Consider the following 132,614-nt stretch of genomic DNA (forward strand, 5'->3'; position numbering starts at 1 on the left):
TTTGATTGGGTGATTTAAGTGATAGAATGATTTAATAAGGCAAAATAGATTTTTTAATTATTAATTTTGAGTATGAATGAAATAGTGGAGGAATTATTAGTAGAAAGAATTAGATGATGAAGTGATGTAAGAGATATTATTCGAGAGTGTTGAGATTGGTGAATTATTATCCGCATACAGCTCAACCACCCACTTTCCTATTTTTTTCTCTTTCTTTTCTTCTCTTTCCCCATTTTTCCACGCGACGGTCCACCCTTCTTCTTTTATTCCTCCATTTACGCTGTTGTCTTGTCCCCTACTCCTTTCTTCTTTTCTTTATTCTTTTCTCCTGCATCCTCTCCCACATGCACGTACATATAGCTCCCGACCCACTTTCAATTCTTTTTTTTTTTTTTTTTTTTTTTTTCTCTCTCTTTGTATCTTCCTCCTTGTCTCACACATGACACACCTCCCACTCAAGAGCGTTCACTGATTGCTGTGGATAGGAGTGTTAAGTGAGTGAAGCCCTCGCGATCGAGCTCGTGTATGTTTGACTCGATTATTAAATGAGGTGTTTTGTGATCGAACATAGATAATTGTTCGAATATTAAACGAAGTAAACTCACACTACAAAAAAAATGACATTTTCTGACGTGGCTACAGTATAAGTTTTTTTGCCACGTCAGCAATTTTCTGACGGGTGAATTTTAAAACGTCAGAAAATAATTTTCTGACGTGTGAACAGTGGCACGTCAGAATTTTCTGACGTGTCTGTTTTGACACGTCAGAAAATTTTGACGTGCTAAAAATTGAAACGTCTGGAAAATTTTAACTATTTTAAATATTTAAAAATTATTTATTTTCTGACGTGGCAAAAGTTACCACGTCAGAAAAATTCTGACGTGTCGGACTGCCACGTCAGAAAATTCTGACGTGGTGAATTGCCACGTCAGAAAATTCTGACGTGGCATTGTGCCACGTCAGCATTTTCTGACGTGGTAATTCACCACGTCAGAAAATATATTTAAATATATTATTATATATATATGTGCAGATATTTTTTTTTTCAAATAATTTTTTTTAGAGTGATTTCCTGACGTGCCAGGTGTAGCACGTCAGAAATTTCTGACGTGCAACACCTGGCACGTCAGGAAATTTTCAGAAATTTCCTCTAGCCATCCTGGCGGGCGTTTGAATTTTGAATTTTTTTGTTTTTTATCTTGTCTTTCCCCAGCGCGCCATGCCCCTCCTCATTTGTTTTTCCCACTCCCTCAATATATCTCCCTTCTGTCCACAGATTGAAGAAAGCCGAAGAAGGAGAAGACAAAGAAAAGGCCGGAGAAGAGAAGAAAAAGAAAAAGAAAAAGAAAGGGAGAAGATCAGAAGAAGAGAAGAAGAGAAGAAGAAAAAGAAAAAGAAAAAGAAAGGGAGAAGAGAAGAAGAAGAGAAGAAGAGAAGAAGAAAAAGAAAAAGAAAAAGAAAGGGAGAAGAGAAGAAGAGGAGAAGCTGCAAAAGAAAAAGAAAGGGATAAGAGAAGAAGAGGAGAAGCAGAAGAAAAAAAAACAAAAGGAGAAGATCAGAAGAAGAAGAGGAAGAAGAAGAGAAAATTAGAAGAGAGAGAAAGAAAAATGAGAGCTCACCATGGTGTAGATCGTGCAGATCGTGCAGATTGATCTGTGTTGGAGAAACACAGATCTGCACGTACGGCAGCGTGAGGGAGCTGCCGTGCGTGCAGAGTAATTCAAAAAAAAATAATAATAATTTAATTAATTAATAATTAAAAATTCCAGAAAAAAAAATTTAAAAAAAAATTAATTAATTTTTATTTAATTTTTTAATTTTCTGACGTGTGTCAGAACTACCACGTCAGAAAATTTTCTGACGTGGCAGAAATGACACGTCAGAAAATTTTCTGACGTGTCATTTCTGCCACGTCAGAAAAATTCTGACGTGGCAAAAATGCAACGTCAGAAAAATTTTCTGACGTGTGAGTGGGTAACACGTCAGAATTTTCTGACGTGTTGCCTAGTCACACGTCAGGAAATTTTTTTTCCTGACACCTACGTTTCTGACACTCGACACGCGTCAGAAACGACCCGTCAGAAAAATTTCCTGACGTGTCGGACACTGGAACACGTCAGGAAACTCATGTCAGGAAAAAATGGTTTTTTTGTAGTGTCAGCTCGTCCCCAGGAGGTAGTTTAATCGGCTAGGACTACGCTTAATGAAGCGGAGGTCACTAGTTCGAATCCTCCTCCCTCCTCTTGTGTAGACATGTCAAAAAAAAAAAAAAAAAAAAGTAAACTCAGCTCGACTCAGTTAGGTTCGTAAGCATCTCGTATAAGGCTCGAATTAGTAATTATTCAAATTTGCTCATATTAATATTAAAAATTGATGATTTTTTTTTTCTTAATAGCATCCTTTTATTATAAAATGATGCATATTATCTATCTTTAAAACCAAGTGTCTTGCTATCTTAGAGTACTTGAAATTTAAATTTATAATAAAAAAAAATTAAATTAAATTAAATATAAGAGCCAGCTTGTGAGCTGGTTCGGTTTGGCTTGACTATTATGAGCTCGAGCTTGAGCTCGATTTTTTGGCTCGTCCAAGTTTGTAAAGAGTTTATATTAAAATTGTATTACCATAGCATAATGATAAAAATACTTGAATACAAACAGTTTGCTATATTAATTGTACGCCATGACTTCATACGTATCATCTATGATGAATTTTATTGCAATTCATGTTGTAAACATATAAGTAGCACAATGAGTACCCACAACTAACTTCCTAACACATTAAATAAGACAAACTAATACAAAAGAAATAAGCATACATGCATGGAAATAAACGTTTTACACAGTTGACATCTATAGTAGTCTTGATGGAACTGCTTTTTCTTTTTTTAGTATCAAAGCCTCTCTCAAGCATTCCTCGATTAAGTTGGATTTTGCAGATTTTATGTACTCGAGTTTTCTTGTGAATTTCTCAATTTGATCGACAGCATTGTCTACTTGGTTTTCAACATAAAGACCAAAATGAGCATGTGTTACTCTCTTCAATCTATCAAAGGCAAACTCAATTTTAAATCCTGCAAATTGAACGATTTTCAAGCATCTCCACCAACCAAGAAGTATATCAATTGTGATGTCCACAACCTTGGTGTTTCTCATACGATCTATGCACTCACATAACATGCAAAAGTAGAGCGATCTCAGCTTATGACTTAATGTGGATTCGGCACCAACATCCCCATAGTTAGAAAGCAGGTGGTTTAAGATAGGGGCTAACCTCCGAGTAGTCATGTAATCCCCAACATTGACAACCTCTTCTTTCTTAATAGAAAAAAGATTCCAATCATAAGGAAACTTGTAACTCCAATCCTCATCATTTTCGACAAACTCCATGAAATCTGTACAAGCCTTGTCACAAAACATTATAATTTCCTCATGGTCATATGGCTCTATCCATCTAGCAGTAGTCATTTCCTTTATTCTATCCTCTAAAAGAACCACTTCATTTTCATTCTCGTCTTCTCTCAAAGTTTTTAAAACATCTTCCCATGTTAAAGTTAGCTCGAGTTGTTTTTTATCTTTCGTTTGCACCATCTCTTTTGCTGCGTCTTTGGTAATAACCTTACCAAACTGTCCTAGAGGATTTATCAACTCTACATCTCCATATTCTCCATTTAGCAATGATATTACCTACAAATAAAACCATAGACTATGAGTTAAGAGCATGAACTAATTGTACTTGATATATGAAAGAAAGTGCTAGTATTTGTATTAAAAAAGAAAATTAAAGTGCTACTCATATATATGAATTATACAATTTTTTCATGAGTAATGCTAGAAGTTCTTCATGTCTCTCTTGTGTTACTTCAAAACTGACGTGACTTTAAAATTACTATTAGATTTATAATAAATTACCATTAAATTTTGATTCAATAATGATTTTAAAAATTATATCAATTTTAGAGAGACACATGGACATGAGAAGAACTTCTAAAATTACTTTTGAAAGAATTGTATGACTCATCTATATATATATATATATATATATATACATGGTCAGTTAGCACTTTAATTTTCACAATCTACACCTACACTTTCTAGTGTTGAAAATGGTTAAGATTAGTTTTTTGAAAGCAAAATTTTAATTGAGTGTTCCCAATATAGCCTATAAATACAAAACATGTGTATTCCATGTTATTGGGCATATATATTGCATAGATTAAAAGGACTCCACTCATATTTTCAGAGAGTAAATATCCTAGAAATTTATTTTAATTTTAATTTCATTTTATTTAAATTTTAATTTTCAATTTTCAATTTTCAATTTTTTTACTTTTAAAACTTGAAATATTAAAAAAAAAAAAAAAGAAAAAAAAAAGAAAAAAGAAAAAAGAAGTTGAAATAAAAGATTCCACGTGCATCAGCTTACCTCAAAGATGAGGCATTTAATATCAGCAGCAAAGTGACACTGTATGCACTGATAAATGGGTAATAGTGGATCCGGCCTTTCTTCCTCACAAGCATCGCAATAGAATTCATCGTGTGTCTGATCATCTTCATGTTGAGCAGGAGAATTGGTAAGAATGAGGGGATGTATGTGGGATTTGTGTTTAATGGTAGATGGTAATGGACCACACGTATGATGGAGATTGAAATCACAATACAGACAACTGAAACCATATGATTCACAAGTGGATTTGCAAGCGCTGCAGTACTTGATCAGTAGTTCTTCATCACCTCTATAATTCTTTCTAATAATATTGTGGTTGAATTGAAGAAGGTGATCGTGGCCTTCGTATGTTATGGCAGGCATTATGACCCTAGTGCATTCTCTGTGCAAGCGAAATCTGCAATTCGTATACTCACAAACATAGGCGACTTGGTGCAGGTACCGGATATCATTGCGACAGGCATTACATCGAACAACAACATCCTCCAGGGGATTTCGGGGTTTTAGGGTGAGAGGGTGGTATGGATGAAAGGGATGGAAAATCTGTTGCGGCAACTTAAAACACGATCGATGGAGAAAGTAGCGACATGGGAAGCAACCATAGGTCGGGTCGGAGCAGTATGTTCCACACACGCGGCAGCTAATGCGATCGCCAGGCATGTTCTCCAAGGGTAACAATGGATGCTCATGGTGGGTAAAATGTACAGGAACTGGCTCGCCCGTTTCTTCTATTGCTGGCCTTATAAAAGCGCACTTAACATCAAAGTTGACGTTGCAGCCCTTTTTGCAGCGGAAGGTGAAGCCCCCACAAATTTTGCGACAAGCTTTACACCCAAACATGCCGTGCTTTAGGTATACTAGGGAAAGAGGGTATGGGTGAGGGTGAAGAAGTGGGTTGTGCAACTCCTGCGGTAGCTTTGCACATGATTTGTGCAGGTTGAAGTCGCAATCAGATTCCCTGCAACTGTAGATCATCACACCTTCATCGCAGTGTTCATAGCATGCTTTGCATAAAACCTTATCTTCTCTCTTCTTTTCACTCAGCGATAACACATGATGGTGATTGAAATGCTTAATAATCTCCATCTCTCTGTCTTTCTCTCTAGGTATGTTTTGACCCCAAATCAATCAGAGATTTTTATTTTTTTTTCTCATGATCTTAGAAATAGAGAGTGATCTTCAACATTTTTCTTACAATTATATATAATGCCAGACTGAAGAATTAGATAAATCAAAAAGAAAAAAGATAGCGCAAAAGCTGTGCGTGGCCCACCACGGTCACCCTTTGGCTACTTAATTTACTCCTTTTTCTTTTCTGGAGAGAGGGAGAAACGGGCAAGTTACGATGATTTCACATGGATGGTCATTGGTCATGGTACCCCATAAATAAGTACAATGCCACAATTCCATGGTCATTGGTTGTGGTACCCTATAACACCTGCATGTTTACATCTGTGCTCACAGTGTAAACATGCATGCAGGTGATGTGTGAAAATGGTTTTTTATTTGATGACTTTTCGTTTTTTTCGTTTTTTCTATTCGTTTTATATGATGACTTTGGGAGTCAAAAAGCTTCTCTCAACTTTACTTTTACTCGACACGGTTTGTTGAAAATTAGGGAAACAAAACTGGATTTTCAACACGGGTTGTTGAAAATTATTTTTATAAATAATTGTACCTCATTGGAAAACTATAGTATAATTAATGATATTCTTATAACTTTTTTATAATAATAATTATTATTTTTTTGACATGTCCACATAAGAGTGAGAGGAGGGATTCGAACTAGTGACCTCCATTTCATAAGGCGTGGTTCCTAACCGATTGAACTATCCTTTAGGGACAATTACTTTATAATTTACTGGCACATGTCAGCATATGATTAGAACTATATTGCTCACTAATTTTTTCCCTTTTTTTTTTTAATATCCTCCAATTACATGTTGACACATGCCAACAAATTGTAAAATAGTTATATTCCGATTGTAGACATTTTTTCTACTCAAAGACTACTATTATTTTCCAACATTTTCATGTTGTACGTGTTTTGGTTTTATTAGGATATTCTAAAAAGTTATTAAATTTAGAGTAATCTTATATATATCACAACAATATCTTATTACGTGGATATGGTAGGGTTTAGTAGTTATTGGACATTATTTTCTGAATTTCCTATACAAAAAGTGGACGGGGATCACTCCATATAGCATCACTTTATATGAATCTTGTCCCAATCATTCTTCTTAATTTCCAATCGGTTCATGATCCTTAGTCACGGGAACGAAGCACAGGAATGGAGACAAAAATTACTATGAGAAGGAGTCGGGGGCAAAATATTTTACTACTAGGAACTAATACCTTATAATTTTTTATTTTTTTATACCTTAAAAATTGTATTTTTTTAGGAATTGAGGGGGCATGGCCTATGCTACTAGCTAGTCCCCCCTTCCCTCGTCCGTGCTCAGTCACTCCATCTAATGAACTCTAATGAATTTCGTCCGTGTCCCCCGTCAGCGGGCTGCTTGCTGTAAGGAATTGTTCCCAAAAAATATCATTAATGCCTAGAAGTACAGGGATGTCATCAAGCCAGGCTTCCACATTACTTTCTGGAGAGATAGCATCACTTTCTATGGGCCTCGTCTCATCCAAAACAGCAGACATCGGATCCACATGACTTCGGTTCTCATGAGTCTCAGACCCCACAAAGGTTCATGTCTGGGAATTCTGCACTGTTTTCTGGTATGATTCCTTGCATTTCAGTGAAGTCAGGCAAAATAGTCTCTTCTTGCATTTTGTCAAACTATTCAAGAATGAATAGAATCAAGGAAAACAGAGCATGTTGTATGTGGAAGAAGAACAGAAGGAGAAGAAGAAAGAAGAAGCAAGTAGATGGAGCAGAGAAGAAGAGAAGTTCTTCATTATCATAATAAACTCGCATGAATTACAAGCAGAAGCAAGAAAGCTTATATACAAGCTTCCAATGAAGCAACTGAAACTGTGAAAACAGTTTAACAACTTGAACTTAAAAACTAACTAACTTACTCAACAGAAAAGCTAGTTTATTTAGTTTATACACGTGTTAAAACTCCCCCTCAAGATGGATGTGAAGGATGATAAATATCCTTTACAAACATTTTGGATAGCAATCTGTAAAAGTCCTTGAAACCAAGGCTTTTAGTAAAGATATCAGCTAGTTGATTATGGGAATTAACATGAAGAGTGCGAATGAGTCCAAGTTGTATTTGCTCACGAACTAGATGACAATCAATTTCGATGTGCTTGGTCCTTTCATGATAAACCGGATTTGCAGCAATATGAAGAGCTGATTGGCTGTCACAAAACAAAAGAGCAGCCTGTGGATGAGGAATTCTGAAATCCTTGAGAAGAGAAGTCAGCCACATCAACTCACAACATGTGGAAGCAAGAGCTCGATATTCTGCCTCAGCAGATGATCTTGACACTGTGTGCTGTTTCTTAGACTTCCAAGACACAAGTGAATCACCAAGAAACACACAAAAACCAGTGATAGACCTTCTAGTATCTAAACAACCTGCCCAATCTGAATCTGAAAAAGCCTTAAGATGAAAATCTGATTTGGCAGAGAAAAGAAGGCCTTGAGCAGGAGAATTTTTCAAGTATCTCAGGACTCGATGAGCAGCATCTAGATGAGGTTGCCGTGGCTTGTCCATAAACTGACTCAATATTTGAACTGAGAAAGCTAAGTCTGGTCTTGTAATTGTCAAATAAAGTAGCCTGCCAACTAACCTTCTGTAGCTTGTGGAATCTGAAAGGAGATCACCTTCATCCTTTGAGAGTTTCAAATTTTGTTCCATAGGAAATTTAACAGGTTTAGCAGCCAATAAACCTGAATCCTCTAGGATTTCAAGAGCATACTTTCGTTGGCAAAGAGAAAGTCCTTCTATAGACCTAGCTATTTCAAGACCGAGAAAGTATTTTAAAGGCCCTAAATCCTTCAACTTAAATCTCTCATTCAAAAGAGAGATGAAAGAGGACACTGCCTGTGGATCATTGCTTGCAATAGCTACATCATCAACATAAACTAACAAAGCAATAAAGGAAGATCCTTTGAGTTGAGTGAACAGGGAGTAATCTGCCTTGGACTGTGTAAAACCAAGCTGAATCAATGCAGTGGAAAATTTTGAAAACCACTGTCTAGAGGCCTGCTTCAATCCATACAAGGATTTAGTTAATCTACAAACCTTTGTCTCCCCCTTAGTGCCAAAACCAGGAGGCATAGACATGTACACTTCTTCATCTAAATCCCCATGCAAAAATGCATTGTTTACATCTAATTGATGTAAAACCCAATCCTTTGCTGCAGCAAGTGCCAGAAAACATCTAACCGTAGTCATCTTAGCAACAGGTGAAAAGGTCTCATGAAAATCCAACCCTTCACATTGAGTATACCCTTTGGCTACCAACCTAGCCTTGTATCTTTCAATGCTTCCATCAGATTTGTACTTCACTTTATAAACCCATTTGCAACCAATAGGATGTTTATCAGAAGGCAAATCAGTGACTACCCAAGTTTTATTTTCCTCCAAAGCCTTAATCTCAGCTTTCATAGCCTCACACCAAAGTGGATTCTTAACAGCTTGATGATAAAATTTAGGCTCAGGTTGAGATGAAATGGAAAGACAGAAATGCTTATGAGAAGAAGACAGGTTATCATAAGAAATGAAATTGGACAATGGATAAGGTTTACCTGAGTTGTCAACATTTGAAGCCGATTGAGGTGAACAAGTAGAAACCAGTTTACAATGATAATCTTGCAAGTAACTAGGTTTGTGTTTGATCCTATCTGACCTTCTAAGAATAGGAGAAGGTGCAGAACTAGGAACCTGGAAAATGGTGTCTGCAGAAGGAGAAAATGAGTTGTTTGCAGAATCAGAATGTGAAGTTGTGTCTGCAGAAGGAGAAGTGAAAATTTCTGCAGATTTAGAATGAATAGGTAAAATGATGTCTGCAGAATCAGAATGGGAAGATAATGTATCTGCAGAATTGTGGTTTGGTGATGGAACAATAGGAGGTGGTTGGATGTTTGATGGTATGGAATCAAAGAATTCTGTGTCAGGAGACATTGGAAAAGAAATAGAAGGTGAAACAGTATCATGCATATGCATTGAAGGTGAGGGATGACCTAGAGAAGAAGCGTAAGGAAATATGGTTTCATGAAATATGGCATTTCGAGAAATGAAAACAGAATGAGTATGAAGATTATAAAACTTATGTCCTTTCATGCCATATGGATAACCTATGAAAATGCAAGGTGTAGCTCTTGGATCAAACTTTGTTCTATTTCTAGACAAAGTTGAAACATAAGCTAAACATCCAAACACTTTGAGGTGTGAATAAGATGGCACAACAGAAAATAATAGTTCATGTGAAGATTTATTGGATAGAAGGGGTGTTGGAATTCTATTGATAATATGAGCTGCAGTTAAAACACAATCTGCCCAAAAAGGTAAAGGAAGGTTGGACTGAAATCTTAAGGATCTAGCTACATTCAAAAGATGTTGATGTTTTCTTTCAACCACAGAATTTTGTTGTGGGGTTTCTACACAACTTAGTTGATGAATAATGCCTTGGGCAGAAAAGAAGTCTCTCATGTGAAATTCAGTACCATTGTCGGATCTGATGCATTTGATTTTAGTTTGAAACTGAGTTTGAACCATATTAGAAAAGGATTGTATGATGGAAGAAGTTTGAGACTTACGTTGCATCAAATGGACCCAAGTGAACCGTGTGTAATCATCTACAATGGTGAGAAAAAATCTGGATCCATTAAGGGAATTGGTGGCCATAGGACCCCATACATCACAATGAAGTAAATCAAAAGCAGACTTTGAAAAAGAACTACTAACAGGAAATGGTAATTTGTGTTGTTTAGCCAATGGACAAATTGGACAAACCGAATCTTGTTTACAAGAAATAGAGGGAACAATATTTTGTATCAACCTTATTCTAGACTGAGAAGGATGCCCCAATCTGTAATGCCACAGATCACATGAGGGGTCCTTTATGGAATTAAAAGACAAATGTTTGACAAAAGAAGGAATACAAGGAACTGAAACAGATGCATTGGCTGAAACCTTGTTTGCTTGCATCAAATAGAACAAACCAGCAACTTCTTCACCCACCCCAATCGTTCTCCAATTGTGTAAACTCTGTATAAAACAATATCCAGCAAGAAATATAAGGCAACAGTGTAATGACTTTATGAGTTTACTAGCTGAAATCAAATTGAAAGTGAAAGAAGGAACACACAAAACTCCAGTTAGTGTAAGAGTTTCTGAAATTGTAACAGTACCAATGTGTGTGACAGTAGCTATGGAACCATTAGGTAGTTTAACATGAGTGGATACAGTAGCAGTGATGGTGGTAAACATAGATGAACAACTGATCATGTGATCAGTTGCTCCAGTGTCGATAATCCAAGATTTATTTTTCTGTTTTGAATGAGAAGCTATATTATCATATGCAGAAAAAACAGAATACTTAGGATTGAGTATACCTGAATTACCAACAACAGAGTTGGCAGATGATTGAGGGTATTGATGCTGATTTAGTAGATTCATCAGTTGTTGACATTGAGCAGAAATCATGGACAACTGATTACCACTCAACTGAGGACTGCTCAACTGAGAAGAATTATTCAACTGAATGGAATTGCTCAACTGAGGAGGATGAGAAATAGGACCACTAAGGTCAGTTCCTTGCAATTGCACTTGATTGGCTGAATGTGACACTGGTCTGGTTCGAGTGAGCTTAAAACCAGGTGGATAACCATGAATTTTGTAGCATTTTTCAATAGTGTGACCAGCTACTCCACAATGTGAACACATGGGACGATCTCTCCTATAGTTTTGCTTAAAAAACCTAGGCCCTGGTGAAGTTTTGGTCATATATGCAACAGGTTCAGGATGAATTGAAGGAGAAGGTTTGGACAAGGTTGATTTAGTCATGAAGGCAGAGGAAGTATCATGACTAATGGAACTCACACATATTTCTCTTTGTTTTTCTTCTTGAATGATAAGAGAAAAAACCTTATTAATTGAAGGAAGAGGAGATGTTAATAGAATCTGAGCTCTAACAGCAGAAAAAGAATCATTCAAGCCCATCAAAAACTGTAAGACACGTTCTTGATTAAAGAGTTCAAGAATAGATTGCATATGACCACAATGGCAGCAATTGCACATAGAGATAGGCCTGTAATTATTTAATTCTTCCCAAAGAGTTTTGATGCGAGTATAGTACTGACTTACAGTGGAATTCTCCTGAGCAACCACTGAAATAGCTTTCTGCAACTGAAAAATCCGAGGACCATTCCTTTGAGAATATCTATCTTTGAGATCCAGCCACATATCTTCGGAAGAAGTGATGTAAATCACAGTAGGATAGATTTCTTTGGAAACTGAGTTCAAGATCCATGAAACTACAAGATCATTACAACGAACCCATGCATGGTAATAACTCTCAAAAATGGATGGTTTTGGCAGTGAACCATCAATGAAACACAACTTGTTCTTTGCACTCAAAGCAACAAGCATAGCACGGCTCCAAGTGCTATAATTCTCTCCGGTGAGTGGCTGAGGAACCAATAAAAGTCCAGGATTATCACCACTTTGAAGAAAGAGTGGGCTAGATGGATCAATGGGACGAGTATTTTCGAAAGGATCAAAGAAAGGATTGTTAGAAAGATTATGGTTGTGTGGTTGATTTTCTGCCAGTGAAGCAGAGAATACAGGGGAAATGTTTGGTGAAAATTCAGATGGAATGTTTGCATGAGCGGAAGATGGTGAACAATCTGCCATTGGAGATGGACCAGAATATGCAAAGAAATCACAGTTTGTGATTATGGCTCTGATACCATGTCAAACTATTCAAGAATGAATAGAATCAAGGAAAACAGAGCATGTTGTATGTGGAAGAAGAACAGAAGGAGAAGAAGAAAGAAGAAGCAAGTAGATGGAGCAGAGAAGAAGAGAAGTTCTTCATTATCATAATAAACTCGCATGAATTACAAGCAGAAGCAAGAAAGCTTATATACAAGCTTCCAATGAAGCAACTGAAACTGTGAAAACAGTTTAACAACTTGAACTTAAAAACTAACTAACTTACTCAACAGAAAAGCTAGTTTATTTAGTTTATACACGTGTTAAAACATTTCAATGAATTTTGCTTTCACAATATAACATAGTAACATACAGTCAATTTTTCTACCAGTCTCGATCCAGCACAGGCATCCATCATTTTTTTTGTAGGGTGGTAGTAAAAAAGGCACACATCATAGTCCTTATTTGACTTTGATTTAATTTTGACCAATTTCCTTCACCCTTTTAAGAGCCAACGTAAGTACAATTTAACATACCCAGTATTTAAATTGCAACCAATTACAAACAACTATCAAACAAAGAATTGCATTCTAAAGCTCCTTTTGTTTCACAGGAAATTAATCACCTTCTGGAAAATATTTTTCATAACTTCAATGTTTGATGATCAAGAAAATTAATATTTGGGTCAGCAGAAAATAACCCCTGGGCTCTTGTAAAAGTGGGGGTATATACTCTCCTGTTGTATTGAATACACCTTTATGATGGTAATTAACAGGAATGCTCTTATCTAACTGTTAATCATGTTGCTTATGACCTTAATTTTCTTCTTTTTTGAAATTTGTTTGATCATTGTCTAATTATTAGACAGCCTGTACAGATCTACCTGTTTCCATTCATGTTGTCTTTGGGCCAAGATGGTGGCCTTGAGATCTGGCCTAGGACATGTCGTTTAACAATGACTATATATTTGGTATCATTATCACATTAAATTTTAGCTAATTGTTGTTCTTCTTAGACATTTACTTTTAATATTTCCAGTAATTGTAATATCACTAGTTGACAAGATCAGTGAAGTTGCTTAAATAAATTTGCTCCTGAATATTAATTTCTCATTACCTGTTTGCAGGCGTGTTTTCTGTTGTTGATCTATGGAATCGTTGTGATTATTATCATCATAGTCCTTGTAAATTGAACAACAAATCAGTTGTCTTAATTCGAATTCAATTTTCAGGCATGGCCTCCTAGTCCTAGTGGTGTTCCTTAGCCGCTCGCTTATCAAAGTCTAATTACACAGCATATAAGGTAGTTGACACCTTCTCAATACTATACAGAAGACCAATTATTTGGAGCTTGTATCCTCTTTGCAAGGCTATTTATTGGAAATCATGCAAAGTAAATGATTACCCTGTTATTACTAATAAAAGTTGGAATTTCTTCCATCTCCTTCTCTTGTGTGTGTAAATGATTGTTTTTACATTTTCATTGTTTATCCAAACTCTCGTCATGTTTTTTTTGTCTCAACAACAGCGAAATCATTAACTCGGTCTTGAACATTGTAATAATAAAAAAAAATTGATCTCATCTTCATTGTAGAAGGAAATGAAATTTAACTTTGCAGGCAAACAGATACTCAAAATGCTGATAGCAAATTAACAAGTTTTAATCATATTATTTTTACTTGAACTATTGGGGACTTATCATGGACTCTCAAGAAATGCAGCAGCAAAATCTGCACTATTTAAGAAGAAAGCTAACAGAAATTCAGCAACAATGCAACAAAGAAACAAGACTAAAATCACCAAATCCAGAGTGTGAGGAATTATCTCTGGCATGATAATTCACTCGAGGGAAATTCTAAAACTGCCGAGTAAAATCCATAAAAGAAAAAGTAGGGAAACAAATTGCTCTTCACCTGAGCAGATGAACGAAGGCTCTGATAAAAATAAACGTTTTAACACTGTTGACATCTATAGTAGCCTACATGGAACTGCTTTTTCTTTTTTCAGTGCCGAAGCCTCTCTCAAGCATTCCTCGATGAAGTTGGATTTTGCAGATTTTATGTACTCGAGTTTTCTTGTACATTTCTCAATTTGATCAACAGCATTGTCGTCAACTTGCTTTTCAACATAAAGACCCAAATGAGCATGTGTTACTCTCTTCAATCTATCAAAGGCAAACTCAATTTTAAATCCTGCAAATTGCACGATTTTCAAGCATCTCAACCAATTGAGAAGTATACCAATTGTGATATCCACAACCTTGGCGTTTCTCATACAATCTATGCACTCGCATAACATGCAAAAGTAGAGTGATCTCAAGTTAGGACTTAATGTGGATTCGGCACCAATATCCCCATGGTTAGAAAGCAGGCAGTTTAAGATAGGGGCTAACCTCCGAGTAGTCATGTAATCCCCAACATTCACAACCTCTTCTTTCTTAATAGGAAAAAGATCCCAATTTTCCTTATAAGTCTGATGCCCATCATGTCCGACAAACTCCAAGAAATCTGTACAAGCCTTGTCACAAAACATTATAATTTCCTCAAGGTCCTTTGGCTCTGTCCATCTAGCAGTAGTTATTTCCTTTATTCTATCCTCTAAAAGAACCACTTCCCTATCGGCTTCTCTCAAAGTTTTTAAAACATCTTTACAGGTTAAAGTTGGCTCGAGTTGGTTTTTATCTTCCGTTTGCACCATCTCTTTTGCCGCGTCTTTGGTAATAACCTTACCAAACTGTCTTAGAGGATTTATCAACTCTACATCTCCATATTCTCCATTTAGCGATGATATTACCTACAAATCAACCATAGACTTTGAATTAAGAGCATGAACTAATTGTAAAATGAAAATCTTGATATATAAAAGTATTGAACCAAGCCCACATGACGTCAAATTACACAATTACTAGTATTTGCATTAAAAAATAAAATTAATTAAAGTGCTACTCATGATATATATGAATCATACAATTTTTTCCTGAGTAATGCTAGAAGTCCTACTGTGTTTCTCTTGTGTTACTCTCAAATTGACGTGACTTTAAAATTACTATTACATCTATAATAAATTATTATTAAATTTTGATCAAATGATAATTTTAAAAATTATGTCAATTTTGAAAGAACACAAGATAAACATGAAAAGAACTTCTACTTCTAGCATTACTCATGAAAGAATTATATGACTCCTCTATATATATATATATATATATGTGTGTGTGTGTGTGTGTGAATTACAAAGCATGTGTATTCCATATTATTGGGCATATATATTGCATAGATTAAAAGGAATCCAGTCATATTTTCAAAGAGTAAAGATCCTAGAAGGTTATTATTATTTATTTTATTTTTTTAACTTTTAAATCTTGAAATAATAAAATAAAATAAAAAATCTTGAAATTAATATAAAATTCCACGTGCATCAGCTTATAATTACCTCAGAGATGACGCATTTAATATAATACAGCAAAGTGACATTGTATGCACCGATAAATGCGTAATAGTGGATCCGGCCTTTCTTCCTCGCAAGCATCGCAATAGAATTCATTGTGTGTCTCGATCATCTTCATGTTGAGCAGGAGAATTGGCAAGAATGAGGGGATGTATGTGGGATTTGTGTTTAATGGTATATGGTAATGGACCACACGTATGATGGAGATTGAAATGTGCTCGAGTATTCTTGTACATTTCTCAATTTGATTGACAGCATTGTCTACTTGCCTTTCAACATAAAGACCAAAATGAGCATGTGTAACTCTCTTCAAACGATCAAAGACAAACTCAATTTTAAATCCAGCAAATTGCAAGATTTTCAAGCATTTCCACCAACCGAAAAGTATATCAATTGTGATACCCACAACTTTGGTGTTTCTCATACGATAAATACACTCACATAACATGCAAAAGTAAAATGATCTCAACTTAGGACTTGATGTGGATTCGGCATCAATATCCCCGTGGTTAGAAAGCAAGTGGTTTAAGATAGGGATTAGCCTCCGAGTAGTCATGTAATCCCCAACATTCTTAATAGAAAAAAGATCCCAATCATAAGAAAAGTTGCAACTCCAATCCTCATCTGGCTCATCATGTTCGAGTTACTACATGAAGTGTGTACAAAATCTTCATCTCTCTCGTCTTTCTCTAGGTTTTAACACAAAATCACTCGCCAAAAAGAAATAAAGAGTGATCTAATATGAGGTGCCTCTTCAACATTTTTCTTACAATTATAATTATTATGTCAGTACTGAAAAATGATTTATCAAAAAGATAAAGATAGAGCAGAAGCTGTGCAGGGTTGGTTCCCACACCTTTTTCTGCTGTTTTTAGTCCACATGCGTGCACCTTCTCTGGATCTCTCTCTCAATTATAGATGAGAAAGGAAGAAACGGACGAGTGGGGAAAACAAAACAGGAAAAGGTTCGATAATCGTGTCCCCCTACTATAAAACTAGGCAGATCCACACTAAAAATGATAAAAATTTCTTTCAAATTTAGTTGGAAAAAAAAAAAAGAAAAAAATCCTTCAACTCAAAAATATATGTGATAATTGCATGTTCTAAATGCAAATGTTAGTTCAATAGATTGGGAAGGAAGAATCCAACTCAACTTAGAGAAAAATTGTCCCAACGTACTAAAATTGTTTGTTCAATATTATCTAATTTCTTTGCAATGCTACAGTACTGTTCAGCAATTCAAGACCAGTTCTAGGAACAAGCTTTTAAAACAAAATATGCAGAAATTTATAGAATGAGTTCAAAAATTGGACTCCCCTGTTTCTTGTATTGCATTTATGTCTTTTTCTGATGTCATTGCCATACCATTATTATCTTATCCCTCATTTCAGCAGAACATTAATTAATTTTGAAAGATGTATATAACAAACATCAAAAGACATAAAATAGGTACAAGTAATTTTGAAACTATATAAATGATGAAAGAGTAAAGAGTTCATAATTTACAACCAGTGTTAGACATTTATAATGATTTTAAATTTTGGAGGTCTCTAACTTAATTTCTAAAACATTGGCTCTCGTATTCTACATTATTTTAACCGTCACTACTTTTTAACAAACAATAAATTCAATTTTTCTCCCAAACATATTCGCGTGCATGATAGTGAATAACTCCCCAGTAATTGCAGGGTACAGCAGAATTAATACTCCAAAGTTCAGGTCTTTTTACGAGGTAACCAGCCCTAAGCCGAACAAATTTGTTTTTGCTATATCAACCAATGGGTGTAGTTGTAAGAATTGTAAAAGAGTTGTAGATGTAGCATTATTCATATATTTTTAAGCTAATATGAAGCATATGTTTCAAGTAAATAAGTGACAAACAAAGTTTTCTTCTAAATTAAGTTAAAGGAAAAAAAAAATTAATGTAATCTATGAAACTGATGTCTTTAGAGCATGCAATTTTCACATAAATTTGTGAAACTCATTTAAAAATGCATCTATTGTAAAATATGCCTTTGTGAAAAAGAATGGATAGGATCCAAAATGGAAATAAACAATTTTATAGTCAATATTTTATTTTGTGGTATCTAATAGTGTACATAAAGTCACATATCATTTAAAATTTTTAAATGACATTAAATTCAAAAAAATAAAATAAAATGGCTAACGAAATGGAGAGGATCCTGCCCATTTTAAGAATAGGTCTCTCGAGCCCTAAAACAGTTCCTAACGAGGGGTTGGACATGTCAACATATGTACATAATAATTATGTAGATGTATTGAGTAGAAACAAGCAATCAATTGCAAGATGAATATATAATAACTTATATGAACCTCATGAAAGTTGGTATGAGAATATCGTATACTGTAAACTGCTACGTGTAAATTCTAAAAGTTAAGATAAATGAACTTTGAGAAGAGTTGTGCCTGAAACGACACATGGACGTGATAAAACAAACTAATGAAAACTATATTTGAATAAGAGGACAATAAAAGCATGATTTATCACCGGCCTGTTCTGAGAATGAAGAGAGAGGATATAATTAACCAAAAACACTTATAGTAATCCAAGACCTGCTTTCCCTCCCTGCAATATCGAAACCTCTCTCAAGCATTCCTCGATTAAGCTGGATTTTATAGATGTTATGAACTTGCGTTTCTCTTTTAGTGCCTCGATATCTCTATCAAGTTGAGCAAGAGCCTTGCTTCCTTGATTTTTACCATAAAGACCAAAATGAGCAAGTGCAACTCTCTTCAAATGATCAAAGGCAAATTGAATTCTAAATCCCGCTAACTTTGAGGTTTCCAAGCTTGCCCACCAGTTGAGAAGATCTTTTTTGGTGATATCCACAACTTTGGTATGTATCATGCTATAAATGCAGTCACATAACATGAGGAAGAAATAAAGTTTCACCTTTGGACTTAAGTTGGACTGAGCACTAACATCCCCGTATTTGGAAAGCAAGCCCTTCAAGATAGGGGCCAACTTTCGAGTAATCTTGTAATCCTCAATATCGACAACCTCTTCTTTTGGAAGCAGCGTATAGCAAAACTTGAAATTCGAAATCTGAACATCTTCCTTTGTATCTCGAAATTCTATTGGAATCTCTAAGCCAATATCAGCAAATTTCATGAATTGTGTGTATGCCTCGTCACCCTTGAAAGGAACTTCTCTGTATTCCCAATCTATTGAAGTAATTGTTTCCCATTTCCAACTCGTAGCCTGTGGAAGAGACCTAGCACTAAGAAAAGCATTACTCAATTCCTTTTTCTCCGCTTCACTCAAAGAATTAAAAATATCAGACAAGGTTAAAGCCGGGTTGATCACGAGTTGTTCTTGTTTCTCGCGAATCAGATTTCCAAACTGTCCAAAAGGATTCCTCAGCTCCACATCTCCACGTTCTCCCTTTAGCGATGATAATACCTGAGAACCAACCAAAGATTTGAGTCACGCGCGAACATGAACCGATTGTAAAATGTTTGTAAGAGGAAATCATAGTGGTACCAAATTATTAAACCAAACTTGGATGAGATGAACTTAAATGGCACAAACCTGTATTTAATTATTTCCCTTTAAGTTATTATTTTAACTTTGAAATCTAAGATTTGATATATGAGTTTGCTTAAGCACCTCTGAGATGACGCAAGAAATTTCGGCGACAAAATGACACTCCTTGCAATAATAAATGGGCAATAATCGGTCTACTCTTTGTTCCTCACAAGCATCACAATAGAATTCGTCAGGCTCGCAATCCTTTTCATCTTCAATGGGACAAATTGTAAGGATAAGGGGATCAATGTGGGATTGGTGTTGAATGGTAGATGGTAATGGACCACACGTAAGATGGAGATTGAAATCACATGCCAGATCTAGACATCTGAAAGCGTATGATTCACTAATAGTGGAATTGCAAGCGCTGCACTTGATCAGTTCATCAACTATATTGTCCCTGAATTGTAGAAGGTGATCGTGGCCTTCGTATGTTATGGCAGGCATTATCACACTAGCGCATTCTGCGCCCAAGCAAAAGAAAGTCGTATTGTTACAGTACTCAGAAAAGTAGGCGAAGTGGTTGGCCATGGCCATATCCTCGCGACAGGCATTGCATTTAACACTAGTAACATCAACATCATCATCATCTTCATCATCTTCATCATCATCATCCTTGATGCGTTGTACGGTGACATGGTGGTATCTATAATCACGATCATGCTTCTTGATGCGTTTTAGGGTGAGAGGGTGGTATGGATGAAATGGATGGAAAACCTCTTTCGGCAACTTAAAACACGATGGATGGAGAAAGAAGCCACATGGGAGGCAACCATAGATCATCGGGTCCGAGCGGTTTGTTTTACATAACTCGCAGGTAAAGCGACCGGCAGTTATGTTCTTCAAGGCTACCAATGGATGCTGGCGGTGGCTAAAATGTGTACCAACAACAACTGCCTCCTCCCCTTCTACCGCTGGCCATATAAAAGCGCACTTAACATCAAGGTCGACGTCGCACTTGTCGCAGCGGAAGCTGAAGCCCGAGCGAAAGTACCCACAAGCATCACAGCTAAACCGGCCGTGTTTTGGTCGCACTAGGGAAAGAGGGTGTGGGTGAAGGAGGGGGTTGTGCAACTCCTGCGGTAGCTTTGCACATGATTCGTGCAGGTTGAACCTACAGAAATATGTCCTGCAACTGTAGATCAGACCTTCATCGCAGTCTTCTTGGCATGCGACGCATTCAACCTCCTCTTCTCTCTTCTTTTCACTCAGCGATAACATATGCTCGTGACTGAAATGCTCAATCTCCATCTCTGTCTTTCTCTAGGTTTTCACCCAAATCACGAAAAATAAATAATAGAGAGTAGAGTGATCTAATTATATTAAGAAGTGCCTCTTCAACATTTTTCTTACAATTATTATATATAATCACAGAGTGAAGAATTAGAGAATTAAAATAATTTATATATATTTTCAACAAACTCCATTTCAAGCTCTCTCGATTATAGATGAGAGAGGGAGAAACGGACAAGTGATGATGACTCCACAAGGACGAGACCATTGGCCCCTGCGGAAAATGATTAGGGGGGAAAATATATGTTTACTCCCCTGTTTGTTACATCTCATTTGCATTTATCTCCTAAATTATTATTTCCAATACTTATCCTCCTTTCAACTATTCTTTTCTTTTTAATAGACACCCTACGATGATCCATAAATCTACTCAACCAACCAATCATAGGTAGCCGGCCAGGGATACTTTCAAGAATCGATCTGGCTTACCTGCTTTTATTATAATATATAACAGCAAACTGTTTTAAAAGAGATGGACGGTGACCAAACTTTAGACAAGTGGAAGAAGTAAAGTTTCACTCTTGGACTTAACTTGGACTCGGCACCAACATCCCCATGTTTGGAAAGCTACCCCTTTAGGATTAATAGGATAGGTACCAGCTTTCGAGTAACCATCTAATCTCCAATATTGACATCCTGCTCTTCTTCAGGAGGTTGCTTATACATAAACATAAAATCTGAAATCACTTTAAAAAAATCAGTATTTAGTGACTTCGGTTTGGTGACGTACGTGTTATTTGTGACATGGGTCACGGGACATTAACTCTCCGGTCCAGAATTGGATTTAGTGACCTGTCAATTTGGCACATGTCACCAATTAGTGACGTTTGAAATTACACACGTCATCATCTACAAGGGTGACGTTTGTCATTTTGGCAGGTCACCAAATGGGTGACATTTCAAATGTGACACATCATCGACTTTGATGACGTGTCAAGATTGATACGTCATCAAAGTCGATGACGTATCACATTTGGCACGTCACCAAAATGGGTAATGTGTCAAGCTTGGCACATCATCGACTTAGATGACGTTGGACGATTGGCACGTCACCCATTTTGGTGACGTGTATATCTTGACACGTCACCAATGTAGTGACGTGCCATAGTTTTTCCAAAATTGTTTTTTTCCACCCCATATTTATTTTTGATTTTTTTTGGGTCGTTTTACTTGATAATCCATTAACTAAACATCAATAATCCACTATAAAGATTCATAAAGAATTATACCATATAAAGATTTTATTAAGAAAGACTAATACATTGTAATTCGTGGAAGGAAATGTTAATATAATAACATAATTGCCATGATTCGTATATTGTATCTCTCTAAATAAAACTAAAGCTTGAGTAGTTTTTAATTATGGCCATATTCAATATTAGTTACCCAAATGATTTTAAAGATGTGTCATGTGTGCCAAGTGAGAGAGTGTTAGAATAAATCTTATAAGGTGTGTCACACATGTCACATATATATATGTATATAGCATATAATATTAATGGAGTTTTTATTAAACTAAAACTCTTGGGTAATTAATGTACATTTAACTACTAAAGGTGAAAATGTGTTTTATTTTTCACCAAATGTTGTCTCCCTTGATGGAAGGAAGCAACGCAAGATAAATGAATAGGGATCTTGGCCTATATAAAAATAAGCATGTGATTTTCCATCCGTCACAACTATGAACGTGAGAAACATATAAGCTAAAAACTCTTATCTACCACTTTCCAACATATTACGAGGGTTATAAGATTGGTTCTATAATTACAAATTAAGAGTTTAAAATTGTAAATTCAACAAATGTTCAAGTTTGGATTTCTAGATTACTTAATTAAAGTACTTAAACAACAATGCCCAGAGATTAATATTTTTGTTTAATGTTTATATGTTAAATATTCTCCCAAATTCTTACGCCTTCCACGTATTTGTAAGCAAAAATTTAAAAATCAATTGTTTTTGGCACAAACCGAATTAAAGCAGCATGAGCACATCTTCCACAGTCTTTCTTTTCTTTTTTTACTAGCTAATGGTTCACACATCATCACGGGGCACATCTTTGTTTTTTTAATTATGGTTTGTTGGAGAGCATTTAAAAATTAACACGCAGTAATAATGGTTCACGCATCACGTGGGCAAATATTCCTCAACCTTTATATATTCTGTCTTTTTAAGCAAACTTTTTTAAAAAAAAATTAATTCCATGCATGTGCAGGTTTTCACGTTATTTTAAGCAAAAAATTAAAAATAAAATTTGTCTCCCATGTCTCACGTACAGTGCAGTCAAGTTAAATGAAACGCACAATTTAACTAAAACGAACAGTTTAACTAAAAATAGAGAGATGGCAGCATTACAAAATAGCCACTTGATGCATTCCTCCTCAAAACTCTATCATTCCTCCTCATCTTACTTTTCATGTGAAAAAATCTATCATACTTCTCTTAACGAAAAGATATATTAAATGTTATACATCAGTACATTATTCAACATGAACTTTTTTTTTAGGAGTAACTTCAGTGAAGACCCCTGAACCCCCCTAAACTTTAAAATCTCTCAATTTGGTTATCTGAACTTTCAATTGCTCTCAATGTGGACCTTCCATCAGATTTTAAACGTTACATAACGTTTATACCCCTGACTTTTGTATAAAATTCCAACTTTACCCTTAATTCCAAAACCTTTTTTTATTTTTTTTAAAAAATGAAAATCAAGGATATTTTGGTCTTTTTTGGTATTTCTAACGGCTAAAATTGACGGAAGGGTTCAAATTGATTGCAATTGAAAGTTCAGGACACTAAATTGAGAGATTTTGAAGTTTATGGGGAGTTTGTCAAATCGGGTGGAAGCTCAAGGGTTTTCAGTGAAGTTACCCATTTTTTTAAAGTGTATTGAACATGTTAAATTTAAATTTGGCCAACCCTTGATTTTTTTTTTTTTTGCTGGTAGTCTTAGGTTTTTTATAGAAGTTTTAGTATTTTTGTTTTTATTTTACTAATGGTAGTTTCGTCATTAGAGGAACATTGACAATGTTTTGTAATTTGGAGAGGACATTATCACAATTAAAAGTTTGAGAGGACATTGTCAATTAGATGGTAGTTTGAGATGGGTATATGTACTTCTCCCTATATGTTTACTCTCCCATTACATATCATTTGCATTTATCTCATAAATTATTATTTCTCATACTTATTAGCTTTTCTAACTATTATTATTTTTAAAATTGACACCCTCTGATGATCCAGAAATTTAAGCAACCAAATTCACAGCAAGGAATGCCTGAAATCAGATCGAGCTATAGCTCTCATATATATTCAACACCTCCAAATCCAATATCTAAGTCAGGGAGGTGAGATATTCTGTCAAGAATTGGGCCTCAAATAATAATATAATAGGGGGGCCTAAAAGAAAGAAGGGCCTACACAAATAAGCACAAAGCAAAAATAAAAAATAAATAAATAAAAGTTACGTCAAAAAAAATTCATCTGTGCGTATAATAACTTCGGAATTTATTGTTCGTGGGATCTCGTGTAGGTTCAGAAAATTCACCTGGGTTTTATCATTGTTTTTATTCTGTTCATACGCATTGGGATTATATATAATGACATTCAACATGAACAAAAAGTGGGGAAAACAAAACAGGAAAATGATCTACAATCGTGTCCTCCCTTGGTATAACTAGGCAGATCCACAGTAAAAAGATAAAATTTCTTTTAAATTGGGTTTGAAAAAAAATATTCTCAAAGTCGGCCTATCTATTAAATTAACATTTATCTTTAAAATATGAAATTTTTAAAGAATCACGTGCTCTAAAAATATATGTAACAATTGAGTGTTCTAAATGCAAATGTTAGTTCAACAGACTGGGAAAGAAAAATCCAACTCAGTTTAGAAAAAAATTGACCATACTAAAATGGTTGATTCAATATTATCTAATTTCTTTTGACATATTGTGATTTTAATTTCAAACTATGAAAATCATTCTACCAAATGCAATCTTCTGGGATGCCAATGCTACACTGTTCAGCAATTCATGACCAGTTCTGGGAACAAGCTTTATAAACAAATTATCGATGCCTCAACGCATATAGAAGTAAACAATATATGCAGAATTCCAGCACTCCCCTTGTAGTTTAAGACATTTTTCCACTAGCAGCTGAAATTGAACATTTTGAATTTTTAAGACATTTTTCAGTGCTTTGCATAGCTTTAAAACCCTAAACCACAACAATTGCTTGCTTTTACATGTCCTCTTTCCCCTTTATCTCTATCCCTTACCATCTGTGCTCACAATTTAATGACATAAATAAGAATAACTAAGCCACAATTCCAAGGTTTCAAGACTATAACAGCTGAAACTCTCGGCCTATACAGAGTACTGTGATGCATGCTTCAATCAACAAGCATTTTGATATAATTCCATCGCAGTAAGATCTCTGCAGATTCTAGCCATCCTAGTCAAAATTCCTTGCCACGACAGTAAAAAAACAAGCCGCAATGCAAATCTGCAGAACCCTAGAATAAAAGTTCATCAGGAACACATATTTCCCTTTTCTTTTCTTTTTTAATATGTAAGTAATAAACCAATCTCATTGAAAGAGTAAGGCGCCCCTAAGTACACAAGAAGTATATAAAAGGAACCACCTAAGTAGAAATAGCAAAACGATTTCCTACAAAGGCAAACAGAGGTATAATCCTGTCACCTAAATTTTTACCCCTCTCCAGATGGCAAAAATGTTGCATACGAAAAGGATTGAAGATAGAACCCTTCAGTCATATTACTAATACACCAATACCTGTGATTTTGACTGGAAAATGGTTATCTAAACTTCGACTGTATTATGCCCAGAAAGTGTTTTCAGGTAACCATGCACACAGACTTATGAAATACAGATGTAAGAGTATAAAGTTTATTAAACTTGATATCATATCTGAAACAAGTTTCTTAAACTAAATTCATAACTGGCCATCTGTCTTTGAAGAAAAGCTTTGTCTGCCCAACAGCACAGGACATCAACCTGCGCAAGAGTCATAGAAACATACAAAATTGGAAACTGGAAGGCAGTATGCTTGACTAATTAAACCTCAACAAATTTTTGAAGCTCAGTTCAAAACACAGAAAAAAATTTAAACCAGTCACAAGCGTGAGAAGAACCAGAGCAACTCAAGAGTAAAAGTAAAATACAAACATTAATCATTCTTTATGCGTTTAGAACAGACTGAGGGGGATATGCTATACTTGATATGTTAAATGCTTCATTTTGTGCTATATAAGAAACGGTCACTACATCATTTGAAAAGCTGGTCAAATATACATAATTCCCATATAAATAGAGTCTCCTCACCATGAAGGAAAGAAAAGGAACAAGAAAATGGCTGATCAGGGAGAATAACTGTATGAATTAGCTAATTTTTGTATAGCTGGGAAAAGGAGTTGGTGACAATCAACATGCTTCTTATGATAAGCGGTGGCTTAAAATTTTACCTTTCCATGCCAAGAAACATCCATGTACAATTGGTAAGAAGGTCACCCCATTCTGCTCTCCGATGCAAGAAGCCCCATCTGTTCAGTAAGATGATCCATTTGATGAATCTTGTCCCAACCATTCTTCTTTCCTATCTGTTCATGATCCTCAGTCACTCCCTCTAGTGAACTCGAATGAATTTCATCTGTATCCCCCGTCAGCGGGCTTGCTGTAAGGAATTGTTCCCAAAAAATATCATTAATGCCTGGAAGTGAAGTGATGTCTTCAAGCCAGGCTTCCACATTACTTTCTGGAGAGATAGCATCACTTTCTATGGGCCTCGTCTCATCCAAAACAACAGACATCGGATCCACAGGACTTCGGTTCTCAGTCTCAGACCCCACAAGGTTCATGTCCGGGAATTCTGCACTGTTTTCTGGTATGATTCCTTGCATTTCAGTGAAGTCAGGCAAAATAGTCTCTTCTTGAGAATTATGCTTATTTACTTTTAGGAACTGAGCTGCTATAGTGTGATCAGGCACCAGATAAGAGGAAGATTGAATCTCAGAAATGGCAGTAGATGGACAGCTGACAGAAAATTGCGATTCTGCAGGCATATATGACTGCCCAGAAATAGGTGGGACCTCGGAAAGGGTCACTCCCGAAACTCGACTCGAGGAATTTCCGCTGTTGAATGCATTGGTAGAAGGAGCATCACCAATCAGGAACGCATCAGGGTTGTTCATCAACGGATCCATCCTAGGAGATGCATTCATTTTCAAGATCTGCCGCAGCAATGCTTTAGCTGCCTCATTCATTGCAGGCTGGTACTTAATAATCCGTCCATCTGAAGCATTTGTGCAACACTCACCAGCTGAACCTTCTTCCTGCCCGGGGAGTCTCCTTTTTTTATTTGCTCCGGTAATGTTCCTATTGTTTTCATTCTGCTGCTGTACAAACTGGGCAAGCAGGCCTGGACTCTGCATAGCCTTCGCAAGGAAAGACATCATTTGTTGCTGTCTCTGCTCCATTACCTGTACACGTTGCCCCACATTCTGCAACTGGTGATCAGTTGCTTGCTGGTGCTGTCTCAACCTAACAAGTTCCTGCATGAGAACATTCTTGTCCCTTTCAAGTCTTTCAACCTCTTGCTCGAGCCCAAACTTCCCTACCTCAACACATGCCCCGACCGAGGAGCTCTGCACTTTAGGTGGTTGTGGATGACCAGGTACATGAACTGGTTTCCTCCTACTGATACTCTTCAAAAGGTGTGTTTGACCTCTTAGAAACTTCACATTAGCAAATTCATAACGGTCTGAGTCAACCTTCTTAAAACCCTGCTTAACCAAAATGAAAACAATTATAATCATTAAAAAAAAAGAAAAAAAGATGAAAGTAAAAACCTAAGATAAAACAATTATTTCAATCAAATGTTTACATTTTTATAATAATAATGTCAATTTGGACAACAAGATTTGAACTCAATGAATTTTGCTTTCACAATATAACATACAGTCAATTTTTCTACATGTCTCCAGCACAGGCATCCATCATTTTTTTTGGGGGGTGGTAATAAAAAAGGCACACATCATAGTCCTTATTTGACTTTGATTTAATTTTGACCAATTTCCTTCACCCTTTTAAGAGCCAATGTAAGTACAATTTAACATACCCAGTATTTAAATCGCAACCAATTACAAACAACTATCAAACAATGAATTGCATTCTAAAGCTCCATCTGTTTCACGAGAAATCACCTTCTGGAAAATATTTTCCATCACTTCAATGTTTGATGATCAAGGGAAAATTAATATTTGGGTCAGCAGAAAATAACCCCTTAAAAGATGGAAAATGCATTGCTCTTCTTAAGAGAGGAAGGCATTTTACTAAGTGAGCTTGAGCCTCCAACCACCACTATCCACCCCCCCTTCTGACTGCCAACTATTAGATGTGCTCTGTGAGTTATAATTTATGACGTTAGCGCTCTGAAGTTTCAGTTGTTAACAAACCTATCCCAAGAGGGTTGGGGGTGGTAAAAAATGGTGGGGGTGATTAGAAGTGAAATGTTGTTGACTACCGTTCGACAAACAGTTTCAGGATCCTAAATTTCCTCCACATTTCCTTCAAACTTCCTAATATCAGAATCCATAATGTCCAACAATTTTTATTTTTAAAAGAAAAATTAATATCAAATCCTCTTATCCACTTTCTTAAAAGGCATTTCTCAACGGGAAAAGGTTTTTCATTCCCTCTTCCAGTTCAATTCTAAACGCGTATGCACACATTTTTTTTCATCCAATGCAATCCATTGTGACAAAGAATACTTACCATCCTCCTCATTTTTTTTATAAGTAATTTGCTCCAAGGGGAGGGGGAAGGAAGAATGATGTAGGACGACATTTACCTTTATTTTCGATAAAAACGAAAATAAAGAAAATATCAAAAATAATATTGGAGCAGTGCCGTTGATCAGAATTTTACCCGTTCTCAGACAATGGAAGTACAAAAGGAAAGATTGCCACGATTCCCGCTGATTGTCAATTTTATATTAGGATTTTATTTTATTAGAACTTTATTTCCTTTCCTTAATAGGGTTAGATTTGCTTTAATTCTTTTCCTTCCCTTATTAGGATTAGGTTTACTATTGTTACTAGGATTATGTTTACTATTGCTACTAGGATTAGGTTTACTTTCTCTACAAGTATTTCTCTTCTATAAATAGGCTAGTTTATTATGTAAAACTAAAACTCATTGAATTATTATCAAATCAGAGAATTCTCGCAAATACTCTGCATAGTTTTATTTTTGCTTGTTTTATCTTTTGGGTAGAAGACGAAGACGCTTCTCCTTGCAGAATCAAAGACGCTGCTCTTTGATTAGTTACCTTAGTCTTCCGCTACGTCAAAGAACCTCCACTTTATGAGCGTGGTCAACAGTCAATTAAGCTAGCCTTTAAGGTCCCCTCCTCCAATTTAAAATTTCCCCAATGGATCCACCACATTCTTGCATTCTTCAGTTATAGTAGTACCAATTTAGTGATCCAAGTAGCATCAACATACATTTTGCACCTTAAGAGACTATGCTGGACATCCTTCCACTTCACCTCTTCATATTTCATTTTCCATTAACTTACTTTATTCAACAATGTTCAGGCTTCCATGTGCTTTAGAGTTAAGTCCATTAATTTGACAACTTTGTGTTTAAGAAATTCCACCACACTGTATCAGTTCCATTGCATACATATATGCTTAAATCTAGATGTTTTCTATGGACCCATGGCATCCTGAAATTTTCTAATCTCTGACACCATTCTCTCTCTCCCCACTATTTCATGAATGGCACGCCAACATAACAACACCAAACCTCAGTCCATACCTCTTAGGCTCTTCTGTACATCAGCTATATCCCCTTTGCATTTATAATTGCTTTTATTTCCTCACCAGAAAACAAAATCAGCCTTCTCATTCTCTGTACAATCCAGAAGATACTTTTTCATGTATAAGTTGGAATTTAAGTAATCCAATTTCAGTGAAACAAGCTTCATCAATTGAAGCTGCAACCTTCTGCTCCTTCCCTTACCCAGAAAAAGATAAATCAAATCCCCTCCCCTCTCCAGTAAAGGACTTCCAAAATTCACACCATAAGAGATGAAGCAGTATAACCTCCCCATGATTTAAACATTGTCAACGACTCAACAAGATGAGAGAACAAGTCAGGGTTTTCTGGCAATCATTCAGAAAGATGAAATCAATTTTACCCAAGTCTTTACTCTTTAGGATGTCATTTTGGGGGCTCCACAAAGTAATCTCGCCAAACATCTTTCGTTTTTTACCTCAGTAGGTATCTCAAGTTCAAAATTCTCACCATACATCTTAAGCTGAAAATTATTGTCCCCACCTCAATAAATATCTTAGGTTCAAATTTGAAGTTAAGAATATCCCCAAAGTTAAGCAGTTGCCCAAGTAATTATGATGGTCAATATAGCAACAGAAACTCCTAATTAATATACAACATCAGATAATGTAGTATAAGGAAATCATATACAATATCTATAAATGACAAGAAATACCGTGCTTGCTTCATCCAGTAAGGATGTTAAAATTCCCAAGAAAGTATACAATTCCACACATAATTAACGAAAGAGCATTAGTGAAAAAACTAAATTGATCAGTTCAGGAGCAATAGAAGTCAATAGTAGTACATTCTACGCAAAATTTACAACCACAAAACACCATGGTAATGACCATGCCTCGATGAAATTCGACCACTCGTTCTAAGCATGTTGCTATCATCACCAACCACATTAACTTGGTAGATTAACGGATAACAAACAAAAACAAGTGCCATAATTTCAGCAAGTACTTCATAAACGACAGATATTGCTTCAAGAACATCCCAAAAACATACCATTTTCAAACATTTTTAACTTAGGCTTAAGCCCCCTGATCCTAACGAAGTTCTCAAATTAATACCAATATATTGCCAAAAAAAAAAGCACAAAAAGATACCCAGAAATCCATAAACAAAACAAAACATAGCCACAAAACCCACAAAAGCACATAAAGCTACGAACCCCCCAAAAAAAAAAATGGAAAACATAGGGAGATAAAGAAAACCTACGTAAGTGTTCAATTGCCTGATGAAGCTGGACAAGTTCTTGTGCTTGAAGTGCTTTGGCAGAAGCTTGGCGGCGAACTCGTGCGCGTTCCAGACCACGAAGCTGTTGTTGCCGTCGCTCCACGACACCACCGAGTCGGTCGCCGGGTCGTCCACCATCGCGTACAGCTTCCTCAGAAACGGCGGCAACGGATTCGTCGTCGTCGACTCCTCGTCATTACTATTTTCCATTCTCCTAGAAATTGCAAGCGATGTTTTGGGGGTCTGCAGGTATTTGAAGGAAATGAGTGATCGAAGAAAATTGCCGCGTGTATTTACACTATATAATTAATATTTATTACTTTTTTTAGATTAATTCATTAATTATTATTTACTTGGGGAAAGGGTTTCTCCCAGTTGCGACAGCAAAGGCTTTTCAGTTGCTTTGTCATGGTCTCTTCCTAGAAGCCATCTTGATTCCATTTCTCTCCTCTCTACTAACTTAAGGAGCCCCATAATTTTCGATTTGTTGTCGGGATTACTAGCAATAAGGACCGTAAATATGAAAAAGTTTTGGTGAAATTTATTGATTTAAGTAAGAAGTAGGTCGTCTAAAACCCTCTAAAATAAATAATCTATAAGAACTCTCTCTCGTTAGAAAATCTCTATGATATAAATTGTTCCATTAATAACATCGTTATGAAATGGCCCTATTCGAGTTGGACTCCCTTGTTCGAGTAGAAGAGTCTCTTATATATTTGATTCAAATAAGAGAGCAAGGGATAAAACAAATATGTCAAATTGCAAGGATATGTCAGTTGATAATATGATTCCTTTTATTCAAAGAAAATGAGTGTTTATTTCATGGTTTAAATCAAATTTTATAAACTTAATAGTGTATATGTTATCATATAATAAATATATTATTAGGTTATTTTAAATTTTTAACTTATTTCCATTTCTCATTAAAAGAATCCTGATATTTGGTAAATTGGTAATGACACTTGTAAATATTATATTAATCAACTTTATTTATAGCATTAAATTTATTTATCCAAACCAATTACAAAAAATAAAAATAAAAATAAAAAAAAAAAATAATGTTTAGGTATATATGTTATGCATGTAAGCATGTAGCTGATGTGTGAAAATGGTTTTTTATTTGATGACATTTTTTTTTTTTTTTTTCTAATTCGTTTTATACGATGACTTTGGGAGTCAAAAAGCTTCTCTCAACTTGACTTTACTCGACACAAGTTGTTGAAACGGGAAACAAATGCTGTGTTTGGCAAAGGGCCGGGTCGGACCGGATTGGACCTAAAAATTCAAAAAAAGTTTCTCAAAATCAACCTCAACATTCTTACTTTTCAATCACTTTTTTATTACATTACATCAATCACATTACATCAATCACTTTTTTATTACTATTCAAATAAAAAAAATCATTACAAAATAATTTTTTTTTTTTTTTTTTATACAAAATATTCTTACTTTTTTCTCTCATATCAATCAAATCCAGTACCGTTTAATTCCCTTTTCCATTCCATCGCCAAACACAGCCAAATTTATCTTGTACCGAGGGTATACTTGTCCTCTTATTCAAGGAGGTTTCACTATTTTTTTTTAATTTTAAATATCCTCCAATTTTACATGACAATAAGTAATACGCCAATTCTAGATTTAACATTTTTTCTACTCAAAGACTTGGAATGTATTATTTTCCAACATTTATATTCGGTGTTTTGGTTTTATTAGGATATTCTAAAAAGTCATTAAAATTAGAGTAGTGTTATATATATCACAACAATATCTTACTGTGTTGACCCGATAAGATCTAGTAGTTATTGGACATTCTTTTTTTGAGTAATGCTATGTATCAACTTTCTATCCGAATTTTCTGTACAAAAAGTGGACGGGAAACACTCCATATAGTATTTCTCCACTTTTTGTACATGAATAAACTTTCCATTTGGATGAAATTCGATAGAAAGTTACTACATAGCATTACTATTTTTTTCTTTTCTTTTTTCTAACACATCAACATAATGAAATATTAGTGAAACTTCATAAAACTTCTCCTAAACTTTTATACATTTTGAAAGTACTCTCGACGTTCAAAAAATCTAAATTAAATTAAATATATCGAACTTTCAATTTTTTCAATTACCTTTTTTCATTAGAATTTTCTGTTAAATTATGTCAAAATGTCCAAAATATCCCTAGTGTTAAAACGTACAAAAACTCCCAAATCACCCTTAATATTTGTAAGAATCTAAAGATATTAACAATTTAACATGATATATAACATTTCTCTTAAAACTGCGGGCCGAGCGGTTGGATCGTAAGAAACTACGATCCAAAAATTGTAAAGAACCCAAAAAGTCATATAAGTTGGGCCTACGGGTTAAATGATCATCTACGGCCCAAAACAGCCCAAATTAGGGCACAATAAGCTCCCCGAGCTCTCTGTAATTCTCAATCTGTGTCAGACACAAAGCCTACGAAGGTGAAATTTGGTCTCATTCCCTCTCACTCTCAGTCTCTCTTGAAGGTAGTTTATTCTTCCGTCTTCTTACGTTCTTTCTTATTTTCATTTTTTTGGTTTGAATATCTGTTTGGTTGCTCCGAAAGTTTGGGAAATGAAAGGAAAAGAAAATTGATGTTTGCATGCTGGAGGATGCAACTGAACTGAGGTTGGTAGATGGATTAGAGGCAGGAGAGTGGAGTTTTTTTTTGGGCGGTTGATACGGAATCTGGGATTCTGGATTTTTTGTTTGTTTTAGTTTCCTGCATTTTCTCGGAAACCAAACGGAGCATTAGATTTAGCGTGAATTTTCGTGGGAGTTACTTGCTTTTTTCCTGGATATTTAAATCTCTTGGATACTGAAAAAATGTAGCTTGTGAAGTTGTATAGTGATAGTGTGAATTTTTCCATACAATCAATATGATTGATAACAATTTGATTGCATTAGCGTGAATTTTCGTCGGAGTTAATTGCTTTTTTAGGGATATATAGATACACTGTATACTAAAAAACGTTGCTTGTGAAGTTTTAATCGTAATAGTGTGAATTTTTCCATACAATCTACTGGGAATAATTTGATTGCATTGCACAACTACATTTTCTGAATTATAGTGCAGACATGAGATCTGCTCCTAAATTTGTTCCTGTTGTGATGGTTGTGTATTGGTTGTATAAGATGAAGTTTCTGGATTTACAAATAATAATAAGATGGTCTACACTCAATTTCTGCTTTTCTTTGTAATTTGATGAATTACTGGGTGGTAGAGTTTCCATGATTTGCTTAAATCTGAATAGTTATGATTTGTTGAGGCACAGGAGGGTAATTGTTGGCCTGTTCTGCTTTTTGTAAGCTAGTCAGCAAATATGGCAGAAATAAGCTTGGGGATACTCATAGATATTGTGGATGAAGAGTGGATGAGAGACACCCTGCCTGATGATGGTATTGTTCTTGCTCCCCCTCCCAGTGGGATATGCCCATAAACATGCATGAAGAAATTTGTCTCTCTTGTTTCTTTGTAGCCCACTTGTTTAATTTGACTTTCGCTTATTGTTGCAGAACTTCCATTGCCACCGGTTATGGTTGTTCGGACCGATGAGACTGAGGAGTCAAGTACGTATGCTTATTGATTAGGTTATAACTCGCGTTATTTAGGTGATATTGAATGGAGAAGTGTATATTTTTTTAATGACCATCTTATGTGCTTTAGTTCTTTGCCTAGTTAGTCATGTTTCTAGTAGCCATGGTTTTGGAAGTGAAGGTTTTGAGAAATGTCTAGAAATTATGTTGGCGTTTTGCTGGTGAAAGTGAAAAATCTATTCTTTAATATGAAGGCTTTGTTGTCGATTAGCATGTTGCTTTCATCGATTAAACTTATTTTTTTTATAAAACTTGTTCGAGTCAGTAATTTTCTTTCTAATACCTTTTCTTGGATTTGCTACATCGACCAGATCAGGAGCCTCAACAGGTTGGCAGAGATGTTTGGCATGATCTTGCATCAGGCACTCAATAATCAATAGAGCTCTAGGGCTTCAGGAGCGCTTTGTATTCACCTGAAACTAAGTGATGTATTTTGTTCAAGTTGTTGGGATTATTAACTATTGGATTTGAAGTTCACTGCGCCCTATTATATGAGAAACTTGTGAATGTGGCTGTGTAAAAAATGATATGGCATTTTGATATGGGAACAGAGTATTTTGTTATTAGTCCTTTGATGGAAGAGCTATGGCAAGTGTCGAATTATACAATCTTTCCTCTTGCATCGGCACTTTAGTGGACAAAAGTTTTTCTCTAAATTAGGTTTGAGGAAGTCGTTTTAAACATATGTCAACTTAATAGACTAAATTAAAAGAATTTCTTCCAATCTAGATTGGCGTAAAACTTTGCTCTCCCGGCGAGTTCATCTGTCCAAAAAGCTCGTCCAAAAAGGTTCCATGGCTGCAATTCCAATTATAAGGAATCTTGATCCATGGCATATTTGGATCTCTATAATAGGGATTACCTTCACATTTACTACTTATCCTAAGAAAAATACAGAAACTCAAGGGTTGACAGCGTGAATGACTATTCATTATATTTTTCACCAGATTCCACTTCCAGAAAATAACTGGCATTTCAAAATTCACATGTGCTCATTCACCGTAAATTATCCTAAAATGGAAAAAACCACGCAAGTCTATCACATCTCAACAATATTTCTTTAGTAGAGTTTCAACGAATTAGGATATATTGGCCTCACTATATTTATACTCAAGAACATTAGAGTTTATTACAAGGAGACATTATTTGATGTATTTTAGAGTAAGTACACATTAAGGGAAGAAAGCAAGGGGCAGAAATGTATACATTGATTTACGGGAGCAAACAAATCAAACACAGTCGCATCCACCACATTCAGCGTTCAAATTTCTTTTGTTTTGGGTAGATATAAGAGAATGGGTTTCTTTACATTTGGACCATTTTGGGACCTTCCTATCTTCATTCTTGTATAGCTTTGCAGCCACCGTCTTAAAACCACTCCTCATGTAACCCACCATGCTGGTAACAAGCTCTCTGAAACATTGAAAAAAAAAAATTAACTATTACACTTCTCTGAAGGGATGCACTTGGATCACAGAAAAAATAAGTCAAATCTAAAACCTTCACAGTACTAACACAGCCTAGAACTAATAACAAGGACATCCTACAGCATCTTATGCAATTCATATGACAAGGACAAGAGAGAAAAGCAAAATAAAACCAAAACGGTTGAAAAAGAGATCGGTTTATAATAGAGTAATGTTATTTAGTAAATTGATGTACAATTATTATACAATTAAAATAACGTGACAATGAAAATCAACAACTTTTTTTTTTTTTACAAGTGCTAATCCAAGAGCTAATTTTCACTGTTATATTATCAAATAGTATGACAGTCGTATAACAGTTTACTAAATAACATTACTTTTTATAATAATCATCGCTCAAATTTGCGGTGATACTAGTAGATTTTGCCTAGCCACTGTCATGCAGAAGGTCACATGCTGTGTATTTGGTTAATAATAATTCCTCATATTAAACATTTTCATGCATATCGATATAATATTATTCCATTTCATATATAGTTCATATAAGTAATCATCTTTATATGTAGTACATTTTCAAACAGTATACACACATACAACATTAGTTTCACTGTTTTTTTTTTCTCCCAACACTCCTCATACATAATACTCTGGAAATTTAAACACCTACTTTTTGTGATATAATAGACATCACTTAAGAAAAGTTCACCAAATCTCACCCATTTGATAAGGCAACTTTTGAAATCCGTAATCTTTGGTAGAATTTTCTCCTATAAAAACCAATCAATTATACGCTAAAAAAGTGAGTACTGAAGAATCATGAAAAAACACTTCACAGAAGCATTTTCCTTACAAAAGGATCTTAATGCGTTTAAGAAAGTATAATAACCCTTTAACACCTAATTTGGAATTACCTTCCCCATCACTTTTCCTCCAAGGGCAAAACTCGAAAAAATTCTTATCCGTTGCTATTATCATGATATGGTCCATATTTTGTTTCTATCATATATGGTTCACAATTCATTATTTACTTGCACCTTTTTGCAAAAATACCATATTAGTTCCTCAAGTTTTATTTCTACACGTGGAAGTAAATTAAATTTATATATTTTTTGAGTCATGGCATCTGCTATTCCCCATAGTCATGATGATGAACAATGATCTTTTAACATAACGGGAGTCCAATGACAAAGAATGAAATTTTGGGCCTACAAGCAACTAACAGAGGAAACTTTACCCAATGACAGGTTACCAAAATGTTCTGAGTTTTTATTTTTATATAAGTAATGAAGTATATATCAAAAGGCGAAGAGGGGCACAATCCTTTTATACAGGAAGTATATAAGAAAACGCCTAAGTAGAAGGAGAAAAGAGAACAAGAAAGTCATTAAAGCTAATTACTAAAGAAGCTAAAAAAGCAGCTGTCCAAGAGTTGCATGCTAACAATTAAAGATGACTTCTGCAACCGATTCCGCATCAAAGAAGACGGAGAAAACTATTTCCAGCATTACATAAGATATACTGACTGAATCAAGAATTGAGGGTGTTTTGTACTTACAGTGGCGAGCAAGGAGAACGGCCGCCATTTACATAGTAGACAAACAAGTATGAATCATAATGCTGACCGTTGATTAAGTAGAAACCTTGCAACCTTCTTATACACGTAAATGACATTTTCTGATACAAATGTATTGCAGGATTGTTGTAAGAAATGACATGCAAGTAAACTGCTTGGCAGGTTGGAATACTTGAGGCATATTTTATGACCTTCCGAATTAATGAAGAAGCTGCAAATCCATCAGGAATCAGTTGATCTATTGCTAAGAAGTCTCAAAATTTTATAAGAGGGAAAACAAACTCTACCTATGCCACAATTTCTATAGGCTTCTACTACTCCCAGCGTCAGAATGTAGACTAAAGTTTGATCTGATTTCGATGAGTCATATCTGAGCACATCTGCTATCTACAAGTCCAATAGTGAATTGAAATGAATTAAGAGAACCAATGAAACGACATTAATATGCAAGTCTCTTTTTTCCTTTGCAATATAAGGTAAAAACCACAATCAGCAGAGACTGTTCTTTTAGGTATTTGCAACATCTTGAATAGAGGCTTAGCCTCTATAAGCACTGCACATTTTGTAAATGTGGGTTGCAATCAAGACACTCGGACAAAGAGAAATTTTTATTCATTGAAAAGTTAAAATAATGCAAGCTTACACAATTCAAATAATTTTAAGGCCTTTAGCTTAAATATTAAACCATGATTGGTTGGTAGGAAGTATTGTTTGAGAGTGTGAATAAAGGCCTTCAAATCTGATGGGAAAGTTATAACCACAATAATTTTGGGCATCAATAATCTCCTTAAGTTGGAAATGTCTTGTGGTAACTTCTGCAACACTAAACATGTGTCAAACTGTTAGAATATTAATTAAATCAATCATTTCCTATAAGCTTAAGCTTTTGAGATAAGCGGTGATTTAACAATTTAACATGGTATCAAAGCGGAGGTTGTGAGTTCGAACCTTTTCTCCATCAATTCACCCCCCCTATATTTCAATTAAATATTCTACGTGATAGGCCTCACTTATTAAAAGAGAGTTTGAGCCCTCGCATAAGAAATTGTTAGAATCTTAATTAAATAATTAAATAAATTATTTCATATAAACTTAAGCTTTTTGGATAAGTGGTGATTTAACACAAATATCCAATAATTGTTCTTGAAGAGGTGCCAGCTAACTAGATAGTTATGTCTCTGGCAGTTTTACTAGAGACTTAAAATCAAACCTCGCCTTCAGGAGGAAGGGGAAAGGAAAAAAGCATCGGGTATGAAGGTTTAATGAAATATGTAGACCAGTAAATTTCAGGGACTCACCTCGCTTTCTTTTGCAAGTACTATTCGTGCAGTTACAAATCCAACGAGTTCATCACTTTTACCATTTGGCCGACTGCGGTCAACAGCAGCCCACGATACAATTTCACGCCCATTGACAACATTTTGAAAGAACTCAGACTCATACCTGAAGATTACCATTAATTTGTGAAGAAGCAATCACATCATCCTAAAGCATGTAACCAATGAAGGGTATCAGATGAGAGCATCTACCTGATGGGAAACAAATCACCGTGGATTTGCTCTAAAATCTCGAGGTCAGAGGGTTGTATGGGCCTATAGAATAAAGTTGGACGGCGGGGCACTTTTGGGTTTACCATTGAAGATTGTGCTGTTAATCCCCAGCAAAGATCTGACATACACAGAGAATTTGTCCAAGAACATCTGCCATTTATGTCAAAGGCCATGCAGCGGTTGCAGAAAACTGTAAAGAAATTACACTTTTCATTAATTATTTATTATTACAAATCACACACACAAACGAAGGAAACAGAAAAAGTGATGTCATATTTGTGTATGCCGAATTGAAAAGGAACAAGTACATTCAACTTTAAAATATTATATAGCCAGTATTCATTGTGCTTACAAGCCTAACAGTATTCACGCTTTTTCCTGTCATCATCATTTTGCTTTAACGTCTTTCTTGAAATCCAAACTAATTGAACATTGAGAAAACATCCATGAGGAAAAGAAAGGCCAAGTTTCTTGTGAAAGAAAATAAGTCAAGCTCCACGATATTAGCAATGAAATTCTCGTAACATCTAGACTGGATCTACCCTAAAAAAGTCGAAAGTCAGAATATTGATACCATCTTGACCTGCATTCATAATCTTTGCTTCGGTGTTACACCTCAATATACGCACACGTCTGATGACAATTCTTCAAATAGAGTATCTGGTTTTCAGCTATTTGATGTATTTCATAATTAGACCAATCTAACAAGTGACCTATTAGTCCCTATGCTGAATATATGCATGAAAATTATGATTTTGGTATGAACCATAGAGCACTCTCCCCCAAGAAATAAAACTTCCCAACCCTGAAGCAACTAAATTCAGGCCATCATGTCTTTCAATTAAAAATAAATTGATCAAACTCATGGCTAAAAGTCAACAACGTCAAGTGTGTAATTTCCATAACATACTTCAGATTCACAGCCATCAAGTACAGGACATACAAAAAGCAGTCTTCTTTTTCAATAAAAGACCCAATTGTCTTAAACTTAGCTTAACTACATCAATTATTAAGTTCAATCGCTATTATAAGGCATGAGAAACATTAGAACACCATAGGGGGGAGAGAGAGAGAGAGAGAGAGAGAGAGAGAGAGAGAGAACAAATTACACACAAAAGAGCTCAAGATTTAACAGTAAAAGATTTCACACAAACCATTGGCCATATCCAAGCTTCGACCAACCCAAAAAAATATAATCACAATTACTCCATATACCCAATCAAATTGAATCACGATTACTTTATCAAATACCAATAGTTCAAAGAAAAAACAGAAACCCAGATGAGATCTCAATGATAAAACTGAATCACACCCACTTTACCTCATTGGCACTGTCTCAGAGAAAGTCTGGAGAGAGAAAGAGAGAGATCAGAGACTGCAGGTTCAGACAAAAAAAAGCACGGAAAAACAAGAAGGGAGATGTTGGGTTTCTGTTGTTCCTTTCAATGTTCTATAAGGCTACCTTTCTGGGAACTGTTTTGGGTCTTGATTTCGATGCGTCAATGTGGAATTGGAATCTTGTGCTTTTCCTTTCGTGCGCCTTAGTTCTCAGATATGCAAAGACTCCACGGTTCGCAATCCTTTGGGTGCTGAGAATTTCGTTACAAAACGAAATATGTATTCGTCACGACGAAAATGCCCCTCATATTATAATTGCCACACATATTAAGACATATTAAACTTTATTCTCGTTAGCACTGTTCTTTGGAAAGTGCAATTTTTTTTTTTTTTTTTTGAACATGTAATTGTAATTCTTTGGGAAAAATTTTCAAAAAAAAAAATCGTTAATATGTTATTTTTATAGATAACTATGGATTAAAATTTAGATATTAGAGATAAGTATTATCTCTAATAATGTTATATATTATAGATAATGTTATATACACCACATAACAATATGTACACCGTTAAAATGGTTTTGATGTCATATATAACATTGGACATGATTGTGAGAATATTAAAAGCATGTTAACAGGTCCACCATCGACCTTGTTTTGTGAGCCTTATGCTCGGACTTAAAACGAGGCTCGATTTGATTCACTAGATAGAGCAAACAATTTCAAAGAATGTTTGACATACAAATATAAATTGACATGTGTTTAAAATACATGTAAAATACATGTTTAAAATACATGTAAATCAGCATTCTCACGTTGGAGTGCTAGAAAGTTTGGTTGCAATTCTCGTCGCCTTCAGCAAAAAACTCTGCTATTGGAAGAATTGCAGTTTGCCGAGGGTAGAGATAATAAGGAGGTCATCAATCATCTACAATCAGATATTGATCTTATTCTGGAGCAGGAGGACATTAAATGGAGGCAGCGTTCTAAGCAGCACTGGTACCAGCTTGGGGACCGTAATACTCCCTTTTTCCACTCGTGGGCCAGCCATAGGAGGAAGAAAAATTTTATCAGTAAAGTTTCAGATGATTCCGGTTGTGTTTGGACTAGACCTAGTGATATTGGTTCTGCTTTTGTTGACTTCTACAAGACTTTGTTCTCGACAGGTTTGGTTTCTAATTTGGAGGAATGCTTAGGGGGAGTGCAGATGAAGGTCACTGAGGAGATGAATGTTATGCTTACTAGGGATTGCACTTGTGCAGAAATTGAGCAAGCCTTGTTTCAAATGCAACCCTTGAAATCTCCTGGTCCAGATGGGTTTGGAGCTTGTTTTTACCAGAAGTCTTGGGATGTTGTAAAGCATGAGGTTTGTCAAGTTGTTTTTAATTTTATGCATCTGGATGTACTGGATTCTGATCTCAATTCCACCCTTATTGCTCTTATTCCTAAAGTTAAGCAACCTGAAAACCTTTCTCAATTCCGCCCAATTAGTCTTTGTAATGTTGTTTACAAGATTATTGCTAAGGTTCTTGCCAATAGGTTGAAGAAGGTTTTGCCCCTTATCATCTCCCAAAATCAGAGTGCGTTTGTTCCTGGAAGGCTAATTACAGACAACATTCTTGTTGCTTTTGAAGCTCTTCATACTATGGATGGAAGGTTGAAGGGTAAGACAGGCTATATGGCTTTGAAATTGGATATGTCCAAGGCTTATGATAGAATTGAGTGGGACTTTTTGGAGGCTATTATGAGGAAACTTGGTTTTGCTGAGAAATGGATTGCTTGGTCTATGAAGTGTGTCAAAACAGTTTCTTATTCTGTTCTTGTTAATGGTCAGCCTTATGGACCAATTGTGCCTTCTAGGGGTATTCGTCAAGGTGATCCTCTTTCACCTTACTTCTTTATTTTGTGTGCTGAAGGCCTTACTTCTCTGCTTAGGACAGCTGAAGAGAATAAAAGTATTCATGGGATTACTGTGTCTCGGGGTGGTACTTCTATCTCTCATTTATTGTTTGCTGATGATTGCCTGTTGTTCTGCAAAGCTAGTATTTTTGAATGGCTGAAACTACATGATATTTTACTACTCTATGAGCAAGCTTCTGGTCAGAAACTTAACAAGGATAAGACTTCCTTATTCTTTAGTCGCAACACAAATCCTGATGCCAAAGCTCATATCCTTGCTGTGGCAGGGGTGAATTCCACTCATCATTATGAGAAGTACTTGGGTTTACCAGCTTTCATTGGCCGTTCAAAAATTAGCACTTTCTCTAGCTTGCAAGGTAAGGTATGGGCTAAGATTAGTGGGTGGAAGGAGAAGTTCTTGTCTCAGGCTGGTAAGGAGGTATTGTTGAAAGCTGTTGTCCAAGCTATCCCTACTTACACTATGAGTGTTTTTCAACTCCCAAAGGCTTTGTGTTCTAGCATTAATTCTATGATGTCTAGTTTCTGGTGGGGGCATAAAGATAATGGTTCTAAGATGGCTTGGATGAGTTGGGATAGAATGGGAAGATCTAAACAGAAAGGTGGACTTGGTTATAGAGACCTTGAGTGCTTTAATCTAGCTTTATTGGCTAAACAAGGTTGGAGATTTTTACATAATCCTACTGGGTTGGCTGCTACTATTATGAAGGAAAAATATTTTCCCAAAGATGATTTTCTGAACTCTAATCTGGGATACAAGCCTTCTTATGCTTGGAGAAGTATATGGAATGCTAAGAAATTGCTTAAGCTAGGCATGTTTTGGAGGGTGGGTGATGGGCACTCTATTCAAATCTGGAATGATCGTTGGATTCCCTCTCCTTCATCTTTTTTAGTCCAGTCTCCTATTAACATTCTTGCTCAAAATGCTACTGTTGACTTGCTTATTGACATGAATACTAACTGGTGGAATATACCTCTTATTCAAGAGGTGTTTTCGGTAGCAGAAGCTGGTTTGATATGTGGTATGCCTATTTGCCCCCGTAGCCAATCTGACAAATTAGTCTGGCTAGGTACTACTAATGGCTATTTCTCAGTTAGGAGCGCTTATCATCTTGCCAAGGAGAAATCGTTTTCTGAGAAGGGTATGTGTTCTTCATCTGCTAACTTAGATAGATTATGGAATCAAATTTGGAATATTCAAGGTACTCGTGTTGTTAAGATGTTTTTGTGGAAGGCTTGTAATGACATTTTACCTACTAAGTTGAATCTGTTCAAGAAAGGAATTGTATCTGATTCCTTGTGCCCCATTTGTTCTCTGGAAGTTGAAACTTTGGAGCATGCTATCTGGAGTTGTCCTTCTGCAATGGATGTTTGGATTGAATGCTCTAAAAAATTCCACAAGTGTTCTTTTGTTCCTGTGTCTTTTATACATATTCTTGAAACCCTCTTGCTTAGGTTAGATGTTGAAGAGATTCAGTTATTTGCTGCAGTGGCACGGCAAATTTGGTTAAGGAGAAACTCCTTTGTCTTTGGTGGGGATCTGATTTCACCCTCCAGAATTTTCATTCTTGCAAGAGATCAATTGCAGGCCTTCCATTCTGCAGAACAAGTTCGTCTAAGTGGCTCTATTCGTTCTCCACAAGTCATTAGTTGCATAAGCTGGACTCCTCCACCATTAGATGTAATCAAGATCAATTGGGATGCTGCTATTTGTAAGCGAGAGCAGAAGATGGGCATGGGGTTTGTAGCTCGAAATTCTGGTGGTCAGGTGATTGCTTCTTTTTGTGCTACAAAACCTTTCATAGTGGATCCTGGTATTGCAGAAGCCATTTCAGCATGGAAAATGATTGAGGTAGTTGTCTCATTGGGCTTTCAATTTGTCCTTTTTGAGGGGGATTCCCTTGAAATTGTGCAAGCCTTAAAGCAGGGAGGAATTTGCTTGGGTAGATATGGCCAAGTTGTTAATGAAGCCAAAATCTGTTTAGGTTTGATTCACTCATGGAGCATTTGTCATGTAAATCGTAGTGCAAATAATGCTGCTCATTGTCTAGCTAAGCATGCTTTTTCTTTAGATTCAGATCAGTTGTGGATGGATGGTTATCCCAGCTGTATCCATGAACTTGTATTGTTTGAGAAACATTTGGTTTGATCTATGAGAGATGTTGGTCTTTTATTCAAAAAATTGTCACGTCCAGTTTGAAGAAGAAAAAAAAAAACTGTCATTTTCAAGCAAAACCCAAGCGATACATGAAATATAGTATTCTTTAGAATCTTAAAATTTATTTCCCTTCGTTTAGGCAAACTTCTCTACATTCTTACAACTTTGTCGTGTCCCCGGGATATTTTGTCCCAATAAGAGAGTTATAAAGAAGCTGAGTAGAGGTGATAAATCATATTCTTTAGTCTCTGGAACTCAAAGAATGGCACCAGTCATGAACCGATGATTGATTACAGCCTCTGCGATTGGTCTTTTTCTGAAGTCAGGATTCAGCATTGCCTACACAGAGAACAACAGTTTTTCAGAATACAATGGCAGTGACCAAGAAACATAAACGATCCTCGAGAAATTTACAAAAAAAAAAAAATGTCAGGTTCTAACTTCTAACTTCTACAAGAAAATCACAAAAAAAAAGTGTGGGGGGGGGGGGGGGGGGGGGGGGGAAGAAGACTTGCGGAATTTCTGAACGTTGGAAAGATGAAACAAGGGAGATAAAACATGTTAAGAGATGAAAATTACTCATACACTTTGTTCATTTTTTTCCCCTTGAGAGAGAGAGTGAGAGAAATGTGCAAGCCACACGAACATTCATGCTGAGTTCTTACATATCAAAAAGTCTATTTGTAAAACCGACAAGGATGCTCTCCATTTTACTTGAAATGGAGATGAGTAATTTCATGGTTAGGATTTATGTTTTTGCATTTAATAGTGTAAATATGTCATGTCATTTAAATTTTATGAATAGTGTGCTAATATGTTTATCACGTGGCATCATTTTTTTTTGATAAGTTATTACATGACATTATTTATATCGTTAAACACAATACATTAAATTATGACCATGAAATGATTCTTTTCATTTCAAGTGAAATGGAGCGAATCCTATTCTTATCCGAGAAATATGGTTCACAGACCAATGGTGCATTTATGAAGTGGGGTGAAGAAGTGGAATGTACAAGCAGACCTATATGGGAGATACCAACCACGCTGCAATTTCATAAGCAACTGAAATCATCCTTTTGAATGTTTGACAGCAGTATATCATGCACGTCAACTTTACCCATTCAACTTGCTCAGGATTGGGAAAACATGCCCTTCTAAACTAGCTTTCCAACAATCTAAACAAACTCCTACAGTTTCTTTGTTTTCCTTAAGTATGGTCTTCCTCTAATATTAAAGCCGTAACACTTCCGTGGGTGGTTTATAAAAACATTCATAAGTGCCAAGTTTCACATTGGTTCTTTACTATTTGAGATTGAACTTTTTAAGTAATTTTAAGAAAGCTCTAAATTGACTATGTCATTTTGAAGTGATAGCGTAGATATAACTAGCGTTTTTCCTGAGTCATTACATAAGTTACTGTAATCAACCTAATCTTTGTTGAATATGTTATAATCTTTTATAGATGTTCATACATTAACTCATTATTGTTAATGGCACGCAGACATTTCATATGTACACGTTTTCAGAATGTGGATAAAACAAAATTGATGGGTGCACCAGATATGCTCATCAGTCAGAAAATATAATTAAACCTGGAGTAACTCCCAACCAGCACCATCACCAACATCCAGGAATTTGACGGCATCTAGTAGTCGGTCATCTGCTAAACAATACCTGCCAAAAGAAGAGCAAAGAAATACGAAATAAGAACTAAAAAGCTGAAAAGAAATAAAACAAACCTGCAAGAAAGATCTGCGAAAACAAGTTCGGGCTGATCCAATAATCATAATTCTTTACCACCAAATATGCATATTAGTGTGGCAAATGGCAATGGATTTTAGACAGTAATTTAACATGGTCAATTTTACCTAGGTACCAAGAAAGGACATGCTTTGTTATAATTCAACCCATTTATTATTGTCAATTCTGCAGCAGTGAAACAGAATAGAAAAAGGGGACAAAAATTAGATAATAGAAAATGATGGTTGCACTAGACTTCAAAACAGTTGGAATGAGGCCAAAACATGAATAGCTTGTTTTAGTTGTAATATTCAGTCTGTTTCTAACTGCTACTATAGTCAGAAACTGTCAGTCTCACACTGCCGAAGAAAAACTATTCTAAAATGTATTCCAACTCAGGGCAATGCTACTAGAAAGTCATTTAGTTCTTGATCATTCTAGGAATATCCAGGTAGTTAGCAAGTTCTATGGACGATTTACAGTATTGATTCAATAAAAGGAAAAACAATTTCAGAGCATGACAAGGATCCCTAGACTCCTGAAGCAAAGAAAATAAAGCACAAAGCCCAAATTCAAAGAGAACCCAAGGAAGTTCTCTTAACACTAGATTCTGACCTTTCAAGCGTTCCCCAAACGGTGGGGGGGAGGGGGGAGGGGGGAGGGGGGAGTTTCAGGTGTTTATCCTCCATTTCACTATTGAAGAAACATATAATTATCCCCATAATAATTAGTACTTGAAGTGTAAGATATAGAAGACATCTTACTCTCTTGTAGCTTCAAGATCAAGCTGGAAAGTGCTCTCCAAAAGCCTCTGCAAGTTCATGGAATAAACAATTGGGGTCCAGCAGACTTGCTTCTCTTTTATAAGTAAAAATATTTCATCGAAAGTTAAAAATAATTATTACATGGTATGATTATAATGCATCCTCTCAACAAGTTACAATTGAAAATTCAGAAGAGCAATCAAACTCAAAAAAGAATCACAACGTTTACTTCTCAAAGACACATATAAGTCACAAATGAAGAACTTACATTAAATTACAATATCTCTACCCAATCTGCTACCCCCTCAACCTCTCCTACAGCCGCCAACTCACTTTCACTCAAATCACCCTCAATGAAAAAACTTCCGAACCAAAAAAAACAAGCAGAATAGCTTGTAGCTGTTTGATCTCTACCCCCACAAAATAATAGTGTCATCTGCAAATAATAGATGAGATATCTCCGAAGCGTCACTATTACCCCCACCAACCAAAGACCTAACAACCGACCACCCTCCATAACCTTAGCGATCATCCTGTTAAGAATTTCCATGATGAAGAGGAAAGGAAGTGGTGATGACAGGCCCCTTTGCCTCAAACCTCTAGAACTATCATAAAAACCAGTTGGGCTACCATTAACTAACACCAAACATCTAATGGTAGAAATGCAAAACCAAATCCATTTCATCCACTTCTTGCCAAAGCCAAACCTCCTCAACATATAAATTAAGCACTCCTAGTTGACATAATCATAAGCTTTTTCAGTATCCAATTTGCAAATAACTCCTGGGATTCCACTCCAAATTCTACTGTCCTAATATGCAAATTCCATGTCAATCTTTGTCTACATTCCGAAACAAACAAGAGACAGAGAACCAACCAATATCCATGTCAATATTTTCCACAACCCTCCTATCCCATATGAAAAGAACTCCACCTGCAGTACTATTAGCTGCCAAAACAGCTCAACAAACAAAGGCCCACCACAAGTACTCCCAACAAGCTCCTTAGTCATGCCCTAAGATTGCTAACATCACATTTGTAAAGAGAAGAATTTCTAGGGAAAAAAAAAACACCGACAAACCCCAAGAAAAATGGAAGGTGTATTTGTATTATAGCTTACTTGCAAGGAAAGGCTATCCATTATGCCTGCTTCACAAAATGGAACAAAAGCTAAGTACGCAAAAAGAAGACCTGCTTCATATCTGCGGGTGAACAACAAGAAATGTTAAATGGAATATGTAGCTGAACAAAACTACTAAGATGATCCCATGTTTCAAAAAATCTACATATCATCTGCTATTCCAAAGGCTCTCTTCTCCATTAATGTGAAGGCACCAGCAGCAGATGCTCGTCTCCAAAGTCCCTCTGAGAGTGTGCCAGGACCCTCTTCTAGACATGAATAGCTGGGAAACCATGTGATTAGATATAAACTATTTGAAGTCATAAAATAACTGGAAACTTATTTTAAAGCAATAATTCACACTTCAATAAATAAAGAGAGAAAGAAAAAAGGAAAGAAAAGAAAGAAAGATATTCCTGAAGCAGTTGTGATGTTTCTGCAAGAAATATAATTCCTTTAGTGGTTGCATTAATTCAGAATGGAAATTGACAAATTGACATCCCCTTATCCTCAACGAGGCCAAGTACCCAAAACATTGATTTTGTTGCTACAAAATGGTAAAAGAACAAATCCTACAGAAGCGGAAATGTAGTTCATGCATGTACTGATTTTTTATGTACACAAAATGTGGGTACTTTAGAGAGCTCCAATGAATTTTCATGAATGTCATCCGATTGAGTTTCAAAAAGATCTTCTGGTGTCACCTGAACATATCATAAGAAACAGAACATATTGGTTGCTTTCAACCATAACTGGGATTCACTAAACCTGGAAACATGGCTTTCTTTCTGAGAGGTAACAGATTGCATTTAGAGGGGGGGAAATCCTCGTATGGGAAGGGTATCCTTGCTATGTAGGATACACCTACAGTAAACATATACAAAAGTTTCCTCTCACGGAATGTATAAAACAGATACTTTTTGAGTTGAACATGTTGAAGCTTAAACTGAAGAAAAAAAAAAATAGAGAGCAATAAGACCATTAACATACCTGATATCAACAGAAAAGGCTAGATCCCGAAGTCGAGGAACTAAGTAAGCAGCATCTCTTTCTATAATTGTGCTGCCATTGATAAGTCAAACTTTGAGTAAGATATAACTGAATTAACAGAACAATCATAACAGTCTCATACAAAAAGACTGGTACCTCGAACCAAATTGAATTTTTTTAAAAGACATACTTAAGAACAATAGAAGATGGTCCAAGACTCTGGTGCAATCTATCATGCTCATGCATGAAAGCTAGACCTCTCATGGCACCCTGAAGCAGCTTAATCACAAAATCTCTTCTGCGTTTGATTCTTTGCACTTGTTCAAATTGATTCCAGGACACCTGTTCCCCTAGTACAAGATTCTTTGATACTTTTTCACTCATAACTTTTGCATAGTCTGCGGCACTATATTTCCCATCATTACGGAAAGCAAGCCACTGTGCAGGATAATTATTTTATAAACAGCATCTACCAAAAGAAATACCCAAAAACTTTATATATGAATATAATTCATGTCATGTAACAAACCTGCTCCCCAGTTTTTGTTTCAAAACCACCTACAAGTATCAGAAGATTCTGACAAATACCTTCTGAACTGCTCTGAGAAAAATGTGCCAAAAAAAAATATATTAGTAGGACTCCCTCAGTGCTGCTGAAAACTTGTAACTATGTACAGGCTTATACAGTTACTTAGAGAGCAAGTGAAAAAAGCATCTTATTTTACTTGAAGGAAAGAATGAGCATTCAACTCGTTTGCAGCCATCATATCAGCCTCCTTTCCACCAGCTCGTTGTCCAGGATAAACCTTCATATTTGAAATTGCTATTCTCAATGAAATGTATCGTGTTTAAAGAACTGAACTAAACTGAGGTGCCAGAAAACCAGTAAAGATAACTGATTGTCCATAGCCTATAAGCAAGCATAAGGTAAATAGAGATCTTTCTTCCCCAAAAAGGCAAAAAGACATTAAATGGGATGACAAGGAAAGGGGGTAAGGAAAGACATGATCAAACTACAAAGAGGAGGTTTAATTGTAATGTTTATTTTATTTTAATGTACAAAGAAGAAGAAGATAATGATGGCCCTGATTTCATTTTTGATGTGTTCAGCTACAGTAAGAGCATTTAGTGACTTCTTTAATCACATTTTACTCATTTATTTGCTCCAATTTGTGATAATTTGTTTGTTTCCTCTTAATGTTATACATTGGTTGCTTGCTTATCGATCTAATCATTTCTAGAATACTCTAGCTTAATAATAAAATGCAGTACTTGCGAACAAACTAAGATACTCAACCATTAAATAATTTGCTCCATTAACTAATAAAGGTACTTTTCTTGCTTAGTTAAAATTGCCTATAGTCCATTGTATTAAGAAGCTCTTCTTTTATGGTAGTTGAAGTTTTGAACTAGATGGAGAAGAAGTCATGTAGATTAATTTAAGTAGAGTATATATATGTATATAATACTTCCCATGTATTGTCCATTCCATGCATATCTTTACTTCCCTTGTATTGTACATTCAATGTATATCTTTACTTTCCTTTTATTAAGCCTTTTGACTATTTGTAATTCTATATATAAGTAAATGAAATACATCTCTCTACTCTCCTTGAGATAGAGTTTCTCAATTGTCTTTATGGTATCAGAGCCTCAATGAGATAGAGAATTTGAAAAAAAAAAAAAAAAAACCTCCATGCACCTAACCATGTCAACCTCCTCTATTTTCTCCACCCAAACCGATGATTACCCCTATCTAATGACACAAAACGTCACTAATTTTGTGTCACTTCAACTCTCCTCCATCAACTTTCTCCTTTGGAAAACCCAAATGATGAATATCCTTGAGAGCTATGATCTTCAAGGATTTGTTATAGGAGAAAGAAAGCACCATCTCAGTTTCTTGCTGGTGGTTAAACGGATCCTCCGCTACTTCAGTGGTACTACACAGTTGGGATTGCAGATTCTTGCCTCCAACACTCTTGATCTTTATGGGTTCTCTGACACTGATTGGGCTGGTTTCCCTTCTACCAGATGATCCACCATGGGGTTAGTACTTTTTTGGGCAATAATTGTACCTCTTAGAGTGCTAAAAAGAAGTCCACGGTAGACCAATTGAGTGCCGAAGCCAAGTATTGCTTCATGGCATCTACTGTTTCCGAGTTAATATGGTTGTGCTTTATTCTTCAAGATCTTGGCATTCACCTCTCTCGTCCCCTGATTTTATATTGTGACAATCTTAGTGCACTTCACATGATAGTCAACCTGGTTTTTCATGCCTGCTCCAAACACATTGAGCTCGACTATCACTAAGTTCGTGAAAAAGTGGCTCTTGGTACTCTTGAAACCCGGTTTGTCCCTTCTGCTCACTAGCTTGAGGACCTCTTGACCAGGCCACTACCCAAGACACCTTTCTAGGACTTACGGGTCAAACTGGGCCTTTTGTATGATCCACGGCCCACTTTGAGGGGGGGTAGGAGGAGTGGGGTGAACACAATTCAAAACATCTCAGCCGTGAGCCATAGCAGTCCTTATTGTCTAGCATTGTGAGTGCCTTTGACGTGTCCTCTGTTTCAACAAGAATATGCAATGTGGGAGATGAAGCTATTTGCATTTAGATGTTAAGTCATGATTGCTCAAGACATTTTGCATAACATAGATCATGGCTTGTTAAAAGCTACATCTTTGGTATTATCAAAATTCTCTTTAATTTAACATATTAATCCTCATTAACTATAAAGATGTGTTAACAGCTACACATTTAGGCAGCATTCTCTTTATTTTAGACATATTAATCCATATTAAATTATTAATATAGAGACATGTTAAAATGGTTCAAAGTATGGGTAAGATAAATACCACACAACCTCAAAAAACCAATTTTTTATTTTTATTTTTTATGATGAAGTAGGAAGAATAAGAACATCGTCATCAATAACAACAACAACAACAACAACATCACCTTAAAAATAACTGGCATCCCTCTAAGTGAACCCTGAGAAACTCTCCCTTCGTAAAGCCTGCAAAAGAACTGCCTTGTACAATATCAGCATCAAGAAGGATAACACTTTCTGCATTACATATTTACAGCATGAAAAGCCTTGGATTACTCCTCATATACTTCAAAATTTACCTGATCTTTACAGTGCCTTCTCCCACTTCTTGAACCCCCAATCGGCTCAAATCTCCAGATGAATATTCAATATCTGTCCCTGATTGGAACCCTGAATAGCTGGGGGAAGAATAAGAACCTTTTACCATTACATTGAAATAAAATTGACTTCAGAACAAGAAGTAACCAGAAGCCGAGAACAAAGAAAAGAAAATTTATTCAAACCACAGAACCTAAGTGGAAGCATAAGCCTCATTTGGTTGCTAATAGAACAAAGGAAAAGGTAGGAAGTAAAACATGAACAAAAAAAAATGTAATCTTTGATGTTTGACTATCTACGACCTAAGACAACAAAGAATTCCCACGCATTAAAGCTAAAATAACAATTTTCTTCAATTGAATTTTCATTTTTTTCTGAGGTACAAAAAGCAACTTTAAAGCGCAAATACTCAAAACTTTCCATTTTCTTCATATTTTTTCTACATTTATTCGACATCTAGAAAATGAGAATAACTTATATAGGGAAGTTGCACAAAAGTTGAGTTTTGTGCAACCAATCAGAAGGTGACAAATTTATCAAACTTAAGGTTTTTTAAAAAAGCCTAACTACACCATATTATAAATAAAAATTAATTAAAAAAAAAAATTGAAGGGGTGGCTAGCCAGCCACCCCTCCCCCACTTGGGGTGGCCGGACGCCACCCCCAGTCCATGGGAGTGGCGGCCGGCCACCCCATAGGCCATGGGGCGGCGGCCAGCCACCCCAAATCCGGATCTGGGGTGGCTGGCCGCCACCCCCAGCCCATGGGGGTGGCTCACCGGCCACTCCCATGGCCTATGGGATGGCCGGCGAGCCACCCTCAGGCCATGGGAGTGGCGGCGCGGCCACCCCTTCAATTCAGTTTTTTTTTTTTTTTTTAAAAAAAAAAATTATTTTATTAGAGTATAATCTGGTGTGGTTGAGTTTTTGTTTTAAGTATAAGTCTAATGAAATTGGCTGATGTGTCAGCTTCTTATTGGTGGCATAAAAGGCGACTTTTGTGCAACCTCCTTATATAAGTTATTCTCCTAGAAAATTGTATGTTTTTTCCTTTTCTTTCAATATCTCCACAAATAACAAAGGGAACGTAGCTTTATGGATTCAACACTCTCCAATCAAATTTCGAAAAATAAAAACACTAACTAGCTACTAGAAAGTATATTTACAAGAAACCAAATCAAGCATCTCAAGCAATTAAATGGATTCACATAGAGACACGCATTCACATATAAAATTTTCTTTCATTTTTTGCACAATACAAATACATTCAACTAAATCTTGTTGAGATATGTTAAATAGCCAATTATCCCAAAAGCGATATGAAATGGTAAATTTAATCACTTAATTAATATTCCAAGAAGAAATCCGTTGAATTTCACTTATGTCTCAAGATGAGATATAAAGACACATAGATATATACAAATAAATGCATTTCGTGTAAACCGCGCGCGCGCGCGCACACTCAACTCAGTCTAACCCAGCTCTCTTTGAAATTTTATTTTGTTTCCTTTTCTATTATTTCCTCAGCAACCAAACAGGAACTAAGGCGCGCGAGAGTAGAGTTGGGGCGTGAAGAGGCAATACCTAGTGATGTTCATGAACCCATAGCTCCCGAAGAGCCTCCCCACCTCGAACGATTCAGAGTTGGTGATCAGACTCGCTTTACAGAGCCGCCGACGCGTCCGAGTTCGGCTCACTGATTTCGAACTCGAGCCTCTGGGGAAGAGAAAAGTGGGTTTGTAACGGAGCGAAGTGAGGCAATCGGGTGCGGCGAGGAGCATGGTTGGCTGGCTCTGCACTGCGTGTCCGCAGTCCGCTGCTCTTCTTCTCGCGATGGAAATGGCGCCAACGGATGGACACCGATGAAGTTGGGAAAAGAAGGGATAGGCCTTCCTAAATAATGTTGGCGTGAAAAATTAACGTTCGAGTTTACCGTCGGCTCGTGTCCAAACATAAATCAAAGATTATTGAGCCAATTTGACTTATTTAATTAAATAATTAATTATTATTATTATTTTTTTTTTTTGACATGTCCACACAAGAGGGGGAAGAAGAATTCGAACTAGTGACCTCCGCTTCATAAGGCGTTGTCCTCAGCTTATTGAGTTACCCCTTGGGGACATTAAATAATTAAGTTAAACTCATTACTTTGTGTTGAGTTTGCGATTAGTATATAAAATTGTTAATCTTAAATGTCACGTGTTGGATTTGGATCGTGTCGAGAAATTGATATAAAACTATAGGTTAACTATAGTCCAATCCATTTAATCAAATATGTCAAACATTTTAATTCTAATCCACTAATTTCATATTGAGTTTGTGTCAAATTTGTCGATTGATCGTGTCAAAAATTGTCGGTTCAATTTCATATATATATTAGAATAGTGAGTTTGGATGCAATTATTTTATTTTTGAGTAAGAGTAATGATAGATACTATAATTTTATTTAACATTCTTCAAACAATGTTAACGTGATACTTTCAACTAACTCTTAGATTAATCATTGTTACATAAAAAAAAATTATTTATTTATTGTGAGTGTCACGTCAGCCTAATTGAATAAATGTTAGCACCGAAAAAAGTAATTACCAATTTTTTTTTTTTTATAGCAAAAATGGTAAGTTGAGGAGACTAATTGTGGTTATCTTACATAGGCTTGACTATAGTAACACCTACCCGCTAAAAGCCACATAGAAGGGGCCTAGACGGTGAAAATTGCAGGCGCTCCCTCAAGTCCGATTGAGCCATAGCTTGACCCAGCCCCACCAAAGCATCAATAAGAATCCAAGGCAACTAATACTAATCAGACATATGTGAGGGGATTCTCCATTGCGAAGATTTAAACCCACATCTTAGTACATGCCCTAACCACTTATAAATTTTCTTGGGCCATTGAACCACCACTCTTAATGGTAAAAAAGCAATTACCATCTGATCAGACATAAATACTACTTTTGCTTTGTGAAGATTAATATTGATTTGCATGTCTTTTAAAGTGTTTTGGTATTGCAATTTCTTAAATAAAACATATATCATTTGAGTGCGGTTTAAAAAAAATTGCATTTCAAAAACATATAAAAAATTTAAGTTTTCAAATTGCAAGTAAAGAGAACCATTTAAAAAAAACACACACACACACACACTTAATTTTAAAATTTAAAGCTAAACGACAATTTTATCAAACGTTTAACTATATTAATAAAAATCACATGTTTAAATTCAAAAACTCCAACTCAAACGGACCATAGCTAGTAATTAGTTTTTAGAAACGGTGAAGTTAATGCTACATACCCTCTTAAAATTGATGTGACTTTTAAAATTACTACTGAATTAAAATTTAATAATAATTCAATGATAATTAAAATTGAAGATACTGTAGGATCAAAATTGAAGATACTAAACATTACTCATAAGTTACACGACAACGGTAATTTATTGTCGATGCTTGGAATATGGAGAGGAAACTTTTCCAACTCACCATCAAAGTTCTTGACGGTTTCTTCACTATCGATCATCGATTATACGGTTTATATGACAGAATTTTTGCTATTTTCTTGTTAATCCAAACAAATTAAACAATACTCTCACTAATTAAGGCTCACCTCTTGTGGCCTCAGTTTCACTGCACCCGTCTCATGCATGCACGTATGTATAAACCGGACCACCTCCAAAGGAACACACGGACAGAACATCATTGGCAAAAAAATGGCGTCTTGTCTCCCAATCCCCCCTCTCGCTCTCGCTTTTTCCCTGCTTCTCATCTTCCCTCTTGCTCTCGGAACCAAACCCGCAACCGCTCCGGTCCTGGCCTACCACGGCGGCGATCTCCTCACCGGAAAGATCGACCTCGCCCTCATGTGGTACGGCCGGTTTGGGAACTCTCAAAAGAAGGTGATCAGGAGCTTCATTAAGTCACTAAACTACGATGGTGGAGCAAACTATGAGCCCCAGGTATCGAGCTGGTGGCAAATAGTTGGGAGCTACCAGTCATTCGCCGGGAGCAAGTCCAAAAGGAGCCCCGGAAACGGAATCAAAGTGCAAATTGTGAGTCAAGTGAGCGATCCTTCCTTCTCTCTGGGAAAGGTCGTGACCGTCGACTTCGTTAAGCTTCTGGTCCAGAAGGCCACTGCTGGAAAGCCCAACACTCTTGCTGTTATCTTCACGTCTAGGCAGGTTACAGCGTCTAATTTGTGCTTGGGAAAATGCTCAGAGCATGGAGTTATCGGTAACACATGCAACTTTTCCTCTCTTTTTTTTTTTCAATTATATTTTCAATTTAAGACTTTAACCCATATTAGAGTATGATTGAGATTGTGTTTAAGAAATATAATTTTTAAGTCAAAAAGATTTTTTTATTTTTTATTTTTTACCATTTTTAGAATTAAAAAAAAAAAAGTCAAATAAGTACATTTAAAATTTTTTACCAAACATGCAAGTTTTTGTTTGGCACAATTTTTTAAGTACTAAAATTAAGTACTTTTTAAGTTCTCTAAAGGCCTATTTGGATGTGCGTGTGAGGAGCCTAAAAGAACGTTTAACGTATACTCAAAAAGTCCGTTTAAAGAAAAAAGTATTTGTTTGGTTAAAAAAAATTGAAAAATGCTTTTAAGGGTTTAAAAAGCCTAAAAATGACCAAATTAACGCACTTTTGGCAAAAGTTTAAAAATGAAGCTTATGCCAAAAAAAAGTTTTTTGACTTAAAAGTTTTATTTCTCAAACATAATTTCAAACATGTTCTAACGCAATTCCAAACAGGCTTTTAGATTCCCATTTGTATGTGATTAATTATTATTCCAGATGAGATTCCATCATTTGTAAAACTCCAACATAAGTATTTGATTATTCAATGAAATTTAATTATCTTATCCAAAATCCCATGTTTGCTCTACTAACCCTGAATTGTTAACAATAAAACTTGCAGGTACACAGCCATACATTTTGGTAGGGAACCCAGAGTCGGAGTGCCCAGGGACGTGTGCGTGGCCCTTCCACAAGTCCGATTACGGACCCATAGGTGTGACATTGCAGCCACCAAATGGGAACATAGGGGTTGACTCTATGGTGGTTCATTTTGCCTCAGGCTTGGCTGGTGCAGTGACCAACCCATTCAAGACTGGGTTTTTCCAACTAGGAACCAAGAATGATCATGAGTTAGTTGAGGCTGCAACAGCTTGTCCGGGGGTGTTTGGGAGCGGGGCGCTCCCCGGCTACACGGGAAAGGTACGGGTCGACCCGGCCAACGGTGGCGCCTTCAATGCCCATGGGCTTAAGGGGAAGAAGTTCTTGGTTCCTGCAATATGGAACCCAAAAACATCCTCATGCTGGACCCCAATGTAGCTTCTGGTTGTATAATTATAAGATTATTAATGTTTGTAGAGAGAAATGAAATGCAATTTTTCTTTCTTTGTTTCCAATTGGTGTATGATGAATCTTTTGGGAAAATGAAGGTATATAGTACAATAATCGTGTTATTTAAGTGGAAAAAATTGATAATATCTAAGGGATTAATTAAATTGATTGGCTCTATGATTTCAAAAATTGATAAACTGAAGTTGGAGTACATGAAAAGCTTGAATTTGATTTCAAATGGACAAATTAATTCAGGCTTCCTATTTCTAAACCCTGAAAAATTCAAGAGGTTTTTGTAGATTAATGTTGTTTCCTGAAAATATTATGGAACTAATGATGCTTTTAATTTTGCCTGAATTTAACCTTATTTTGGTTGCATTAAGTGATCGGTAATATTGCGATTTGACTTTTAAAATCAAGCATTTTTTTTTATTATTATTAAATGCACCTCTTTGGTTGGGTTAAATTTTTAACGGTGTTATGTTGTCATACTCAATCAAAAGGGACATGTGTTCTCTAAATAAAATAAATATAAATAGAAAAACAAAAGGAGAAAACAAACACCTAGAGGTGGGGTGGCTACTTTGTTTTTTTTTTTAATATATATATATAGGCCACCTGGATACGGACCGGGTTAAAAATTTCTTCGTTCTCCGAGGACCGACTGGACTGGAGACACTAGGGCTCCATCTTTCTTCCCTCACTTTCCATATCAAGGCGAGTGGGAGCACTTTAGTCGTTGGATTTTGGATCGGTGAGCTTTTCTTCACTTCAATGCGCTATTTGGTCTTCGGTAGCATGCTAATTGCTTGGTTTTCCTTTGTTTTCTCTCTTATCGAATTCGTGCTTCGACTTTAGCTCTGTTAACAATGGAGCATGGGAATTAGGGCTTGGAATTCGAATTTATGTTCCTTATGTTCTGTTTGGCTGCTGATGGGAAAAATTAAACTATTATCTGTATGTTTCCTTGGTCTTTTCAGCTGCCAGTACATATATCCGTTCGGACTTTGAGAATATTGGTTTCAATATACACCTTCAAAACATTTGGTTTTGTTGGGCTTGCGATTGTCGGGTTTGCAAGAAATAACATTTTGTGATCAGATTCTTTTGGATTCTACTGAATTTTACTTGGTCCTATATATGCATATACATTTGTGTGTATGTGTTGTTGGTGGGTGGGGTGTGTGTGATTAATGTTACACGCTGTACCAATTTTCTAGATTGAGGTACTTATATCATATTTAGCCTATTATGAATCAGGAGTTGTTAACAAAGGATGATATATGCTTCTTGTGAAATATCTTGCAATTTACCAACATAAAAGAAGGAAAAGAAAATAATTAGATTATCCTGTGTACTTGGGTTGTATCCTATTCGGTGCTTTATATTAATGAAAGAGATGATTTTTAAATAGACAGAGAAAAATACATAACGCATTTAAGAAATTATAGTTACAATCATGTTTTCTGAAAATATGCATATTTTGTTAAATGTGTTTTTGTTGCAGATTGTGACATGCGTGGGTGTGTTTGAAAACCTGTAATGCAGGAAACTGAGTAGCAATCAACTGTTTAGATGTTAGTAAAAGGAAGGAAAGTCTCCGGTAGGGGAGAAGCGGTAACATCAAACTATGCTTTTGGCCCACATGAAGAGGACATAATTATAAAACACAGGCTTCTCACCCGAACCACAACCACAAGGGGTGAACCTCCATTGAAGAAACTTCAGAAGAAGTTCACCACTTTTGTCCTTGAGATCGAGAAGGATGCAGATCATTATGGTGACTGTGAGAAACTGGCCAAAGCTTTCTTACAAGAGTTGTCTACTTTTGAAATTCCACTCCTCAAGAGCAAAGCGGTTGTTGATGCGAACATAAGAGAGAAGGAGAACTTCAATGAGTTGGAAGATGAGATAAACAGGCAGATCGTGCAGGCACAGACTGACATAGAAGATCTTAAGAAGCAGCTTGAAGAGAGTAAGATTGAGAGGCAGCACAAAGAGGAGTGTGAGGCAATCAGGAAATTGATTGCCACACAGCCACCTAGATCAGAGACACAGAAGACCATAACGGAACTGGAGAAAGAGATTGCAGCTTTGGATGCAGAGAACACTGCTGGTTCGAGGTTGCTTGAGCTTCGCAAGAAACAGTTTGCCCTTTTACTGCACGTGGTATGTGACAGTTTGCTCATGATTCGTGTGGTTTTGCTCTGTTCCTGTTTTATATTTTTTTCATTTTATTTCTAGATTTCTAAGTTTCATATGCACCCAATGAGTCTTGAACCCATGGCTTTACCCTCCATGCCATTCTTGATAAGCAAGGAAGTTTTGTTTGAGCTAGATCTCATTAGCCTCTGTTCCCATTTTATTATGATTAACTATGCACTTGGATCTGCTTGTTTGAAGTTTATGATTGTATATTACAGAGATATTATGTTTATCATCTGAGGTTAACTCCCTTGGCACCATTCTGGTGGATGTTTTAGAGAGTTTGAAGAAACAATTTCAGGGTGTTTTCATTGCCAGATTAAGATTTATGGGACTTCAGTCCCTAATTTCAGCACCGTCCAATGTCTCACATCTCCTTCATCATAAATTTGTATTCCTCTTGAAATTACCTTGGGAATCTGAAAATTGGAGCTTTGTTCAATTACAATGATAAGTCTCTTTTGATACACGGACAGGACCTTGGGCATCTGTAAAGTCCTCAGTTTCCTATTTTGACTTATTATGTTGGTGCTTGGGGGTTTCTCCTGGATTTTGAAATATTGTGGTTTCTAGAGTTCGCAACCATCTTTGTAAAAGTTTCATTGGGAACCTGTTAGAGTTGCCTTTAGTTTGTTCGTTCTTTCTTTACTTTTGGTGGGTAGGGCATGACTTTCTGTTTTAAGCAGTGGAAAAGGAAGTTGGATTAATTCAAGAGAGAAAATAGAATGCTAGAAACCTTTCACATGAAATTAACTTTACATTCATGGTCTTGGGGGGTGGGGTATAGCGTGTGTAGGGAAGGGGTTGATGGTCTTGGAATTAACTTTACATTCATGGTCTTGGAATTAACTTTACATTCATGGTCTTGGTGGGTGGGGGTGGGGTATAGTGTGTGTAGGGGTGGGGTATAGTGTGTGTAGGGAAGGGGTTGATGGTCTTGAAATTATCTTTACATTCATGGTCTTTTGGTGAGGAGTCACATTAGAGACCCTCGTATCACCCTCTCTTATGGCTAGTTCATTTGGTTGGTCTTTCTTCTGAACACCTTTAAATTTAAGCACTCTGTTGATTTTCTATAGGGGGTTTCCACTGTTTTTATAAGCGTATTCTCTGGAAACTAAATTGCATTCTAAAATTTCATTATGACATTTCTATTAATCCATTGTTGAGAGAGGGCCTGTATCTCTATTTTGGTGCTATTATTAACATCATAAAATAGAAATGTCGCCTCTTCATAGAATTCTAAAGATCTGTCTTACGCAGTTAGTTCAGTTAATGGCTCCAATTTTTTAGTTTCCCTGTTTAAGATGATGAGATTGTGATTTCTAAATCTAGGGTAAAACAAAATGGAGCCATTAAATTTTTCATGTACATCCCTAATCGTCCTAATGCTCCTAATTTGACCGCTTGTTTAATCTGACCTTATGTTTCCTTTTGTTTCTGAAGCTTCAAAAAAAAAAAAAAAAAAAAATTCTGGCTAACAGTTTTTTCTGTCTTTCATTCTTCTTTCAAAATGATTGTTTCTACCCATGTGTTTAATCTGACCGCATGTGTTCTGCTTGGTGGAAGAAAAAAATTATGTACTTCTATCTGTATGATTCAAATAATAACCTTTCTAGTTCCATCTCATATCACCTTATGGTCCCATCTGCAATTTCCTTTTCCTTAAAGATTTTTCTGCCCAACTATTTTCACATGTATCCTTCATTCTTACTGTTAATCATTTGATATGATAGGTCCACTCTATCTGAAGATCATGCGGTTAATTTTCCATGTTATTTGACCTTTCTGCAGGTGGATGAGTTGCAGAATACCATAGAAGAAGAGCAGAAAAATTTGGTCGAGGAGATGAGACTTGCGACTGAGGAACAGAAGAATGGGATTGAGGACGCCAGTGGGGGCTCAGATGCCATGGCTGTTGATTAGTGACTATTCTGAAACTCAATATTACAGGTGTAAGATTGTAATCCCTTTTGATGTATTTCTGTTTATGCGTAGATTTTCTTGATATTGTAGAATTGAGAAATGTAATGGAATATCAAAACATTTCTCTCATGTTGTAGTGATAGTTAGTTAAACAAAGACATCTGTTATTATTTTGAAATTAGCTAATTCTCCTAAAAAAATTTTGCCAAGTGTCTTGATAATGTTGATAAAACTGGATTAGTGCACTGTTATTTTCACATTGCATTACTATGAGATTTGTTTTGAAAGTAGGGAGATGGCAAAGAGGTGTTTTGAGGAAACACTTTGTAATGCATCTGAACCCCAAAGGACTATATCAAATATCATGCCAATCATAATGGCTGATTTCATTTTCATTCAAATCTAAACACCTAGGGTTTTTTTCTCTCTTTTGTAATACCATGGCAGTCTTCCTTGCTTGCCTTAATGCAAATGTATTCTTGGCTCGAAATGTTTAAATTAACCTAACATATAGTTAATCTGGTGGTAGTTTTCTTTCATTAGGAAGGAAAATGGTTTACAAACAAGCACTTTGTACGATAAACAAATACATACTCGATGAGGAAGGGACTATTTTAATAATATTGGGATGACAATGATTACTTTGCTCTGAATGAAAGGTTAAAATTGTTGCCATGTTATTTTACAGGTTGATAATGGATGTAGTTTCTGCATAGCTTACTCTTAGAAAGTGATAATTTGGTCCGGCCTTGAAGACTCAGATATCGAGGGTGGTGATCTATCTTGCTTGCCTTTAGTTCAAATGTAAATAAAGACTTGAAATGTTTGGTTTATCTTTCGGTCAGTCCATACTTCAACAAGTGAGGCACATTTAACTGATGAAACTCCAATATTTCTTCTCTTGTGATTCATTGGAATTTGTATTCAGTGAATCTGAAAGAAATTTTGATCTTCTATGTCATCCTTCCAATCAATACAAAAGAATGAATATTGTACTTATTCATCTAGATTTTCTCATAGCAAAGTTTTTGAAAATTTCTGAGTCGGGATTTGCCCTTAATGAATTCGTCCCTCCTATTCATGGGGCTTAGGTCGTTCAGCATTTCAAAATGCTGCAATGAAGTGCATGGCTTGGAGCATTTCCACCCAGGGTCTTGCTGAGCAAACTTCCAAATTTGTGATGAGTTGGGGCTTGCTATTGAGGGAAAAGTGATTTATTGTTTTTAACTTCGAAATTGATAGATTCTTTTTGACTTATTAGCATTAGAAAATGCCATAAATCAAGTGCCTGACTTGGGTTAAAGTGTTCAATCAATGTTGTAAATCTAGATTGATGGCCATTTACCATATATTAACAAGATCATGCTAGAAAGTAATTCTAAGCTCACAATGTGTTATGCGTATTGTTGTAGAACAAGAAGGTTAATTCAATTGATTCGTGAAAAAGGTTTGATTTGTGTTAGGGTTTTGCTGATTATTTGGGCTTAGCTGTGGTAAAAAAACTATTAACACTTTTTTTAAACGGTCTGTATTTAAATTCACACACTCTTTCTCATAAAGAAAACTCCCATTACTTAATTAAAAAAAAAAAAATGATGACCACCACAAATCTGTAATTTTATTTTGGAAGATGGCATTTTAGTGAGAGATCACAAATTTCATAGTTGATTTGCATCTTTTGCAGCTTTATTTTTTATGAGATGAGTTTTAACGAGTTTTGCTCCTTTTGCCAATGGCTCGATAGTGGCATACGAGGCATTAGCAACTGCTTCCTTTTTGACATCAAACTCAATTGTTGATTTGATAATGCATGAATCATCGCCCTTCTCAATGATTTTGAAGCGAAAACGATAAAGAGTAAACCCCAAATCAAGATATCCTCCTTCAATCACCTCTACTCTTTTCAAGCGTTTCTCATGGTCAACCTTTGTGAACTTCTCTGAGTAGCTAATAAAACCAGGCGTACCTAATTCAATGGGAAAAAAAGTTGAATGAAGAGAAAATGAACCGTTCAAATTGAAACTTTGAAACTCTTGAATTCTTTTAATTTCTATCACTCAATATTACCCAATTTAAAATTTTCACCCCTTGTTTTCAATTAAAATATTTCATGTATTGTTTGATCCAACACGAGGGAGAATGATATAAATTTAATTTAATGCTTTTTGCAATAACTTATGGAATGCTTTTGTCATTTTGTGGTAGGCTTAATGGAACTAGTGTCACTATTATACTATGCAAGGCATATCGGGATCCCCTATAATTAGTTGTCCGAATTGTATACCCCACAAAGAGAGGATTGCTCAAATTGTATGCCAAATTGCATGGATTCTTATATAGCAAAAACAGTAATATAGAAAAAAAAAAAAAAAATCTTAAAAATACCAGTAGAAACTCCTAGATAAGGATTTTCAATAATTTTTCTGCTTGAGAAATATGGATAGCAAATATGAAAGAGTTAATATAGGCCCTACTTAGCCAGACAAGTTTTGGGCTACCTACATACATATTTTGGCAGGTGGGCTTCGTAGGAATTCTCTTACACTTGTTGTCCTAATTGCTAGCAATTTGAACAACAAATTACGAGAGATCCAGATCTAGAAACTTCAAAAGAAAAGAAAAGAAAAAGAAAAAGAAAAAAAAGGTTAAAACATTTACAAACTTGTATTGGTCTGTGATACCTGGTGGAAATGTTAGCTTGAAAATAGTCCCAACCCCTCCATCACCTTCTATGGTCTCAGTTTTCTCAAGAAGAGTTGAAAGCTCTTCTTTGACAAGTTTTGCCAACCGAAGAGTGCCGTAGAGCTCCCACGCTTCACTAGCGGCCACGTACGTTCACCTCCACCTCGTGTGAGAGTTGCCCAACCATCTTTCTTCTCTTTGGGATTTTTTAGGGCAGTTGCTTTCTATGTGATATATGTATTCTCAAAGAGTAGGTAAAGACAAACATCTACTTGCTAATCGTTTTTAACTTGTTTTTTTGGCAGAAATAATCATCCAAAGGTTCCCACACCGCTAGAATATTGGTAGGCGTATGAGCTAATTAACCATATTATTTGGAATATGTCATGAACACTTCCAAGGTAGTATCCAATTGTTTTAATAGTTGGTACTCCAACCCCTATAATTTTTTGTAAATATCACTCTCAAACGACATCTATCCAAGCCGGCAAACTTTTTTTTTTTGTGTGTGTGTCAATCATTATTATTCATACCTAAAAGTCCACTCTGCTTGTTAATCGATGGTAGAATTTCTGAAAATCTCATTTAATTCGAAACACAAACTCTAAAACATGATGTAATGAAGTTGGTCCACGAGCCTTAACTCTCGATCTCTTGCATTTTCTTCTCTTAGCGATTGAGTACGCTACTTGAGTGATGCCCACAAAATCTACAGTCTAAGTACCTAATTTTCACACAGAAAATCAGAAAATGCTCACTTACAGTGCAAATCACCATTAGATGAAATAACAAATGAAAGTGGATTTGTACATGGCCTTAATCCATTGTTAGGGATGGCTTATGTACTTTGCATAGAGTAATGCTAGAATTTGTTTTTTCCATTTTGAAAAAAATTATTATTATATATACAAATAACCTTTTTATTATAATTTTTTTTTTCTAGGTTTCAATTACTTAATTAATAAAAAAAAACAAAAACAAATATGATGAGCACCATAAGCTTGTAATTTTATTTATGAAGATGGCATGCCAGTGAAAGATTACAAATTTCATAGTTAATTTGCATCTTTAATTAGCAGCTTTGCTTTTGATGAGATAATTTTTGGTGAGTTCTATGATTGTCACCAATGGCTCGATAGTGACATACGAGGCATTAGCAGCTACCTCCTCCTTGACATCATACTCAATCGTGGCTTTGATTAAGCAGGAATCATCACTCTTCTCAAAGATTTCGAAGCGAATACGATAAAGAGTAAACCCCATATCGAGATATCCTCCTTCAATCACCTCTGTTTCTTTCAAGCGATTCTCATGATCAACCTTTGTGAACTTCTCTGAGTAGCTAGTAAAGCCAGGTGTACCTAATTCAATGGGAAACAAAAAAAGGTTGAATGAAGAGAAATGAACAGTTTAAATTGAAACTTTGAAACTCTTGAATTCTTCTACTTTTTATCGCTCAATATTACTCAAACATATGAGGAACAATATTAAAAGACTTAAAGTATTAATTAAATGATTAAACTAAATTTAATAGTTTTTGTAATACCTGATGGAATGCTTTTGTGATAGGCTTAATGGAACTAGTGTCACTATTATTATACCATGTAAAGGAGTATCAAGATTTCCTATAATTAGTTGTTTGAATTGCATACCCCACAAAGGGGGAATTGCTCAAATTGCATGAAATTTTGCTACCGAGATCGTTAGCAATTCGAATAACAAATGTAAGAAGGTTAATATGGGCCCCATATGCTTAAGCAAGTTTTGGGCTGCTCACCCATTTATTTTGGCTGGTGAGCTTGCTAAGGCTCTCACATGTACACTTGTTGTCCTGATTGCTAGCAAGGCTCTCACATGTACTCTTGCTGTCCCAATCGTTAGCAATCTCAACAACAAATTACTGGAGATTGAGATCTAGAAACTCCAAAAGAAAAAAAGGAAATTAAAAACATTCACCAACTTCTATTATTTTGTGATACCTGGCGGAAACGTTAACTTGATAATAGTCCCAACCCCTCCATCACCCTCTATGGTCTCAATTTTGTCAAAGAGAGTTGAAAGCTCTTCTCCGACGAGTTTTGCCAACCGAAGCGTGCTGTAGAGCTCCCATGCCTCACTAGCGGGCACCTTCACCTCCACCTCGTGCGAGAGTTGCCAAACCATCTTTTTTCTCTTAGGGATGTTTGGGGCAGTTGCTTTCTATGAGAAATATATGTATTCTCAAAGAGTAGGTAAAGACAAAGGTCTACATTCTATTTTTTTTTGTTTTTTTGGCAGAAATCATCATCAAAAGGTTCCCACATTGGTTGCCGTATGAGCTAACAGGAAAAGAACAATGCTCAACAAAATTATCTGGAATATGCCATGAACACTTCAAGGTTATATCCAAGTGTTTTAATAGTTGGTATTCTTAACCCTATAGTTTGTATAGATCACTTAAAAACGACATCTCTCCAAGCCGGCAAACTCTGTTTTTTTGTGTGTAAATCTTTGTTCATATACCAAAGTAAACAAACAAAAAGAAAAGAGTTGGAGGGTGCTGCCATTATTGGCTTTTATTACAAAGAAGAACTCATCATTAATGAGGATAACATAATACAATAAAGATGTGTTGGATTCCAAAAAATAAAAATAAAATAAAATAAAAAAATAGATGAAATAACAAACGAAAGTCACATGGCCACAATTTTTTCTTCTTCTTCTTCTTCTTCTTGTACTAATGTTCCACATAGTTGAGTTGAGCTGCTGACAGGTGAGCGCTCAATCATTATTACAATTCTTCTTCTTCTTCTTCTTCTTCTTCATAATGCGATTCTGAAATTGTAGAGTACTAACGTTCCACATAGTTGAGCTGCTGATGGGTGGGCGCTCAGTCATTATTACAATTTTAATTACTTATTACAAAAACCAAATATGATGAACACTGGCCATGAGTTTGGTAACACTATTTTCTTCACCATCTTGTTTAAACATTAATAAACAACTCAAAATACAAAACGCTTACAAATCACTAAAAACTACTTTCATCTTTATGTCACCAACGAACTAAAAACTACTTTCATCTTTATGTCACAAACGAGCTAGTATTTCTAAGCAGGGCCAGCCCAATATATTTTGGGGCTTTAGGCGAAAATTTTAAGTGGGGCCTTATTTTTTTAATATTTAAAAATTAAATAAATAATATTTATTCAAATATTTTTATTTAAAAATAATTCTTCTCTCTTTTTGGGATGCAAAATTACTTATTAAGTTTTTATATTCAAGATTTTCTAACATCCTCTTTTCAATTGATAATATAGCTAATCCATTTAATCTCTATTGTGACAATATTGTTGATCTTAGGTAGGATTTTATCAATTTTAATTTTGAAAAACTTCTTTCTGCAGAAGTAACATGTATTGTCAATAAAATTATATAAGCAATACATGCATTTAGAAAAGAATCATGTGATATTAAAGCATTTTAGAAATTTTTCATCTTTTACTATTTATTTATTTGTTTTTCCCATTTGATTTTAAACATTTAACACAATCTTCTAGATTATTATTTTTTTATTTTTTTTTTATTTTTCGGTTGGACATGTGTAACATAATTAGGGTTGAATATTTGATTATGATTTGATTCCCTTAATTATTGTTATCGATTTTTTAAGTCTTATTTATTTCGGAATGTTGGATAATCACATGATATTAATACATTTTTTTAAATTAAGTAGGGGGCCTAATTAAAGTGTATATATTGATGGTAAATATGTATTTAATTTTGTTTTTTTTTGTTTTTATAGAAATTATTTTATTAGGATTCATTAATTAATTGGACAGCTTAAATTATTATTTATTTACCATGATTAGGAGGTCTTTCTTAAATTATTTATTTACCATGACTAGGGGGGGCCTTAAGTAAAGAATGTGGACAGCTTAAAATTTTTTTATTGAATTTTTTTTAATTGGAGGCCTTATTAAATTGGGGGCCCTAGGCGGCGGCCTAACCCGCCTAAGGGTTGGGCCGGCCTTAAGCAGCTTTGTTTTTAGTGAGAAAAGCTTTGGCGAGTTCGGCAACTTTTGTCAATGGCTCGATAGTGACACACGAGCCATTAGCAATTGCCTCTTCCTTGATATCATACTCAATTGTTGATTTGATAATGCATGAATTATCACCATGCTCAATGATTTCAAAGCGAACACGATAGAGAGTAAACCCCATATCAAAATATCCTCCTTCAATTGCCTCTGATTCTTTCAAGTGTTTCTCATGATCAACCTTTGTAAACTTCTATTTTAAGACACTAAAACCTGGTGTACGTACCTAATTCAATGGGAAAAAAAGGGTTGAATTGAATGAAGAAAATGTACAGTTCAAATTGAAACTTTAAAAACTCTTGAATTCTTCTAATTGCGATCACTCAATAAAACCTAACACAAAATAATTCACGTCATTTTTCGTCCTACACGTTGTTAGAAAAATAATAAAAGTAGAAAATCGAAATTGTTCCTAAGGTGCGCTACAATGTTGCTTTCTTTAAGAAATTATTTGCCCCTATCGGAAATTGTATGTAAAGGGTTACAACAAATATTTCTCTAGGATACAATGGAACCCAGAAATTCTCTGTTGTTTAGTTGCGTTTTGCACAAACTTAAATACACTCAAATTTCCTGTATTAAGAAGAGACAGTCTCAAATTTTTAAAGTACAAAAGGTATTTGAGAAAAATAGAAGAAGAGAGAGTGTTAAAGTATTAATTAAATGATTAAATTTATATTAATTTCTAGCTAGTTAATTTAAACATAACTCATTATAAATAACTCTCTAGAATTTGTTTCCAAAAAAAAAATAACTCTCTAGAATTAATAATAGTGTTACAACATCTCATCCTTTGGATTGATTGAATCTTGCCTTTTGATCGATCAAACTGATCTTCCTCTCAAACTTTTTCATGGAATTATTGGCAAACTGGCAAAACTACTACAACCTTTTTTTTCCTTTTTTTTTTTTTTTTTTTTTTTTTCTTACAAATACTAGCAGAAACTCAAAAAAGGAACAAATGTAAAAAATTAAAAATTAGAAAAAAAAAAAAAAAAAAAAAATCCTGGCACAAATATTAGCTTGAGAATAGTCCCAACCCCTCCACCACCTTCTATTTCTATCGATGGCCCCAATTTTCTTGTCGAGGCCTGAAGCGCTTGAACAAGTTTTACTAACCGAAGTGTGCCGTGGAGCTCCCACATTCACCTCCACCTCTTTTGAGACTTTTCCAAACATCTTTCTTCTCTTATAGGGAACGTTTGGGGCATTAGCCTTATATATATATCAACTTAGTAAGTTAGTCTTAAATGAACCTTCTTCTTCTTTTTTTTCGTGAGTAAAAAAAAAAAAAAAAAAACTTTGGCTACATTGCAGGGTTCACTTATTTGCCTTGGAGTTTTGGACCAAACATTTTATTAAACCACATTAATACATATGGCATATGTGCCACACTTTTGCAACTTCTTACATATACGAAACTCGAACCTATTTATTACAAAGGTTTTTTATCAGTTTTTTTTCAATATTTTAATGACTTACTACAAAAACCAAATATAATGAACAACAAGCTTGCTATTTTATTTCCGAAGATACATAAATGCTATTTCTAGCGGTGCACACCTTAAGCAGCTTTGTTTTTTATGAGATGAGTTTTGGCAAATTCTGCAACTTTTGCCAATGGCTCAATAGTGACATACGAGGCATTAGCAGCTGCCTCCTCCTTGACATTGAACTCAATTGTTGATTTGATAATGCATGAATCATCTCCCTTCTCAATGATTTCGAAGCGAACACGATAAAGAGTAAACCCTATATCAAGATACCCACCTTCAATCACTTGTACTTCTTTCAAGCGTTTCTCATGGTCAACCTTTGTGAACTTCTCTTTTAAGCTTGCAAAAGGTGCACCTAATTCAATGAAAAAAAAAAAAGAAAAAAAAAAAAGGAAAAATGAACACTTCAAAAACTCTTGAATTCTTCTCATTGTGATCACTCAATAATATACCTAACACGTAATACTAGTACGATATTAGTTTAAATAATAGTTTCGCTAAGAAGTTTGAAAGGGAGAGTTTGATGGATTGAAAGGATGAGATGCTACACAATATATACTAATTCCCGAGAGCGATTTCTAGTTAATTTGACATAAAGTTTGGTCGATTAGGCTATCCTTATTGAGCTTAAATAGAAAGGTCGCATCTCTAGAACAAAAAATGTACAAAACTACTCGAATCGCAATATCAATCAATGAAAAGAAACCGCATTCTCAGTTGAAGCCCTAGGGAATTAGTATTGAAGATCGAATTATCAATCAAAGCTCTAAAAAATTAGTACTAAGTAGACCTCATTACTTTGATTGATCGAACTAGAGATCGAAGCTCTCGATCGATCAAACTAGTCATTGAAGCTCTCAAGAATTAGTATCGTGTAACATCTTATCCTTTAGATCGATTGAACCTTCCTTTTTGATCGATCAAACTATTCCTCTCAAACTTCTCCGTGGAATTATTAGCAAACTGGTCTACATCGCTAGTATTATGCAGGTAAAGGCAACACTAGCTACTATAACATTTTATTCCCCCTACAAATAGCTGTTGAAACTCAAAAAAAAAAAAAAAAAAAAAAGTAAAAACATTCACAAGCTTTTATTGCTTTGTGATACCTGCAGTCCCAAATGTTAGCTTGAGAACAGTCCCAACCCCTCCATCACCTTCTATGACCTCAACTTTCTGGTTGAGACCTGAAAGAGCTTCTTCAACAACCTTTGCCAACCGAAGTGTCCCGTAGATCTCCCACGCTTCACTGGCGGCCACGTTTACCTCCACCTCGTTTGAGACTTGCCCAACCATCTTAATTCCTTCTCTTAGGGAATGTTTGGGGCCTTAGCCTTCTATATATATATATTCTAATATTCTCAAAGAGTAGGTCTACATGCTAATAATTCATGGCAAAAGTCGTCATCTTTTCTGCTATAATATTTGGAATATGCCATAAACACTTCAAGGTTCTGTCTAGCTAATTGCGTAAGAGTTGGTACTGATTATCTAAACCCTATAGTGCTTTAGATTTATTAAACTAATTGTATAAAATGATAAATTATAAGTATCATTATCTTAAAGGCTAGTAAAACGTATGCACATACATCATGCCGAGAAAAGCTACACAAACTTCCAAATGTAATATGCTTTCTGACGACAATAAAATTAATCATCACTAAATTCAAAATCCAATAAGATGATTAAATAAATGTTAAATTATTGAATCGATCGAGGAGTTCAGACTTGTGGGATAATTGTAAAAAAATGAAAACCATACATGACTTTGACTAGCCAATGCAGAAGCTTTGTGAGTCGGAAATACACATAAGAACATGATATTGAGACCAACTCAAAAATCTAGGAACCTGATTATTAAGAGTAATGTTAGGTATCATCTTTTTATTTTTTTAAACTTCTTTTAAAGTTGATGTGACTTTTAAAATCACCATTAAATTTTAAATAAATCATACTTGAATTTTGATCAAATGGTAATTTTAAAAATCACATTAGCTTTAGGAAGATTTTAAGCTAGAAGATAAAAAGATGGTACCTAACATTACTCGATTACCAAATCAGGATGTTTGAATAATATATATATTTGTTCTTTGTTCCTCTTTCCTAATTGTAACAAAGGCATAATCGGTATTATTTTAGATGTACTGTTCATGAATAAGAATAATTTAAAAATTAGAGAAATGATAAAGGCACAACTTTGGCCCAACTTTTCTTTTATGTGATTTTTTTTTTAAAAAAAATACAAAATAAAAAATTCTGAAGTCTCTGTCTGCTTTTAGGCTAGTTAGACGGGTGGGGGCGATCATTTTGGATTTTCTAACAAAGTCTCTTTCTGCTTTTAGGTGGCTAGTTACATATACAAACTATTAAAATATAAATTAAATGGTTAATTTGGAATAAGTACTCCTCTGATCAGGTGATTTCTCCAATTAGTTTCCTTAAGCCTGTTTGAACCCTCCTCCCCTCAAGTTGTTTGTATTTGCCCAGAAAAGAAAAGGAAAAAATCTTATGTTTAAGGGTAGGCCTTTAGTTGGTTTGGCTATCCTTGTATGATGAATCTTTCTATTCTGATTGTAAAGGTTCTTCACTGTAATGTTTCAGCTCTGTTATTAAAATTTTCATTTAGAAGAAGAAAAAAACCAAGAAATATTCTCTCGCTGCTAGGAGTGCTTCTTGAGCTACTACCTTGCTCCAAGCTGGTTACTTGAATTAAGCTGGCTTTGAGGCCAAATCTCTCCTTTCTATTAATCATATTTCAAAAGTTCCTGCCACGTTATTGGAGAGAAATTAGAGAGAGTATTATAACAATGTCCCTTGTTTGGAAAGGTCACCAGCTAGCTCTGATCATGAATTCAATGTTGTCTGAACATTGCTACGAGGCAATCATGCTTAGTTCTGATCATCATGATGAATATTGCTTTGGGATCTAGAAGTGCAGAAGAATATCATATGATTTTATTTAATTCTTTAGAAAATAATGCTCAAACACAAAAATGATACGGTGTAGCAAAATGAAGCATCACCATGGTAGACTTGGTTTTAGTAGCTGAAAATGTCTGTGAATTCAATGGATTTACAAGTTTTGCAACAAAGCTTAGAAATCATTCATCAGAAACTAGTGCTGTGCTCAATATGCCTCATATTGACTGCATGCAGATGCAGTAAAGCTCTAATTTACAATGGGGAAGCACATACACATTGGTCCTGACTGACTGTAGAAATATATTATGGGAAATAGTATATATGAAAGAAAAAGAGAGTGCAAGTAGAGAAAGAGACTGATGAAGCCTTTGGTCTACATATTGTATTGAAGTATATGTCAACTATATTACAATGATCTCTCTCTAATGAGAATAAATCCTAGAAAGAAAGCTTAGTTTATAGAATATAAAATATTCTAACACTGGCCACTGAGAGGTGCATGTGGTGGCTACTATATCATGTAGAAGAATTCCCTGCTTTAGCAAGCTATTACACAGATCGATGTACCATTCATCTTACTCATAGATCTGTAGAAATAAGCCCAATTGTTTATTTCTTAATCTGTTCTTAGATGGCTAAGCATGGTGTTCATGGCTTCTTGATTCTGATTGAGCAGTGGCTTTCTTCTCAGTTAAATACCTCCCAACAACTTCTGCAATAGTTTCAAGTGACTTAGTGGAGACAAGAGAAGCATTCTCAGCAAAGTTGTCATCTACTTCATACTCTATGGTTGATCTGACAACACTTGATTCAGTGCCGTTCTCAATGATCTCAAGGCGAATCCGGTAAAGATGAAACCCCATGTCTTTATATCCTCCTTCAAAAACCTCTGTTTCCTTTATACGCCTGTTATCATCAATTACTGTAAATCTTTCCTTCAAATAGCTTGCTCCAGGAGTTCCTAGCCACACAAAAGAGATATAACATTGTTGACCCTTTATCCTTCACGCATTAATAATGCACAATTTTCCAATAATATTTCAAATGATCTATGAATGCGTGGAAACAAGAACAGAAGAACCATTGACCAGGTCTCCTGAACTTGTGTTTGACAAAAGTCTGAGAGAGAACGTCCAAACTTGCATTTCAATTCAATTTTGCTACATATATTTCTATCTAAGAACCAACGTATATATATGCTCATAACTTTGAATTGAAATACTACTTTTACAAGCATATATATATATATATATACCTGGTGGAAAGGTAAGCTTGATGATTGTTCCAACACCGCCATCACCTTCAACAACTTCCACCCGGCCAATCACATCGGGCAGTAGCTCGTCGACGAGCTTCCCGACCTCAAGGCCACCGTAGACATCCCACACCAAGCTAGCAGGCACCCCAACTTGTGTATCTTGTGAAATTTGGCCGTGCATTCTCTGCTGTTTTTCTTTTGAGCTTTAATTATGATAATTTTGTCCGGGCATTTGGGTGATGACTTTATAATCTTTAGAAATATCAAATCAATAATTCTATGGCCAGAATTGATCCTTATCCATTGACATGAACAGTGCATATGGCACGTGGCAATGTATCTTTAAAAAAAAAAAAAAAAAATTTGTTGCCTGAAGTATGAAGGATGTGGCTTTAGTTCATTTGTAAATGTAATTTTTCTTTTTCTTTTCAAGAGTTTACGATTTTGTAGTCAAATTATGTTTTCAAACAAAAAAATGTATTTCGCTTAAGAGTGCGTTTTAAAAAATAACGATTTAAAAACGTAAAAAAAGAAAAGAAATTACGTTTTCAAATTATAGATACATAATTTGCATTGTTTATCGAACTTTCAATTTGTGCAATGCCTTCCAAACTACTATTGGAGATGCAATGTTCCATTTTTATACAAAAATAATAAAAATAGTTATGATAAAAAATTTTAGAAAACAAAAAAAATTCATTTTTCTGATTTTTTGTTTTTACTTCTAAATTGTTAGCTTCAAGAAAGCCTTTGCTTTTGGTATAGTGATAGTATTGGATAAATATTTGCCCTATGTTGGAAACTAAAGTTATAAACAACGAGTATACTATTTATTAACAAGGAAAGAGACCATAGTCATACTATAATTAAAAAAAAAAAAAAAAAAAACATATATTTCCAACTTTGCAAATTGCAATAAAACAGTAATATGATCGAAGCAATTAAGTTGTGGATGCCATAATTCAAATGGGCTGCACTTCAGTCATTTGAAAGTGTGGAACTCTAGCATGTGGGCTTCTCTCTTAGGGCATGGGCTGCAAAATTTTGCCTGTGGCTGCTTGTCAAAGGTGCTAATGTACCCTATCAAACCTCAATTTTTTGGGGGCTATGCAGGTGGGCTTAACATGGCACCTAGCTTGAGGAGAGTTGCAGGGTTCATCTGTCCCAAGCATGTGAGTCCTGCATTTTAGACTATTCAAGGTAGGTGAGCCTAGCAACTCTCCTTTTTTAGGTTGTTTGAATTTTTGTGTCTCTCGAATAGTCTAATATCAGAAAATCTCAATCTTACAAATGGGCAATTGGATAAAGAGAGATATCTTAACTCAAATTGCCACGTTTCAATATATAATTAAGAGGTTTACCTTGCTTGGATGAATTTGGTTACATATGAAAATGTTTCTAATTGGAAAGGAAAACAACTCTCATCTTGGTGCTTTGGATATTCTCAAAAAAGGAGGCCAACTTTTGGAAAAGTAGAAATGTGCACCTCAATTTCAATGGGTGCTCTCTATCGCATTTAATCAACCATAATGACATTTGTATGGATTTTGACTTTTGTAACAAGCAACACTATCCTAGTTGTTTGACTTTATATGTATCTAGATTCCAATCTAATTAAGCAGTACTCATTATACATCAAAATTCTGCTAGAGGATTCTTTCACACTAACATACATTTTGGGCCAGTCTCAAATTTGGGCTGACCATTGTTCAGCCCAATACCCAAGGGTCTTATATGTAATACTGCATGATTAAAACACCAAAAAATGGGAACTCTCCAATAACAAACCCAAAAGAATAAAATCTTGCAAAAGTACAAACCAATAGTGTTTTCAGCCTAAAGCCAACATTTTCTAGTGCTTGTTCAAAGGTAGGCAACAACTGTAACAAAATGTTGGCTTTAGATAACTTCTACACAATCTGCTGGAAATGTTCTTACACACCTGGTCGAATGTACGGGATACATAACATGTTTATAATTTAGGTCCAATCTTATCGACAGATTCACTATCATAGGCTAATTAACAATTTGGATTAAAACAAGGGATTTCATTGACATCAAACTATTACTGTTTAACTCATAGATAGATACAGCATTTTACCCAATATACCACAAAAGAAGCATATCTAATAATCCTGATCACCTAAGCAATGGCCCCTTCCTCCAAAAAAAAAAAAAAAGGCCTTTTAAATTAGGTCTTTGCGTTACGGAACAATTTTCCCTTATCATTGCATAGTCCTACTATTCCCAATGCATTATTTTTTCTATAAATGTATCGGTGATCTTATGGCATGTTAATGTGTCAACAATTTTTTTTTTTTTTTTTTTTCTAATAAAAAAGATAGGCGGAAAAGATTAATTGTGACTATTCTACTTAGATGTGACCATAATATATAGAATCTCTACTCACTAGGAGTTGTACGGGAGGAGCCTAAATGATGAGAACCATAGACACTCTTTCAAATTCGACTGAGCCAAAACCTGACTCAGTTTCAACCAAACATCAATAGGAACCAAGAACTTTAGAACAAGTAAAACAACTTGATGGGGTTACTTTTTTTTTTTTTTTTTAAGAAAGAATTTATTGAAAAAATTCAACAAGAATATAAAAGAACCACAAGCAACTCCTCAAAAACAAAAATGGCCTAAAAGCTAAAGGGGACCTAGAGAGACAAACGCCTATAAAGAAGTTAAAAAGAACAAACAAAACTAAGAGATTACATTAGAAAAACTTCAAGCCCTGATTAGAAAGCAATTAACACTAGAATCACGAGTATTCTTAAAAGAGTTAGACTTCGAATCTAACTCAAAACAAAATCTACGAAAGAATAAAACCAATATCTTTGCTTCCCCTCTAAAACAATGTAGCATTTCTCTCCACCATAGAACACCACTATAGCAGCCACCACAATTCTAACCATTAATTGTATCTTCTCTATTAGCTTTCTTTTAAAAAAAAATTATATATATATATATATATTCTTCTTGAGTATATAGCTTCCAAGTAACTTTTTGACAAATCTTCTAGCAATCACAACTGATTTTGAACGACCATTGAACTAATCTTCTTCGTTGGTAATTAATGTCTTTTCAGTGTAACTTAAATTATTTTTACTTACCTACTCTTGTAGCAGCTCTGCTTAAAAAAATCCTATTTCAAAACTAATCTCTTAGACAAAACTGTTGAAGAGGTTAAATATAATCATTTAAAAATCTTCTAATAATTAATTAACTAATTAATTATAACCCATTAACCCCATTTTAAAATTCGCTATAAAAAATAAAATAATCTATTTAAGGCAAAAACTTTGAAGTGGGGAAACCCAAAAGGTGTTTACCAGTCCCATACAAGGAAACCAATCATGTTTAATAAGAAAAGTTGAATGGCAGATAATTTAAAATCTAGGGTTTGTTAAGAGATATATTATTTATATTATTAATATAAAAGAATGAAGGAAACTTGTGAATATGGATAATGAGGTAAGAATATTAGAAGGAAAACCCAAGGGAGCTCGATCTATATCCTAACCCCCATATTGACTAGTGAACCAGCAATGATGTCATCGTCGGCTGTAAAGCAACACAGATCTTGTGGCTGCCTGGGAGATTACTTGGTAGCCTTCGGACCACTACAAATAGCTGCTCCCCTCCCACTTGCTTCTTTTTCTTTTTTCTTTTCTTTTTTTTTTTAAAAAAAAATTAATAATTAATTAATTAATTAAGTTAATCCTTAAATTTTCATACAGTCTCAGTTAAATTCTTAAGTTTTTAAGTTGACAATTAAATCTTTAGGTTTTTTTTTTTTTTTTTTTTAAAAAAAAAAAAATTAAATTAAATTAAATTGGTCTCTTAATCAACTTAATTACCAACTGATAATCAATTAATGCCATACATGTAGCTAGCATTGCTTTGAGACATGGTGTGCCAACTTTACATGTCATGTGACAATGTAGGCGACTGCCTCTTTTTTCTTTTAAAAAATAATTTTAATTGTTTTAATTTTTTATTTATAGTATAATTATAATTTAAAGTAATTGTGTCCCGTGACATGTATAGTTGGCGCATGAATTGTCAAACGAGAGTCATGTGACATTAATTAATTAATTTGTCTAACGTAGCATGTTGTTAATTATTTGGGCTGTAATTAAGATAAAGGATGCCTATTTGGAACCATATGAATCTAGGGATCTAATTATTGTCAAAATTGAAAACTTATGACATAAATTGAAATTGCATGAAAAATTTAGGGACTAAATTTTATTTATTTATTTATTTTTTCATTTTTTCTGAGCAAAAGGGAAAGTCATTAATTTATTCTTGTAGGAGATAACAATAATAAGCCAACTCGCTTATTAATACCTTGAAACTCGATTCTATATATTATAGCTTCTTTATATTTATTATCATAATTAATAAACAAATCTAAGTTGAGTAAAGCAAATCTCAGCTCAATGAAGCTACCTTACCTTAGATAAGGCCCGCGTGCAGTGATACTGCAAATCAATGATATTATATATAAATGTTCACAACCCCCTTGTGAGTAAGATTTTTTTTTTAAAAATTAATTATTGTTAAATAAAAATAATAATTAATATTTTAGAATGTCACAACATTAGCAATATTATTGTTAAACAATTAATATAAATAAAAAAATATATATAATATCTAGTAGTACTACATATTAATTATTTGAAAATAGTATTGGCATGAATGAAAATCGTGATATAATCAGAAGGCCGGTGAAAATTATTTAGACACGAAATGGGAAGACAATCGTGATACGATGACGACCTAGAAGAGATTCTCATTGACTGTCTTTCCTATGACTTGAGTGTGGTCTCCCACCTTCTAGTGTCAATTCCTGTTTCGTAGACTTTTGTTTTAAACCATTTGGCTGCTTACCCACATTAATCATTTCCTTATTCTATTTATCCAAATCATTTTCCATGTGATTCTATTCTTTAATATTTATCGATATATAGTTTATTATTATTATTATTATTATTCTCCAAACATCTTGTTACTTGTTAGATATATAGGCACCCATTACAAATTGCAACTAATAAATAAAATTAATTATGATTTGTCGATTATAAAATCAAGGTGATGAAAGATGAGAGGAAAAATGTTTAAAAATGACTAATTATTAAAATTAATGATAGCCAGCTTTATTATGCATGCATGCATGCATGAATATCATTTATATTTGGTTCAACATGCAGTACTAAAAGTCTAAAACCTTTGTGGTCATATATTTTTTTGTTAAAAAAATAAATAAAATACATAATTCAAATGAATTGTATAAATGGGTATTGCAATTATTATAAGATTTGTTTGGTGAGAGGGAGATGAACAGTAGTTGAGATTGCTTTATTTCATGAATCAAGTCTTAATATATATATATATATATATATATATATATATATATATATATATATATATATAAAGTGGTTCCAATTTTTCAGGTATACCAATGACTGTTAAGATGATGTTTTGTCTTATAGTATTTGTTTTGTGCACTCAAATTTTGGTCATTTATGTCATTACATACGCAAGCATCATCAATAAAGCAACCTAATGAGGTTGAATAAAAGGCTAATGGAGCATGGATCGAGCTCGATAGTGGTTTTCAATAGGAGAACTTTGAATATATATATATATATATATATATATATATATATATATATATTTGTTCCGATCTTAATTAAGGGATTTAGGTCCTGTACGTTTGATAGCGGACTTTTTTCAGAGATTTTTCAGTTTTTTTTTTTAACAAACAGAGAAGCTACGTACCTAATTACAACTTGTTTGAAGAATTTAAGGTATTTCAACTTCTCATCAAATTTGTAAAGTGGCTAAGCAGTTTTTAGATGGTTTTTGAGAACGAGTAATGCTATAAGTCTTCGTAGAGTCATTACAAATGTGATGTGCCTTTTAAAATTACCGTTGAATTTGAGATGTAATTTATTGACTCTTGATCTATTGATGATTTTAAAAGTTACATCACATTTAGAATAACTCTAGGAGGATTTTAAAAAGACTTATAGCATTACTCTTTGAGAACCAATCTAAATAGTTGATTCTTGAAAAAGAAGAAGAGGAAAATGAGTCATTGTGTGACTACTTTCAATGGAAGAGATCGAGGGGTGGTTGTGCTTGACCACCATGTCTTGGTTGAACCTTATCCGGGTCGATGCGGCCACCCTTACCCTTATCCTTGTTGGTGGTGTTAAATTAACATCATAAAACAAAAATGAACCTACAATATTTGAGGGTGTTCGTGATTCTTCTTTGAATCACTCTCTAGCTATGTCTTGAAAATTTTTTTTGATGTAATATCTTAGTTTTGCTTGCCTTATCTGTTGTGGCGGAACTAGGAATTGTTCTCTGGGAGTAGGGGCTACTAAAATGGAATGATAAACTTTTTTTTTTTTTTTTTTTTGTTCGTTCTCTTTATATGCTATGCTTTTTGTATATACTAAAAATATGATAAACACAATTCACAATAGAAATGAAGTATTTTATAACAGAAATATGTATATCACAAAACATATATCTATAAAACTTCATAAATATGTGCCAAGATTAATATATGTAACTTGTATATATAGGCACAAGTGAAAAAGAATACAAAAAACAAAATCTCTAAAATAATCAAGTATCATCAACATCTATGGAATTGACTTCCCAAGAAATTAATTAAGGAAAACTGAGACTTCAAGATTTCCGTGATTGATATCATAAGCATGCATGCTTTCATATATAATACATGACTGGATAATAATAAATAAATAAATATATATATATATATATATATATATATATATATATATAAGAAAAAGATTATAATCTAGTGAAACTTTTATGTGAAGATTAATATTGTTAGTGATTAACTCAACAAATTTAGTCAATTTTTTTTTATATATATATATTTGGTTTAAAAAAAAAAAGGATAAATGAGTTTGATATTGGTGAAGAAATAAAAACTAACTTTTACAAATTAAATGTTTATTTATTCAGATGAAAGTGATGGTGATTCTTAATTGTAACGAAATAGTATTGCCATTACACGAAGATATGACCTTATTATACCAGTTCAGAAAATGTAATAGCTAGATAATGGTGATCCTGAAATATGATTTTTTTTTTTAAAAAAAAAAAAAAAAAATTAACGAGATAGAAAGTACGTGTAAGAAGTCCATAAATGTTTTGACAAAATAAGAAAATATAAAAATGGATTTAGTTGACAAAATTGATACCTGGAATTAAAAAGAGAATATTTATTAAAACTAAAAGCTACCATAAAACAAGAACCAGCTACGTACTTCTTGAAATTTATTTAATCTTTTGGAAATAATAGACAGATTGCATGTAAAGGAAAAAACAACCAATATCTATTCAAGACTGACAAGCAGAAATAAATTTAATAAAACAATAGAAAAAAAAAATTAAAGCCCTCCAATATATAATTACAAGACTCAAATGAACACTTAATCCATAAAATTATTGTTATAGTCAAACTAGATAGAGAAATATATATCTAAGACAACAGAAAAAGGACAATCCTCAAATACTTAATTAGCAGAAGTCAAAATTAACTACAATGATTGTTTGATTACGTATATTGAGAATAATATATTTAAAAATTTTAGTAGTAATGAAAAAATTATGTAACGATCGATATCATGCAAAATATGAAAATAAATTAACACTATACATGAAAAAATAAATTACAAGTAACATTGACATGCCTTAAATGATAATTAAATTTTATTTAATTGTTTATTTATTTTGTCATTTATATTTTTTTTAAATTGTAATCAATTTTTGTTCAATTCTATTTTTATTGATGCTTTTTGATATCCTTTTGTTTTTGTTGAATTTTCTCAATAAATTCTTATTTATTTATAAATAAATAAACAAAGAAATCTAGTTAATTACAAGAGTATAGAGGTACATAATACATATAGAAGCAGCATACATGATAATGACTCGGATACCTTACTTAGAAGACTCGTTAATTAGACGTACGTCGGCATGGTGTGGTGGGTCACACAAAGACTGAATAGTTTTACTTTTGCGTGTGCGATTTGCTTATAGCCGACATTAATTTATGAAGCTAGGCTAGGTCTAGGTTTCTTGTCATTGTGCTCCAAGGAAAATTCAGCTTTTTGACCCTCTAATAGCTTGCCACGTGTAAAACTGCCCTCTGTATTGGTGTGAGTTCGTTGCTGACGTGTTCCATCTAGGTTCTTGGCGTGAATTGTACAGAAGGTGGCAAAGACCAAAGGCCACGTATATACAACCCATCGTTTCCCTTGTTGAACAAGTCAAGGTCAATTTTTTAGGTTGAAATTTGGGTACGTACGTACTACGCACCATTACCAATCTACCTCTTAGTTATGCTACGCCAATATATGTTTTTTTTTTTGGTGAGTACAATACCTAAAGAAGAGCCCTAACTTGGCTAATAAAGGAACCGGGTCTTTCCCACTAATAATAGGGACAAAAAGGCGGAGAAGAAAAAAAACTGAGAATTCTATCATAAAAAGATTTAGTTATGACTTATTTACGAGAGAAAAAAGTTTACACTTCTATTGACTTTTTTTTAATTTCAAAAAACGGAAGCATCAGTAGAGATCATTGAAGAGTACGCCTATATATGTTTAAATAGCCTTGAATGATATGCATGTAAATAGGACGAGGCTTGAGTTGACTAGTTGCATGTCATCAAAGATTTAGAGTAAATTTAAGGCTTGTCGGTAGGGTAGCAATTTGAGTTTATGTGTCGAATTGGAGTCATTTTGAAGTATGAGTATATAAAACTATATAAATTAAATTTAATCCGATATATTTAATTAAACATCTCAAACCTCTCAACCCTAATTCGCTATTTACATATTGAGATTACATACGTCGGGTTTGCGAGTATTAATGACGTCAAACATTGTTAGTTCTTGCATGTCAAATTCAGGTCGTGTCAAGATATGAATATACTACTATATAGGTAAAAGCAAATTAACTTGCAGACGCCAATCCCATATATATATAGTTGTTTTCCTAGGCCATGACCATGAAAAATAAGGACAAACTCGGAACTTTCAATTTATGATATAAATTACATGTCATACTATCGTCTCTTGGAGATCGAAGAAGGCTTGTACCTTACTCAATGATAATAAACTAATGTTTTTTGCGAATAGAAAAAAAAACTAATGTTTTTTGCAAACGTCCACACACTATATATAACTAGCAGTCTAGCACTTCTTCTCCTACACTTTCCAAAACTAATCACTAAAAAAAATAATCCAAGGTTTTAATTTCTTTTGCTCTTTTGGTCTTTTGTTCTTTTGTTTAATTGGTAACTCCAATATATACAAGCAATTAAAGGAGAAAATTAATTCTTCATCCTCATGAATTTGTTTTTTTTTTTTTTTTTTTTTTTTTTTCTGCAGAAATGATGGGGAGATCTCCATGCTGCGATGAAAATGGTTTAAAGAAGGGGCCATGGACAACAGAGGAGGATCAAAAGCTGGTCGATTACATTCAGAAACATGGCCATGGGAGTTGGAGAGCACTTCCAAAGCTTGCAGGATTGAACAGATGTGGAAAGAGTTGCAGGCTTAGGTGGACTAATTATCTCAGGCCTGATATCAAAAGGGGAAAGTTTTCTGACGAAGAAGAACAATCCATCATCAACCTACATGCAGTTCTTGGAAATAAGTAATTAATATTTAATCCTTCTCATTAAATTATTCACATGATTTAATTTCCAAACATACTTAGACTACTAAACATTTTTGAACGACAGGTGACCAAAATTAATATTGCTTGATATATGGTTTTTTAATTCTAGGTGGTCGGCCATAGCTAGCCATCTTCCTGGACGTACGGACAACGAAATTAAGAACTTTTGGAACACCCATTTGAAGAAAAAGCTTCTCCAAATGGGGATAGATCCAGTCACCCACAGGCCAAGAACAGACCTCAATATTCTTTCCAATCTCCCACAATTGCTTGCGGCTGCCAATTTTTCCAATTTGACAAATCCTTGGGAAAATGTTTTCAGGCTACAATCAGATGCCGCACACCTTGCAAAGATCCAGGTGCTCCATAATATAATCCAAGTCCTAAGCACCACTACTCCTACCACCTCAAATATTGAAGCAATATTATTCAATCATTTTGGGTCGTCGTCGTCGTCAAATATTCCTGACAATTATCTTGAAGGACTTTTCAATGGCGGCTCATCAGTTGGTTTTCCTTCACAAATCCCTACTCAAATGCAGTCAAATCTTCCAAACTTTGAAGCTCCTCAGCTGCCACAAGCCAGTGATAATATTGCAAATGGCTTGAAAATTTGTGATTATGACCAACTTGGTACCTCGTATTCTAATGTTCCACCTTCAAATGATGCACTTCCCAAGTTGGTTTCCACCTCGTCTGAGTGTTCCATTGTCAGCCAAATTGAAAACAAGATTAACTTGATCAATGATTTATCTAATCCTTCATCCACTTCAACCACCTTTGAACCTTTGGGAGATATTATGGACGATGAAGCAAGTGACTCTTATTGGAACGATTTTCTAGAGTAAGTTTTTCTCTTTAATTAATTATTAAATGCTTAATTATATTTTGCATGTTACGCTTCAATTAATATTTCTGGTAGACATGTTTATCAACTTAGTTTTTACTTCTCTTTATATATAGAAGCTTTCTCCCAAAATGGTAATTGTTTAGTCATCTTTCTTTGTTGAATTAAAACTTATTCCAAGATGATAAGTTGATAGGGATGTTTTAATTTAAATGGAGATAATTGTGAGATTCAAGATTTGAGCTCAAAATATCTACTCTCATAGAAATAGTTGAATTTAAATGACTTCCTTAATACTTTGTATCATCAAATCTAAATTTTTAGAATAAATGGTGATTAAAAATACTTTGGCATTCTCTTCTTTCTTTCTTTGTTTTTCTTTTTCCTTTTTCTTGTTTAATCAACTTTCTTATTTATGAACTTTTATACTCATGCAGACAAGCAGCTTTGCAGCCATGGCAAAACTCATAGAAGAACGCGTACATCATTGTGTGAAGCTTAATTTCCCTTTATATTACAAGATTTAGATTCATTTTGTAAACTAAATACATGTTCATTACATATATGAGAGCTGGATTTCCTAGATTTTTACAAATTATATATGGTCTCCCATTGTATGAAGGGCCCCGTACATCATTCATGTAAGCCTTAATTTTCTTAGACATGAGTATGTATATATGTGTTGCAACAATATCAACTCTGCAGTGATGATCTTTATATTACTTTTTTCCCCCCCTTTTCGTTTGTTCAGTTTGCATCGTTTGGCCACAGATGGTTCAACACATGCATGCAGTCATCATGATGAACGGTTGACATCTATTTGTGAGCCTCCATGGGACCGCTTGAATGTTTGAAAATCTAAACATCTGGATCACGTGAAATCTGGCATTTTTCCATAAACACTTGTAGATTCTCATCTTCAATGAGAGGGAGAGAAAAAGAGAGAGAGAGATGGCTGAATATAATCCAACAGAAGGTGAATATAAAAAAAGTTAGTTGTAGAGCTAGAGTTTGGGACACGAAACTAATAAATATGTGAAAAAGACCAGCCTAAGACAAAAATGCATAGAACCCCTTTTTTCTTTCTATTGTTCCTTGGCTTTTTGTCTCTCTCTACAGAGGATCTTAGAAAGTAGCCACACATATAAATGGATTATAATATAACAAAAAGTGAAATTAAAATATGATTATTCTTTAACTAATTGATCATTGTATTGTCCTTTGGTGAAAAGCCTAGACTTTTTGTTACCTATTCGGCTAGTAGGTGAGAATTATTTCCATATGACTTAAGCCATTGATGCACAATTTCAAGCAAGCCATTCACAAACCTAACAATCCCTTCCCCCTCCATCTCTCTTTGTAGAAAATAATCATATAGTTAGAATTCTAGAAAAGAGCAGCTAGCTCGCATGATTTGAATTAGTGATTGAAGCAGTGCTGCACATACTTTCAAGTGTTCACTCTCAAATACTCACTCACAAACATGCATGGCAGTGAAATCTAATTGCCACGTCCAAGAGTAAGACTTGAAAGTTGAAAGTATGTATAACGTTTCTCTTAGTAATTGTTTGGCCAAAAAGATAAGTGAGCGCGTCCTAGCACATAAACTATTTGATTGAAAGAAAGATAAATAATGGAGACAATGTTCAATTCAAGATCTTTGCTTTAATATGATGTTAAATCATTATTTATCTTAAAAAGTTTAAGCTAATAAGAAATAATGAATTTAATCATTTAATTAATTTATATTCTAACAAACAAAAGTAGCAAAATTATATATATATATATATATATATATATATATATATATTGTTAAAAATAAATTTGGCTTCTGTTTTTCCAGAAAATTAAGAAAGTATGACGTCTTGAGATAGAACTTAGAGGAGGCATGCACTTCTAAAATATTTTGGGTTTTAAGAAAGATAAGCCTATGAGAAATCCCGAGTTACAAGCTAACCTCGTCCGACAAGGGACTTCATTATATAAGTAGGTATCCATTTTGACCTTTAAATAACAACTAACCCACCTACCTTTTGCCAAATACTCTTTAATCTAGAAGTAAGATTTCATGTCATGGCATGGCATGGCATATATATATATATATATATATATATATATATATATATATGTTTGTGTGATGCAATTGTGTTTAATGTCATTTTCTTACATATTTTTTGTCTATTTTTTAAAAAACATTTTCTATCGAATCGGTAAACCCACATGTGAAAAATGTTGCTAAAAACAACAAAAACCTTAATTAGGTGCAACACTTTGCTGCCCATTTCGACCTAATATTGCAGTCAATAAATGTATAATAAGCTGAATTAGCATAAAAACAATTAGGTTTGAACCATAAAAGAACACTTCCTGAAAATACTATATGGGGAATGCAAAGTTTAAAGAATTCCAGGTTATTTTCTTCATTTTGTAAATCTAATTATCAAATATTCTTTAGAGCAAAGCCTGAGATTAATCTTGAGGAGATTTCTTACACATGATGATATGAATTGTCAGTAATACATCATAGTCTAACTTACAGAAATATGATACTCAGAAGACTTCCACAGTTAGGGGTAGGAAAAATATCCGATTGCCGCCTACTGATAGCCACTGAATCCCTACCGACCGCTTACCTACTTTCGTCGGTCGGTAGTCGTGATGAAAAAACTGTTTCCATGTCGGTTCGGTTCAGTAGGTGGTAGAATATTTATTTCGACGGTTAATTGAACCGAATCAACTTAAGCATTTTTGGCACTTAATAGTTTTTTGCATTACTTGTTTAGCCCAAAAACATGTCTAATAAACACTTGTTTAGCCCGAAAAACAACCATTTGGACCAAAAAAAACAATCAATTTTGGCTCATAAAAATAGGCTTATCCCAATATAAAAGGTCCACGACTAACCAACTTAACCGACCGACATTTAACTGGCATGTCAGAGTTTACCGACTTAACCGAAATAGTCAAAATTTATTTCTATCGATATATGAAGTCGGTTAACTAACCAACTTAACTGATTTTTTTTTTTTGTTCGATTGGCGAAAATACTCCTACTATCACCAATATATATTGGGCTGGAACATATCTGTCTAAATAAATTTTAGATTGTCGACCACCTACCTACCTAAGTATTTAGGTCCCATATGACTATATAAGTCTCTCATAACAATTTGGATAACAAATTACAAGAAATCTTTATCCTTAACATGTTGGGAGTGTTACATGCATATGTCCTTAAGTTAAGGAATGTAAAATAAATGTTCTCTAAGAAATTGGTCTAAGTAATTAAGAAGCAGTTAAACGCTAGCTTGTGCGGACATGTCAAAAAAAAAAAAAAAAAAAAAAAAAAAAAAAAGTTAAACGCTAGCTTTACAAATTACAATATGAGGGAGAGTGAGATATGTGAACTGATCATATTCCCTATAACTCCCAAAAGTAATGTAATTAAGACCAACAATTCCAAATTCTCCGTTTACTGTATAAGATTTATAATGCAGGATATATAGCCTACCAAACACAAATTTAAGAGGAAAATGCATTTTCTTTGAAGACAAACGATAATGAAAAACAAGTACATGCTAATTAATGATATTAAAGTCCATAGAAAGACTTATTTTGCTTCATTGATGGAATAGTCATTCTGAGTACCACACAATTGTTAACACATAGGACATTGCGATATTACTCTCACTTTGTCTTTGTCAATGATCACGAATAATGAACCGTACCCAATACCCAACTAGCTTGCCATGTTTCAATAATTTGAGAACGGCGAAAATTCAATAATGTATGTAATAGAGAAAAATATAAAATCAGTTTGTTCTGATTTGCAATAAGTTCATGTGATATACAAGTTTATTGAAAACTCACAATATCATAGGCAATGAAAGGGAATAAATTCATACTCTCAACTTTCATCCAAGATCTTTACGGAATCCGTTAATCATGTTAAATCTAATAATACAACAACATGTGTCACCCACGTGAGTAGAGGCCTATATAATATAGATTTGCTTTTATTGTTTACTAGAATGAGTTCTCATCAAATTTTTGTACTGGAAAGAGTTTATTATATAAATCATTGTAACGTACTATTACTGATTTTACCTTTTTATTTTCATTATAAAATCTGCCTAAGCTACACCCTACTTGGTGAACCTCATGGATTGGATGCATTAATTAATTAGTTGTTGAAGTGACATTAAAATGTGGACTGTTTACCTACGAATTGAGATGCATTTAAGCATATTGCCACTTGACAGTTAACAACAAACATAAGTATTCGAGCCGCCGGGTCACTTTTCTGGAAGGTGGCAAGGTGAAAAGTCGAAAATGACTGGGTGATGGCACACCCCGTGAAATGTGAAATGTAAAATGGATAAGGGTTTTCAACCATTAGTTATTCAGATAGTTAGAATTTGGACAGTTAGTATGAAAAAAATTATATAAGAAATTTTGGACTGTGACTACTTATTTGGGCAAGTAAGTTGAGTAATTATAGATGGCCTATTTGTATCATATTAAAAATGATGTGTTATTAAAATCATTATTTGATCAAAATTCAATAATGATCAATCAAAAGTTCAATGGTGATTTTAATAGTCATATCATTTTTAGTAGGATACAAGTAGGCTACTTAGAATTACTCCAAGTAAATCTCATATAGACTCTCTTATATTAACTGTCTAAATTAATAGTTGATTGTTGTGAATCTCGCATGATAAGGATATACTCGTCTTTCTATTTTTTGAGGAGACAAAAATATCTATCTAATATAATTAACGAGATATTATTTAATTCAAATGAAATAGAGGAAATCCTAATTCAAGTAATAAATATGTTGATATATCATTTAAAAAATTTTAATAATGTGCCATTATTTATATTATTAAATACAACAATATTAAATTCTGACCCTAAAATAACTCATATTTATTTCAAGTAAAGTAGGGAAGAATCTCTTAAAACATTTACCAAGGGCTATGCTCCTATGCCCTACCTTCTACTGTATGCTTTCGGCCATTCGTGACAATAACTATCTTATCTTCTACCGTTAAGTTAATTGACCTCAGAAAAGCATTCACTATTTTGCTTAATTACACAATTACATTAGTAGATGCAAGTTGCACTTGAAAGTGAGTTTTTTTTTTTTTTTTTTTTTTTTTTCTTTTTTAGGAGAGATTTGAATTAGTGACCTCCGCTTCATAAAGTATGGTCTCCGGTTGATTTTACTACTCCTTAGAAACTTGAAAGTCAGGTTTTAAGCACTTGGTGAACCTAATGCCTCTGGTAATATTGTCTTTGCAGCTTCTAAGAAGCTTTCTAATTTGGATGTCTTACAAGGTGAAGCTACTGCAGCCCTTCTTGCTACTAGATTGGCCATTTTTTCAGGTTGTGACAGATTCCATCTTAAGGGGGACGCTCTTTTGGTTACCTTGGCTATTAACAATCATTCACTTTTTGAGTCTTGGAACTTTGCTTCTATTGTTTCTGATATTAGGCTGAATTTATCATCCTTTCAAAGTTGGTTTGCTTTGAAAGTGTCTAGATGTGCCAATTACCGTGCACGTGATTTAGCTAAATGGGCCGCTTCCAATCTTGTTTTTGGAAGCATTCCCACAGGGTCTCCCATTCTTTCTTCCATTCGGATCAAGAGTGGTAAAGATCCTTCCCTGTAGCCTTTTTTCCCTTATTCAATTAGAAAAAAAAAAAAAAAATCATTATCATTTTCATTTTACTTGAAATTCATTTTATATGCCAAAAATAGGCATACTAATTGCCTTTCGATCATCATTGTGCACAATACTTGTAGTCTTAGAAATTTACTACATTTATCATAAATGATAAGTACTGAGATAATAAATTCAAAACCAACCATTTAATTTGAGATTTTAAAATTGAATAATGCTATAAATCACCTTATTATCCTCTTCTCATTTGCCCAAAGCTAACGTGGTGTGATACCATAACATTTGGTGCATCGGTTTTTTTTTTATTAGACTGTGCCACAATAATAGAGTGATGATGAATATAATTACTCTTAAAAACTTTTAAAATAGAATTTCTTAACAACTTTAAAAGATTCTTATTATAAATGAAACCTAATGCCGTTGAGTAATCTATATATATATATATATATATATATATATATATCTTTGTTTCCTTTAGAACATCTTCCATTTTGGGTAAATAAATTGCAAAGTACTTTTTTCATTTTGAGGATTTTCCCTCAAACCCGGAGGAGTCCGCAGCAAGAGTTGGGCCTTCACATCCATTTGATTGGACTTTTACTTCACGAGACTGATGTCGGTCTCGAGCCCCCAAGATTCTATTTTTGCTCCTGTGATTATATGTGGTCTATTAGGGTGTGTTTAGCAAAAGGCTTGAAAAATGAAATTGATCGGACTGTAACAGATTTGATTGATATGAAAAAAAAAAAAAAAAAAAAAAAAAAAAAGGTAAGAATGTTTTGTATAAAAAAGTGAAAAAATTTGTTTTGTAGTTATTTTTTTATTTGAATATTAATAAAAAGTAATTGATGTGATGTAAAAAGTAAGAATATTGAGATTGATTTTGAGAGGAATTTTTTGGGTCTTTGGGTCTGGTCCGATCCACTCCTTTGCCAAACACACCCTAAAGTCCACTAAGGCTCTCCAACTCTTGTCAATAAGCTTATAAATCTAGTGACACTTATTATTCCTTTCAAACAAGTTGGAACCCAATTCATATATGTTAGATGCAAGGAACATTTTACAACGACTTGATCTCTTTCCAAGAAGGTTCCGCCTGCAAAAGGAGTAGACTGTTGTCAAAAGACTCGAAAGTCCTAAAATCGAAAGCATTCTGACGTCCAAGTTAGTAAACCCTAACCGAGAAAGGGTAGAGTTAGTAAAAAATAAATAAGAAAGTCTCTTTATGCATGATGGTGCATGAAAGATATTTAAGGGAGCGTTTGAAATCCTAAGTCAGAGCAGAGATCGCCTGTGGAGGACAAGGGGATGCAACCTGGTATTGATCTTGGGCCTGGCATGGGCTTAACTATATATGCATTTTTTAAGCTTCCTTAAATTTTCTTTTAACAGTCGAGCCTTAAAGGGCCATTGGTATGTAATGCGCTTCTCTTTATATAATTCAAAAAATGTGACTGGGATTTTAATATCAAAAAACGTGAGTCACCCTGCCAAGCCCTTGCATGCCATTTGTAGCTTTATCATTAGGAGTGAAAAGACGGGTGGTTAGTAATCGTCTGCCAACCACACTAACTGTTAATTGCTTTTAAAAGCGGTTAAAAAAATTATTAACTGCCTAAGTGATTATGATTAGTTTTTTTAAATTGCTAACCGCTATCTCTCTCTCTCTCTCTCTCTCTCTATATATATATATATATATATATAACAATGTCATATGTAATATAATACTAGCATGTAACCTGCGCTATGCACGGGATTCTTCATTATAATTTAATTTCAAAACTTAAACGCATCTCATCTTACTTTTTATTATAAGTTAAAATATATGTGTAAAAATGCATACTAAAGGTTATACACCAGTAAATTACTGTACTAAACATGTATTTTTTTTATTTTTATTTTTGAAATATACCAAACATTTACTTAATGAAAAGTATAAAATAAAAAATAAAAATAGCAAAAAGGACACTTGAATTCTGATGATCAAAATATTAATAGAAAGTTAGTAGGAAACTCTGATATTGTTGATGTGATATTTATTATATTGTAATACAAATAAAATCCATAAAGTTCTAATGATTTCAGAAAAAATACAGAGTAAAATAAACAAAATCGTCTCTCTTCTTTTTAATACAAAATAAAACACACATTTCACTCAATATTTAATGCAATCAAATAAATTTCTTTCAATACTTCCAAAAAATGCTAGAAAATTTGAGTAAATCACAAAACGAAGAAAAAAAAAATCTAATAAAATATTCAAATGAATTAAAACATAAAATCTTATTAGTGTGATACCTATTATATTTCAATACAATGAAACTTTCTAGAGAAACAAACATAAAAATAATTAATTTACACTCGTGAAGAATTTATACATAGATACACAAAGATAAATCCAAAAATGATATGATAAGTGTTCTACAAAAATGAAGAAGAAGCATTTTGGAAGGAAAATTCTTTTTGGTTACCTCTACAAAAGTGAAGAAGAAGTATCTATGTATCTATTTATACATATATGCCCTAGCATATAACTCGCGTTATGCGCAGGGTTCTTTATTATCTTTGATTTTAAAATTTAAACGCATCTTCATTTTTTTTTATTATTAATTACAGGCTAAAATAATCATGTTAAAAAATCAATTATCACTCTTTCAATAAAAAGACATGCTAAAGGTTATATTTAAATACAAATAAAATTCACATAATTCTCAATATTTGAGAGAGAAAAAATTTATGAATACAAAATAAAATAAAATCTTTCAATCAAGATTTAATGCAATCAAATAAATCATCTATCTTATTTCAATACAAATAAAACCTATATAATTATGAATATTAAAAATAAAAGGCAAAATAATATTGCTTTTAAAAGTAGAAAAAAAAAAAAAAAAAAACCTTAAAAATATGCTTGAAAATCCGAGTAAATTACACAAAAAAAAAAAAACAAATCTATAAACATTCAAATGAATTAAAACATAAGACCTTTAATTTTAGTTTAATTTATATAAATTAGAATATGTTAAAACATTATTGGTCTGAAAAAAAAAAAAAAAAAAAAAAAAAAAAAAAGGTTAAGAAGAATAATTACCTCCAATTTGAATTTTTAGGCCAATAGATTATGTTTTTGTTAATGTTGGAGAGTGGAGAAAGAGAAAGATAGAGATGGAGAGAAAAAAGAGGAGAGATATTAATGTTGGAGAGTGGAGGTAGAAAGATGTCCTTTTTTTTTTTTGAAATTAAGAGAGAGAGAGATGTTGAATGAGAGTGAAAGACTTGGAGAGAAAAAAAAAGAGAAAGAGACGTGGAGAGAGAGGAAAAAAAGGAGAGAGAGAGAGAGAGAGAGATATGAACCGGTTCAAGAGAGAGATGTGGAATGAGACTGCTTGGAGAGAAAAAATAAAAAAAAATAAAAATAAAAAATAAAAGAGTGAGAGAGAGAGAGAGAGAGAGAGGAAAAAAAGAGAGATAGAGAGAGAAAAAAAAAAAAAGAACCGTTCACTTTTTAAAATAATAAGTTAAAAAATCAGTTTACTCTTTAAAAAAGTTGGTCTTTCAATCAAGATTTAATGCAATCAAATAAATCATCTATCATATTTCAATACAAATAAAACCTATATAATTCCAAATATTAAAAAAAAAAAAAAAAAAAGCAAAATAATATTGCTTTCAAAAGTAGAGAAAAAATGCTTGAAAATCCGAGTAAATTAGACAAAAAAAAAAATCCATAAACATTCAAATGAATTAAAAGATAAGACCTTTAATTTTAGTTTAATTTATATAAATTAGAATATGTTAAAAGTTTGTTGGTTTGGAAAAAAAAAAAAAGGTTAAGAAGAATAATTACCTCCAATTTGAATTTTTAGGCCAATAGATTATGTTTTTGTTAATGTTGGAGAGTGGAGAAAGAGAAAGATAGAGATGGAGAGAAAAAAGAGGAGAGATATTAATGTTGGAGAGTGGAGGGAGAGAGATGTCTTTTTCTTTGAAATTAAGAGAGAGAGAGAGAGAGATATGAACTGGTGAGAGAGATGTGGAATGAGAGTGAATGACTTGTAAAGAGAAAAGAGAGAGAGGAAAAAAAGAGAGATAGAGAGAGAGGAAAAATATGAACCGTTCAATTTTTAAAATAATGAGTTAAAAAATCGGTTTACTCTTTAAAAAAATTGGTCTTTCAATCAAGATTTAATGTAATCAAATAAACCATCAATCTTATTTCAATACAAATAATATTTCTTCATTAAGACAATTAAATATATTACAAATAAAATTCCTACATTTTAATTGTCTCACAATATTGATATATAAAGAGAGAAAGAGAATTTCGGAACCTTTTGTTTTCTTCATTAAAATAATTAAATGCATTACAAATAAAACTCCGGGGTTTTAAGTGCCCAAAACTTGTTCATTCTTTAAAACGCCACGTGTCGCAATTATAGGCATTCTCTAAAACATGGGTTCACGACACGTGTCATAATTCTAAGCACTCTCTACGTTAAAACTCAGTTTTTATATATATTTGAATAAAAATAATATATAAATTTGAAAAAAATATAAGGGACACAAACGAAAACAAAAAGTAAGAGAAGATAAAAAGAAAAATAGAGAGAGAAAGAGAAAATTTGGGAACCTTTTGTTTTCTTCATTAAGACAATTAAATATATTACAAATAAAGAGAGAGAGAGAGAATTTCGGAACCTTTTGTTTTCTTCATTAAAATAATTAAATGCAGTACGAATAAAACCTCTTGGTTTTAAATGCCCAAAACTTGTTCATTCTTTATAACGTCACGTGCCGCAATTATATGCACTCTCTAAAACATGGGTTCAGGACACGTGTCGTAATTCTAAGCACTCTCTACGTCAAAACTCGGCTTATATATATATATATATATATATATATATATTAGAATATGTTAAAAGTTTGTTGGTTTGGAAAAAAAAAAAAAGGTAAAGAAGAATAATTACCTCCAATTTGAATTTTTAGGCCAATAAATTATGTTTTTGTTAACGTTGGAGAGTGGAGAAAGAGAAAGATAGAGATGGAGAGAAAAAAGAGGAGAGATATTAATGTTGGAGAGTGGAGGGAGAGAGATGTCTTTTTCTTTGAAATTAAGAGAGAGGGAGACGTGGAGGGAGAGGAAAAAAAAGGAGAGAGAGAGAGAGAGAGAGATATGAACTGGTGAGAGAGATGTGGAATGAGAGTGAATGACTTGTACAGAGAAAAGAGAGAGAGAGAGAGAGAGAGAGAGGAAAAAAAGAGAGATAGAGAGAGAGGAAAAATATGAACCGTTCAATTTTTAAAATAATGAGTTAAAAAATTGGTTTACTCTTTAAAAAAATTGGTCTTTCAATCAAGATTTAATGTAATCAAATAAATCATCTATCTTATTTCAATACAAATAATATTTCTTCATTAAGACAATTAAATATATTACAAATAAAATTCCTACATTTTAATTGTCTCACAATATTGATATATAAAGAGAGAGAGAGAATTTCGGAACCTTTTGTTTTCTTCATTAAAATAATTAAATGCATTACAAATAAAACTCCTGGGTTTTAAGTACCCAAAACTTGTTCATTCTTTAAAACGCCACGTGTCGCAATTATAGGCATTCTCTAAAACATGGGTTCACGACACGTGTCATAATTCTAAGCACTCACTACGTTAAAACTCAGTTTTTATATATATTTGAATAAAAATAATATATAAATTTGAAAAAAATATAAGGGACACAAACGAAAACAAAAAGTAAGAGAAGATAAAAAAAAAAAAATAGAGAGAGAAAGAGAAAATTTGGGAACTTTTTGTTTTCTTCATTAAGACAATTAAATATATTACAAATAAAGAGAGAGAGAGAGAGAGAATTTCGGAACGTTTTGTTTTCTTCATTAAAATAATTAAATGCATTACGAATAAAACCTCTTGGTTTTAAATGCCAAAAACTTGTTCATTCTTTATAACGCCGCGTGTCGCAATTATATGCACTCTCTAAAACATGAGTTCAGGACACGTGTCGTAATTCTAAGCACTCTCTACGTCGAAACTCGGCTTTTATATATATATATATATATATATATATATTAGAATATGTTAAAAGTTTGTTGGTTTGGAGAAAAAAAAAAAGGTTAAGAAGAATAATTACCTCCAATTTGAATTTTTAGGCCAATAGATTATGTTTTTGTTAATGTTGGAGAGTGGAGAAAGAGAAAGATAGAGATGGAGAGAAAAAAGAGGAGATATATTAATGTTGGAGAGTGGAGGGAGAGATATGTCTTTTTCTTTGAAATTAAGAGAGAGGAAGACGTGGAGAGAGAGAGAGAGATATGAACCGATGAGAGAGATGTGGAATGAGAGTGAATGACTTGTAGAGAGAAAAGAGAGAGAGAGAGAGAGAGAGAGAGAGAGAGGAAAAATATGAAACGTTCAATTTTTAAAATAATGAGTTAAAAAATCGGTTTACTCTTTAAAAAAATTGGTCTTTCAATCAAGATTTAATGTAATCAAATAAATCATCTATCTTATTTCAATACAAATAATATTTCTTCATTAAGACAATTAAATATATTACAAATAAAATTCCTACATTTTAATTGTCTCACAATATTGATATATAAAGAGAGAGAGAGAATTTCAGAACTTTTTGTTTTCTTCATTAAAATAATTAAATGCATTACAAATAAAACTACTGGGTTTTAAGTGCCCAAAACTTGTTCATTCTTTAAAACGCCACGTGTCGCAATTATAAGTATTCTCTAAAACATGGGTTCATGACACGTGTCATAATTCTAAGCACTCTCTACGTTAAAACTCAGTTTTTATATATATTTGAATAAAAATAATATATAAATTTGAAAAAAAATATGAGGGACACAAACGAAAACAAAAAGTAAGAGAAGATAAAAAGAAAAATAGAGAGAGAAAGAGAAAATTTGGGAACCTTTTATTTTTTTCATTAAGACAATTAAATACATTACAAATAAAGAGAGAGAGAGAGAATTTCGGAACCTTTTGTTTTCTTCATTAAAATAATTAAATGCATTACGAATAAAACCTCTTGGTTTTAAATGCTCAAAACTTGTTCATTCTTTATAACGCCACGTGTCGCAATTATATGCACTCTCTAAAACATGGGTTCAGGACACGTGTCGTAATTTTAAGCACTCTCTACGTCAAAACTCGGCTTTTATATATATATATTCTTTAAAACGCCACGTGTCGCAATTATAAGTATTCTCTAAAACATGGGTTCATGACACGTGTCATAATTCTAAGCACTCTCTACGTTAAAACTCAGTTTTTATATATATTTGAATAAAAATAATATATAAATTTGAAAAAAAATATGAGGGACACAAACGAAAACAAAAAGTAAGAGAAGATAAAAAGAAACATAGAGAGAGAAAGAGAAAATTTGGGAACCTTTTGTTTTCTTCATTAAGACAATTAAATACATTACAAATAAAGAGAGAGAGAGAGAATTTCGGAACCTTTTGTTTTCTTCATTAAAATAATTAAATGCATTACGAATAAAACTTCTTGGTTTTAAATGCCCAAAACTTGTTCATTCTTTATAACGCCACGTGTCGCAATTATATGCACTCTCTAAAACATGGGGTTCAGGACACGTGTCGTAATTCTAAGCACTCTCTACGTCAAAACTCGGCTTTTATATATATATATATATATATATATATATATAAATTAGAATATGTTAAAAGTTTGTTGGTTTGGAAAAAAAAAAAAAAAAGGTTAAGAAGAATAATTACCTCCAATTTGAATTTTTAGGCTAATAGATTATGTTTTTGTTAATGTTGGAGAGTGAAGAAAGAGAAAGATAGAGATGGAGAGAAAAAAGAGGAGAGATATTAATGTTGGAGAGTGGAGGGAGAGAGATGTCTTTTTCTTTGAAATTAAGAGAGAGGGAGACGTGGAGAGAGAGAGAGAGATATGAACCGGTGAGAGAGATGTGGAATGAGAGTGAATGACTTGTAGAGAGAAAAGAGAGAGAGAGAGAGAGGAAAAATATGAAACGTTCAATTTTTAAAATAATGAGTTAAAAAATCGGTTTACTCTTTAAAAAAATTGGTCTTTCAATCAAGATTTAATGTAATCAAATAAATCATCTATCTTATTTCAATACAAATAATATTTCTTCATTAAGACAATTAAATATATTACAAATAAAATTCTTACATTTTAATTGTCTCACAATATTGATATATAAAGAGAGAGAGAGAATTTCAGAACTTTTTGTTTTCTTCATTAAAATAATTAAATGCATTACAAATAAAACTCCTGGGTTTTAAGTGCCCAAAACTTGTTCATTCTTTAAAACGCCACGTGTCGCAATTATAAGTATTCTCTACAACATGGGTTCATAACACGTGTCATAATTCTAAGCACTCTCTACGTTAAAACTCAGTTTTTATATATATTTGAATAAAAATAATATATAAATTTGAAAAAAAATATGAGGGACACAAACGAAAACAAAAAGTAAGAAAAGATAAAAAGAAAAATAGAGAGAGAAAGAGAAAATTTGGGAACCTTTTATTTTTTTCATTAAGACAATTAAATACATTACAAATAAAGAGAGAGAGAGAGAATTTCGGAACCTTTTGTTTTCTTCATTAAAATAATTAAATGCATTACGAATAAAACCTCTTGGTTTTAAATGCTCAAAACTTGTTCATTCTTTATAACGCCACGTGTCGCAATTATATGCACTCTCTAAAACATGAGTTCAGGACACGTGTCGTAATTCTAAGCACTCTCTACGTCAAAACTCGGCTTTTCATTCTTTAAAACGCCACGTGTCGCAATTATAAGTATTCTCTACAACATGGGTTCATGACACGTGTCATAATTCTAAGCACTCTCTACGTTAAAACTCAGTTTTTATATATATTTGAATAAAAATAATATATAAATTTGAAAAAAAATATGAGGGACACAAACGAAAACAAAAAGTAAGAGAAGATAAAAAGAAAAATAGAGAGAGAGAGAAAATTTGGGAACCTTTTATTTTTTTCATTAAGACAATTAAATACATTACAAATAAAGAGAGAGAGAGAATTTCGGAACCTTTTGTTTTCTTCATTAAAATAATTAAATGCATTACGAATAAAACCTCTTGGTTTTAAATGCTCAAAACTTGTTCATTCTTTATAACGCCACGTGTCGCAATTATATGCACTCTCTAAAACATGGGTTCAGGACACGTGTCGTAATTCTAAGCACTCTCTATGTCAAAACTCGGCTTTTATATATATATATGATATATGAATATGATTATTGTATTATTACAAAAATGACATCATTTTAGATTTTTTAATTTTTTTTAAAAAATAATTAATAATTATTAAATTTACTAACAGCTAACTGTCAACCAATTAGTAAACCAATTAGTAAATTTTACTAACTGATTAGATGGTTACCGTTAGCGGTTTTATTGACCCCCTTTTCATCCATAAATTTCTTACGACACATTTTTCATTAGCAAACATCTGGACGGTGGTTTCCACATCCTGATCCTCTTCTTCGGACCAGTTCCCAAACACACGCAGAGAGCGCAGAGGTTTGGCTAGCAGTCTTGCCCATGGAGCCAGAGTCAGGAATTCCGGTTCCTCGAAGCCCTTACCCGGTTTGGCCTCTCTCTCTCTCTCAATCGAAATTCCTAGTCTTAACTTTGTGTTTCTATTTGCATCTTGGAGTTGTTGTTGTTGTTTGAATGTTTGATCTCATTTATAGATTGCTTTCCTCATTTGTCATTGTCCGTTGTTCGTTTGATTTTCATTCTCGTATTTGTTTGGTCTGTTTTTTTGGCTTATTCTTACATATGAACTCTTTGAAGAAATCCATATATTCGTTGTTGTTTGAGCTAGAATTAAGTTTGGTTCAACTGGTTTATTTAGTCTCTCACACACACACATACAGAGAACACAGGATTGTCTGCGTTTTTGTATAGAACGATACGCGCTTCAGTAAGTGATAACTGAGAATTTGAGATTCTGGTGATTTTTCCTGTAAGATATAGAATTTCTTCCACCTTTTTTAACTCCAACCCGGTTAAGTTTCATTATTTTTTCTTTTATGCATTTTTTATGATGGGTGTTTTTGTCATTGTCATTGGGAGACATCGACAAATTTTGGTAGTTTTGGAGGATATTGAATTAATCAATAGTTTGAGGAGACCTTGACAATGGTTTGATAGTTTGGGGGTATGTCGACTTTTCCCCTTTATCATATACTCTTTAACAGTTTTAAAGAGAAGCATGGGGGAGGAGCTCCCATTACATCATTAGTTAAAAGCCTGCCTTCTTGATTGGAGTCTGATTCCTTCAACTAGCAACGAAGAATTGATAAATCTTGCCACAGTTCCTGCTGAAACTCTTGTTGTATGGTTTTATTAATTGATTCTTTTTACTGCTTCAGAGTGTCAAATTCTCTGTTTCTGGCATTTTTTCATTTCACTTGCGAATAATGATTTCTTGGATGCTTGGGAAAGTATCATCCACATTTAACATTATCCTCTTGCCAAGATATGATACTTAAGTTTATGTGCTTGTTGGAACTGAAAATAAGAAATAAAAGAAACCCAAAAATTCCTTGTTAGGGTTTTGTTGGTTATAAGGACAAGCACGGTTTAAGGACAAAGTTTTCCTCCAAACTAGGTTGGAGGAAATTCCTCCAACCTAGTCTCTAAAATTGACATGTGTCCTCAAACATGTGCTTCTCACATGTTTTTTTTAATACCCTAATTTTCCCAAACCATAGTTAACTCCACGGTTAGTTTTCCTCCAACCTAGTTTGGAGGAAAACTTTGTCACTCTCACGTTCTTCTCTCTCTCTCTCACGTTAATCTATCAAGGAATTTCAAAGCTAGTTATCACTGGATGAAAACATTGATCAGTTCTTGACGATTAACATTGCATTTTTTTCATCCTAATCGTGGATGAACTAAAAATGCAAACAAATGCTCATTTAAATGCCTCAGTTGTCAAATTCGTTTATATATAAAATGTACTCATTTAATTTTCATGCGACATCTAAAACTCCATTACTAATTAAATAATCCAACTCTTACTGTTCATAACTAAAAAAAAAAAAAAAAAAAAGGTTAGAAATTCCTCGTCTATGGAAGCTGTAAAGTAGTATTTAGAAAAAAAAAAAAAAAAATTAGGATGCCTGAAAATCAGATCCTTACATTGAACTGTAGAGAAAAGGACATGGGGGTGCAGAAACCTCAAGAATGCCTTCTAGCATGTTACTGACTTCCCTCATGGAAGGCCTCAATGATGGCAGATCCTGAACACACCAAATTGCCACCGTCACCAACTTCTCCACCTTCTTTAGATCACTTGAAGCCTCCTCATCATTTTCCACCAATCTTTCAACTTTACCTTTACTATAACATTCATACGCCCATTCAGTTAGTATTGCAGCCGTCTCCATCTCACTTTCTACACACCTCCTACAGCAAATGATCTCTAACAGCATGACCCCAAAGCTATAAACATCCACCTTTATTGTGACTGGTGTGTACCTGAACCACTCTGGTGCAACGTACCCTTTAGTCCCCCTGATGCCAGTGAGAGTCCGTGTCTGGTGGTTCATCAACAGCTTTGCCAGTCCAAAGTCAGAAATTTTGGCCGTAAAAGAATCATCCAAGAGTATGTTTTGAGGCTTTATGTCGCAATGAATGATTTGCGTGCTGCATTCTTCATGCAAGTACATGAGTCCTCTAGCAATTCCTGATGCAATTTGCATTCTTTGTTGCCAGCTTGGTCTTATCACTCCAAAAAGGAAACTTGACAAGGAGCCGTTGTACATAAACTCGTACACCAAAAGTCGGTGCTCACCCTCGTCGCAGTAGCCAAGTAACCAGACCAGATTCTTATGGTGAGTTTGGCCGATCACAGTCATTTCGGTTTTGAATTCCCTCTCACCTTCCCTCACCAACTTGTCTAGCCTCTTTACAGCAACATGTTTGCTATAACCTGATACTATTAGTACCCCTTTATAAACTGTGCCAAAAGAACCCCTACCCAATTCTTCTTTGAATCCATTAGTTGCTTCTTCAAGATCTTTGTATGCAAAGGAATGTAGATTTATCTCTGAATCTCTAATATTTATGGTTCTATAGAAGGTTGGTAGTTTTCCTTGCCACAAACAGAAGACAACCAGAGAAATCGAAGCGAGAGAAAAGAAGATAAAAAGTACTGAAGTACCAAGGAGGACTGCAAGGATCACTATTACTTGATTCTGCTGTCTTCCACCCGGGTTTGGATTCTTCGGATTCTGGGAAGAGCTGTTCGGTTCCAATTTCAATATCTTGAATAGAGCTTTTCTATCAACGGAACTCCTGTTGAACCTCCCATTAGAAAGCGGCAATTTCTTCTTCCAACATCTTCCTATGCCATTAGTATACTTTGGGTCCTGAAAAATGGCAACTGCACAGTAACAATCACGCAAGCAAGATTTCCTGCATTCAAATTCTGTTGTAGGCTGCAGCATTTCATAGGCAGTTAAAGGCCAATCCGCAAACTCCATATCAAAGAACTCAAATTGATCCTCTGCAATCACAGATCCCTTCTCATTGCATTCATGCATATAGCTGACATAGTCTTGTTTGCAGCCACTGTACCTGTTGTTTACATCCAGGAGAGAAAAGCCAGGGGCGCATTGGCAATCTGGCTTACCAAATGGGCCGAGTGCACATATGCTGTTATACCCACAAGGGCCACCTCCGAAAGTGTCATAAATACTTAGGCAGATGTTATCAGGAACATACCAGATGGCAGACCAGCTGTCGTTTCCAGTGAAATTCTTTGGGTGGGCATAGAGTCTGAAGATTCCATCAAAATCAAGCGTTGCCCTGTAGTAGGAGTCTGCCCCAATGACCACACCCTTTGATGTAAGGTTTGATGTGTTTTGGCTTCGTGAGTTCCTGATTTGAAGGTAGCCTGATTTGTCCAACATTAGCTCAGAAACGGTAGGACTGGTATAGTAAGCTCCGTAAGGATTTCTGGTGTAGACATCTATTTGGTTAAGTGTCAGATTGTAAGAGATATATGACATATTTCCATCATTCACATCTCTAGCTGTGAAACGGAGCTGAAATTTGCCCTGCTTGTAATTGTTTTCAGACATACTAGAAAAAAGGTTGTTCCCAACACTAAATACTTGGGTTGGTAAGATTGTGTCGGTTGGTTCGTTGAAGCTGTCCCATATGATGCTTGAATCTCTGTTTGTAATCACGAAGTTCCCAGTGTCTAGCATGGCCCCATGTGACACTCCAGGATTCTCGGTGTTGTTGGACATCCACAACTCCATGCCACTTGGAGCCCTGAGAACTAGATGTCCAGTTGTTGTTAGCTCCACTTTTGATTCTCTCTCCGCCGGGTAATCCCTGTTGGCAGACCAAACAATAGTTTGTTCAGGTAGCTTAGCGTACCAGATAGCCAGGAGGAACTGATCTGCTTCACCAGGAAGGCGGCGGAATCCAAAAGCAAAATCACCAGATTGTGAAGTCCATGTGGAGTTATCATCGGTGGCAAAGAGAGCTAAACCCACAGTCACGTTGTCGTAAGCTTGAGGTATTGCAGCAAGCTGGAGGACGATAACAAGGGCAAGGAAATGGCTGTGAATATAAGCAAGTACTCCGGAATCCATTGGAGAAAGAAAAAGATCTAATGGCAAGTTTATGGAATGGACAAACGATGAAGTTTATGGAAGGAGATGAGATATATATATATATATACCATGAGGAGAGCGACATGATACGCAGGGACAAAATAAGAGTAGTTATCCTTTTGACTATTCTTCCATGTTAATGCCGCCATGTGGTTTGATCATTCGTCACTTGAATCAAATTTCTTTTGTCCAATAAATTTTCTTACATTTCCTCCAGAGTTTCTCTTGAGAAAATACTGTTTGTGTGAAACTGTATACATTTTTCTTGGAACTCTCTGTTTCTCCTTTTCTTTTTAAAATATTGCTCATCTTTAGATTATTTGAAGTTTTCTAAACAAATTGCTTCATTTATAGTCCAGTCTATTTGATTTTGTAAAACTAATTTCAAGGGCTTTTTCAGTACCATATTAAGTAGATATGAATGATGGCACTGCTGATATATACAGTTTTCCACAAGAGACCAAAATAATCAAAATGGGTATTGAAAATTACATGTCATAGGTAAATGACAAATCAACTTGGATGATAATATCGCATATTTGCCTTTTGGGTTCCTTCATCTTTCTGTCAGCAATATTCAATTTCAATTTGCTTACGGCATGGAATAGGAAAAAAAAAATTTTGCTTGCGGCATTGAAAAAGTGTAAACCTAACAAAGCAGGAGACCGTCGCAGGAGAACCCCTTCTTAGACTCTATCCCAAGAAAGAAAAAATTAGGTTTTCAACTTGGATGATAAAATGCATACTTTTTACTCCTCCCTAGCTATCCCCAAATAATAAAAAAATATAAAAAAAAAATTAAAATTTTCTCTCTCTTCCCAATTTTTTGATCACTTGTCTTTTCCTCTTTTTTCTTTTTCTTTCTTTCTCTTTCTTGCACACTCTCCAGCTTTATTGAAGACCCTAGGTAATTGACTTAAAAAAGGCCAAGTCAATGGAAAACCTAAGGTACCTGTACTCAGATACCTTATCCCTTTTGGAAATTGAGATAGTTATTTAGCATGCTGACCAAAAAGATGTTTAACTTAAAAAACCTATATCTCAAAACCACTTCATTTATTATTTTTGTTGCGCCCGGCCCTCAAAGTTGAATTCCTAGCTCGCTGTAAGTTTAACATTTTTTATACTTATAAATTATAAAGCTATCACTTTTATTTGGCTTCATGTTTCATAGCAAATGATGATGATTCTCCCCCATGCCCTCGCAAGTTTTAATAAGTTATACACATTATTATTATTATTATTATTATTGCTTTTTGTTTATTATTAACCGCATAAGATGGAGTAGCATTGTAATAGATCGATGGCCCAACAAGAGCCACACTCTTAGCCCAGGCCAACTATGCTTTCAATAGTTTGTCTCCAAGGGCTAAAAAAGGACCCAGAAAATGATCAATTGATAATAGATTCTGAGTTCACAACACGCTACAAATGTTTTGGGATAAGGTAGAACCCTAGTAGCCAGTAGATACTTGGTTTAATTGGAACTTAATGAATCTAGGTAATGATTTACAGTGTATTAATGGAATCATTAATTAAGCTCGCCGTCTTGAATTAGGATCTTCTCTAGTTCATAAAATTCTGACTTCCAAAAAAGTAAAAAGACAAAAATACTATTTAAATAAAACTAATTAAATGCTCTCTAGTTCATTTAGGCAACTTGATGAGGTTTATTTACTAAAATAATTCATCACATGTAATGATAACACATCATTTTAGAACCAAATTTTTAAACTTTTTTTTTTTTTTTTTTTTAGAAAACCTAACAATTATCCCCCCCCCACCCCCCCCAAAAAAAAAAAAAAATGTTGGGGTCGGAGTAATAGCAAAAACCCTCAGTTATAAGTGATTCTAACCTAGAGATCACCGAATATTAGAATTCTGCTCAAATGGGGTAGGCAGCCAAAGGCCTGCCAAGGCCACCAAATATAATGCCTCTTAACAAATAATCAAATATTGAAGAATAAAATCACTTAAGAAATACATTAAAAGAAAAGTAAAAACCCATAAATACCTTAAATGCCTTTACTATTTTGCTTTTGATCAGGAGATGTAAATAAAGAAAGAGCAATAATAAATTATATTGAAGACAACCTACAATAGTTGTTTTGAATTAAATTAATGTATTATTTACTCTCATAATTTTCAAATGTTACATATTTATTAAATAACTCTCATGATTCTCATAAGTTACATATTGATTATGTAACTCTCCTAATTCTCATAGGTTACATATTGATTATGTACTTATTATATTCTTGACCTCATTCAACTATAAATAGGTCATTTTATTATACAATTTCTATCATGCATGTGAAAGAAAGATGTAGCCAAGAAAAGGCTTTGATGTGTAGACGTAAGCTATGGGCCGAACCACCTTAATCTGTATATTTCTTCCTTCTTTTTCTCTTTATATTTTTTTTATATAGTTTAACAATAATGTAAGTTAGAAAAAACTGAAATTAAATTAAGATTAAGAAAATTATTTGTAGAACATAGAGGGAGGATCTTTGTCGAAAAAAAAAGTAGAGTAAAATTGAAAGATGTAAAAGACATCTTTGTCAAGTGGAGATAGAACGTTAAAATACAAATTAATTATTACTGAAGGCAATGTGTGACAGAGAATGTCAAACGTAATTTTTATTTATAACTTTTTTTTTATTATTTTTTTACTTGTTTTTCTGGATTGAAATCCTCTAAAATTCCTTTTAAATTTGAGATTCTCAAATTTATAAATCTCAGCCGTCTATTTCATCTAAGTGTCTAAAATAAGCCATATTTCAAAATTTAATGATGAAACTACTTTTCTTGAGCTAGCTTCCTCATTAAATTATGAAACATGGCTTATTTTAGACGCTTAGATGAGATTAACGACTTAAATTTATGAACTTGAGAATCTCAAATTTAAAGAGAATTCTAGGAGATCTCAATCCTGTTTTTCCTCCTATTTCTTTCCCAGCTTTCTCTCTGTTATTCTATCAATATCAATATTTATGTTTGTTCCTTTCACACTATCTTTTTCCACAAAAACTATATATATATCGTTCAAAATAACTATATATTATAAAAACAACAAGAATGATTTTTAAGTAAAATCTAAATGTATGATATTAATTTATTAAATTAAAAATATTTTATTTAAACTTTTTGTCTTGGATCTAATTTTTTATTGAGCCGCCACCTTCGGACCACTCCAGCAGTCCATGCCAATTTGCATACGACATTGACGACGAGGTAAGAGTCAAAATATCAAGCAATCATAGGAGTAGTCAGCCTTTTTAAAAAATAAAAAACAAAGAGGCAAGCGGGAGAGATTATTTATAACTATTTTATCCGGCCATCACTATGATAATCTCAAATCTGACTAGACCAAATCCTATCTTAATTAACCTCATTAGAGCATCAGTGGAACTGGAACTCACGACAAATGCCTGGAACTAGTTTTCTTTATAAAAACTAGGGAATCAAAGGAAGAATGAAAAATTCCTCCGGCGGGCTACGAGGCACAGGGACCCAAGATTTTGATTAAAAATAAAATAAAATTAAAAGCTGCCTCCATTCGCTTACTCTCCTAACAAGCATGAGACTTGGAGATTCCAAAGTCTCCCATTAGCACGGCACCTAATGAAAACATTTGCATCAAGTTTGTATGTACCCAATATATTGTCACTTGTGAACAAGTTTGGTGGGTACGTAGTTAGGTCTAAGGATTTGGCAATGATAAGATGTTACTATTTACACCTATTTTAAATTGGTTGACATTGCGTGTTTTTAGATGATTTCTCATGTCAGTTATTTAAAAGAAATAAAATAAAAGTCACTTAAAACATGTCATGTTAGTCGGTATAAACTGAGTGTAATAAATTGATGTGAAAAGTAATATTACGGTTATTATTGTGGAACATAAAAGGGATTATTTTTCATGAAAGAACAACACCAAAGCTTGATGCTCCACCACCTCTATTGGCCCAAATGAAAAGCTTGGAACTTGATAAAAACTTTGTCTAGTAAAATTGACTAAATAGGACCCCTGCCTAGAGTTGATTTGTGCTTTAGCACTGAGCTCTGGTTGCTGCACGCAGTCATGCTAATGAACAAGGTTATCTAATTCCTCAGCAGGATTGATTGAGAAGCACATGCAAATGCATATGTTGGGAATCTGTCTAGGCCTGTTTGTTTTTCCCTTTTATTTATGGGAAACTATGAGTTGCACTTGCAATGAGCAATCCAAGAGCCCAAGACCAACCAACAAGACTGAAAGCAACAAAAAAATTGAGCTGTAGCTTTTAACATCGGCTGTTAAGAATGATTTTTCAGTTGCTGCTTATAAGGTTCTTAGCGACTCTAATGGTAATGTTTTCCATGCAGCAACCAAACGGTTTTCAAGTACTATACTGCTGTTGGTGAAGCCCAAGCAGCCCTAGTTGCCACTCAAGTTGCTGTCACTAATGGGATTAACTCTTTGTTGATTGAAGGTGATGCCACCAATATAATCCTTGCTTTCAACAAGTGTTCCTTTTATCATTTATGATATTCATTTTCAGTTGCCCTATTTTCATAGTTGGAAGGCATGTAAAGTGTTTAGTAGTACAAATTATATTGCACATCTTTTAGCCAGATAGGTTACTTGGAAGCATTCTTAATTGGTCTCTTATTCTCTTTTCCATTCAAAATCAAGAACAGAAAAGGCCAATTATGTTTCACAAGTTCAAAATGCCAAAATAGAAAAATAATAATAATAATAATAAAATAGTAATTCATTGTCAGCTAATAGAATTCTAGAAGTAAAACATTTAACATTATATGGAAGCTGCAAGTACGTAAAATTAAGAAATTCCTTGACACTACATCTGTATTAGTTGAAAGTCGCTTCTAGGATGACTGAAAATCAGATCCAGACATTGAACAGTAGAGGAAAGGACATGGGGGTGCAGAAACCTCAATAATGCCTTCTATCATGTTACTGACTTCCCTCATGGAAGGCCTCAATAATGGCAGATCCTGAACACACCAAATTGCCACTGTCACCAACTTCTCCACCTTCTTCAGATCACTTAAAGCCTCCTCATCATTTTCCACCAATCTTTCAACTTCACCTTTACTATAACATTCATACGCCCATTCAATTAGTATTGCAGCCCTCTCCATCTCAATTTCTACACACCTCCTGCAGCAAATGATCTCCAGCAGCATGACCCCAAAACTATAAACATCCACTTTTACTGTGACTGCAATATTCCTGAACCACTCTGGTGCAACATACCCTTTAGTGCCCCTGATGCCGGTAAGAGTCCGCGTCTGCTGGCTCATCAAAAGCTTTGCCAGTCCAAAGTCAGAAATTTTGGCCGTAAAAGAATCATCCAAGAGTATGTTTTGGGGCTTTATGTCACAATGAATGATTTGTGTGCTGCATTCTTCATGCAAGTACATGAGTCCTCTAGCAATTCCTGATGCAATTTGCATTCTTGGTTGCCAATTTGGTCTTATCACTCCAAAGAGGAAACTCGACAAGGAGCCGTTGTACATAAACTCGTACACCAAAAGTCTGTGCTCACCCTCGTCGCAGTAGCCAAGTAACCGGACTAGATTCTTATGGTGAGTTTGGCCGATCACAGTCATTTCGGTTTTGAATTCCCTCTCACCTTCCCTCACCAACTTGTCTAGCCTCTTGACAGCAACATGTTTGCTATAACCTGATACCATTACTACCCCTTTATAAACTGTGCCAAAAGAACCCCTACCCAATTCTTCTTTGAATCCATTAGTTGCTTCTTGAAGATCTTTGTATGCAAAGGAATGTAGATTTATCTCTGGATCTCTAATATTTAAGGTTCTATAGAAGTTTGGCAGTTTTCCTTGCCCCAAACAGAAGCCAACCAGAGAAATAGAAGTGAGAGAAAGGAAGTTCAAAAGTACTGAAGTACCTAGGAGAACTGCGAGTATCACTATTACTTGATTCTGCTGTCTTCCACCCGGGTTTGGATTCTTCGGATGCTGGGAAGATCTGTTCGGTTTCAATTTCAATTTCTTGAATAGAGCTTTTCTCTCAACGGAACTATTGCCGAACCTCCCATTAGAAAGCGGCAATCTCTTCTTCCAACATTTTCCTCTGCCATTAGTATACTTTGGGTCCTGAAAAATGGCAACTGTACAGTAACAATCACGCAAGCAAGATTTCTTGCATTCATGTTCTGTTGTAGGCTGCAGCATTTCATAGGCAGTTAAAGGCCAATCCGCAGACTCCATTTCAATGAACTCAAATCGATCCTCTGCAATCACAGATCCCGTCTCATTGCATTCATGCATAGAGCTGACATCGTCTTGTTTGCAGCCACTATACCTGTTGTTTACATCCAGGAGAGAAAAGCCAGGGGCGCATTGGCAATCTGGCTTACCCAATGGGCCGAGTTTACATATGCTGTTATACCCACAAGGGCCACCTCCGAAACTGTCATAAATACTTAGGCAGATGTTTTCAGGAACATACCAGATTTCATACCATCTGCCATTGCCAGTACTAACATTCTTTGGGTGGGCATAGACCCTGAAGATTCCATCAAAATCAAGCGTTGCCTTGTAGTAGTTGGAGTCTGGCCTCATGACAATACCCTTTGACATTGTAAGGTTTGATGTGTTATGGCTTCGTGAGTTCCAGATGTGAAGGTAGCCTGACTCGTCCAACCTTAGCTCAGAAACGTCAGGACTGGTATAGTAAGCTCCGTAAGGATTTTTGGTGTAGACATCTACTTGGTTAAGTGTCAGATTGTAAGAGCTATATGACATATTTCCATTACTCACATTTATAGGGGTGAAACGGAGCTGAAATTTGCCCTGCTTGTAATTGTTTTCAGACATGCTAGAAAAAAGGTTGTTCCCAACACTAAATACTTGGGTTGGTAAGATGGTGTCGGTTGGTTCGTTGAAGCTGTCCCATATGATGCTTGAATCTCTGTTTGTAATCACGAAGTTCCCAGTGTCTAGCATGGCCCCATGCAACACTCCAGGATTCTCGGTGTTGTTGGACTTCCACAACTCCATGCCACTTGGAGCACTGAGAACTAGATTTCCAGTTGTTGTTAGCTCCACTTTTGATTCTCTCTCCGCCTGGTAATCCCTGTTGGCAGACCAAACAATAGTTTGTTCAGGTAGCTTAGCGTACCAGATAGCCAGGAGGAACTGATCTGCTTCACCAGGAAGGCGGCGGAATCCAAAAGCAAAATCACCAGATTGTGAAGTCCATGTGGAGTTATCATCGGTGGCAAAGAGAGCTAAACCCACAGTCACGTTGTCGTAAGCTTGAGGTATTGCAGCAAGCTGGAGGACGATAACAAGGGCAAGGAAATGGCTGTGAATATAAGCAAGTACTCCGGAATCCATTGGAGAAAGAAAAAGATCTAATGGCAAGTTTATGGAATGGACAAACGATGAAGTTTATTGAAGAAGATGAGATAACATGAGGAGAGCGACATGATACGCAGGGACAAAATAAGGGTTGTTGTCCTTTTGACTATTCTTCACTTGAATCAAATTTCATTTGTCCAATAAATTTTCTTACATTTCCTCCAGAGTTTGATCTTGAGAAAATACTGTTTGTGTGAAACTGTATACATTTGCTTGGAACTGATCCCTGTTTCTCCTTTACTTTTTAAAATATTGCTCATCTTTAGATTATTTGAAGTTTTCTAAACAAGTTGCTTCATTTGTAGATCCATCCTAAAGCTTCATTAAACTATTAACTGGTTAGTCCACTCTAATTGATTTTATGTGAAGATTAATATATCATAGAAAAATGTGATAATATCGCATATTTGCTTTTTGGGTTCCTTCATCTTTTTGTGGGCAATATTCAATTTCAATCTGCTTACAGCATTGAAAAAGTGTAAACCTAACAAATTAGGAGAACCCCTTCATAGACTATCCCAAGAAAGAAAATATTAGGTTTTCAAGTGATGTGTTCTCTTGTCTCATCACCTTATGCCTTTATTCACTAAAATAATAGATCACGTAAAATGGAGATACATCATTTTAAAAGTTAACACAGTTTCTGGCTTTTATAACTAAATTTTTAAACTTTTTGTTTTTTTTTTTAAGAAACCCAAAAAAATAAAAAAAGTGTCGGAGTAATAACAAAAAACCGCAATTTTAGGTGATTCTGAACTACATCACATATTAGAATTCTACTCATAGGGGGTTAGGCAGCCAAAGGCCTGCCAAGGCCACCAATTCAAATATAATGCCTCTTAAAAAATATTAAAGAATAAAATCTCTTAAGAAAAGTAAAAACCCATAATTAAATACCTTAAATGCCTTTATTATTTTGCTTTACAGGAGATGTAAATAAAGAAAGAGCAATAATAAATTATAATTTAATTTAGAAAAACTGAAATTAAAATTAAGATTAAGAAAATTATTTGTAGAAGATAGAGAGGGAGCTGGATCTTTGTCTTAAAAAAATGGTAAGTATAATTGAAAGAATGTAAAAGACATCTTTGTCAAGTGATATAGCTAGAACGTTAAAATGCAAATAAATTACTGAAGGCAATGTGTACGTGACAGATCGAGCATGTCAAAGTTAATCATTTTCTTTTTACATGTTTTCTCTTATATTTCTTTCACAGCTTTCCCTCTTCTACAGCTTCTATTCTATCAATACTTATGTTTGTTCCTTTCACACTTTATCTTTTTTCACAAAAACTATATATATATATATATATATATATTCTCTTACGACATTGACGAGGTAAGAGTCGTGTGACAGAGCATTAAAAGCGAAACTTGTTGGATATTTGTCAATTTGATGCCTTCAATTCTCTTAAGACTATGCATCTACAAAATAACAAGCAATCATACTATCATAGGAATAGTCAACCCTTTTTTTTTCTTCATTAAAAAAGTAAGCAGGAGAGATTATTTATAACTATTTTATCTGAACGTGCATGAACGTAATTATTCTATGTGTGACAGAGAATGTCAAAGTTAACCCTTTTTTTTTTTTTTTTTTTTTTTAATTTTTTTTATAACGCAATTTTCTTTTTACTTGTTTTTCCTCATATTTCTTTCACAACTTTCTCTCTTCTATTCTATTAATATTAATGTTGTACCTTTCACACTCTATCTTTTTTCACAAAAACTATATATATTCCTTTAATTATCGTTCAAAGGTAACAATATATTATCAAAAACAACAATAATGATTTTTAAGTAAAATCTAAATGTATGATATTATTTTATTAGAATCAAAAATATTTTATTTAAACTTTTTTCCTTGGATCTAATTTTTATTGAGCCGCCACCAGTGGATCACTCCAGCACTCCTTGCTAATTTGCCTACGGCATTGACGAGGTAATTGTCAAGAGATAGAGAAAAATGAACCTTATCTAATATTTGTCAATTTCATTCCTTTAATTCTGCGAAAACTATTCTTCTACAAAATATCAAGCAATCACAGGATTAGTTGCCCTTTTTTTTTCTTAATTAAAAAAGTCTATTTATAATTATTCTATTTAGACGTAACTATTCTATGTGTGACAGAGAATGTCAAAGTTAACTTTTTTTTTTTTTTTTTATAACGTAATTTTCTTTTTACTTGTTTTTCCTCATATTTCTTTCACAACTTTCTCTCTTCTATTCTATCAATATTTATGTTTGTTCCTTTCACACTCTATCTTTTTTTCACAAAAACTATATATATTCCTTTAATTATCGTTGAAAGGTAACAATATATTATCAAAACAACAATAATGATTTTTAAGTAAAATCTAAATGTATGATATTATTTTATTAAAATCAAAAATATTTTATTTAAACTTTTTTCCTTGGATCTAATTTTTATTGAGCCGCCACCTGTGGATCACTCCAGCACTCCTTGCTAATTTGCATACAGCATTGACGAGGTAATTGTCATGAGACAGAGAAAAATGAACCTTATCTAATATTTGTCAATTTCATTCCTTTAATTCTGCGAAAACTATTCTTCTACAAAATATCAAGCAATCACAGGATTAGTTGACCTTTTTTTTTCTTAATTAAAAAAGTCTATTTATAATTATTCTATTTAGACGTAACTATTCTATGTGTGACAGAGAATGTCAAAGTTAACTTCTTCTTTTTTATAACGTAATTTTCTTTTTACTTGTTTTTCCTCATATTTCTTTCACAACTTTCTCTCTTCTATTCTATCAATATTTATGTTTGTTCCTTTCACACTCTATCTTTTTTTCACAAAAACTATATATATTCCTTTAATTATCGTTGAAAGGTAACAATATATTATCAAAACAACAATAATGATTTTTAAGTAAAATCTAAATGTATGATATTATTTTATTAAAATCAAAAATATTTTATTTAAACTTTTTTCCTTGGATCTAATTTTTATTGAGCCGCCACCTGTGGATCACTCCAGCACTCCTTGCTAATTTGCATACGGCATTGACGAGGTAATTGTCATGAGACAGAGAAAAATGAACCTTATCTAATATTTGTCAATTTCATTCCTTTAATTCTGCGAAAACTATTCTTCTACAAAATATCAAGCAATCACAGGATTAGTTGACCTTTTTTTTTCTTAATTAAAAAAGTCTATTTATAATTATTCTATTTAGAAGTAACTATTCTATGTGTGACAGAGAATGTCAAAGTTAACTTCTTCTTTTTTAAAACGTAATTTTCTTTTTACTTGTTTTTCCTCATATTTCTTTCACAACTTTCTCTCTTCTATTCTATCAATATTTATGTTTGTTCCTTTCACACTCTATCTTTTTTTCACAAAAACTATATATATTCCTTTAATTATCGTTCAAAGGTAACAATATATTATCAAAACAACAATAATGATTTTTAAGTAAAATCTAAATGTATGATATTATTTTATTAAAATCAAAAATATTTTATTTAAACTTTTTTCCTTGGATCTAATTTTTATTGAGCCGCCACCTGTGGATCACTCCAGCACTCCTTGCTAATTTGCATACGGCATTGACGAGGTAATTGTCATGAGACAGAGAAAAATGAACCTTATCTAATATTTGTCAATTTCATTCCTTTAATTCTGCGAAAACTATTCTTCTACAAAATATCAAGCAATCACAGGATTAGTTGACCTTTTTTTTTCTTAATTAAAAAATTCTATTTATAATTATTCTATCTAGACGTAACGATTCTATGTGTGACAGAGAATGTCAAAGTTAACTTTTTTTTTTATAACGTAATTTTCTTTTTACTTGTTTTTCCTCATATTTCTTTCACAACTTTCTCTCTTCTATTCTATCAATATTTATGTTTGTTCCTTTCACACTCTATCTTTTTTTCACAAAAACTATATATATTCCTTTAATTATCGTTCAAAGGTAACAATATATTATCAAAACAAAAATAATGATTTTTAAGTAAAATCTAAATGTATGATATTATTTTATTAAAATCAAAAATATTTTATTTAAACTTTTTTGCTTGGATCTAATTTTTATTGAGCCGCCACCTGTGGATCACTCCAACACTCCTTGCTAATTTGCATACGGCATTGACGAGGTAATTGTCATGAGACAGAAAAAAATTAACCTTATCTAATATTTGTCAATTTCATTCCTTTAATTCTGCGAAAACTATTCTTCTACAAAATATCAAGCAATCACAGGATTAGTTGACCTTTTTTTTTCTTAATTAAAAAATTCTATTTATAATTATTCTATCTAGACGTAACTATTCTATGTGTGACAGAGAATGTCAAAGTTAACTTTTTTTTTTTTTTTATAACGTAATTTTCTTTTTACTTGTTTTTCCTCATATTTCTTTCACAACTTTCTCTCTTCTATTCTATCAATATTTATGTTTGTTCCTTTCACACTCTATCTTTTTTTCACAAAAACTATATATATTCCTTTAATTATCGTTCAAAGGTAACAATATATTATCAAAACAACAATAATGATTTTTAAGTAAAATCTAAATGTATGATATTATTTTATTAAAATCAAAAATATTTTATTTAAACTTTTTTCCTTGGATCTAATTTTTATTGAGCCGCCACCTGTGGATCACTCCAGCACTCCTTGCTAATTTGCATACGGCATTGACGAGGTAATTGTCATGAGACAGAGAAAAATGAACCTTATCTAATATTTGTCAATTTCATTCCTTTAATTCTGCGAAAACTATTCTTCTACAAAATATCAAGCAATCACAGGATTAGTTGACCTTTTTTTTTCTTAATTAAAAAAGTCTATTTATAATTATTCTATTTAGAAGTAACTATTCTATGTGTGACAGAGAATGTCAAAGTTAACTTCTTCTTTTTTATAACGTAATTTTCTTTTTACTTGTTTTTCCTCATATTTCTTTCACAACTTTCTCTCTTCTATTCTATCAATATTTATGTTTGTTCCTTTCACACTCTATCTTTTTTTCACAAAAACTATATATATTCCTTTAATTATCGTTCAAAGGTAACAATATATTATCAAAACAACAATAATGATTTTTAAGTAAAATCTAAATGTATGATATTATTTTATTAAAATCAAAAATATTTTATTTAGACTTTTTTCCTTGGATCTAATTTTTATTGAGCCGCCACCTGTGGATCACTCCAGCACTCCTTGCTAATTTGCATACGGCATTGACGAGGTAATTGTCATGAGACAGAGAAAAATGAACCTTATCTAATATTTGTCAATTTCATTCCTTTAATTCTGCGAAAACTATTCTTCTACAAAATATCAAGCAATCACAGGATTAGTTGACCTTTTTTTTTCTTAATTAAAAAATTCTATTTATAATTATTCTATCTAGACGTAACGATTCTATGTGTGACAGAGAATGTCAAAGTTAACTTTTTTTTTTATAACGTAATTTTCTTTTTACTTGTTTTTCCTCATATTTCTTTCACAACTTTCTCTCTTCTATTCTATCAATATTTATGTTTGTTCCTTTCACACTCTATCTTTTTTTCACAAAAACTATATATATTCCTTTAATTATCGTTCAAAGGTAACAATATATTATCAAAACAAAAATAATGATTTTTAAGTAAAATCTAAATGTATGATATTATTTTATTAAAATCAAAAATATTTTATTTAAACTTTTTTGCTTGGATCTAATTTTTATTGAGCCGCCACCTGTGGATCACTCCAGCACTCCTTGCTAATTTGCATACGGCATTGACGAGGTAATTGTCATGAGACAGAAAAAAATTAACCTTATCTAATATTTGTCAATTTCATTCCTTTAATTCTGCGAAAACTATTCTTCTACAAAATATCAAGCAATCACAGGATTGGTTGACCTTTTTTTTTCTTAATTAAAAAAGTCTATTTACAATTATTCTATTTAGACGTAACTATTCTATGTGTGACAGAGAATGTCAAAGTTAACTTCTTCTTTTTTATAACGTAATTTTCTTTTTACTTGTTTTTCCTCATATTTCTTTCACAACTTTCTCTCTTCTATTCTATCAATATTTATGTTTGTTCCTTTCACACTCTATCTTTTTTTCACAAAAACTATATATATTCCTTTAATTATCGTTCAAAGGTAACAATATATTATCAAAACAACAATAATGATTTTTAAGTAAAATCTAAATGTATGATATTATTTTATTAAAATCAAAAATATTTTATTTAAACTTTTTTCCTTGGATCTAATTTTTATTGAGCCGCCACCTGTGGATCACTCCAGCACTCCTTGCTAATTTGCATACGGCATTGACGAGGTAATTGTCATGAGACAGAGAAAAATGAACCTTATCTAATATTTGTCAATTTCATTCCTTTAATTCTGCGAAAACTATTCTTCTACAAAATATCAAGCAATCACAGGATTAGTTGACCTTTTTTTTTCTTAATTAAAAAAGTCTATTTACAATTATTCTATTTAGACGTAACTATTCTATGTGTGACAGAGAATGTCAAAGTTAACTTCTTTTTTTTTATAACGTAATTTTCTTTTTACTTGTTTTTCCTCATATTTCTTTCACAACTTTCTCTCTTCTATTCTATCAATATTTATGTTTGTTCCTTTCACACTCTATCTTTTTTTCACAAAAACTATATATATTCCTTTAATTATCGTTCAAAGGTAACAATATATTATCAAAACAACAATAATGATTTTTAAATAAAATCTAAATGTATGATATTATTTTATTAAAATCAAAAATATTTTATTTAAACTTTTTTGCTTGGATCTAATTTTTATTGAGCCGCCACCTGTGGATCACTCCAGCACTCCTTGCTAATTTGCATACGGCATTGACGAGGTAATTGTCATGAGACAGAAAAAAATTAACCTTATCTAATATTTGTCAATTTCATTCCTTTAATTCTGCGAAAACTATTATTCTACAAAATATCAAGCAATCACAGGATTAGTTGACCTTTTTTTTTCTTAATTAAAAAATTCTATTTATAATTATTCTATCTAGACGTAACTATTCTATGTGTGACAGAGAATGTCAAAGTTAACTTTTTTTTTTTTATAACGTAATTTTCTTTTTACTTGTTTTTCCTCATATTTCTTTCACAACTTTCTCTCTTCTATTCTATCAATATTTATGTTTGTTCCTTTCACACTCTATCTTTTTTTCACAAAAACTATATATATTCCTTTAATTATCGTTCAAAGGTAACAATATATTATCAAAACAACAATAATGATTTTTAAGTAAAATCTAAATGTATGATATTATTTTATTAAAATCAAAAATATTTTATTTAAACTTTTTTCCTTGGATCTAATTTTTATTGAGCCGCCACCTGTGGATCACTCCAGCACTCCTTGCTAATTTGCATACGGCATTGACGAGGTAATTGTCATGAGACAGAGAAAAATGAACCTTATCTAATATTTGTCAATTTCATTCTTTTAATTTTGCGAAAACTATTCTTCTACAAAATATCAAGCAATCACAGGCCGGATTAGTTGACCTTTTTTTTTCTTAATTAAAAAAGTCTATTTATAATTATTCTATCTAGACGTAACTATTCTATGTGTGACAGAGAATGTCAAAGTTAACTTTTTTTTTTTTATAACGTAATTTTCTTTTTACTTGTTTTTCCTCATATTTCTTTCACAACTTTCTCTCTTCTATTCTATCAATATTTATGTTTGTTCCTTTCACACTCTATCTTTTTTTCACAAAAACTATATATATTCCTTTAATTATCGTTCAAAGGTAACAATATATTATCAAAACAACAATAATGATTTTTAAGTAAAATCTAAATGTATGATATTATTTTATTAAAATCAAAAATATTTTATTTAAACTTTTTTCCTTGGATCTAATTTTTATTGAGCCGCCACATGTGGATCACTCCAGCACTCCTTGCTAATTTGCATACGGCATTGACGAGGTAATTGTCATGAGACAGAGAAAAATGAACCTTATCTAATATTTGTCAATTTCATTCCTTTAATTCTGCGAAAACTATTCTTCTACAAAATATCAAGCAATCACAGAAGTAGTTGACCTTTTTTTTCTTAATTAAAAAAGTCTATTTATAATTATTCTATCTAGACGTAACTATTCTATGTGTGACAGAGAATGTCAAAGTTAACTTTATTTTATAACGTAATTTTCTTCTTACTGTTTTTCCATTCTGACATTTTAATAATACAACCAAAAAAAACAAAACAATAACAAAATATATATATATATATATATATATATATATATATATATATATATAAGTCTTAATATAAATAAATCAGTGAAAATGTGCTGAATGAATGACACGATCTTATATTTTCTTATAAAATGTAAAATTAAGAGGAGTCTAAAAGGACATCTAGTTGGCATTGAGCGCTGGTTGATGCTCGCAGTCATGCTAATGAACAAGGTTATCTAATTCCTCAGCAGGATTGATTGAGAAGCACATACAAATGCATATGTTGGGAATCTGTCTAGGCCTGTTTGTTTCTCCCTTTTATTTATGGGAAACTATGAGCTGCACTTGTAATGAGCAGCCCAAGACCATCCAACAAGACTGAAAGGTACAAAAAATTGGGCTGTAGTTGTTAACATCGGCTATTAAGAATGGTTTTTCAGTTGCTGCTTATGAGATTCTTAGCAACTCTAATGGTAATATTTTCCATTCTGCAATTGGAGAAGCCCAAGCAGCCGCACTTGCCACTCAAGTCGCTGTTACTAATGGGATTAACTCTTTGTTGATTGAAGGCGATGCAATCAATATAATCCTTGCATTCAAAAGCCATTCCTTTTATCATTTATGATATTCATTGTCAGTTGCCCTTTTTTCATAGTTTGAAGGCTTGTAAAGTGTTTAGTGTTGCAAATTATTGTGCACATCTTTTAGCTAGATGGGCTACTTCTAACATTGTGCTCGGAAGCATTCTTAATTAGTCTCTTATTTGATTTTCTATTCGGATTAAAAAAAAAAAAAAAAAAAAAGGAATTCATTGTCTGCTAATATAAATCTAGAAGTAAAACATTATATGGAAGTTGTAAAGTACGTAAAATTAAGAAATTCCTTGACACTACATCTGTATTAATAGTTGATAGTTCTTTCTAGGATGACTGAAAATCAGATCCAGACATTGAACTGTAGAGGAAAGGACACAGGGGTGTAGAAACCTCAAGAATGCCTTCTATCATGTTACTGACTTCCCTCATGGAAGGCCTCAATAATGGCAGATCCTGAGCACACCAAATTGCCACAATCACCAACTTCTCCACCTTCTTTAGATCACTTAAAGCCTCCTCATCATTTTCCACCAGTCTTTCAACTTCACCATTACTATAACATTCATACGCCCATTCAATTAGTATTAATTGCAGCCCTCTCCATCTCAATTTCTACACACCTCCTGCAGCAAATGATCTCCAGCAGCATGACCCCAAAACTATAAACATCCACCTTTACTGTGACTGCAATATTCCTGAACCACTCTGGTGCAACGTATCCTTTAGCTCCCCTGATGACGGTGAGAGTCCGCGTCGATCTGCTGGCTCATCAAAAGCTTTGCCAGTCCAAAATCAGAAATTTTTGCTGTAAAACAATCATCCAAGAGTATGTTTTGAGGCTTTATGTCGTAATGAATGATTTGCGTGCTGCATTCTTCATGCAAGTACATGAGTCCTCTAGCAATTCCTGATGCAATTTTCATTCTTTGTTGCCAACTTGGTCTTATCACTCCAATTTTCAGGCAAATTTTATTTATTTATTTTTTATTTGACTTTTACATGGCTTTTTTCTGTCCTTTAGATTCCATTACCATTTCAAGCTTTGTTTTGAAATTTTGTCCTTTGGATATTCCATTACGACTGAAACATGAGAACCCACTCGTACCTGGTGCGGACAGGATCTAAAATAGATATAGATATGTTTGCGAGGCCTTGGGCCAAGGCATCCACAAAATAAAATAAAATAAAAATAAAAATCAGCGTTTTTTATTTTATTTTGTGGATGCCTTGGCCCAAGGCCTCACAATTTCCATGGCAACGTAGGTATTTGAGTGTGATGTCCATATTGAGAAATAAAAAAAAAGGGGTAAGTATTATATTAAAAAAAAAAAAAATGTTAATATATGCGTATTTTGTATACACATTGTTTAGTATGAATTGTTCATAATATTTGTAATACTGAAATATGTGGTTATGAACAAATGCTAATTTTCAAGTATATGTTATAATAAAAGGGTGCGCGTATTATTTTTCTCGTGAAATTATATGCATTCGTTTTGAGATATTTATGTGAATTTATATACATTCTTATTGAGATTAAGAAATTTTGTGCAATATGAATAATTGTCTTGTGTATAAAATCGATGATTTTGACCGATTATGTTCTCACCTATCGTGGGACAAACTGTGATAAATTGTTGGATTTTATCGCAAATTCAATATTTTTTTTTTTTTTTTTTTTTTTTTGTGAACGAATAATTATGTCAAATATAAAAATTGATGATTTTGACCAGTTATGCTCTCACCTATCGTTGGACTAACTGCGATAAATTGTTAGATTTTATCGTTAATTCAATAAAGGATTTTGCGAATCTTGAGAGCATCGGTATGTTTATATATAATACATTATTGCCCTTATTGTAATTCAGTGATGCCGTGCATGTTGTGTAATTTGGTGGTTGCCACAATTTTGTATTATTTTGATTGAATGCTTTTTTAGTGTCTATTGGTTAAATCTCCAGTTTGTTTGAAAGATATCTTCGGGTAAATCTAGAGATTATTTGTGCATATAAAATTCTTATTTAATGGAAAAAAAATTCAATTTTTGTCCATAATATTTTATAATGATTATCAAGTAATTTTTCATATGTTGTGTCTTTATTATTGTAAAGATGTACTTGGTAACCGTTTTAATGAGTTATGTGAAAATATTTCTGGACTAAGTGAGACATATAAATGGATTTCTTTTCCATTTTTACCTAATAAAAGTTGGGAAAAATTCACTTTATCCCCTGAAGTTTCAGGAGTTTTTCAATTCGAACCCCAATGTTTAAAAATTAGCAATGTACCCCCCTAATGTTTCAAAAATTTTCAATTCAGACCCTCTGTTACTAATTTTTGTCTAATTGGACGAAAATCATCCCACGTGCATCTCACGTGGGATTTTGATGCCCTCTATTCCAATTTTGCTCTCATTAATACCTATGAAATTACATAATTACCCTTATTAAAACCTATGAAATTGAGGGTAATTATGTAATTTCATAGGTTTTAATGAGAGCAAAATTAGAATAGAGGGCATCAAAATCCCACGTGAGACGCACGTGGGATGATTTCCATCCAATTAGACGAAAATTTGTAACGGAGGGTCTGAATTGAAAATTTTTGAAACATTAGGGGGGTACATTGCCAATTTTTAAACATTGAGGTTCGAATTGAAAAACCCTTGAAACTTCAGGGGGGTAAAGTGAATTTAACCCATAAATGTTTTTTAAAATGAGATATACAATTTATGACTGATGTTCATTTTGATTGTGATTGGAGGTGATATTTATGATTTTCTATTATCTTCCAATTGAAGTTGAACTACTTGTATGTATAATGATATTCACTTAGAGATAAATGAACTTTTGGTTAAATGTTCATAGATTTTAAGTACATCAAAGTGAATGATTTTGAATGGTTACGTACTCGCCTATCGTAAGACTAATCATGATAAATTATTGGGATTTATTAGTTCAATGTGGATAATGTTGTTATACACCAAAGTGAATGATTTTGAATGGTTATGCATATACTTATCGTGGGACTAATCATGATAAATTATTGGGTTTGATTCAATGTGGATAATGTTGTACATCAAAATGAATGATTTTGAGTGGTTACATACTCGCATATTGTGAGACTAGCCATGATAAATTATTTGGTTTTATTGGATGTTATTCAAAATAAATAAATAAATATCTGCAAGGTTATTATTTTGTGAACTGTTATACCAAGGTCCATATGGATAATTACTTTGCCCTATCGGTAAATTATTTTTTGGTAGGCTGCTTGGGACGATGAAGAAAATTGTTAGATATTTTGCACTTAGTTACCTAGTCTCATCCTCTCGATGACGGGTTATTTCGAGTCTTTATATTTAATTATTTTGCTTTATCATGCGTAGAAGTTCATTGTGTGTTACGCATTCTAGCATAGAATTTAATAAGAAAAAAAAAAATTAGTGCGTAAAAGTCTATTGTGTACTATGGACTCTAGCATGGAGTTGATATAAAAAATAATGTGTAAGAGTCAATTGTGTGTTGCTAACTCTAGCATGAATGTGAAATAAAAATAGTGCGTAAGAGTTTGATTATGTGTTAGAAACTCTAGCATGGAATTGAGATAAACATAATGCGTAAGAGTCAATTGTGTGTTGCAGTCTCTAGCATGGATTTGACAAAAAAAAAAAGTGCGTAAGAGTTCATTATGTGTTAGACACTCTAGCATGAATTTGAGATGAAAATAATGTGTAAAAGTACAATGTGTATTGCGAACTCTAATGTGTGTGTAAGATAAAAATCTTACTATTCGGTGAATGAGGATATTTATGAGTGCATATTATGTTTTCACATGCATCATAAATTTATTGTGACATCCTCAATCATTGGTGATCCTGACATGTTTATCTTGGAAAGACACATATTGTGAAAATGTGATAACTTCTAAGTCTCAATACCTCCAAGCAATCATATTTGCATTAACTGTATGCAGCTTGATGTACACTTAAGTATGTACATAAAATTATATGATTATATTGTTGGTGCACTTGGTAAATACTTGAGTCACTTGAAAATTGAAAAGAAGTACTAAGGTACTTGCGGGGGTGTTAGGAACTTTGTGTTAACGTAACGGTAATTCACATTCTTAATGTAGTTGGATATTGTGATGCCAATTATTTTGTTTGTCCAGATATTTGTGATGGGGGAAGAACTACTACGCGAAAAGTGTCATACAAAGTACAAACACTTATAGCTTCCTCAACTATTGAGACATGCATAATGTGTAGCTTATTGTGAGGCTATATGTTAGGATACATAGCTGCAGAATTTTATCTCAGGGTTGGGTAGTCTAAATACCATTGTGATGCTGTTAGAGATATTTTGAGTTATGTCTGCAACAATTTTCTCTCTTGGAATACTAGGAGCTCCTTACGATACAAGCATATTGACATAAAAATATTTATTTCTAGAGAGAAAGTTAGTTGAATCTCACATTTGAGTTATGCATACTCCCATAAAACATATGTTGGCGGACCCAATGACCAAGGGTTTTGGCTCCTATAGTGTTTCAGGAACATGCGACTCATGGGATTGTTAGAGTTTTTTGTTCTATTAAGTTAGTGGGAGTTATATGCCTTGTCTATACTGTGAATATTTTTGTGTTGCCATATATATTGCTTTGCATGCATTTATGTTAACTATGACATTGACGTTGTGATACGAGACATCGTGTGTGAGTCTTGGTGAGACATTGTGTATTAGCCTGTCTCAGTGGGCTTCATTTGAAAATATAATAATCACTATTTGTGCTATTTGTATGCAATACTTGCATTCTATTTTTCTAGATCACGTGATTGTAAATACTTGTTATATGTTATACATCCTATCGATGTGTTCTTAACTTGTAGTTGCAAACACATTTGGATCAGATTGTGTTTTGGGATGCTTATTTTGGTTTACTTGGTAATTAAATGACTTATGCAGTCAAAGTGGGAGATTGTTGTATTTTATTTCACTTTTTGGTAGACTGACATAGTCATTTTAATATTTGGGTCCATAATGGGCTGGACCAATCCTATAAGCACTTGAGGAAGCCATGTACTCTCACCCTACATATATAAATGAAGTTAGCCCATTAGACTTCATTAGAGCAATTGGGTTGAGAGACTAGTGCCCTCTACACACACAACACAACAGAACAAAGGGAGGAAGATGGCAGACTCATCTTCTAACAAAGAAGATATATTTTTACATTCTTTTCATTATTGTTCAAATGCTATGGAGTAAGACAGATTTATTTAATGAAATTCTAATATATAGTACATAAACTCGTACACCAAAAGTCTGTGCTCACCCTCTTCACAGTAGCCAAGTAACCGAACCAGATTCCTATGGTGAGTTTGGCCGATCACAATCATTTCGGTTTTGAATTCCCTCTCACCTTCCCTCACCAACTTGTCTAGGCTCTTGACAGCAACATGTTTGCTATAACCTGATACTATTAGTACACCTTTATAAACTGTGCCAAAAGAACCCCAACCCAATTCTTCTTTAAACCCATTAGTGGCTTCTTCAAGATCTTTGTATGTAAAGGAATGTAGAATATTTATCTCTGGATCTCTCGTATTTAAGGTTCTATAGAAGTTTGGTAGTTTTCCTTGCCACAAACAGAAGACAACTAGAGAAATCGAAGCGAGAGAAAAGAAGTTAAAAAGTGCCGAAGTACCTAGGAGGACTGCGAGGATTAGTACTATTGCTTGATTCTGCTGTCTTCCACCTGGGTTTGGATTCATCGGATTCTAGGAAGAGCTGTTCGGTTCCAATTTCAATTTCTTGAATAGAGCTTTTCTATCAATATTGGAAGTCCGGTTGAGCCTCCCATTAGAAAGCGGCAATTTCTTCTTCCAGCATGTTCCTATGCCACCATTATTCTTTGGGTCCTGGAAAATGGCAACTGCACAGTAACAATTGTTGTAATATTTGTTACAAACATTCATTTTTCAGTCATTTGGAAATGTTTTATCATTTGATAATATCTTCTTAAAGGTTTTTATGATAAATAAAAATCATCTTTAACCATTTTGGTTTATAACTGTTTGTATTTATTACTTGATTATGAGTTATTAAATAAAAATTAGTTTTAATTGATTTTTACCGTTTTGACCGTTAGTCTTTAACAAGTTTTATTGTAGTTTGACCATTTGATTATTAACAAATGTTTTACCATTTTTTGGTGTTATGACCATTTGAACATTATATAAAGAAAGGAAACATCCTCAATCCTATGGTAGAGTGAGTTTGCAACAAGAAAGAAAGAAAGACAAACTCATTTTCTTTATAAAAGAGTTTTGTCCTATTTTAGAAGACTAACTGCATAGAATTCTATTCTATTCAATTTCTATTTTCTCTTTGCGGCTTGTTTTCTTTCAAGAAGATCAAAGCATTGTTCTACTAGTCTTCATTATTGGAAGTGCGTCCTTAACGAAGAAAGACGCTATAGTCTAATCCTGTGAGGTTGCGTGTCAAGAGATCCAATCGCACCGAGTTATATACTCCAGGAAGCACGAATCAACCTTTAAGGACAACGCTCTTGCGTGATTCTATAGCATTGTGAGATCTTTTCATACTCTACTTTTTATCTCATGTATTTTATTATTCATTTTCATATTGTAATAATTTTATATCAATGAAAATTTGTGCACCATCCAAAATTATTTCCAACAACAATCACGCAAGCAAAATTTCCTGCATTCAAATTCTGTTGTAGGCTGCAGCATTTCATAGTCAGCTAAAGGCCAATCAGCAAACTCCGTCTCAAAGAAGTCAAATCGATCCTCTGCAATCACAGATCCCTTCTCATTGCATTCATGCATATAGCTGACATCGTCTTGTTTGCAGCTACTATACCTGTTGCTTTCATCCAGGAGAGAAGCCAGGGGCACATTGGCAATCTGGCTTACCAAATGGACCAAGTGCACATATGCTGTTATACCCACAAGGGTCACTTCCTACAATGTCGAAAATACTCAGGCAGACCAGCTGCCATTGCCAGTGAAATTCTTTGGGTGGGCATAAAGCCTGAAGATTCCATCAAAATCAAGCGTTGCCCTGTAGTAGGAGTCTGCCCCAATGACCACACCCTTTGATGTAAGGTTTGATGTGTTTTGGCTTCGTGAGTTCCTGATTTGAAGGTTGCCTGACTAGCTTGTCCAACATTTAGCTCAGAAACATCCAGGCTGGTGTAGTAAGCTCCGTAAGGATTTCCGGTGTAGACATCTATTTGGTTAAGTATCAGATTATATTTAGTGAAACGGAGCTGAAATTTGCCCCGCTGGTAATTGTCTTCAGACAAACTAGAAAAAAGGTTGTTCCCAAATCCCAATACTTGGGTTGGTAAGATGGTGTCGGTTGGTTCGTTGAAGCGGTCCCATATGATGCTTGAATCTCTGCTTGTAATCACGAAGTTCCCAGCGTCTAGCATGGCCCCATGCGACACTCCAGGATTCTCGGTGTAGTTGGACCTCCAATACTCCATGCCATTAGAAGCGCGGAAACTAGCTGCCCGGCGGTTGTTAGCTCCACTTTTGATTCTCTCTCCGCCAGGTAATCTCTGTTGGCAGACCAAACAATAGTTTCTTCCGGTAGCTTGGCAAACCAGATAGCCAGGAGGAACTGGTCTTGTTCGCCAGGAAGGCGGCGGAACCCGAAAGCAAAGTCGCCGGATGGTGAAGTCCATGTGGAGTTATCATCTGTGGCAAAGAGAGCTGCACCCACAGTCACGTTGGTGTAATCTTGAAGTGTTGCAGGAAGCTGGAGGGCGATAACAAGGAGAAGAATATGAGCGAGTAGTCGTGAATCCATTGGAGAAGAAAAGAGCTTTATGGCAAATGGAAGATGATGGACAAATGATGAAGTTTATAGAAAGAGAGGAGATAACATGGGGAGAGCGACATGATAACGCACCACGCAGGGACAAAATAAGACTTGTTGTCCTTTTGACTATTTCTCCATGTTATGCGCCATGCGGTTTGGTCATTTGTCACTTGAATCAAATTTCATTCGCCAAACTCTTGGACAAAAATTTATTTTATGGTCCAATTAATACTTGGGTTAGGAGTTAGGGTTAGGCCGGCATTCACATTCCTTACCTAAATTTTCGTATTTTAATTACATAACTTTTCAAAACAGCATACATCTCAAAATTAATGTCGGATTTGGATTCTCAGCAATTTACTATCTGAATTGCTAACAATTCAAACAACAAATATGAAAATCTTATGGGGTCCATTGTTCAAGCAAGTAGCTGAGTAATCCAAAATTTACTTTGGCATGTGGCTCTAATTTTGTTCTCTCATATCTAGCAATTGTTGCAGATCTCTAGGTCAGTATTTCACCCTCTAAATCATTTTTGTTTTTTTATTTATTTTTATTTTTTTCTCAATCTCTCTTTCTCTCTTTCCACATTTGGAGAGTACAAAAAATCAATAAAAAAAAAAAACAAGGCTCAAAGAGTGTCATTGAGTACTGTAGCATTTTGCTAAAAGCCTCTTTAAATTGAATGTAAAGAGCTTTTGGTGATTTTTTGCTACATAATAAGTAGCTAATATATATATATATATATATATCTTCTTTAATAAATAATGGGAGGATAAATAGGTATACCCAGGGGGGGCAGAGGGAGGGGGTTGAGAGGGGTCAAATGCCCCCCTCACATCCCAAAAAATTATTTTTCTCTTGGAATTTTTTTTCGAAATTTTTGGTTGCACTCCCTAAAAACACATTAGGGGTAAGTGTTTTTTTTTTCAAAAGAATTAGCTTTCATAACTCACGTGGAAGCTTTACCATAGTTTCAATAATTTTTTCAAAATTAGCTAGAAAACAATTAACAAAGACGCACCGTTTTTAGAGTTCAATAGTTTGATTAGTTTCAATAGTTTTTTCCAAAAACGCACCGTTTTTAGAGTTCTTTAAAAAAAAAAAAAAAAAAAAAAAACCACTCTGTCTCGGATGTTGGAATGCACTGTCACCCAAAACCAAAAACTAAAAGGGCAAGTCAATGAAGTCGTGCACGCAAGTCAAGGAAAAAACAAAGAAAGAGGAATAGGATAATAAATGTAGGCTGTTTATCTTTATTTTTTATTTTTTATTTTTTTTCCTTTTTCTTTAAAAAAAAAAAAAAAAAAAACAAAACCCTAGCCAACTTCAAGTGAGAAAAGTCTCCCTTAATAGTTAATATATATATATATATATATATATATATATATATATATATATTTCTTTTAAAACCCTAGCCCACTTTTAAGTCTTTATATAAGTATAGTATATATTATATTCAAAAGAATCAAAACTTTTATTTGCAATTGGGAGTAGCCGTTCAATAATTTGCAATTTTAGAGATTTTTTTTTTACAGTATTTTTTCTTATTCGAAGCCTTCAACAATTCAAATCATTTTTTTGGAAATGGAGAGGCATGTAATTAAATGTTTACATTGATTGAGTTTTTATATTTAGATTGATCTTTAAATTAATTGTTTATGAATATATAATTTTTGTTATATATTTTAATATTATGAAATATATATATATAATTGTAGTTACCTGACATTATGGATTCTATTGAATTCCAATTAAATTCTAAATGAGCTTGTGTCGAAATAGATTTAGCAAATCTACGAGCAAATACTTGTTTAAGAAAAAAATTTATGATTACCATCCTAGTGATAGAGATCAAATTCGAAGGGCATATTTATTGCCTTAGTTATTTTTTACAACATTTTTAATTAATTTTTATTCAGCTTTAATTTTTTTTTTATATTCATAAAAAAATAAAAAATAAAAAATTCTTGACCCCCGACCAAAATCCTGGTTCCGCCACAGAGTATACCTCCATTGTTTAGTTACAGCATAGGACAGAAAGAAGGATAAGGTTTCACTTTGAAAATTGACTATATATATATAATTCACACTTTGACATAATCTAAGTGACTATTTTTCTTTTTAAAATATTGTTTCTCTTTAGATTATTTGAACTTTTCTAAACAAATTACTTGATTTACAAATCCATCATACAGTTTCATTAATCTGTTAATGGTTAGTGATCCAGTCTATTTGATTTTGTAAATCTAAATTCAAGGACTTTCTCAGTAGCATATTCAGTTGATATGACTGATGCCATTGCTGAAATACATAATAAACTGCTGGCGGCATAAATGGGAAGTAGACCTTCAAGCAAGCAAGGGTTAGCATCATGTGCGCATTGGACCCAAGTTATTTGTTCTCTTCTCCCATCCAACTTTTTTAAAAATTAACTATTGAATTTGTGGAATCCACATCTTCACCCAAGTAGATCATACAGCTCAAATAGTTGATTTCTGAAAAAATTGAATGAAAGAAGAACAAGAGAAGAACGTTTAGATTTTCTCTTATGCATGTACATGACCTTATGCTTACTACATAAACAGCAATTCACCAAAGAAAGCCCGACAGAACTCATTCATGCTAACATGGCAATGGATTTTTCATCACCTATTTATTCAAGCAAACCAGAACAACCGAAGCAAATTAAATATACAGAACAAAATTAATGAAGCAATTCAGTTGAATAAGTAGAAAAAGGTATCAATTCTAGATTAATGGCGATGCACCTACACGACTAATCCATTCCAATGCAAGAAAAAGTAGCAGTGAGTGTGCAAAGTAAGCAAACCTATTTGCAAACCACATTCCTTCCTTGAATTCCTACGGAAATGGCACAAAATACCATAATCCGAGCAAACCCATTGGACAGGTCACAGCAGGCATATTGCATTGCCCACAAGCTCTTCTCTTCAATGTTATCTACCCACCACCTCTCACCTCTTGATGTTCTTCCTCCAACCCACTAGTCTTGTTCCTCCTCTCGTCCACAACATGTCGGAAAAAATCCACCAAAACCGACTCATAGGAGGGCATTTTGGCGTACCCAGGAAAGTAATTGATGTCAATCACAAGGTACCTACCATTCCCGTCTTTACCATCTCTGATCAAATCAAAGTTGAAAAGCTGGAGCCCCATGGCCTCCCTCAACCCCCTCGCCAACTCCACCACCAACTCAAACGGCGGCGTTTCTGCCTTCTCCGCACCAGACCCAGAACACCAATCCTCTTCCTCTTCCTCGTTTCTCGCGGAATTCGATATCTGCGAGAACGACAACAACCCCTCCGCCGTATTATCATTCAGCTTCTCTTCAGGTACATCCGGCAACGACCTGCGCTTCACGCACTTGACGTGGTCTCCCACCACGTACACCTTGAAGACCACCCCGCCGTGGTTCACGAACTCTTGCACCACAATCGGCGTTTCCAGCTTGCTCAGCCCGTTGAGGTTTAACACCAAACACATCTCGTGCGACCTCGCGCCGCCGTCGGCCGAGACCTGCTTTGCTATCACTGGGAGCCTCAGTCCCAGCTCCCGAATCGCGTCCGCACCCCTCAGAATCTCCGGGTCGTACACCACTTTCTGGTTTGGAACCCAGAAGGTCTCGTTCCTCAACTGGGTGACCACCTCGAGCATGGAGACCCGGTTGTGGAGCCGCTCGATGGCCTCAGGGGGGTCGACTACGACGACGTTTGGGTGGTGCAGTGACAGTTGGTGGAGCTGGTGGATCCAGTCGGGTTTGTAGAGTTTGTGGACGATGCAATCGAAGGGCCCCTGTTGGGTCAAGGGCTTGGAGGGATCGATTCGGATGAGATCGACGCCTTGCTGGTTGGCGTGGGTAATGAGAGAGCTCGTAATGAAGGTTTGCTCTTTCTTCGGGGACAGAGCATAGCCTATGCGGTACCTTGGAGATGGAGATGGGGATAGATTGGACATTTCTGTTTGGGAAGTGAGAAAAAGAAGAGGGAAAAAACATTAACACGATTTCGGCGACAAGAAAACCATGTTGGGTAACGTATCCTCGAGAGACAAAGATAGTGACGAGAGAGCTCGTAAATGGATGCTTTCTCCTAACGCCATGTTTCCTACGGGAATAGGTAAGTGAAAATAAGTCATTTTACTGTTAAGGTTAATATATATTTTTCTCTTTATTAATGTATTGTTTTAAAATGAACCAAATAAAATCTTTCTTTTTTTTTTTGCACATATAGCAGCCATCTTATTGAGAAATGTTGAAAGAAAAATAAGTGACCATGTGTCACCCTTAGCAACGAGGAATTACGATCCTCTAAGTCACCCTTAATGGTTCCTCTCCATTTTTATTTTAAATGAAATGGAGAAGATTTTATTCCCGGCAAAGAAATCAGTGGTCATGCAGCATGAAAAATAGTCATTTATTTGTATTTTTTCAAAATAAACAGATATATTAAAAAAAAAAAACAAAAAAGGGTTTTTCCAATGTAAACTCCACCAAAAATTACTTACTTTTACATGAAATCAAAATGCTGATTGTAGTATGTTTAACCCAGGTGAACCCGAGAGCAAAGCAAAGCAAAGCTATAAAAAG

General features: G+C 34.1%; 15 protein-coding genes and 3 pseudogenes across 23 annotated transcripts; 4 read left to right on the forward strand and 14 right to left on the reverse strand.

The window, feature by feature from the left end:
• Positions 1-2,852: 2,852 nt before the first annotated feature.
• LOC148587772 (uncharacterized) lies at positions 2,853-5,532 on the reverse strand. Its single transcript, XM_088512813.1, has 2 exons — positions 4,426-5,532; positions 2,853-3,686 (listed from the first exon to the last, which is right to left on the reverse strand). The coding sequence occupies exons 1-2, from the start codon at positions 5,530-5,532 to the stop codon at positions 2,853-2,855; spliced, it is 1,941 nt and encodes a 646-aa protein (XP_088368939.1).
• Positions 5,533-10,573: 5,041 nt separating this feature from the next.
• On the reverse strand, positions 10,574-12,623 carry LOC148587773 (uncharacterized). Its single transcript, XM_088512814.1, has 3 exons — positions 11,382-12,623; positions 10,735-11,336; positions 10,574-10,634 (listed from the first exon to the last, which is right to left on the reverse strand). Exons 1-3 carry the CDS (start codon positions 12,279-12,281, stop codon positions 10,574-10,576), a joined length of 1,563 nt encoding a protein of 520 aa, XP_088368940.1. The 5' UTR covers positions 12,282-12,623.
• A 12,005-nt stretch (positions 12,624-24,628) lies between these two features.
• On the reverse strand, positions 24,629-31,057 carry HSF3 (heat shock factor 3). Of its 2 annotated transcripts, XM_059575169.2 has the most exons (4): positions 31,043-31,057; positions 30,672-30,932; positions 26,072-27,388; positions 25,340-25,604 (listed from the first exon to the last, which is right to left on the reverse strand). In XM_059575169.2, exons 2-3 carry the CDS (start codon positions 30,897-30,899, stop codon positions 26,114-26,116), a joined length of 1,503 nt encoding a protein of 500 aa, XP_059431152.2. In that variant the 5' UTR covers positions 30,900-30,932; positions 31,043-31,057; the 3' UTR covers positions 25,340-25,604; positions 26,072-26,113. The 2 variants fall into 2 exon arrangements, with proteins under 2 accessions (XP_059431160.2, XP_059431152.2); XM_059575177.2 differs by lacking the exons at positions 25,340-25,604; positions 31,043-31,057 and adding an exon at positions 24,629-25,091 and having other exon boundaries at positions 30,672-30,950.
• Positions 31,058-33,076: 2,019 nt separating this feature from the next.
• BNS (bonsai) lies at positions 33,077-34,872 on the forward strand. Of its 3 annotated transcripts, none has more exons than XM_088513609.1 (4): positions 33,077-33,153; positions 33,988-34,111; positions 34,229-34,282; positions 34,621-34,872. In XM_088513609.1, exons 2-4 carry the CDS (start codon positions 34,036-34,038, stop codon positions 34,680-34,682), a joined length of 192 nt encoding a protein of 63 aa, XP_088369735.1. In that variant the 5' UTR covers positions 33,077-33,153; positions 33,988-34,035; the 3' UTR covers positions 34,683-34,872. The 3 variants fall into 3 exon arrangements, with proteins under 3 accessions (XP_088369735.1, XP_088369733.1, XP_088369734.1); XM_088513607.1 differs by having other exon boundaries at positions 33,100-33,198; XM_088513608.1 differs by having other exon boundaries at positions 33,100-33,198; positions 34,027-34,111.
• A 506-nt stretch (positions 34,873-35,378) lies between these two features.
• Positions 35,379-40,466, reverse strand: LOC132166937 (Acyl-CoA N-acyltransferases (NAT) superfamily protein). Of its 5 annotated transcripts, XM_059577801.2 has the most exons (9): positions 40,322-40,466; positions 40,181-40,206; positions 39,212-39,280; positions 38,839-39,049; positions 38,608-38,752; positions 37,597-37,696; positions 37,292-37,520; positions 36,453-36,503; positions 35,379-35,722 (listed from the first exon to the last, which is right to left on the reverse strand). In XM_059577801.2, exons 4-9 carry the CDS (start codon positions 39,030-39,032, stop codon positions 35,539-35,541), a joined length of 903 nt encoding a protein of 300 aa, XP_059433784.2. In that variant the 5' UTR covers positions 39,033-39,049; positions 39,212-39,280; positions 40,181-40,206; positions 40,322-40,466; the 3' UTR covers positions 35,379-35,538. The 5 variants fall into 5 exon arrangements, with proteins under 5 accessions (XP_059433784.2, XP_059433781.2, XP_059433783.2 ...); XM_059577798.2 differs by lacking the exon at positions 39,212-39,280; XM_059577800.2 differs by having other exon boundaries at positions 40,181-40,466.
• A 3,891-nt stretch (positions 40,467-44,357) lies between these two features.
• Positions 44,358-53,927, reverse strand: LOC132185200 (Protein kinase superfamily protein). The gene is made up of 12 exons (XM_059599005.2): positions 53,624-53,927; positions 52,022-52,120; positions 51,851-51,908; positions 49,614-49,694; positions 49,418-49,489; positions 49,079-49,326; positions 48,889-48,960; positions 48,065-48,181; positions 47,899-47,980; positions 46,779-46,825; positions 45,867-45,948; positions 44,358-44,610 (listed from the first exon to the last, which is right to left on the reverse strand). The coding sequence occupies exons 1-12, from the start codon at positions 53,818-53,820 to the stop codon at positions 44,527-44,529; spliced, it is 1,239 nt and encodes a 412-aa protein (XP_059454988.2). The 5' UTR covers positions 53,821-53,927; the 3' UTR covers positions 44,358-44,526.
• A 1,817-nt stretch (positions 53,928-55,744) lies between these two features.
• Positions 55,745-57,376, forward strand: EXL6 (EXORDIUM like 6). Its single transcript, XM_059579193.2, has 2 exons — positions 55,745-56,264; positions 56,961-57,376. Exons 1-2 carry the CDS (start codon positions 55,745-55,747, stop codon positions 57,374-57,376), a joined length of 936 nt encoding a protein of 311 aa, XP_059435176.2.
• A 630-nt stretch (positions 57,377-58,006) lies between these two features.
• On the forward strand, positions 58,007-62,522 carry THO7 (Tho complex subunit 7/Mft1p). 2 transcript variants are annotated; one of them, XM_059601165.2, is made up of 4 exons: positions 58,007-58,142; positions 58,896-59,557; positions 61,388-61,546; positions 62,208-62,522. In XM_059601165.2, exons 2-3 carry the CDS (start codon positions 58,964-58,966, stop codon positions 61,517-61,519), a joined length of 726 nt encoding a protein of 241 aa, XP_059457148.1. In that variant the 5' UTR covers positions 58,007-58,142; positions 58,896-58,963; the 3' UTR covers positions 61,520-61,546; positions 62,208-62,522. The 2 variants fall into 2 exon arrangements, with proteins under 2 accessions (XP_059457148.1, XP_059449106.1); XM_059593123.2 differs by having other exon boundaries at positions 58,937-59,557.
• A 655-nt stretch (positions 62,523-63,177) lies between these two features.
• Positions 63,178-64,388, reverse strand: LOC132167694 (norbelladine synthase pseudogene; annotated as a pseudogene).
• Positions 64,389-65,269: 881 nt separating this feature from the next.
• Positions 65,270-66,367, reverse strand: LOC132167688 (norbelladine synthase-like). The gene is made up of 2 exons (XM_088512815.1): positions 66,181-66,367; positions 65,270-65,562 (listed from the first exon to the last, which is right to left on the reverse strand). Exons 1-2 carry the CDS (start codon positions 66,362-66,364, stop codon positions 65,270-65,272), a joined length of 477 nt encoding a protein of 158 aa, XP_088368941.1. The 5' UTR covers positions 66,365-66,367.
• A 1,845-nt stretch (positions 66,368-68,212) lies between these two features.
• LOC148587775 (norbelladine synthase-like) lies at positions 68,213-69,459 on the reverse strand (annotated as a pseudogene).
• Positions 69,460-69,783: 324 nt separating this feature from the next.
• On the reverse strand, positions 69,784-71,076 carry LOC132168214 (norbelladine synthase). Its single transcript, XM_059579337.2, has 2 exons — positions 70,886-71,076; positions 69,784-70,131 (listed from the first exon to the last, which is right to left on the reverse strand). The coding sequence occupies exons 1-2, from the start codon at positions 71,070-71,072 to the stop codon at positions 69,845-69,847; spliced, it is 474 nt and encodes a 157-aa protein (XP_059435320.2). The 5' UTR covers positions 71,073-71,076; the 3' UTR covers positions 69,784-69,844.
• Positions 71,077-73,042: 1,966 nt separating this feature from the next.
• Positions 73,043-74,174, reverse strand: LOC132162302 (norbelladine synthase). The gene is made up of 2 exons (XM_059572554.1): positions 73,954-74,174; positions 73,043-73,659 (listed from the first exon to the last, which is right to left on the reverse strand). The coding sequence occupies exons 1-2, from the start codon at positions 74,135-74,137 to the stop codon at positions 73,334-73,336; spliced, it is 510 nt and encodes a 169-aa protein (XP_059428537.1). The 5' UTR covers positions 74,138-74,174; the 3' UTR covers positions 73,043-73,333.
• A 9,077-nt stretch (positions 74,175-83,251) lies between these two features.
• Positions 83,252-85,146, forward strand: MYB9 (myb domain protein 9). Its single transcript, XM_059591508.2, has 4 exons — positions 83,252-83,269; positions 83,412-83,679; positions 83,813-84,547; positions 84,988-85,146. Exons 2-4 carry the CDS (start codon positions 83,414-83,416, stop codon positions 85,019-85,021), a joined length of 1,035 nt encoding a protein of 344 aa, XP_059447491.2. The 5' UTR covers positions 83,252-83,269; positions 83,412-83,413; the 3' UTR covers positions 85,022-85,146.
• A 16,269-nt stretch (positions 85,147-101,415) lies between these two features.
• On the reverse strand, positions 101,416-104,235 carry LOC132178913 (G-type lectin S-receptor-like serine/threonine-protein kinase LECRK3). Its single transcript, XM_088513739.1, has one exon. It carries the CDS (start codon positions 103,918-103,920, stop codon positions 101,449-101,451), a length of 2,472 nt encoding a protein of 823 aa, XP_088369865.1. The 5' UTR covers positions 103,921-104,235; the 3' UTR covers positions 101,416-101,448.
• Positions 104,236-108,813: 4,578 nt separating this feature from the next.
• Positions 108,814-111,370, reverse strand: LOC132167678 (G-type lectin S-receptor-like serine/threonine-protein kinase LECRK4). Its single transcript, XM_059578689.1, has one exon. It carries the CDS (start codon positions 111,316-111,318, stop codon positions 108,814-108,816), a length of 2,505 nt encoding a protein of 834 aa, XP_059434672.1. The 5' UTR covers positions 111,319-111,370.
• A 9,103-nt stretch (positions 111,371-120,473) lies between these two features.
• On the reverse strand, positions 120,474-127,993 carry LOC132167672 (G-type lectin S-receptor-like serine/threonine-protein kinase LECRK3; annotated as a pseudogene).
• A 2,736-nt stretch (positions 127,994-130,729) lies between these two features.
• LOC132162712 (inositol-tetrakisphosphate 1-kinase 1) lies at positions 130,730-132,122 on the reverse strand. The gene has a single exon (XM_059572952.2). The coding sequence runs from the start codon at positions 131,981-131,983 to the stop codon at positions 130,970-130,972; it is 1,014 nt and encodes a 337-aa protein (XP_059428935.1). The 5' UTR covers positions 131,984-132,122; the 3' UTR covers positions 130,730-130,969.
• Positions 132,123-132,614: the final 492 nt, after the last annotated feature.

This window comes from Corylus avellana, chromosome 2, assembly GCF_965113065.1.
Source record: "Corylus avellana chromosome 2, dhCorAvel1.hap1.2, whole genome shotgun sequence".
Taxonomy (NCBI): Eukaryota; Viridiplantae; Streptophyta; class Magnoliopsida; order Fagales; family Betulaceae; genus Corylus; species Corylus avellana.

What these genes read in the sequence shown, in the direction of transcription:
- LOC148587772 (XM_088512813.1), bottom strand. Translation starts at nt 5,532, where the DNA reads ATGGAGATTATTAAGCATTTCAATCACCATCATGTGTTATCGCTGAGT. An exon ending in TTAAATGCCTCATCTTTGAG is followed by an intron (nt 3,687 to 4,425) that starts GTAAGCTGATGC and finishes TTTTATTTGTAG; the next exon opens with GTAATATCATTGCTAAATGG.
- LOC148587773 (XM_088512814.1), bottom strand. Translation starts at nt 12,281, where the DNA reads ATGGCAGATTGTTCACCATCTTCCGCTCATGCAAACATTCCATCTGAA. An exon ending in CTTCAATTCATCCTGAACCT is followed by an intron (nt 11,337 to 11,381) that starts GTTGCATATATG and finishes AGGTTTTTTAAG; the next exon opens with CAAAACTATAGGAGAGATCG. An exon ending in CTTACACTAACTGGAGTTTT is followed by an intron (nt 10,635 to 10,734) that starts GTGTGTTCCTTC and finishes TGTTTTATACAG; the next exon opens with AGTTTACACAATTGGAGAAC.
- HSF3 (XM_059575177.2), bottom strand. Translation starts at nt 30,899, where the DNA reads ATGGAAAATAGTAATGACGAGGAGTCGACGACGACGAATCCGTTGCCG. An exon ending in TCAGGCAATTGAACACTTAC is followed by an intron (nt 27,389 to 30,671) that starts GTAGGTTTTCTT and finishes TTGGTTAAGCAG; the next exon opens with GGTTTTAAGAAGGTTGACTC.
- BNS (XM_088513609.1), top strand. Translation starts at nt 34,036, where the DNA reads ATGGCAGAAATAAGCTTGGGGATACTCATAGATATTGTGGATGAAGAG. An exon ending in AGACACCCTGCCTGATGATG is followed by an intron (nt 34,112 to 34,228) that starts GTATTGTTCTTG and finishes TTATTGTTGCAG; the next exon opens with AACTTCCATTGCCACCGGTT. An exon ending in CGATGAGACTGAGGAGTCAA is followed by an intron (nt 34,283 to 34,620) that starts GTACGTATGCTT and finishes TACATCGACCAG; the next exon opens with ATCAGGAGCCTCAACAGGTT.
- LOC132166937 (XM_059577798.2), bottom strand. Translation starts at nt 39,032, where the DNA reads ATGGCCTTTGACATAAATGGCAGATGTTCTTGGACAAATTCTCTGTGT. An exon ending in GGTGATTTGTTTCCCATCAG is followed by an intron (nt 38,753 to 38,838) that starts GTAGATGCTCTC and finishes GGTAATCTTCAG; the next exon opens with GTATGAGTCTGAGTTCTTTC. An exon ending in TACTTGCAAAAGAAAGCGAG is followed by an intron (nt 37,697 to 38,607) that starts GTGAGTCCCTGA and finishes TTGGACTTGTAG; the next exon opens with ATAGCAGATGTGCTCAGATA.
- LOC132185200 (XM_059599005.2), bottom strand. Translation starts at nt 53,820, where the DNA reads ATGCTCCTCGCCGCACCCGATTGCCTCACTTCGCTCCGTTACAAACCC. An exon ending in TGGATAGCCTTTCCTTGCAA is followed by an intron (nt 46,826 to 47,898) that starts GTAAGCTATAAT and finishes ATGAACTTGCAG; the next exon opens with AGGCTTTTGGAGAGCACTTT. An exon ending in GATCTTGAAGCTACAAGAGA is followed by an intron (nt 45,949 to 46,778) that starts GTAAGATGTCTT and finishes TTCTTTTGGCAG; the next exon opens with GTATTGTTTAGCAGATGACC.
- EXL6 (XM_059579193.2), top strand. Translation starts at nt 55,745, where the DNA reads ATGGCGTCTTGTCTCCCAATCCCCCCTCTCGCTCTCGCTTTTTCCCTG. An exon ending in CTCAGAGCATGGAGTTATCG is followed by an intron (nt 56,265 to 56,960) that starts GTAACACATGCA and finishes TAAAACTTGCAG; the next exon opens with GTACACAGCCATACATTTTG.
- THO7 (XM_059601165.2), top strand. Translation starts at nt 58,964, where the DNA reads ATGTTAGTAAAAGGAAGGAAAGTCTCCGGTAGGGGAGAAGCGGTAACA. An exon ending in TTGCCCTTTTACTGCACGTG is followed by an intron (nt 59,558 to 61,387) that starts GTATGTGACAGT and finishes ACCTTTCTGCAG; the next exon opens with GTGGATGAGTTGCAGAATAC.
- LOC132167688 (XM_088512815.1), bottom strand. Translation starts at nt 66,364, where the DNA reads ATGGTTTGGCAACTCTCGCACGAGGTGGAGGTGAAGGTGCCCGCTAGT. An exon ending in CAAGTTAACGTTTCCGCCAG is followed by an intron (nt 65,563 to 66,180) that starts GTATCACAAAAT and finishes CCATTGAATTAG; the next exon opens with GTACACCTGGCTTTACTAGC.
- LOC132168214 (XM_059579337.2), bottom strand. Translation starts at nt 71,072, where the DNA reads ATGGTTGGGCAAGTCTCAAACGAGGTGGAGGTAAACGTGGCCGCCAGT. An exon ending in GCTAACATTTGGGACTGCAG is followed by an intron (nt 70,132 to 70,885) that starts GTATCACAAAGC and finishes TCATTGAATTAG; the next exon opens with GTGCACCTTTTGCAAGCTTA.
- LOC132162302 (XM_059572554.1), bottom strand. Translation starts at nt 74,137, where the DNA reads ATGCACGGCCAAATTTCACAAGATACACAAGTTGGGGTGCCTGCTAGC. An exon ending in CAAGCTTACCTTTCCACCAG is followed by an intron (nt 73,660 to 73,953) that starts GTATATATATAT and finishes TTGTGTGGCTAG; the next exon opens with GAACTCCTGGAGCAAGCTAT.
- MYB9 (XM_059591508.2), top strand. Translation starts at nt 83,414, where the DNA reads ATGATGGGGAGATCTCCATGCTGCGATGAAAATGGTTTAAAGAAGGGG. An exon ending in CATGCAGTTCTTGGAAATAA is followed by an intron (nt 83,680 to 83,812) that starts GTAATTAATATT and finishes TTTTAATTCTAG; the next exon opens with GTGGTCGGCCATAGCTAGCC. An exon ending in TATTGGAACGATTTTCTAGA is followed by an intron (nt 84,548 to 84,987) that starts GTAAGTTTTTCT and finishes ATACTCATGCAG; the next exon opens with ACAAGCAGCTTTGCAGCCAT.
- LOC132178913 (XM_088513739.1), bottom strand. Translation starts at nt 103,920, where the DNA reads ATGGATTCCGGAGTACTTGCTTATATTCACAGCCATTTCCTTGCCCTT.
- LOC132167678 (XM_059578689.1), bottom strand. Translation starts at nt 111,318, where the DNA reads ATGGATTCCGGAGTACTTGCTTATATTCACAGCCATTTCCTTGCCCTT.
- LOC132162712 (XM_059572952.2), bottom strand. Translation starts at nt 131,983, where the DNA reads ATGTCCAATCTATCCCCATCTCCATCTCCAAGGTACCGCATAGGCTAT.